The sequence below is a fragment of the Bubalus bubalis genome, chromosome 5 (assembly GCF_019923935.1).
Source record: "Bubalus bubalis isolate 160015118507 breed Murrah chromosome 5, NDDB_SH_1, whole genome shotgun sequence".
Taxonomy (NCBI): Eukaryota; Metazoa; Chordata; class Mammalia; order Artiodactyla; family Bovidae; genus Bubalus; species Bubalus bubalis.
Window position 1 is genome coordinate 105119569 of NC_059161.1, and position 144179 is coordinate 105263747.

General features: G+C 42.4%; 2 protein-coding genes, 1 long non-coding RNA gene and 1 pseudogene across 3 annotated transcripts; 1 reads left to right on the forward strand and 3 right to left on the reverse strand.

The window, feature by feature from the left end:
• Positions 1-401: 401 nt before the first annotated feature.
• On the reverse strand, positions 402-63573 carry LOC102407471 (ubiquitin-conjugating enzyme E2 variant 1-like). The gene is made up of 3 exons (XM_045165899.1): positions 63404-63573; positions 63043-63276; positions 402-495 (listed from the first exon to the last, which is right to left on the reverse strand). The coding sequence occupies exons 1-3, from the start codon at positions 63571-63573 to the stop codon at positions 402-404; spliced, it is 498 nt and encodes a 165-aa protein (XP_045021834.1).
• Positions 63574-79859: 16286 nt separating this feature from the next.
• Positions 79860-115843, reverse strand: LOC102407800 (annotated as a pseudogene).
• A 7217-nt stretch (positions 115844-123060) lies between these two features.
• Positions 123061-133603, reverse strand: LOC123333782. The gene is made up of 2 exons (XR_006551337.2): positions 133470-133603; positions 123061-123516 (listed from the first exon to the last, which is right to left on the reverse strand). It is a non-coding gene; the product is annotated as an uncharacterized LOC123333782 (long non-coding RNA).
• Positions 133604-138857: 5254 nt separating this feature from the next.
• DBX1 (developing brain homeobox 1) lies at positions 138858-144065 on the forward strand. The gene is made up of 4 exons (XM_006046244.4): positions 138858-139291; positions 139920-140021; positions 141962-142164; positions 142562-144065. The coding sequence occupies exons 1-4, from the start codon at positions 138922-138924 to the stop codon at positions 142922-142924; spliced, it is 1038 nt and encodes a 345-aa protein (XP_006046306.1). The 5' UTR covers positions 138858-138921; the 3' UTR covers positions 142925-144065.
• The last annotated feature ends 114 nt before the right edge of the window (positions 144066-144179 follow it).

The window sequence follows — 144179 nt, forward strand, 5'->3', positions numbered from 1 at the left end:
AGGGAATGACAGAGGATGAGATGGTTGCATGGCCTCACTGAATCGATGGACATGAGTTTGAGCAAGCTCCAGGAGTTTGTGATGGACAGGGAATCCTGGTGTGCTGCAGTCCATGGGGTCACAAAGAGTCAGACATGACTGAGCAACTAAACTGAACTGAGAAGAGATAGTTTGTAGAAAATCAAGTTATAACATAGCTTTTGTTATAAAGCTATGTGTTTTCAAAGCCCTGGCCAACTTACTGGGAGGAGCTATAACATAGGTGTTTTTTTCCCCCACTAAAAGAAAATTAGAGTAATTTTTAAATTACAGATGTAACATTTTCTAAGCCTGATTTTGCTCATTACACAAACCCTTCTATTCTTTCTGTGTGCCAAAGATGACTTGAATTCCAAAGACCCTCATCCAAAGATGATTCTCACAAAGCACCGAGAGGTCCCCAGTTTTGCCTTGTTAGAAGAGTGAACCTTCTTTGGCAGAGTTCTCAGGTTCACACTGCCGTGAGAACCAGAAAGAGAACATAAACATGGGGACTTCGGGAGTGTAAGACGTAAGGGAACGGTGGGGCCTGGAATAATCTGAACATCAAACTCAACTCCTAGGTAGGCAAACAAGGCTCCTGCCTGCTTCTGCAGCTTCACAATCTGTCCCTTGCCCCCATTGCTGCCCTCTGGCACACACATCTCAAATCCAGACACACTGACCTTCTTGCAGAAACCCAAGAAAATATCCTCTTAGCTCACACAGTCTGTTTGGCCTTCCCTTTCCATCATCTTCATTAGGAAAACTCTTACCCATTCTCCAAGACAAATGATAATATTCTTTTAGACCAGTGGTTCTCAAACTTCTTGGTCTCCGGACTCCTGAACACTCTTTCAAATTACTGGGAACTCCAAAGGTTTTTGTTGATGAGGGTTATTATTTCTTGATATTTACAGTATTAAAAAACTAAAAAGTTTTAAAAATATTTATTAGCTTATTTAAAAAATTATATGTTTTATGAAAATAACCATTTTCCAAAAGAAAACATATTGGTATGCTTTTGCTAATCCCTTTAGTGTCTAGGTTAGTAAAAGACAGCTGAATTCTCATATTTGCCTCTGCATTGAGTCCGTTTAAATAAATATGTTGTTTTTGGTTGAAGTGTATGAAGAATATCTGGTCTCACAGATATGTAGTTGGGAAAAAAATGAGTATTTAAGTATCCTTTGTGGATAACTGGATTTTATTCTTGACATTATACCCAAACTAGACCAACAGTGATTTCTGAAAGGTTAGTTGCCATGTGGAATTTGAAACCATGTCAAAGGAATTTTCATACTGTGTTAAATTAAAATCTCAGTCCACCTGACACTCTGAATGGATCTTTTATCCATGTCTGATTTTGTAACACCAGCATTGGTCATTTGAAAAATATTGGTTCACTAAGTTAAGCAGATCTTCCAAATATTGACATATTTCATTATGCAATATTGGAACACCATTGTCATTAATCTCACCACTAACTTTACTGGAAAAGTCTTTTTTATTGGGATATGTCAAGCTCATGATGTGGGGGGGGGGGGGGTGCGGGGGGGGGGCTGCGGAGGGTGGGGGAGAGATACAGTTTTTGAAATTTTAATTTTTGCTTGAAATCTCAAATTTTATCATTAGCAAGAATTACTGTCAATTGTTTCCCTTGAAATGACAGGCCCACCTCATTCATTTGCAAGAAAATACTCTTTCAAGTAAAAACTGTGTTTCACCAGAAAAGCAGTCCGTTCAGCTCACAGGTTGAACATCCACACAGTGCTTTGCCCTGAGGTCATCCTCATGCTCTGGTATGAAGAATGCTTTATATATTACTTCCCCACTCACTACACAGAATGTTAAAAAAACATGTACTCAAGGGCCAAAATTTGACAGTATTAATCATTTGAACTCCTTCCTCAAGGAAATCCATAAAAGAACCTGGAATGTTTTTTCCCTGCAAGTGTGCAGTTGTGAAGAAAGCCGGTACTAGCAGAGCCAGGCCTTCATTCACACTAAGCCTCCAGTTTTATCACCACTGTTTTTGCACCATCAGTGCAAATGTCAACCAACATAGTGTGCAAAAGGCAACTAGTATCTTAGAATACAGAGAAAACAGTTTTGATAGAAAGACCCCCTCTGAGAGCTATTGCACGAGACTGTAAGTAACATGAGGGCGAGGTCTATGTCCAGTGGTGTGCTGAAGTCAGCTGGTACTGGCTTGCAAGAGCTCATGGTTAACTTTTCAGGAATTCTTGCAAGCAGATTGACATCACACTGGTTGTGTGATTATCAGCCAGGGTAGGAATGTTTAATCCACAGAAACCATCAGACATCACAAATCCAGGTCCTTATGGAGAATTGATTGTTAACTGTCTACCAAACACCACTCTCTTTGTGCCTAGTTCTTTGTAAATCAATGTCTTACATTGTTCTTGCCACATACAGGTATTAAATGAAAATCTGTTAAATAAATCAGTTAATCTATTGATGCTACCTTCTCCAGGAGGTTTTCCCAGATTCTCCAGGCAGTCAGTCTCTCCATGTGTTCTATTTAACATCCTTACACTGGTTATGCATGCGTGTACATGCGTGCCTCTCCATGTGTTCTATTTAACATCCTTACACTGGTTATGCATGCATGTACACGTGTGCTCAGTTGCTTCAGTCGTGTCCAGTTCTTTGTGACCCTGTGAACTGTAGCCCACCAGGCTCCTCTGTCCATGGGATTCTCCAGGCAAGAATACTGGAGTGGGTTGCCATGACCTCCTTCAGGGGATCTTTCTGATCCAGGGATCAAACCCACATCTCTTGTGTCTCCTGTATTGGTGGGACATGGCATACAGGATCTTAGTTCCTCAACCAGGGATGGAACCTGGGTCCCCTGACATTCAATGGGATAGAAAGATTATAAGAAGTCTCACATCTGTTCATGCCGGGCTTTTCTGCCAGATGAATTATTGAAACAAAACCAAAAAACTTTGATTTCCTGAGCTTTGGGGGATTTCAGAATTGCAGAGAAGGAGTGTGGACCATTTTAGGCTTTGGGTTGGCAGAGCTGGGCATCTGACCTGTCTGGTAGTGACCTCTCTAAGGAAACCACCCAGCTGAAGCCAGTCGTTCTCGGATTCCTGTCCTTAGCTGCACGTTCTGCAGACAGGCTGTACAGGACTACAGGGCACACCCCTCTGCAGATGGGAAACTGAGTCATTGTGTCGGGCCACCAAAAAAAAAAAAGATGGGCTAGGTACAACTCCCAGATAGCATCTGCCTGATAGAGTCCGGAAAGCCAGTAACAAGTGATGAATCATGTTGGTAAAATCCCCTCTCACTGCTTCACAGCTGTCTCTCAAGCCCTTCCCGCCTGTGGGGGAGGAAGAAAAGCCCCTCCTGGAGGCCACTCTTATGCTGCTGGGTATGCCTAAACACCCAATGGCCGGATTTATTAACTTCATATCTTTAGTAGGCCTTCACGTCAGACCCACCGCAGGCCTAAAGATGGCTCCCGCTGGGCCCCCAGCAGGAGGACAAACGTTGAGGCTAAGAGTGCAAGCCAGCATGAATAGGCCTAAATTAGGCCGGGCCTAATAACCCGTTTACTAACACCTGTATTAGTCCTGCAGCACTCGGGGCGAACCGCTGTCAGACAAGCTGTAATCCCATAAGCTTTTCATTTGCATACCCCTCATTAGCTGATGAAAACTTGAAGAAGGCAGGTTTCTGCAGCTGGTGGGCCCATTCCTTCACACCGCCTGCCTGGGTGGTTTTGGTAATGAAGTCATGTGAGTGGATGTGAGGTTTATATGTATGGAAGGGATTAAGAGTATTAGAATGTGTGTGAGCTGATGTTGCCATATTCTCTGTACCGGAGCCCAGTAATTGGATGGGAGGAGAAATGGCAGACCCATTAGTTCTGTCTGTTTACTCAGGAGCAGGGTGCTGGAGATTCAATTTTGCTTTCTTTGGCTCCCTTGGCTTTGTGAAGCGGGCCTGCTTTGTCTCCTCTGGCCCCCAGCACCTCCAAACCCCAGCCCTGCTAAGGCGATTCAGCCACAAAGGAGAGAGGTCGGTGCCTAGAGGCTTGGGGAAGAGAAAATGCAGCCCGGACTCAAGTACTACTCGAAGGCAGCCCCATCCCGCCTCACCCAATCCTGGGAGAGAGCGCGAGAGATAATTGAAATTTATCAACACTTCTGAGGCCTTTTTTGATTATTTTATTAGTTCTCCACATTTGGGATTAACCATCCTCAGCATCAAAGGCACCGCAGCCTCCTTATTTGGGAAATGAATGGTTAGACGTTTCAGAGACTTAACAAAAGCAATTGTTGTATTTGCTGGGTTTGCATAATTTTAATAGACAAAAAATAACATGAAGGGAAAAAAAAATCCATTTCCTGTGCTGTTTGTACAGCTGGAGACAGAGCTCCTTGTGCTCAGTGATGTCAGAGAGGCACCATTGTTTTGCCCCTCACCCCGACAATGCGGTCCCACTAGGGTCGTTCACAAAACTGGACCAGGCAATTCTGCAAACTTTGAAGCTAGACATTGTTTCTGAAATGTATTGGGCGCCACAGATAGAATGATGTTTATTCATCAGCAGGGCTGGGGTTTGCAAAACCCCGAGCTGAGGACTCCCACCGGCAAAGAGTGAAGAAGGGAGGTGTGGATGAGCACAAGGCCAGAGCTTGAAGCCAGAGAAGACAGGGGGGAAATGTGGACTGGGGAATTTTCTTCCTGAAAAATATTGGAGAAGCACAGGAGAACGCTTCAGCTCAGACCCTGTGAAGGTTTATGTTATACTTGTAGTTTTCTTTATTAAAAGTCACAGCCTTGACCCCCTCCAAATATTCTGGTGTGAAAACTTTATCACTCCCTGAAATATTCCATTTCAATCGGGCTTACATTTTTAAATGAATTTAATGAAGGAAAAAAAGTCCACCAAATGCAAGTCTGAGTTAGGTCATTTGCAGGATTTTTAGAGAGATCAAGGTATTCAAGTGAGACCCCCATAGGCAATAGAGAAACTGCAGTGCCAGTTGTTATCAAAGGTCTCCCTCAGTAAAATCCAACCTTTAAAAACAAAGCAAACAAAACGCCAAGCCTATAAGTCAGGAAGCACATTTATTTGTGTTTGACCAATCAGTAAAAGACAAATTTTGCCATTTCTACCTTCCTCTGTCTTTATGATTTTAATTACTTTTTCCATTTTTGTTAAAGCAATTGGATCCCCTGTGCTTGACACTCAATACAGTTAACATTTTTGAGTCCTTATTCTCTGCTGTGTTTAACACAGGGTTAGAAAGAAGGTCACCCAACAAAGGCAATGGCACCCACTCCAGTACTCTTGCCTGGAAAGTCCCATGGACAGAGGAGCCTGGAAGGCTGCAGTCCATGGGGTCGCTGAGGGTGGGACATGACTGAGCAACTTCACTTTCACTTTTCACTTTCCTGCATTGGAGAAGGAAATGGCAACCCACTCCATTGTTCTTGCCTGGAGAATCCCAGGGATGGGGGAGCCTGGTGAGCTGCCGTCTATGGAGTCGCACAGAATCGGACACGACTGAAGTGACTTAGCAGCAGCAGCAGCAACCAACAAAGCATGCAAAATTTCAACCACTACCCTGTATTACCAAGTGGGCAATCAAGGAAATCTGGTGAGAAAGGTGGTGAGGAAAAGAGAAGAGGATAAGTCTTATCCTGGCTCCTACAATGATTCTTAAAGATAGATTCATCAAATGTCAACCTTAAAGATCCTCAAATCCAATCATGCAACCAATACTCTAAAATCCCCTCTACCCAAGATTCAGTAGACCTCCTTATCTGTTCCAAGCATTTTGAACCTATCATCTTCCTCAATTTTTGTAATTCTGATTTATAACTTGATTACAAATTATAGTTTTTGTAATTCTGATTTTCTAGTCACTTTGCTGCAGTCCATGGGGTCACAAAGAGTCGGACATGACTGAGTGACTGAACTGAACTGACTGAAGCCACTTTGCACTCCTCTCAAGTTTATCTTTGCATAATATAGTCCTCATGGGGAAAGAATTTACCATTTTTTGAGCACCTGTTTACACAGCAGGCTTCCCTGGTAACTCAGATGGTAAAGAACCTGCCTGACAATGCAGGAGATGTAAGAGACAGGAGTTTGATCCCTGGGTTGGGAAGATCCCCTGAAGAAGGGACTGGCTACCCACTCCAGTATACAGAGGCTCGGGGAGGCTAAGCCATGGTCCCAAGGACATACAGCCTTTAAGCAGATCAGCCTAATTACTACTCCAAACCTAGTGGCTTAAAACAATAGCCATTTTCTTATTTCTTATGGTTCTATGGCTTGGCTGGGAGTTCTGCTGACCTGGCTGGCATAGCTGGGCTGGGTTATCTAGGGTGGTCTCCCTCACCTGGCTGGGCTTCAGCTGGGATGGCTAGGATAGCTGGTCCTCCCTCTGCTCATCTATCAGGACGCTGATGGAGACTTGTTCAGATGGAGGCACCTTTTCAAGAGAGTGAGAGCAGAGGCTTTAAGACTTACTGAGGTCGAGGGTCAGAACTTATGGTCACTTCCCTGCACTCTACTGATCAAAGTAAGACACGAGGCCAGACCAGGCTTACCAGGTGGGTAAACAGATTCTGCCTCTTGATAAGAGGAGTTGTTAAGAACCTGGGGCCATTTGCAATTGAACTTATGGTCTGAGGTTTCTCTCTTTACTCTGAAGCCCAACAGTCTGTGTTCAAATCTTGGCTCTGCTAAGTATTAGCTGTGATGTCTTGGGAAAGTTAACTAACCTCTCCCGCCTATTTCCTCATCTTTAAAATGAAAATAATAACAGGACCCCTTTAGAAGGGTATTTATGAAGACTGAGTGGATATATATAAAGCACTTAGAATACTGCCTGATACAGACTCTGCACAATATAAATATCAGTTATTATTATTGTTATTGTTGTTTTTAACCCATATGTTACACTGCCTATCTCTATAATTACTAATGTTTATTATGTGCTAAGGCCTGAGTGAGTGAGTGAGTGAAGTTGCTCAGTCATGTCCGACTCTTTGCGACCTCATGGGCTGTAGCAGGCTCCTCCATCCATGGGATTTTCCAAGCAAGAATACTGGAGTGGATTGCCATTTCCTTCTCCAGGAGATCTTCCCGACTCAGGGATTGAACCCGGGTCTCCCACATTGCAGGCAGATCCTTTACCCTCTGAGCCACCAGGAACATTTAAAATAAGAAACTGGGAAAGATTTAATATTTATTTACCACCCATTTATGTAGGCTCTGTGCTGGGTACTTTACATTTTCATTTAATTCTTATAAGAATCCAGTAAGGTAGGTATTATTCTCTGTGGTTAGGTAACTAGGGGCTTCCCTGGTGGCTCAATCAGTAAAAGAATCTGCCTGTAATGCAGGAGACCACCTATCAACGCAGAAGACTCGAGTTCAATCCCTGGATCAAGAAGATCCCCTGGAGAAGGAAACAGCAACCCACTCCAGTATGCTTGCCTGGAGAGTCCCATGGACAGAGGAGCCTGGTGGGCTATACACTCCATGGGAACACAAAGGGTCGGAACAACTTAGTGACTCAATCACCACCACTACCATCACAGGTAACTAAGGAGAATAAGACATGGATCCCTTTTCTCAAAAAGGTCACATCCTACTCTGGAAACATTACCTAAAAGTGGCTTTTAATTTGTTATTTCACAAAACACTCATTAAACACGTCATTAACTCACTGGAGCTCAGTAGAATTTTTGTCAACGCTGTAAAGCCGCTGAAGACAATGGTGTGCAGAGAAGGTACGCATCGGAAAGGCCACAGGCTGGAGAAGAGTCTGGACCAGGGCTGGGGTCTTTGGCCAGTCCACTGCAGGCTTCTCCATGATACCCACTGATGTCTCACTTATTTAAATCAGCAAGTGTCCTGTGAGGAGGAAAAAGATCTCCAGAAACTGCTAGGAAAAACTTGACTAGATGAAGGCAGAACAGCCGAATGCGGCACAAGCTGGCCAGCCTGGTACGTGCCACCCCCATCACATTTACAGCTGCTGTGCTTGTGCTTAGGCACTCAGTCGTGTCTGACTCTCTGCGACCCCAGGGACTGTAGCCCACCAGGCTCCTCTGTCCATGGGGATTCTCCAGGCAAGAACACTAGAGTAGGCTGCCATTTCCTTCTTCAACAGCTGTTGGCTGAAATCATTTTGGATGTGGTGGGCCTAGGAAGCAGGAATGGCAACATGAAGCTTGAACTTCCATGGCCTTCTCAGGACTAGGGTTGCGGAGCCCAGTTCATGAACGGAAACTATTCCACAGACGGCTTGATTTGTGATCAGCTCACACAGATACAAAGCATTCATCAAAGACTAGGACGGTCATTATCTGAACAACTTTGGAAAACTAGGGACCCTCCACTTCATTTAGGATTGCCACAGATCCTGGCCAAGACTAGACTGGCACACACGGTTCCCTTTGCACATTGGAGGGGACCGACATGAGCCTTCAGAGAAAGCAGAGTCCAGCAGACTCTGGTTACACTGCCATGCACTGAGCAAGTCCTTCACTTGGTGGGCCTGGAATGCCTTGTCAGTGAGAAGAGCAGCTTTATTAGTGTGTCGCTGTGGCGTGCTGTGATTCATGGGGTCGCAAAGAGTCAGACACAACTGAGCGACTGATCTGATCTGATCTTTGTGGCTGTGTGAGGTGCTGAGCACATGGTAAATTCTTAACTGGTGATGGATGAACTGATAGTATTGGAGTAAGGAACCCAGGCATGTTCAAAGCCTGCCCTGCAATCACCACTTTGAAGGAAGATAAACACATGAGGAACAAGGGCTGCATGGAAACCAAAGTTCCGTTTTTGAGTTGGCTGCTTGCACACCCTGCTCCTGAGTTCTGGCAAAGAGATGGTGGAGCACACAGTTTTAGCTTGAGGACTAGGGAGAGCCTTCCCACTCTCCTCCGAAATTTAAATCTCAGCATCGTCTACCCTCTGGTGGATTCATGGGGGTGGGAGGTCAAAGAAAGGAAGGAGAAAGAAGTTGGCCAGATTTGGAAAGAGAGAGAGAAAATGGGAGAGAGAGAGGAAACAGGAGCAGGATGAGGAGGTGTGGGGAGAGGGAGAGAGAGGTGACCAGGCATACTTGCCGTGACCGCTCTGGGTGGATCTGCTCACCACACAGGTACGAGGAGATGCTAGCTGCTTTGTAACACAGTGACCCTGTCTCCTGATAACCATGACCCAGTCCATGTTTTAGATTCTCATTATTCATATTAGCAACTCCTCTTCCTGCGCTATGGGTAGTAGAAGGTGAGTGGAGGAAGGGGCAGCATTGGGAGACAAGGTTGAAGACTGACCCGCCTGGTGGCACTTAGCATACCTTAAGCATAATTGCTGTCATTGTTGTTGTGGCTGTCATTACATCCCTATGCTTGTGTTTCACTATTAGTGAAAAGGAAATTGAATAGTGAGGGTTAAGGTTTCTTTCAGCTCTGAATTAATGATAGTAATACTTCAAAAAAAGAAAAGACTGATAAATAAAAACCTATCAATCCAAACTCATTGGTTTCTAATGATACATTGGGAGACAGTGGGCCATAAAAATAAAGCCCAAAGAGACAGTCATACTTGGGCATATTATTTAACCCCTCTGAGTTTTAGATTCCTTATCTGTAAATGGTGATAACTATTTCCCAAATTCGGGAGAATTAAGGAGCTAATGTAAAATAAAGCCTTGTTAAGCAGACATAGATAGATATCCTATGATATCGCTTATTTGCAGAATCTAAAAAAAATGGATATAAATGAACTTATTTACAAAACAGAAACAGATTCACAGACTCAGAGAAGGAAATTATGGTTAGCAGGGGGAAAGGGTAGTTAGGGACTTTGGGATTGACATGTACACACTGCTATATTTAAAACAGATAACCAACAAGGACCTACTGTATAGCACAGGGAACTTTACGCAATGTTCTATAATAACCTAAATGGAAAAAGAATTTGAAAAAGAATAGATACATGTATCATGGGAAATAGATGGGGAAACAGTGGAAACAGTGTCAAACTTTATTTTTCTGGGCTCCAAAATCATTACAGATGGTGACTGCAGCCATGAAATTAAAAGACGCTTACTCCTTGGAAGGAAAGTTATGACCAACCTAGATAGCATATTCAAAAGCAGAGACATTACTTTGCCAACAAAGGTTCGTCTAGTCAAGGCTATGGTTTTTCCTGTGGTCATGTATGGATGTGAGGGTTGGACTGTGAAGAGGGCTGAGCACCGAAGAATTGATGCTTTTGAACTGTGGTGTTGGAGAAGACTCTTGAGAGTCCCTTGGACTGCAAGGAGATCCAACCAGTCCGTTCTGAAGGAGATCAGCCCTGGGATTTCTTTGGAAGGAATGATGCTAAAGCTGAAACTCCAGTACTTTGGCCACCTCATGGGAAGAGTTGACTCATTGGAAAAGACTCTGATGCTGGGAGGGATTGGGGGCAGGAGGAGAAGGGGACAACAGAGGATGAGATGGCTGGATGGCATCACTGACTCGATGGACGTGAGTCTGAGTGAACTCCGGGAGTTGGTGATGGACAGGGAGGCCTGGCGTGCTGCGATTCATGGGGTCGCAAAGAGTCGGACACAACTGAGCGACTGATCTGATCTGATCTGATATCTGAATCACTTTGCTGTAGAACTGAAACTAACATAACATTGTTAATCAACTATACATTAATATAAAAAAATTTTTAAATTGTTTTAACAATCAAAAACAAAACACAGCCTTATATGTAGTCAGGTTCTAGAAATGGTAGATCATTATTACTGAAAATAGGATATAAGAATCTACTTTTTCATCAGTTCTGACCTGTATTATGTTATTCCACATACTCCTATGTTTGCAGCTTTAATTTTATCACGCCTCACTCACAACTCCACTACCACTCCTTATTCCCACAGGCCAGGTCGGGTGGAGCATTGTACTTGAAGAGGCATCAGATTCAGATTCAGGGAGAACCAGAGATGAATCTAGGCTCTGTCGCTTTACAGTTTTGTGACTCGGGACAAATAATTTACTTCTCTGGACTGCTTCCATGCCCAGATAATAATTCTGTGACCAAACTTCTAGCTGTTGACCCCAGTCTACATTCACTTCCTTATTATCTGCACATACTGCTGCCTCCTTAAAAGACTACATTCCCCAACTTCCTTTGCAGCTAGTCATGGTCACATGACTCGATTTTGGCCAACAAGATATAGCTAGGAGTATTACCTGGCGTGTCATTCATCTTTCCTATTTCTAAGAACAAAGCCATAATATCTGGAACTCAAAAAACTCTGTGGCCCCTAGAGATAATTGAACAGAGACCAGAAGGAGTCTAAATCCTGAGAAAGTGGGATTCCAGTACCAGCTCTGTAGTGACTACCTCTGAACATCTCTTAAGAATAATTAAAAATAACCAAACTTGTTTAAATTAATCTTATTCTGAGTTTTCTGTCACCTGTAGCCAAACCTACATAAGATAATTAATGATAAAGTACTCAGCATTTTGTAGGCATTCAACAATTTTAGTTTATTTCTCTTATCTTCCCCATCAAGTCCATTCTTGTTACTGCAGTCAGAGAGCCTTTTAAAACTCAAATTATTAAGCAACAAATTTCATAGATGTACTCAATTATCCCCATTGCAAAGTCATTAACTGGCTTATGATGAAGATCAAATGAAATAGTTCTGTAAAAGTAATTTGTATGTTGTAAATTCTACCTAAGTGGGAGGCATCCAGACCCTTCCCACTATGGCCACACCTCTCTGATCAGCCTTGTTCTCGCTTTCTTCTCCTGTCTATCCTAACCCCTCCTTCCACATACCTCATTTTCCAGCTATATACCAAACTGAGCACCTCCTACATTAGTCTCAAAATTTTTAATTGGTGACAGAGTAGAATAAGCACAGACCCCAGGCATATCTGGAGACAAAGCCTGAAACAGCTTTATAGAAAAGTCCAAAATTTCTTGGAAGTATTAGATTTTATTAAAAAAAAATTTAATTTTCATTCTCCTTTACAATATCCTCCGATTTCCATTAGTACAACTATACTGTTTAAATCACTCAACCTTGAGTAGTTTGTGACTTTGAGAATTCTCCAGATCCAGATCGAAGAAGGAAGCCCAAATCTGTCACATCTCTGTGCTTTTGGGGCTATTTTTTCTGCCAGAAACACCTTTCCTTGAACTTGGCCCTCCCAGCCTCCTCTGTAAAAGTATTCTTGATACCTTTAAGCGGATTTAATTTCCAGCAAGCTGTACATTGCTCCACTATAGCGCTTAAGAGATGATACTTAAACCTGTTCTGGGAGTGGGCTGTCTAAAGTGAAGGGGCGACTCCTTCATTAGCCCACGATGCGCTCCAGGAAAAGGACCGCACTCTTATGCCACCATCGCTGTGACCACTGTTGAACCTCCATTCCCATTAGGGCCTAGCACTGTGCCTAGCCCCGAAGAGATGCTCAGTAAAGACCAGATAGAATAAATAAACGTCCAACAAATAAGTCAAAGGATAGAAGCAACTTTGTGGACCTTAACCTCAGATTTCACCCACCATGCACTGTCCAGTCTGGCCTGGGTCAAGGCCAGTAGTGACCTCTTCCATGGATGTGGCTCACTACACTTCTAAACTGGATCCTGAACCCTACTATGTGTATAATGGAAACACAAAGGCAACCACCTCCAACGCAAGTCAGTCCAGCCAGGAAAATCCACTGCCAATGTCCCAATGGTTTCCAAAATGTCAATACTATTGAGGTTGCCGCTAAGCCTCACACACCCCCACATTATCAAATACCCGTTTGCTTCATGTTTTGTCTGGTCTGTCAGCACCATTTACTGCTGAGCAGGTCCCTTATCTTTATTGATCACTTAATTTATCTTTTCTTAACTTCCCTTGCACCGTCTGGTGCCGTGTGTCCGTCTGTTGAGGCTGTCATGACTGGTTTGCTCTTGACATAATAGGGGCAGCAGGTGGTGTGACTAAGTCGACCCTTGGCAGAATGGAGGATCATTCCTAGTCCCTGTCTCAACCTGCCAGTGCGTCTACACCCTCCCAGCTGTTCCACATTAAAGCAGTCAACTGTGACTTTACAGTCCGAGTTTTACACAACTGTTTTACAAACCGGGAAGAAGGTCTTTTGTCGCAAATCCTTTGTCAGGCAGTAGAATAGGGGTGTGGGGAGCCAGTTCTGAGACTTGAGACTCGGTGCATTTTAATGACTATGCAGATAGATGCATATTGCTTTGCTTTAGTGTGGGTTGACGTGGTAGGCTGGCTGGGAAGAGAGAGGCCAGCTGACTCCTTGCTCTTGGGACTATTTAGTAAGAGGAGCAACTGTTGTTTTAACACTAATTTCAACTTCAAACAGACTCTCTACTTCATGAAAGTCTTCATTCTTCTTGTAAAGTGAAAATAAGGGCAGTTATTTAGAGCCTTATGTCTAAGAGTCAGTACCCTGGGGGCAAGTGTTGCCCAAATGAGAAAACAGCAAGAGAATTATGCCTTTGGGATATAAAAGTCAAGTGTCTTTATGATTTAGGGCTTGTAATCACATGTGAGAAGAAATGAGACAAAGTGAAAAAAAAGCGTAGAGTTTTGAGTCAGACAGATCCAGACTCTAAAGTTAAGTGACTTTGACATAGCTCTGTAGTAACAATATAGTGTATTAAAATTCTTATTTCCATTTTGCAGCCAATCAGGGGTTAATTTCCAAATTAGTTGCCATACTAACAGAGTACACAACTCAATAAAAAATAAAATAAAATGCAATCAAAAAATAGGCAGAAGATCTAAATAAACATTTCTTCAAAGAAGACATACAAAGGGCCAACAAGCACATGAAAAAATTCTCAGTATCACTAATTATTTGGGAAATGCAAATCAAAACCATAATGAGGTATCACTCATTGGTCAAATGGTTATCATCAAAAAGTCTACAAGTAATAAATGATAGAAAGGGTGTAGAGAAAAGGGAACCCTCCTACACTGTTAGTAGAAATATAAATTGGTAATCGTAAAATGGAGAACAGTATGAAGCTGACTTAAAAAACTAAAAATAGAGCTACTATATGATCCAGTAATCCCACTCCTGGGCGTACATCCCGAAAAGGTGCAAACTGTAATTCAAAATGCACTTTAATGCACATGCACTTTAATATTCACTGAAGCACTATTTACAACAGCCAAGACATGGAAGCAAGTTTCGATTGATGGATGACTGGGTAAGATGCACTATCCAATCTCTCTCTCTCTCTCTCTCTCTCTCACACACACACACACACACACACACACACACAATGGAATATTACTCAACCATAAAAAGAATGAAATAATGCCATTTGCAGCAACATGGATGATCCTGCTACTGCTACTGCTAAGTCGCTTCAGTCGTGTCTGACTCTGTGTGACCCCATAGACGGCAGCCCACCAGGCTCCCCCGTCCCTGGGATTCTCCAGCCGAGAACACTGGAGTGGGTTGCCATTTCCTTCTCCAATGCATGAAAGTGAAAAGTGAAAGTGAAGTCGCTCAGTTGTGTCCGACTCTTAGCGACCCCATGGACTGCAGTCTACCAGGCTCCTCCGTCCATGGGATTTTCCAGGAAAAAGTACTGGAGTGGGGCGCCATTGCCTTCTCCAATGGATGATCCTAAAGAGTATCATAATAAGTGAAGTAAGATAAATACAAAAGTGAAGTAAGACATACAATATAACTCATATGTGGAATCTAAAAAGTAACATAAATGAATTTATTTACAAAACAGAAACAGCCTTACAGACATAGAAAATAAATTTATAGTTACTAAAGGGGAAAGAGAAGTGGGGAAGGGGAAAATTAGGAGTATGGGATTAACAGATACACACTGCTATATATAAAATAGATAAGTAATGAGAATTTACTGTATAGCACATGTGTGCATGCTAAGTCACTTCAGTTGTGTCCAACTCTTTGCAACCCTACGGACTGTAGCCCGCCAGGCTTCTCTATCCATGGGATTCTCCAGGCAAGCATACCGGAGTGGGTTGCCATACCCTCCTCCAGGGGATCTTCCCAACCCAGAGTATAAACCAGGGTCTACTGCATTGCAGACAGATTCTTTACTACTGAGCCACCTGGGAAGCCCCACTGTATAGCACAGAAAACCATATTATATATCTTGTAATAACCTATTATGGAAAATAATCTGAACATATATATTTATATATTCAGATTATTTTCCATAATGGAATCACTTTGCTGTACAGCTTAAACTAACACAACATTGCAAATCAATTATTCTTCAATAAAAATTCCTATTTCTGATCTATTTCTGTCTGATTCCTTACAGCAACTTTTCTCTTCTGGGTGGTGTGCAGTGTTAAGGACTGCTGTTTCCAGAAGACCTATCTTTTTCTCTTTAAGATAGATATCTTTGATATGACATGTATCTGTTACCTAGAAGTTGATTAAACAAAACCTTTAAATAATTAAAATCCACACTCCCTGTCTCTACACATACACATACACCTGTATTTTAGTTAGAAGTGACAAGGCAAGGAAAAGATTATAAACTTAATATTGTGAAAGGGTATATTAGAGTAAAAAAATCTTTCATTCTCTCTTGTTAATACTAACCAGCTGTAACCAGCTGGATGAGTTTAGGCATATCACTTAAGTACTGTGAGCTGAGTTGGGAAACTATTAAAAGTAGTTTATCTGTATGTGAACTGGAGAAGTGGATGGTAATGGGGGCAGTAAAAGAAGAGTGAGGTTTATGATCTCTCTTTCTCCTTTATATAGGTCTGCAGAATGGCAATTTCTACTTTCTTTTTAGGTACCAGAATGGCACTGGTAGCCTTTCCTCTCAATGACCCCTAATTAAGGTAGGAGATGTCTACCTTAATTAGGGGTCATTAATTCTGACCCCTAATTGTGTCTGATTCCTTACAGCAACTTTTCTCTCCTGGGTGGTGTGCAGTGTTAAAGACTGCTGTTTCCAGAAGTCCTGTCTTTTTCTCTTTCTATTGTCTGGCACGAAAGCTCACAGGTTCAGTATTCTCCTTCCAGCCTTCATGTCTTTATCGGGGGTGGGGGGTGGGTGGTGAGAAAACCTGAGTTAGAACCCAGGTTGTGTCTTCTAAGGCAGTGATACTCAAATGCAACCTGCTGACCAGCATGTTTATGACTGGCCCATGATAAGTAATGCAGACACTGTCATTAGTATTTAGAAATCTGTCAATCCATGAAGCAAGCCCGCTTTTACATTAAAAACTAAATACTGATGTAGCCAAGAGATAAATGTATATATAACATTAAGTGTTTATATTGGAAAACAAGTAAGTCCTGTAATTAATAATCTAAGATTCCATCTTATGAGACTAAAAAAACAAGATCAAATTAAAACCAAATCAAAGGACATAAAAAGATAATAGCAGAAATCAATAAAATAACAGAGACAATCAATGAAGTCAAAAGTGATTCTTTGAAAAGAGCAATAAAATTGATAAACCTCTAGCCATGCTGGTCAGGAAAAAAGGAGGCAGACATAAATTACCAAAATTAGTAAAGAAAGAGAAGATCAATATGTAGAATGTTCAGAATTTAAAAGAATAATAAGATAATATCATAAACATGCCAATAAAGATTTTGATAGCTTAGGTGAAACAGATTCCTTTAAAGACATAAACTACTCAAGAAGAAATGGATAATCTGAATTGTCCTTATTTATTAAAGCAACTGAATTTACTGTCAAAAACTTTCCCACAAGCCATACTTCAAGTCTAGATGGGTTGACTGATAAATTCTACCAAACATTTAAGGAAGAAATATGCCAATTTTATACAAACTCTTACATAACTTAGAGGGCTTCCCTTGTGGTAAAGGGATGGTAAAGAATGTGGGAGACCTGGGTTCGCTCCCTGGGTTGGGAAGATCCCCTGGAGAAGGGAAACGCTACCCACTCCAGTATTCTGGCCTGGAGAATTCCTTGGCCTGAATAGTCCATGGGGTCTCAAAGAGTTAAACATGACTGAGCAACTTTCACTTTGACATAACATAGAAGAGAAGAAAGTATTTCTGAAGTCATTTTTTGAGGCCAGCATGACCTTGGCAGCAAATCCAGAAAAGACATTGCAGGAAAAACAAACAAACAGATATTCCCCATGAAAACTAACAGAGAAATACATAACAAGATTTTACCAAATTGAATCCATTAATATATAAAATATTATATATCATGATTAAATAGAGCTTATTCCAAATATGGAAATTTGATTCCACATTTGAAAGTTAATCAATCATGTCAATGGACTAAAAATGAAATGGTCTATGGGCATATCAAGATGCAAAACAAAAGCATTTGTCATAATCCACATCTATTCATGCTAATATTTTCAGCAAATTATAACTAGAAGAGAACCTTTTCAACTTTATAAAGGCCATCTATGAAAAACCTACAGCTAACATTACGCTCATCTCACAAGCTAGCAAAGTAATGCTAAAATTCTCCAAGTCAGGCTTCAACAATATGTGAACCATGAACTTCCAGATATTCAAGGTAGATTTACAAAAGACAGAGGAACCAGAGATCAAATGGCCAACATCCGTTGGATCCATAGAAAAAGCAAGAGAATTTCAGAAAAACATCTATTTCTACTTTATTGATTACACCAAAGCCTTTGGCTTTGTAGATCACAACAAACTGTGGAAAATTCTTCAAGAGATGGGAATACCAGACCACCTTACCTGCCTCCTGAGAAATCTGTATGCAGGTCAGGAAGCAATAGTTAGAACTGGACATGGAACAACAGACTGGTTCCAAATTGGGAAAGGAGTACATCAAGGCTATATATTATCACCCTGTTTATTTAACTTCTATGCATAGTAAGTATATCATGTGAAATGTTAGGCTGGATGAAGCACAACCTGGAATCAAGATTGCCCAGAGAAATATCAATAACCTCAGATACTGCAGATGATACCACCTTTATGGCAGAAAGTGAAGAGGAACTAAAGAGCCTGTTGATGAAAGTGAAAGAAGAGAGTGAAAAAGCTGGCTTAAAACTCAACATTCAAAAAACTAAGATCATGGCATCTGGTCCCATCACTTCATGGCAAATAGATGGGGAAACAATGGAAACAATGAGAGACTTTATTTTCTTGGGCTCCAAAATCACTGCAGATGGTGACTGCAGCCATGAAATTAAAAGACAGTTGCTCCTTGGAAGAAAAGCTATGACCAACCTAGACAGAATATTACTTTGCCAACAAAGGTCCATCTAGTCAGAGCTAGGTTTTTCCAGTAGTCATGTATGGATGTGAGAGTTGGACTATAAAGAAGGCCAAGTGCTGAAGATCGATGTTTTTGAACTATGTTGTTGGAGAAGACTCTTGACAATCCCTTGGACTTCAAGGAGATCAAACCAGTCAATCCTAAAGGAAATCAGTTCTGAATATTCATTGGAAGGACTGATGCTGAAGCTGAAACTCCAATCCTTTGGCCAGCTGATGCAAAGAACTGACTCATTGACAAAGGTCCTGATGCTGGGAAAGATTGAAGGCAGGAGGAGAAGGGGATGACAGAGGATGAGAAGGTTGGATGGCATCACCAACTCAATGGACATGAGTTTGAGTAAGCTCTGGGAGTGGACAGGGAAGCCTGGCAAGCTGCAGTCCATGGGGTCGCAAAGAGTCAGACAGGACTGAGTGACTGAACTGAACTGAACATTATATTTACCAGTAAGAAACTTGAGTACTTGCCTCACTAAAATCATGTAGAAGGCAAGGATGTTTGTTCTCACTCCTTTTATTCAACATTGACTGTAGCCAATTTTGGAGAAGGCAATGGCACCCCACTCCAGTACTCTTGCCTGGAGAATCCCATGGACAGAGGAGCCTGGAAGGCTGCAGTCCATGGGGTTGCGAAGAGTCGGACATGACTGAGCGACTTCACTTTCACTTTTCACTTTCATGCATTGGAGAAGGAAATGGCAACTCACTCCAGTGCTCTTGCCTGGAGAATCCCAGGGACAGGGGAGCCTGGTGGGCTGCCATCTATGGGGTCGCGCAGAGTTGGACACAACTGAAGCAACTTAGCAGCAGCAGTAGCCAATGTAACAATGCAAGAAAAAGAAATAAAAGACAAACAATTGTAATGAACTAAATCAGTCTTTACTGCGTCATGATCATCTAAGTAGAAAATCCCATGGAATCTTTTTTTTTTTTTAAGTGCTACTAAGGAAATAGATGGGGAAACAGTGGAAACAGTGTCAGACTTTATTTTTTGGGCTCCAAAATCACTGCAGATGGTGACTGCAGCCATGAAATTAAAAGACGCTTACTCCTTGGAAGGAAAGTTATGACCAACCTAGATAGCATATTCAAAAGCAGAGACATTACTTTGCCAACAAAGGTCCATCTAGTCAAGGCTATGGTTTTTCCAGTGGTCATGTATGGATGTGAGAGTTGGACTGTGAAGAAAGCTGAACGCCGAAGAATTGATGCTTTTTTTTTTTTTTTTAATTTTTTTTTTAAACTTTACATAATTGTATTAGTTTTGCCAAATATCAAAATGAATCCGCCACAGGTATACATGTGTTCCCCATCCTGTACCCTCCTCCCTCCTCCCTCCCCATTCCATCCCTCTGGGTCGTCCCAGTGCACCAGCCCCAAGCATCCAGTATCGTGCATCGAACCTGGACTGGCAGCTCGTTTCATACATGATATTTTACAAGAATTGATGCTTTTGAACGATGGTGTTGGAGAAGACTCTTGAGAGTCCCTTGGACTGCAAGGAGATCCAACCAGTCCATTCTAAAAGAGATCAGTCCTGGGTGTTCATTGGAAGGATTGATGCTAAAGCTGAAACTCCAGTACTTTGGTCAACTCATGCGAAGAGTTGACTCATTGGAAAAGACTCTGATGCTGGGAGGGATTGGGGGCAGGAGGAGAAGGGGACAACAGAGGATGGGATGGCTGGATGGCATCACTGACTCGATGCACATGAGTTTGGGTGAACTCCGGGAGTTAGTGATGGACAGGGAGGCCTGGCGTGCTGCAGTTCATGGGGTCGCAAAAAGTCGGACACAACTGAGTGAGTGAACTGAACTGAGAAGTAATTAGTGAGTTTAGCAAGGTCAATATACAAAAATTGTTTATATTTCTGAAGTGAAGTGAAGTGAAGTGAAAATTGCTCAGTTGTGTCTGACGCTTTATGACCCCATGGACTATATAGTCCAAGGAATTCTCCAGGCCAGAATACTGGAGAGTGTAGCCTATCCCTTCTCCAGCAGATCTTCCTGACCCAGGAATTGAACCATGGTCTCCTGCATTGCAGGCGGGTTCTTTACCAGCTGAGCCACAAGGGAAGCCCAAGAATACTGGAGTGGGTAGCCTATCCCTTCTCCAGCAGATCTTCCTTACTCAGGAATTGAACTGTGGTCTCCTGCATTGCAGGCGGATTCTTTACCAACTGAGCTATGATACTAGCAATAAAAAATTAGAAATTAATTCTTAAATACATTTGCAATAGCATTGAAAAACATGAAATACTTATTGATAAATTTAGCCAAATATGTGCAAAAATTGTACACTAAAAACTATAAAACATTGGTAAGAGAAATTTAACAAAAAACATGAAACATAAAAGAAAAAATAGATAATATGGACTTAATATAAAATTAAAATTTCCGTTCTTTAAAAGACATTACTAAGAAAATAAAAAATGAAACCATAGACTGTAAGAAAGAAAATATTTGCAAAAAAAATTTTTGCATGAGTAAAACTATGGCTGCTTCATGTTGATGTTTTTTAGAAATCAACACAATACTGTAAAGCAATTATCCTTCAATTAAAAATAAATAAAAAGAAAAAATACATTTATTAAGTTCAAAAAAATTTTTTGATAAACAATTTGTATACAGAATGTCTAAAGAACTCTTGATAATTTCATGATAAGAAAGAAAATTTTCATTTGTAAAAATATGAACACACACATCACAAAAGAAGAAATCTGGATGGCTAATCAGCACAGGCAAACATGCTAACATCATCAGTTACTGCATGCATGCTGTCACTCAGTCATGTCTGACTCATTGTGAACCCTGTAGCCCACCAGGCTCCTCTGTCCATGGGATTATCTTGGCAAGAATACTGGAGCAGATTGCCATTTCCTCCTCTGGGGGAATCTTCCAACCCAGAGACTGAACTCACATCTCCTGCATTGGCAGGTGGATTCTTTACCACTGTGCCACCTGGGAAGTGGTATGTAAATTATATCTCAATTAACCTGACTTAGATAAATAAGAAAAAAAATACATGTATATATATATATGTATACAAATACTTATACAGAAGGAGAAGTGGGCGTCAGAGGATGAGATGGCTGGATGGCATCACTGATGCAATGTACATGAACTTGGGCAAACTTCGCCTGGCATGTTCCATGGAGTCACAAAGTCAGACAAGATTGGGTGACTAAACAACGACAACACACAAATAACATTGATGTATATAATGTTCACTTAAAGTGTCCATATATGTATTAAATGTGGGGAATTGCTATTTTACTCATAATTTTAAATTTTGTTATAATTCACAAGGAGAAAAATTATGAGTGTGATAGTGATTCTATATATTGATTGCCTATAGGCACACTTTCAATGAACTATATATACAGTTTTATAGTACTTTTTTTAACTTTTGTTATGTGTTTTATTATATTAATGGAAATGTAATTTTTATCTGTTGAATCTAATAAACATTGCAATTTGTGTTTTGTATGTCTTTGCTTTCTTCATTTTGTTTGGTAATTCATTTTTATTTCATTTGGCTAATTAATGGGTCTGTTATTGTGTGGGAATAAAGAAAAGGAAAAATTGGTTCTTCAACACAGATAGTTACAGAAGCACTGAATTCCCAGAGCCTTGCTCCACAACAAGAGAAGCCACCACAATGAGAAGCCCTTGCATCACACTGAAAGAGTAGTCCCTGCCTGCCACAACTAGACAAAGCTCATGCAGAGCACCAAGGACCTAGCGCAGCCAAGACAGAAAAAAAGCACCATTAAGGCAGGTGTAGAGGCCCATGCATGTATGTGTGTGTGTGCGTGCGTGCATTAGTTGCTTCCCTTGTAATTGGTTTGGATCACTGTCTATCTGCAGATTCAATCTTCTATTCATAGCAAGCAGCAATTCTAGTAATCCACTGAGTCTTAAGTACAAAATCATTTCCCAGTATAGCTCTCCTGGCAATCTGTGACTAATTCTCAACTCTTTCTGAAATTGGAGAGGAAGAGATATGATCAGCTATCTCAAATCCCAACATAAAGTTCCTTTCAATTTAAAATCCTAAAATTCGATTGGGAGTTTATTTAAAACAAAGCTTAGGGTATTTGCCAGGGTCATTGCACAGAGAAGTCTCCTTAACCTAGTCCTTTTCACCAAGCCTAGACACTTTCCCTCAACTCAGTCAATGGTAACAGATACCAACTCTCTACAGGGCCCCTGCTGCTGCTGCTAAGTTGCTTCAGTCGTGTCCGACTCTGTGCGACTCCATAGACGGCAGCCCACCAGACTCACCCGTCCCTGGGATTCTCCAGGCAAGAACACTGGAGTGGGTTGCCATTTCCTCCTCCAATGCAGGAAAGTGAAAAGTGAAAGTGAAGTCGCTCAGTTGTGTCCGACTCTTTGCGACCCCATGGACTGCAGCCCACCAGGCTCCTCCGTCCATGGGATTTTCCAGGCAAGAGTACTGGAGTGGGTTGCCATTGCCTTCTCCAATAGGGCCCCTACTCAGCCCTATAGTAGAAAAGATGAGCAAGGCAGAGTCTGTCCCCTCAAGAGATTTATAGTTCATCTTATAATAACAATTACTCTTCACAATGTTAATCCCAAAGCCTCTCTGCGTACATGCTCAGTTGTGTCTGATTGTTTGCAACCCCATGGACTGTAGCCCACCAGGATCCTCTGTCCATGGGGTTTTCCAGGCAAGAATACCGCTGTGGGTTGCCATCTTCTCCTCCAGGGGATCTTCCAGACCCAGGGATCAAACCCACATCTCCTGCATTGGCAAGCAGATTCTTTACACTGAGTCACCTAGGAAGCCAATCCCAAAGTCAGTAAGATCCAGAATTATCAGGAAACATTCAATTGTGTTTTCTTCCTTAAGTAACAAAGTAGTGCCAGAAATGTTAGAAAAAATATATGATTACAATAATCAAAATAAATAGCTCGTCCCTTAAATTTCAGTAAGCTAAGAATTAATTCTTACCCAAACACCAAATTCCTCAGAGTTTTTACTCCTAAGAGACTTAGCAGCAGCAGCAGCCCACTTGAAACTGTTATCCAAGAAGGATAGAACCTCCCTTCCCAAAGGGAATAATTAGTTTGACATTGACCACCTGACCTGCCTCTTGAGAAAGAGGACCTGTATGCAGGTCAAGAAGCAACAGTTAGAACTGGACATGGAACAACAGACTGGTTCCAAATAGGAAAAGAAGTATGTCAAGGCTGTATATTGTCACCCTGTTTATTTAACTTATATGCAGAATACATCATGAGAAATGCTGGGCTGGAGGAAGCACAAGCTGGAATCAAGATTGCCGGGAGAAATATCAATAACCTCAGATATGCAGATGACACCACCCTTATGGCAGAAAGTGAAGAGGAACTAAAAAACCTCTTGATGAAAGTGAAAGAGGAGAGTGAAAAAATTGGCTTAAAGCTCAACATTGAGAAAACGAAGATCATGGCATCCAGTCCCATCACTTCATGGCAAATAGATGGGGAAACAGTGGAAACAGTGGCTGACTTTATTTTTGGGGGCTCCAAAATCACTGCAGATGGTGACTGCAGCCATGAAATTAAAAGATGCTTACTCCTTGGAAGGAAAGTTATGACCAACCTAGACAGCATATTCAAAAGCAGAGACATTACTTTGCCAACAAAGGTCCGTCTAGTCAAGGCTATGGTTTTTCCAGTGGTCATGTATGGATGTGAGAGTTGGACTATAAACAAAGCTGAGCACTGAAGAATTGATGCTTTTGAACTGTGGTGTTGGAGAAGACTCTTGAGAGTCCCTTGGACTGCAAGGAGATCCAACCAGTCCATCCTAAAAGAGATCAGTCCTGGGTGTTCATTGGAAGGACTGATGTTGAAGCTGAAACTCCAATACTTTGGCCACCTGATGCGAAGAACTGACTCATTTGAAAAGACCCTGATGCTGGGAAAGATTGAAGGCAGGAGAAGGGGACGACAGAGGATGAGATGGTTGCATGGCATCACCGACTCAATGGACATGGGTTTGGGTGGACTCTGGGAGTTGGTGATGGACAGGGAGGCCTGGTGTGCTGCGGTTCATGCGATCACAAAGAGTCGGACACGACTGAGCGACTAAACTGACTGAACTGATTGATACATCCTTGTTTTCTCCCAGTGTCTTGGATTTTTTGCTCAAAAATTTTCTGTACTTGCTTGTTTATAGATTTTTCTGTTGAGATACTAGATATAGCCCCTCTGGTTTATTGCTATTTTCAAGTAGTGGAACACAAGGTTTATATAGAAATCCTAAATTCCATTCTTTTCTTCTGCTGAAATGTGAAGGCCAGAACCTTAAGAGATAATGATCTAAATGGCTCTCATTTTGAAGCTAACAGTTTAAAACCCAACCATTTATAAAGAAGTTCTTTCTAGAATTTGCCCCCACTATTTGGAAAAGATTTGACTTTCCTAATGAGCCATGTACCTCCATTTACTATAAAATAGACATTCTGTAATATATCCTATTTTATTTTGGCTTAAGCTAAATAACATGTCTCTAGATCTCTGTTACTCAACTGTTCCTCTATGTGATTTTTTCACTTCTCTTTTAACCTGTCTTACAACTTTAATCTGCCTCAAAACTTCTGTGGAAGTTAGCAGGTATACAGCACTCAAAATAAACATTAAATTAATAATGGCAGTTTAAGAATGGATTCTATTAATTCCTTCCTCTCCATTCACTACTAGTTGTATAATAATCAGATTTTGAGGTGTTTCAAGTGCCTAGATTTATTTCTTTTAGTGAAATCCATCTATTGATGTAATCAGGTAGAAATACTTATTAAGGTAAAATTAGATATTACTTGGAGAAGGAAATGGCAACCCACTCCAGTGTTCTTGCCTGGAGAATCCCAGGGATGGGGGAGCCTGGTGGGCTGCCGTCTATGGGGCCGCACAGAGTCGGACACGACTGAAGCAACTTAGCAGCAGCAGCAGATATTACTTATTCTTTCTCTAAAAAATCAGAAATAACTGACTAGGTTTCTGAAGAAGATAACTTTTTAAACAAAAAATTTAAAAATTTGCAAGCAACGAAATCCAGGCAGTCAGTAATAGCATTCCCCAAGAAAATACTACTATAAAAATTTGAAATTATTCTTTAAGAACAAACAAAACAATATACAAGATATTTGTACAACATGGATAATAAGCAACATGTTTTCTTAAAGACAGCATCAAAAATTTTAACCTATAACCAAAATCTGGAGTTCAGGTTTACCTCTGAATATAATCTCATCAAGGGTGATCATGTTTCCAGTATCTCTTTACACCTCGGTAATAAAACAATGTGAGCGGACACTGGAAATGTCTGTCTGCCATCCCATTCTGCAAGTTGGTCTTTTACTAAAACATCTTCAGTTAAAAGTTCTCCAGTTGATATTATTTACTGTGGTCAGGCGACCAGATAGCGGGGTCCCTCACCTCAGGGTCCTGGGGTGTAAATTAGAGAGAAGGCACAAGTGAACTGAGTTTGGTGGTCATTTGAGATCCTGATGGACATTTGTCTACCTCACAAAAGCCTCCTACAATCGGGCTCAATTTGTCACAACTGACAGCTTCTGCTCTAAAGAGGCCCAGATCTGGAGTGGCACAGATGTTAACAGTTTTTCTCTTTCCTCAGTTTGGACCACAGCGACAAAATGCACAGAGTTGATAATTCTAAGAGCAACCTGCAAAATTCAAATATGCACCTTTCCCTCTCTCTTTTCAGAGCTCATTGATGTTGTTCCGATCAGTTTCCTTAGGGCGAAAGCCATTGCCAGAACTAACCAGCAGGAGACCTACAGGCACATAATAATTTCATGAAGCATTAGAGGGACTCTAAAAAATACAAACTGAGACGGCCACAAGTCTCTGAGCTTTTAGAAGGCCGAGCCCAGCCTCACTCACTGCTGTATCCTCCCACGGGGTTCAACTGGGTGGACCACGCAACAGTCCCTCTGTAAATGCTGCGCAGAATTGACAGAGGACCTTGACATGTGGTCTTAATGAGCCCATTTCACTTAAGTCTCCCTTACACTGGTTTCAAAGAAGTTCCAATTTGTAACCAGACATCCACAGCAGGGGCCATTAGAAGGTACAATCACAGTGGATTCTTGTGGCAAAAGCCATCCAACTCCTGTGTGTTTTGTCTGTTCCCAGAAAAATGACTGAGGAAAACAAAAATTTTTGTGCGGGCCCCTTGCAGTGAGTACAGTTTTCATATAATTATCTTAAGAGTAATTGAATCTGTCTTTTAACAACTCACAAATTATCTCCTGACAACTTGAAATAATAGACTTTTTTGTTAAAAGGAAAAGCCTGTGGAGACCAAAGGTTAAACAGGTCTTTTCATCATGATAAATCACTGGTTAATGAGGTCACTATTGTTGGGTATTACGACCATTCCCTTTAATGCCATTACCTCCTGGTTGTAAAGCTGACACTACCAATGGGCTGCATTCTTTGAACTTTTCCACAATATTGACTGGCTTTTCTGAGCAGATGTTCCTTGCATGTGATTGCAAGAGGTTCTACAATTCTCAGTCAAGGAAACAGCTTCAGGCAAGCTTATGGAAACCAGACCGTCGAGGCTTCGGCAGAGACGAGGTAAGAAGGAGCAGGAAAAGAGAACACAAGTTTTAATTCTGTGATAATAAATTCAATTTGCCCCATGTACCTGAGGTGATATTATGTGGCAACTAGCACCAGAGAGCTTAATGAATGGTTATTCATTAGAAATAAGGTGAAAAGTGCAATTAATACTTGGATTTCTCCTTACACATTACCATAGCATACATCTTCTCAAGTTGATCCTTACACAAATTCTCTGTGTTCCATTTATTAATACTACTTTTAGATGGGGAGACTGAGAACCTTAGAGAATTCCTTTTTCTAGGTCTTGCAGATACTAGGTGATAAGGAATCATTGACACCAATCTCATGCTCTCTCATACACACAATCATTGACACCAGAAGAAGAAATTAACTAACTACACATTAGACTCTGGTAAGTATTAATAGTCACTTCAGATGTTTCTTTTAGAAACAACAATTCCACAAGAGTTGTTCTTCATTTGCACTCAATGACTGAACAGAAACAGAACTATATATATAATAGAAAGATTTTAGAGAGACTGTAATTCCCAATTACATAGGGTACAGAGGCCCAGAGGTAACTTAGCAATTCTCATAGCCAGATGATGAATGAAGATATCATGAATGTCATATTTGCAGCAGCATTCTTAGAGCAGAATTGCTTCAGGGCACATTTACAATTTTTTGAATCACAAAATCTCCCTTCCTTAATTTTTTCTTGTTGTTGCATTGTGTTGTTTTGTTTGCCTGAATTAAAAATGAAAAATGGAATTAATAAATCAGTTATACTGCTTAATATGAAATCAAATATGTACAATGTTCCAAATACACATTGTTACTATTATGTAGGCAGAACACCCAGATATTTTGGCATGAATTGTACATCTATTATCATCTGCTACCCACTGCCTTTGTGAAAAACAGAGGAAAATGAAGCAATGCCATTGCCATCACTGGAGAGCTAGCAGACATTCAATTGAAAAAAATGTCTAGGAATTTATACCACTCCTGTTTCATAAAAATTTGAAGCATTGGAATAACTTAAATGTTTTACTTTTTAAGTTATTGAGAAAGACCTTTTCTCATAGGGGAATAAATCTAGAATCACTGATGTTTGCTACCTTTTTCCCCCTCACAGTAAGTAATGACATCTACATTAGACAAGCTTTGCTACTTCAGCCGGTTTTTTTACATTTTTTACATGCTTTAAACCTTTTATTTTATATTGGAATATAGCCAATTAACAATGTTGTGATGGTTTCAGGTGTGTAGCAGAGTGACTCAGCCATGCATACACATGCATCTATTCTCCCCCAGCTCCCCTCCCCTCCAGGCAGCCACATGAGTCCAGCCATCACGGTTTGGGTTTGCATCACTTTTGAGGGATACTGATGAGATTTAGAGAGGATTAAAAAAGAGACTTGAAAAAATGGGGAAGCAAGAGAACAGCAGCATGTAGGATGTTCACTAAGGGCAAAGACTATATCCGGTTTTGTATCTGGCAGATAGAAGGTATTCAACCCATGTTTGTTGAATTAACTGAATAGGTACAAATGCCCAAAATCATAAATGAATACTTCACATGTACTCTATAGATGGTGGTTTAATTTATACTTCAGGCTTCCTTTTCCAAAGCTGGTTTACTTCAAATATTTAATTTATTATCACAACTTCCAACTGTCAATCAGGTGGGGAATCATTTAGTCTCTTTTGACAGATGAGGAAATAGAGCCACTGAACAGGAAGCAAACTATATAAAAAAGGAAATACTGATTTCAACCGAATCTTGCTCCATCTTTTCAAAATTATAAAAGGGAAACCATCCAAAATAAAACTGACAAACAATACAGGAAGAGGCAATCTTGGTTGTGTATGTTCCTGCAAAGAGGGAAAGGTTTCCATTTTGGGGGAACAACAAAAAAAAGAGTCAAAAATCTTCCCTCTCACACAACAAAGGATAAAATGTGGTAATGAAACAGGAAATTAATCTCCCCAGTGCTTTGTCTTTGTACTGTCAAAGACTCTGATATGGGGGAAAACTCTAGATGTCTGGAATCCCATATCAAAGCCCTAATAATGAGCTGTTTTTCTTTTTCTTTTTCTTTTTTTTTTTTTGAGAACTGCAACCCTGGATCTGCAGGGGGGATTAGGCAAATGTTCATTAGTAGGGCTTAATTTCCAAACCTAAACTCAGACTAGGCCTAGTCCACATTCACATGAAATAAAAAAAATAAAAAAAAAAAACAAAACAAAGAAGAAGTCAGGCACACTTCAGGATGTTTTGAAATACATGGGTATTAAGTCCTGTCTTGGTAAAACTAATATTCTGCTTAATTTCATTTTTCACCACATTCAGGTATCATACAGAGTCTGAACTGGAGACTAAACCTATTCTCTCACTTTAAGGGATTACAGTGTTTCAATACTCAAATTAACTTAAATAAGTGATTTCAAGAACGTGGGTCTGGTCAGTGGACAGAGAAAGAAGGAGAGGATGATAGTTAACATTTTACTTGAACTCTCCACAATGTTGTACTGTGCCGCCTTTGGCTGCTGCTGCTGCTGCTAAGTCACTTCAGTCGTGTCCGACTCTGTGCGGCCCCATAGACAGCAGCCCACCAGGCTCCCCCGTCCCTGGGATTCTCCAGGCAAGAACACTGGAGTGGGTTGCCATTTCCTTCTCCAACACATGAAAGTGAAAAGTGAAAGTGAAGTCCTTCAGTCGTGTCCAACTCTTCGCGACCCCATGGACTGCAGCCTACCAGGCTCCTCCGTCCATGGGATTTTCCAGGCAAGAGTACTGGAGTGGGGTGCCATTGCCTTCTCTGCTACCTTTGGCTAGCATAGTTATTCTCATTTTAGATGAGGAAAATCAGATTCTGATGGGTGAAATGAGAGGTGAGCATGTAACATTACTAGGGAAACAGTCTTGCCTCTCTGTTTCTAGGATTCTGGGACTTTTTTCCTTTTGACAGCTCACTGCAGTGGTCAGCAGTATGGTGGTTATAATGTCCACAGTGCTTTAAAAACTTCAATATAATCTTGTGATAGAGAAGATGGGTCAGATAGCTTAAAGTGTATAACTCCAGGGGTGGTCAGCTCACGAATAGAAGGTATACTGCCCAGGAGCAGTTGGCTAGTGCTATCTCAGAAAAGATACATCCCAGAGGAGGCCAGGTCATTCCTGATCAACAACTCACATGCTGCTAATTGGAATACAGGGCTGTCAAAAAGGGATATTATTAGTGAAACTAGTATCCTGTTAAATAGAATAAATGTTAGAAAATGGGTTTGCATTCAATATAAAGGGATGGGCAAAAATAGTGTAGGGTCTCTCTCCATCTTTGTATGAACAAGATATAAGAATCCACTGAGGGACTTCCTTAGCAGTCCAGTGGTTGGGACTCTGAGCTTCCAATGCAGGGGACACAGGTTTGATCCCTGGCTGGGGAATTAAGATCCCACATGTTGTGTGGTGCAGCCAAAAATAAAATAAAAGGCACATGCCATCGGAGAAAAGAGCATCTAAAAAAATAAAGAATCCACTGAGGCACTTGCAGGAGAAAGGGGATCCAAAGACCCTGAGAAGTTTGTCTTCAAGGAGAGCTAGAAAACAGCTACACAATCCATCAAGCATTCCTGGACTCACCCCTGTGATCATTTAGTATCCACCTTCAGCCATACTGTAGCCCCAGTCTATAGATTAAGTTCTGATCTTCAAATTCCGAATCAAAAAGATTCAAGGAACCTTAGTCTGAAGTTTGGAGTTTAAGCACCATCAACTTTCCCAAATGTCTGGGGTTGACTTTGGGTGGCCAAGGTTTTGACAACTTGGCTTTTTCTTCTTCCTGGGGACTTTGTAACATGATCACAACTTGGCTGCCTGGGTAAGGATCCTCCTCAACAGTCATTCCAAACCCAGAGTTTGGGTCTTGCTCTTGAAATACAGATTCTAGCCAGGAAAGTACAATCTCCATAAGTTTGCCCAAGACAGTCCTGGTTAATCCCTATTGACACAGTGTCATTATTGTGTAATTATTAATAGCACTCCGATTCCCTCTTAGAAGTGTCCTGGTTTGCATAAGAAATTATATGTTCACTCTACCCTTGAGAGAAGAAAACCTTCTCTTCTTCAGCATTATATTCCTGGGGCTTGGCAGGGAGATGGGCTTCAATATGTATCAGCTGAAAGTGAAAGTCACTCGGTTGTGTCAGACTTTTTGCCACCCCATGGACTATAAGTTCAAGGAATTCTCCAGGCCAGAATATTGGAGTGGGTAGCCTTTCCCTTTTCCAGGGGATCTTCCCAACCCAGGAATCAAACCCAGGTCTCCTGCATTGCAGGCAGATTCTTTACCAGCTGAGCCACAAGGGAAGCCCAAGAATACTGGAGTGGGTAGCCTATCCCTTCTCCCTTCTCCAGCAGATCTTCCTGGTCCAGGAATTGAACCAAGGTTTCCTGCATTACAGGCGGATTCTTTACCAACTGAGCTATCAGGGAAGCCCCCATGAGGATTCTCCAGGCAAGAATACTGGAGTGGGTTGCCATGCCCCCTCCAGGGGATCTTCCCAACCCAGCAATCAAACCCAGGTCTCCCGCTTTGCAGGCAGATTCTTTACCAGCTGAGCCACAGGGAAGCCCATGTATGGGCTGAAGGAGTGAGTTAAGTAAATGAAAGACTATGTCACAATGTGTCACCTGGGGCCAGTCTTCCTGATATTACTACTGCTTAAGACTTGCCAACACCACTTGCGTTGACTTTCAAATACATTCTTACATTTCCTGCAGCCACTTAAATTAGGCCAACTTGAACTTTTCACTTTCATGCATTGGAGGAAATGGCAACCCACTCCAGTGCTCTTGCCTGGAGAATCCCAGGGACGGGGGAGCCTGGTGGGCTGCCGTCTATGGGGTCGCACAGAGTCAGACATGACTGAAGCGACTTAGCAGCAGCAGCAGCAGAAGCGTCTTCTACTGGCCAAAGCTGGGAAAATCTGAATATCAATGAGAGTAACAACATCAATGGGTTGAACACATTAAATAAGATTAAGCTCATAATTAAAAGTGATAATTAAAAGATTCCAAAACAAAACTTCATTTGTGATTTTTGGAAGACCTGACGAACCAATTCATTATTTAAAAACTAATACATATGGACTTCTCTGGTGGCGCACTGGATAAGAATTCACCTGCCAATGCAGGGGGCACAGGTTCGATCCCTGTTCCAGAAAGACTCCACATGCTGTGGAGCAACTAAGCCTGTGTGCCACAACGACCGAAGCCCATGACCCTAGAGCCTGGATTCTGCAGCAAGAGACCCCACCGCGCTGAGAAGCACACGCACCAGGAGGGAGTAGTTCCCAGTCTCCGCAACTAGAGAAAGTCTGGACGTGGCAATGAAGACGCAGCACAGCCAAAGTCAGTAAATAAATACAGCAGTGTGTACATGTCAAAAAAAAAAAAAAAAAACTAATACAGAAAGGGAAAGAATTAAGCACTGATCCTGCCTTTCTTATAGGACTAACTACACCTCGCTGTAGGTCATCAGCTCCTGAGGGGACGTTTGGCTTTATGATAGGACACCAGCTAATAACCGAAGACTGAATGATGTATTTAGAATAGCAACATTTTCCAACTTCTAAGGAAATAATGAGTCTAGATTGGTGGTTCTCAAATGGAGCAATTTTGACCTTCAGTAGACATTTGGCAATGTCTGAAGACAGTTTTGGTTGTCACAACTGGGGAAGAGATGCATATAGTGTCTAGTGAAGAGACGTCAGGGATGCTGCTAAACATCTGAAAATGCCCAAGACAGTGCCCCGCAATAAAGGATTATTTGGCTCAAAATGTCAACAGTGCTAAGGATGAGAAACGCTGAAGTGGACAATAATCCTTAATGGTTGCGAATATTAGAGACAAGCAGACACTGTGTCCCTCGTGAGAGGCAAACACAGCACCTCCTATACAGTCATCATGCAAGAAAAACCAACCTTGCATCTGAGTAAACCTCTAGTTCAGGGGCTCTAGTAGGCATTCAAATCCCCAAGTGGGCTTTTGAAAACACAGATTTCTGGGATCCTCAACTGAAGTTGCTGATTGGATAGGTCTGAGTGGGCTCCGAGGTGTTGGTCCTGCTGGCCCAGGCTCACACTCCAAAATATAACTTTCAGTTTACAAGAAATAAAGAAGGTAGGGGAACATCTTAACTCATTATAATATTCATCCATCATACTCTTTATTATACTATTGGAGTTCATTACAATATTCTCTTCTGACCTGGGAGTGGGGGGACTTATCTAACAGTGTCATATCATTTTGTCTTTTCATACTGTTCATGAGGTTCTCATGGCAAGAATACTGGAGTGGTTTGCCATTCCCTCCTCCAGTGGACTACTTTTTGTTAGAATTCTTCACAATGACCTATCAGTCTTGGGTAGCCCTGCATGGCATGGTTCAAAGCTTCATTGAGCTTCACAAGTCCCTTTGCCAGGACAAGGCTATGATCCATAAAGGGGTGTCCAATATGCTATGGGGAAGAGCGGAGGGAAATCACTAATAGCTCCAGAAAGAATAAAGTGGCTGGGCCGAAGCAGAGATGATGCTCAGTTGCAGATGTGTCTGGTGGTGACAGTCAAGTCTGATGCTGTAGAGAACAATACTGCAGGAACCTGGAATGTTAGGTCCATGAATCAAGGTAAATTGGACATCATCAAGTATGAGACGGCATGAGAACATTGACATCTTAGGAGTCAGTGAACTAAAATGGACAGGAATGGGCAAATTTAATTCAGATGATAATTATATCTACTACTAGGGGCAAGAATCCCTTAGAATAAGTGAAGTAACCTTCATAGTCAACAAAAGAGTCCAAAATGCAGTACTTACGTGCAACCACAAAAATGAAAGAATGATCTCTGTTCGTTTCCAAGGCAAATCATTCAGTATCACAGTAATCAAAGTCTATGCCCCAACCACTAATGCTGAAGAAGCTGAAGTGGAACGGTTCTATGAAGATCTATATGACCTTCTAGAACTCACACCAAAAAAAGATGTGCTTTTCATCATAAGGGACTAGAATGCAAAAGTAGGAAATCAAGAGACACCTGGAGTAACAGGCAAGTTTGGCCTTGGAGTACAAATGAAGCAGAGTAAAGGCTAACAGAGTTTTGCCAAGAGAACACACTGGTCATAGAAAACACCCTCTTCCAACAACACAACAGACAACTCTACACATGGACATCATCATATGGTCAATACTGAAATCAGATTGATTATATTCTTTGTGGCTGAAGATGGAGAAGCTCTATACAGTCAGCATAAACAAGACTGGGAGCTGACTGTGGCTCAGATCGTGAACTCCTTATTGCAAAATTCAGACTTAAATTGAAAAAAGTAGGGGAAATCACTAGGCCATTCAGGTATGACCTAAATCAAATCCCTTACGATGATATAGTAGAAGTCACAAATATATTCTAGGGATTGGATCTCATAGACGGAGTGCCTGAAGAACTATGGATGGAGTTTCGTAACATTGTACAGGAGGCGGTGATCAAAACCATACCCAAGAAAAAAGAAATGCAAAAAAGGAAAAATGGTTGTCTGAGGAGGACTTACAGTTGATAAAAGAAGAGAAGTGAGGCAAAGGAGAAAAGGAAAGATATGTCCAACTGAATGCAGAGTTCCAAAGACTAACAAGGAGAGATAAGAAAGCCTTCCTAAGCGATCAGTGCAAACAAATAAAGGAAAATAATAGAATGGGAAAGACTAGAGATCTCTTCAAGAAAATTAGCGATAGCAAGAGAACATTTCATGCAAAGATGGGCACAATAAAGGACAGGAATGGTATGGACCTAACAGAAGCATTAGATGTTAAGAAGAGGTGGCAAGAATATACAGAAGAACTATACAAAAGACATCTTAATGAGCCAGATAATCATGATGGTGTGATCACTCACCTAGAGCCAGACATCCTGGAGTGTGAAGTCAAGTAGACCTTAGGAAGCATCACTGTGAACAAAGTTAGTGGAGCTGATGGAATTCCAGCTTAGCTATTTCAAATCCTAAAAGATGATGCTGTTAAAGTGCTGCACTCTATGTGCCAAACTCAGCAGTGGCCACAGGACTGGAAAAGGTCAGCTTTCACTCCAAATCCAAAGAAAGGCAATGCCAAGGAATGTTCAAACTGCTGCATAATTGCACTCATTTCACACATTAGCAAAGTAATGCTGAAAATTCTGCAAGCTAGGCTTTAACAGTACGTGAACTGAGAACTTCCAGATGTTCAAGCTAGGTTTAGAAAAGGCAGAGGAACCAGAGATCAAATTGCCACCATCTGTTGGATCATAGAAAAAGCAAGAGAATTCTAGAAAAACATCTACTTCTGCTTCATTGACTACACTAAAGCCTTTGACTGTGTGGATCACAACAAACTGTGGAAAATTCTTAAAGAGATGGGAATTCCAGACCACCTTACCTATCTCCTTTTGTTTTGCTTTTTTAATATTAAAGATATTCTCTTTTATCCTAAGAAAGTTACAAAAATTTCTCTGGAAACTATATTTCTAATTGTCTATTCTGTGTCCATCTTAGTGTCCTTACCTGGTGGAGAGCGTGTCTCCCAGACACAGCCCCTTGAAGGCTATAGCAACCTGCTGTAAGTCTTGGGCAGTCCTAAGCTATATTTACGAAATGACACAAAACGACTCTCACACAAGACACCCTGGGAACTCAAGGATAGTGTCACTGGGGTTGACCAAAAGGAAAGACCACCTCCTTCCTGATGTAAGAAATCAGGGATGGCTGCATGGAAGAGGAAGGGTCAGTTGATTCAGAACCTGAAGCAAATGCATAAAATTTTGACAGCTGGAGATGCAGTAGATAAGACAGACAAATGAAAAGTCAATCACTGCAATAGATGCAATGGGGCAAGGTCGAAACTGGTGAGTTCAGCATCTGCTCAGAGGCTGGCAGGAGCATGGGAGCCCAGGAAACTTGTAGGAGATGTAAGGAAGTTGGAGACACATCGTGAAGAATGGAGAGTGCTCAGCAGATGATGTGTCGTAAGTCTCTTTTGCTTTTTCAAAGGACTTGCCTTATTTTGGAAGCCTCACCCACATAGCTCTCTTGTGTAGGTCTAGTTCATGCAGGTTCTTTTCTACTTCCTTTCCTTTTGATACTGCAGACAATTCCCCTCTCCCTCTAATGTAGACAATTCTCTTCACCAATGGGTAAATGTATATTTTCATTTCCACAAAGACAGCCGGCTGCAATACCCCCAGATACACAGGGTGTCAGGTTGAAGAACTACAGAGATGGCCAGGCCAGGCAGGTTCTGTCAAATTCTCCACTGCCTTGCACACATTCCTGACCAAGGCTGCCCCAGGGCTGTGCGCCTCACTGAGGGAAATGGTTGTGACCCTCAGCTCCTTTATTGGGTTTCCAAGTGAAACAAATAAATTTGGTAAAAAAAAAAAAAAAAGCTCATTTCATGTACACTGATTAGCATAAAATTGCTCTTTTGTCTCAGCTGCTACAGAGAACAATGGCGCTGAGACTCCTGGCTGGGAAGACAGTCCCTCTCCCTTCTTGCACAGTGGCTCAGGTCACTCCACACAAAGATCCCAAGGAACCAGATCAGCCAGACTTCCACTGTAAACACCAAGAAGGGACCTCTGGCCTCAACCTACTGCATCTCTAGGTGAAAATATAAAACATGGACAGGACAGAAAGTATTCCTCTCCAAAGTGCAATTTCTACCTCCCTTCAGGAGCAGAACCTTAAGACATGGGCGATTTTATTTTATTTCCTCTTTTATTATTTATGCAGTGGCTATTGCATAAGTCCTGATTGGCCTTGACTCTTAGCATCTGAGAAAGAGGTGAGAAAGCAAATCAAGTCACTGCTTTTTCCAAGAACTTGGAAGGAATTACCAGCCCTATAATGCTGAAATCCAAGTATACGTGCGTGTGTATATACATATATCGGCTTCCCTGGTGGCTCAGTTGGTAAAGAATCTGCTTGCAATGCGGGAGACCTGAGTTTGATCCCTGGGTTGGGAAGATCTCCTGGAGAAGGGAAAGGCTACCCACTCCAGTATTCTGGCCTAGAGAATCCCACGGACTATATAGTCCATGAGGTCGCAAAAAGTTGGACACAACTGAGCGACTTTCAATTCATTGTATACATATATATGTGTGTGAATACATATATTTGACTCTGAAGTATGCACTTTCCTACATTTTAATATCTCCCAAATAGGCAGAAGTCCTATGATTAACAGCGCAAAATTATAAATGGCAGAAATTTTTCTTTCTTGGTGGCACATGAAACTGTGTGTGTTTAATAATTGATAATATCTTGGATTGGATTTAAAAACCAGTAAAAGTTAATGACAGACTGTTAGAAATTGATAAACAAACAAACAAAAGTCCTCGTATTGACAAGCTCTGCGCATCTCAAAGGAATTTCCCTTCTCATTCCAGTCCTCCAAAGAACAGTTTTCCGGGAGACAGAATTCTGTTTTATCAATCTGAAAATGAGATAGTGTATCTCAAATTCCCTAAGACTACTGGTTCCTAGCAAAACTGCAAGGAGACAGAATCAACTTTAGGCAGACAGAGCTGGTTCTAACTTCCATTTCTGGTACTCACTATTCTTTCCTTTTTGAAGCTTCACTTACCTGCTCTATAAAAGATTGATGACATTTCTTTCCTAGAAATGAGATAAAGCCTGGCATGTAGGAGATGCTCAGAAAAAGTTTCTTATCTATTAATACAGTTATTTGTGATATTAGATACATAACTGCCCAGAAGTTCATGCAATCTACAAAACACGCCAATCAGGTATGAAACTGGTAACTTAAAGCAAGGTCACACGGTTGGTAAAAGAGACGGGGCTGGGGGTTCTGAACAGACTAGTGTTCTCTTTTCTATTCAACAGCCAACTCTGTCAAAATTCTCATCATAGCCCCCAAGGCCTGCACTCTGGATCCTAAAGAGCCCCAACCCACTCAAAAAGCAAACAAACAAATCCAGAGAGTGACATGAAAATGGCTAGGTTCTTTAGAAGACATTGACTGATTCTAGTGAGCATCTGTGTGAATTATCATGTCAAAAATGCAGGGGTCATAATGAGCTCTGATAGGATCCGATGCCTGTGACCCCCTCCCCTGACATCCTCTGGGGGCCACCAGTCCTGGCCCGACACAGCTGCTCTGCTACCCCAGTTCGCAGCTATATTGACACAGCCATTTTCATGGTAGGCCTGTTGTAAATTTGCTGTTACATGGTGCGTCTGCCCCAAATTGCACGGTGTACGTAAATTTTTGTGTGTGTGGCGGGGCTGGCACGGGGGTTGGGGGGGTACCGGGGCTGAATGGAGCATGTGATGAGCAACCCGCAGGAGACCTAACCCTGATAAATTGTTTACTTGTTAGCGATGGGGCTCAAGAGTGGGCCGGGGGCTGCAGGCTCAGCAGGACAGACGTAGAAGGTGGACCCACGCCAATTACGAGCCATTGTGGCATCCCACCCTGTGATTGACACCAATGTCTCCCCTCTCACCATGGGTCCTTTTACTCTCCCAGACCCAACACAAGCCCCACTGTGCTAATACCATGGTGTCTTCAATTTCCTCTGCTGCCAGCAAAAATTAACCCAGGCCTGCAGCCTGTGGAAGACCTAAGGCCTCTGTTTTATCATGCATTTTCCCCCAGTTTTTCAAGGATGAGTTAAAAAATAGAGGTTGCTAAGGCCAGTTGGGCAACAAAGGAAGCAAAGGGACAAACATTATCTTTGGATGACTGACTTCAAAGTTAATGATCTTCTCCACTGAATTGTGCCCTCCGCTCCTCAATGAGGTCTTTACCATCAGATAAAGAAGCGCCTCTTTAATCCACTAACACTTCTTTGTCCCTTTGTGGCAAAATGATCATTTCATCAGTTTTGGGTACTCTCTGCCGGGAGAGATTTTTTTTTTTTTTTTTTAGCCTGAGTGATTCAGAGCAGGAGGGACAGAGAAGGGTATTTCTCTACTTCATTTTTCCTCAAGTGACGGCTGAATAACTATGCAAAAAAATTAAGGCATAATGACCCAGCAACAGTGACAAAACCTAATTAGTCACGGAGGCCACTGGGTAATGAGCCGCAAAACCCGGCTCTTGAGTGTGTAATAACTGTATTTTTCTCCATTTCTTCCCCTTTAGTCACAGCCTTGTGTGGCATTTTTAACAAACTAAAATGGCACCAGATGCAACAGGGTTCAGACATTTTAACTTGAATTAAGAAACCATATGTTCCGATAAGTCATGGTCTCTTCTTTCCCACAGACTGGGTGCTCCATCTGCGAGGTAACACTCTGATGGCCCATGGTGAGTGAGCACCCCACAAACACCATGACGGGCTGGGCTTGGGAGTGGGGTCTCCAGAACCCTTGCTCGAGACAGCGGTTCTGACTCCCGCCAGCATCCTGGATATTCCAGATGTGGGGCCCAGATTGTTCTCTGAGCACGCTAAGACTGAGAAGCTTGAGGGGGAGAGCAGATGGGAGGGGGCTCTGTGTCCAAATAATTCAGTCTGGAATGCTGAAAATTGCCTTTAACCCTGGTGGCTCAGGTGGGAAAGTACCGCTTGCAATGTAGGAGACCCAGGTTCAATCCCTGGGTTGGGAAGATCCCCTGGAGGAGAGACTGGCAATCCACTCCAGTATTCTTGCCTGGAGAATCCCATGGAGAGAGAAGCCTGGCGGGCTACAGTCTGTGGGGTCGCAAAGAGCCGGACATGACTGAACAACTAAGTATGCATTTATGACAACGTCATCCACTTTCGGGTGATTTAAGACACACTTTAGCCAAGTCTGAGGCTCCCAAGAACCTTGAGAATTAGGATGGTCCTGTCTCCTCCATCCTTTTGAGAGAAAGCAACCAAGGATCAGTGAGCTTAGGACACTGCCCATGATCACAGGAGCGCAGGCATCAAGCTTTGGAACCACATCTGTGATCATTATCCCAGCGTATTTCCTGTTTGTTGTCATTATTATTGTTGTTAGCAGTAATTCCCCTTTGCAGTTAGAACACTTTTTAAAGGGCGGAAAAGTTTACATAGCATAGTTTGGCATGACCTCTGTCTTCAACCCTCAGATCCAGAGTCAGGTAACAGGCCAGTAATAAACAATGCTTATTTGGAGCGGGGCATCATCAGGGGTGTGCCCTTGGCCCTGCTCTGATTTTAATGTGAGATACTTCCAAACCCCATCCAGGCAGGCGCTTCCCCACAGTGCGAACTTTCATTTCTCCTCTGTCTTGGTGAAGGTCATCTTACTTCTGGACGTCACCAACTTTGGGGCTGCAACTGGGCTTAGAAATAACAGGCATTATGATCTTTGCTCTGTGCCACAGAAAGGCTGACTTTTCTTTTGTTCCTCCCCATACCCAGCAGACCAAGAAAAAAACCTTCACGAGATGAATCCAACTCCCTCTAGATTTCAATAAGGATCTTATCTCCCCCTGAGCCTCTGGCTGGGGAATCACATAGGGGAATCTCAAATGAGGAGTCCCACGTGGAATACAGAGTATAGAATTCACCAGAAGACACAGACACAGGTTTGGAAAAAATTGCCTCCTTGGGGAATTTTAAAATATCATGCGGTTAAAAAAAAACAAAACAAAACCAACCCAGCAGCAACTCTCTCCCTGTAACAGGAACAATGCATGATATGAAAACATAAGCAAAAACAAAAAAAAATAGATTATACAACTCGAGGGTTTATATAATACATGCTATATTTTAATTCCCCATATAATTCTGACACAGCAAAGGCCTGGTGTCTGGGACTGTGTAAACGTGACAGCTCTCTGTTTCTCTAATCCAAGAGCAGCTGCTTAAGGCAAAATAAGAATGTGGCGACCCCTGTTCAAAAATTCTCAAGGATTTCAAGACAGAGCATTAAACGAGGTGCGGGCCCTTCCACACCTTGGGTCCTGTGTGACTGCACAGGTCACATACCCATGGAACCAGCCCCGGAAAGCAAAGCTCATGCATCAGCGTCCAGGTCGCAAAGGCACACATGAGACAACCATGAACAGTTGGGCTGAGAAGACTGCCTTGCGTTATCCCGACTTCTCACGCAGAGTGGTTCAAAGCTGTCTCTTTTTCCTCTAAACTTTGAACTTCAGAAAGCCTACTTTAGCATCTCAGAAGTACTGTATGTAAAATAGGGAGTCTCTCCATGCAGACAATGCCATTTCTTCTTGACTCTTCTCTGGACTTTCATCTATTCTAGTCCCCGGCAAGCTTGGCTGCTCCGCTCATTGGGCCTTTTCCTACACTCCCGTCATTATCCTCTTTTTATATACTGCACTTCGTGCCCTTGTGAACCTGTTGAAAAATAGTGAAAGAGAGCTGAAAAGTACCACTGGCTCCTAAAAATAGTGCTGAGGAGGAGGCAGAAAGGGGGAACTCCGGTTTTATTCAGTGCTAAAGATAACACCACCAGAGTGATAGACTCCTCCTAATTGTTTGTCTCCCCCTCCCCACCCCGGGCACTGAATGAGCCTCTTAGCAGCTCTTGAGGGCCTGTCACAGGTAGGCACCCAACAGAGATAATTCCCAGCCTATGCTTGACTGCTTCTTTATAGACACTCACTCATGGTTCTGAAAGGCCTCAGACACTGTTGAATAAACTCCTACTCGCTTCCATAACCTTTTTCTCCCACTGAATTTTCCGGGGATGTGAGCAGCTTCCCAGCCTCGCCAGAGGATGCTTCTGAATGCACTCCTGTTCTGAATCAAAGTCTGACAGCCAAGCCCCTTTCCTAAACAAGAGAAGAAAACGGGGGCATCGGTCCCCAGGAGGAATCTCTGCGCTTTCTTCTTCAGGTGAAGGCCAGCTCCCAGAGGCTCTGGCCTTCTTCCTGCTCTTCACATGGGTTTATTTAGTTAGGTTGCAGGAGACCCGTTTTTTTTTTTTTTTTTTTAATAAAGGAAAAAAGCTTCTGAGTCCTCTCTCTTTTGGTTTTGAAAATGAAAGACATGCCTAAGGGACATGCCGGGGGCCTATTTGTCCTCAGAATGTCCTAGAAGAACACCACACTGGCTGTGAATCCAAGCGCCGCCATTTATTAATGTGTAGGGCCTTGGGCAAGTCCCTTGCCTGTCACAGTCTCATCTATAAAGTAGGGCTAATAACAATCTCTCATAGGCTCCTTTCTGTCAAAGGTTCAAATAGATCATGTATGTACAGTGTTTTCCATGGTGCCCAGAGAATTCAATAAGTGTTAGTTTCTATTACCATACTAATTCTCTGTTTTTCTTTTGTTATTCTTCTGATTTGCAGACTCTTAGAAGGCAATGGCACCCCACTCCAGTACTCTTGCCTGGAAAATCCCATGGATGGTGGAGCCTGGTAGGCTGCAGTCCATGGGGTCGCTAAGAGTTGGACACGGCTGAGCGACTTCACTTTCACTTTTCACTTTCACGCATTGGAGAAGGAAATGGCAACCCACTCCAGTGTTCTTGCCTGGAGAATCCCAGGGACGGGGGAGCCTGGTGGGCTGCCGTCTCTGGGGTCGCACAGAGTCGGAAACGACTGAAGCAACTTAGCAGTTGCAGAGGCCCTTTGAGGCCAGTCTTTGGCTTCTGAAGACTGTCTTCTGGCCTTTGACACTGACCACCTGCCATCCAGATCTTTCTAAGCTGGCTTCTCAGTGAAGGAGACACGACCTTCTCCTTATCACTATTAATTCATCTCTCTTTGTGTGTTCTAAACTTTGGGGCTTTATTTCTTTTTGGCTGTGCTGAGTCTTCATTGCTGCTATTGGGCTTTCTCTAGTTGCTTCAAATGGGGGCTACTCTCCAGTTGCGGTGCGAGGGCTTCTCATAGCGGTGGCTTCTCTCCTTGTGGGGCACAAGCTCTAGGCTCATGGGCTTCAGCAGTTGTGGAGCACAGGCTTAGCAGTTGCAGCTCTTGGGCTTGGCTGTTCTGTGGCATGTGGGATTTTCCTGGACCAGGGATTGAACCCGTGTCCCCTGCACTGGCTGGCAGGTGGATTCCTAATCACTGTCCACCAGGGAAGTCCACTTTTCATCTGTCTCTTGAAAACACCCTAGGTGGACACATTTTGTTATATTTCCTCATTCAAATAATGGAAGTGAATATCCCCATGACTTCATAGGCCTCTTTTAAGATCACTGAGGCATGAGAGCACTTAGGGAAAATATTATATAAGACTTTGTATTACTGTTCTTTTTATTCTTTGTTCACCTTTTACTTCATTGTGTGAAATAAACAAAACAAATGCTTTGTTGCCTCCCTACCAGAAAGATAGAAAGATCCTTTTAGAGATTTCTCATTTAGAGGAAAATGAGGCCAAAAGTGGGGGCAACCTCCTTTCCTCTTCTTATTCCCCCAGCATTTCCTCTGGAACATCATTGGCACAAAATGCAAACTTCAAGGTGACCCATCTCTGAGGTCTTTGTTTTGAAATATCAGGCACCAGTAACACTTCCTTGATGAAACCACAAGGTTTTAATCCACATGCTGATTGGTCTGTGCTGGTGCTGGTTTAGCCACTCAGTCGTGTCTGACTCTTGCGGCCCCCTGGACTGTAGCCCACCAGGCTTCTCTGTCCATGGGATTCTCCAAGCAAGAATACTGGAGCGGGTTGCCATTTACTTCTCCAGGGGATCTTCCCAACCCAGGGATCGAACCCAGGTCTCCTACACTGCAGGCAGATTCTTAATCGGAACCTCTAGAATCAAGCGGGCTAGAGGCTAGGAAGGAGGCTCCCTCACTGAGCACATGAGCATTCTTTCTCTTAACAAGAAGAAAGGCATTTGTGTCCTATTCAAGTTGGTCCCCCTTTAGGATCAGCACAAAGCTATCTGAGGTAAAGTCCTGGGGGAAATTGTTCAAAGGGAATCCCACCCCAATTCCAACCCACCCCAGAGAACCCATCTTTCCTCTCAGCAGGACTACTTGTGAGTAATTCACTTACTCATTCAGCTGTCTACTGAACACCTACTCTGTGCCCAGTCCTCTGCAATATGCGTGCGTGTGTGCACTAAATTGCTCAGTTGTGTCCTACTCTTTGCGACTCTATGGACTGTAGCCCACCTGACTCCTCTGTCCATGGAATTTTCCAGGCAGGAATTCTGGAGTGGGTAGCCATTCCCTTCTCCAGGGGATCTTTCTGACCCGGGGATGAATCCGTGTCTTTTATGTCCCCTGCACTAGCAGGCGGGTTCTTTACCACTAGTTCCATCCGGGAAGCCACTCTTCCATGTATGGGTATATGGAAATGAGTCAATAAATGATCCCCATGGCCAAGAACTCACTCTCAGAGTAGGATAAGGAGATTACATACAAAGAACTCTAAGACGTGGTTTAAAAAACCCACTGTGCTACAAAAGAGGTGCAGGCAAAATATTGTGGGAGTACAGAAGAAAGAGAGATGAGTTCAGTTTTCAAGAATTGGCAGGTGAAAGGATAGGATCAGAAAAATCCTCTTGAATTGTGCCTTAAAAGATAAATATGGATTTGTTCTTGCAAAGATTGGTTGAAAGAGGAAATGAGCTTCCAGGTGGAGGAACAGTCAAAGCTCAAAAGTGTGGGCTCAAGAGGCATGTTCAGGAGCAAGAGATATTGCATTGCCATTCAATTTTCAAACATGAATGAACTCTGAGAGAAAGGGACTTCCATCTTGTTTGGAGCCACCTCCTGCTCTCAGTTTATGCCCCAAATGCTCACCTCTTTCCAAAGTACACAGAGTTCCACCAGGAGTCCTGAGGAGTTACACCAGCATAAGACTTAGTCTTTGCCCTCCCAGGGCTCACAGCCCTGTTTCTTCATCCTTTTCTCTCTCCATACATAGTGTTAACATCCCTTTTACTATACTAAAACAATCTATAGGTATTATCATATACCTTCCAGGGCTTCCCTGGCTCACTGGTAAAGAATCTGCTTGCCAATGCAAGAGACATGGGTTCAATCCCTGGGTCAGGAAGATCCCCTGGAGTTGGAAATGGCAAACCACTCCAGTATTCTTGCCTGGGAAGAATCTGTCCTGGGAAATTCCATGGACAGAGGAAACTGGCGGGCTACAGTCCACGGGGTTGCAAAGAGTTGGACATGACTGAGTGACTGAACACACACACACATTATCATATATGATATAAACTACATATTGAGCTGTGGTTTTGGAGAAGACTCTCAAGAGTCCCTTGGACTGCAAGGAGATCAAACCAGTCAATCCTGAAGGAAATTAACTCTAAATGTTCATTAGAAGGACGGATGCTGAAGCTGATACTCTTAATACTTTGGCCACCAGATGCGAAGAGCCTGCTCATTAGAACACACCCTGATTCTGGGCAAGATTGAAGGCAGGAGGAGAAGGGGATGACAGAGGACAAGATGGTTAGATGGCATCACTGACTCAATGGACATGAGTTTGAGCAAGCGCCAGGAGTTGGTGAAGGACAGGGAAGCCTGTGTGCTGCAATCCATATGGTCGCAAAGAGTCGGATATGACTAAGCGACTGAACAACAAACAACCTACATATATAATTTAAAAAAAAAAAAAACAATATGATACCCTGTCAGAGATATAAAGGAGAAATAAAAGGAGAATAACTTATAGTAGCATATATTTAAATATGTAAATGCTTGAGGAAGCTTACACTAAAGTTATGAGAGATCAAAAGTTTTTATCTACATGTAGGATTATTGTAAATGCGGTCACTATAAAAGTGGATCAACAGACCTGGATTTTGCTGGAGAATCAAGCACCACAAACAGTGTTGCCCTCAGTGGATGTAATTTTCTGAAGTGGTTGAAAACTCCTAGTCAAAGGCCAGGCTAAACAAAATGGATATGGGGAGAGGGGAAGAGAGGGTGAGATGTATGGAAAGACTAACATGGAAACTGACATGACCATATGTAAAATAGATAGCCAACGGGAGTTTGCTGTATGTCTCAGGAAACTCAAACAGGGGTTCTATATCAACCTAGAGGGATGGGATGGGGAGGGAGGTTCAAAAGGGAGGGGGTATATGTATACCTATGGCTGATTCATGTTGAAGTTTGACAGAAAACAGCAAAATTATGTAAAGCAAAAAAAAAAAAATATATATATATATATATATATATAAATAGCCCTTCTTTGTTTTTTTAACAGTGGTTGCTACATTCCTGGGAAATTCTCCATATATTAAACTGTGCAATGATTACTTGGTGTCTACAGGCTCCAATCTTTTGGCCACCTGATACGAAGAGCTGACTCACTGGAAAAGACCATGATGCTGGGAAAGATTGAAGGCAGGAGGATAAGGGGGTGACATTGGATGAGATGGTTGTATGGCATTACTGATGCAATGGCCATGAACTTGGACAAACTCCAGGAGATGGTGAGGGACAGGGAGGCCTGGTGTGCTGCAGTCCATGGGGTTGTGGAGATGGACATGACTTGGCAACTGAACAAGAACAAAAAACAGGTAAAACAGAGTTTGGCTGATTCATGTTGATGTTTGGTGGAAACCAACATAATACTGTACAGCAATTATCCTTCAATTAAAAATAAATAAAAAATAAAAATAAATCAGAGTTAGGTTTGAGCCTTAGACAATTATAAAAAGTTTTTAACCTTGAATATCTAGTGGAATACCACAAAATTTTGTGACTTGTGGTGTAATTATTGTCTGGGACTATCCTCTGCATTGCCTCTGCATAGGATATGACAGTAGTCCTCACCAATCAACGTGATCACTAGTCACCACACATAAATATTTACAAAATGCCTCTGAGGGGCAGTGCCAGCCCATTGAGAACCAATTGGTTTAGAGTTTAATTGAGGAAGGAAGGTTCACACCCCAAAAGACAACCATATCATCTATTAAATGTCAAATCAGTCATTCAGAATAGACATCAGGTACTATTCAAAACAGGTCAAGAAAATCGGGGATTCAAGTTATCAGGAAATTCTTCACGACTTAGCATGGGTTAAGAAAAAGTACAGACTCTGAATCAGACTCTGGGGCCAGAATTCCAACTTTGACATTTACTCCCTGCATGAATTTGTGTAAGTACTTTAACTCCTCCAATCCTTCTTTTGTCTAGCTGTAGAATGGGAATAATGATACCTACTCTGAAAGGTAAGTGTGTGTGTGTGTGTGTGTGTGTGTGTGTGTGTGTGTGTGTTAGTCACTTAGTCCTGTCCGACTCTTTGTGACCACATGGACTGTAGCCTGCCAGGCTCTTCTGCCCACGGGATTCTCCAGGCAGGAATACTGGAGTTGGTTGCCATTTCCTTCTCCAAGGAAAGGTAAGTAGAGAGGATTAAATGAAGTTGGATATGTAAAGTATCTGGGAGAATACCTGGCTCTTGGCAGATGTTCAACAAGCAGTAGCTGTTACTGTTATAAAGGAAGAGCAGCTCTGGCTGGCCTCTGAAGGCTGACAGGAGTGGGGAAGGCAAGGCAGACACAGTGTGAGCAAAGGCCTGGAGGTGGGACTATCTATGGGGGGTTTTGCAGTAAATAGTTCAGGGAGACTGGCAAAGAGGCACGCTCAGGAAGTTGGGCACATTTAAGAGGGTGCAGCCTTGAATGCATGGCTCAGGAGGCTGGCATTTATTCTTGTTGGCTAAGAAGACAATGGATATGGAACAATCCTGGAGACAACCTAGGTTAGAAGCAACTGCAGACAAGCCCAGCGAGAGCTACAGTCCCCACTGCTCTTAACAGCCATGTTTGGCACTGTGTGCCTCTCACCCTGCTCATGCCTAAAAAGCCTTTTAGCAAAATTGAGCTGGGTCAATCAAGATTCTTCTGTGATGAACAAGAACAAAACAGTAGCTGCTATGGCTGAACAGAAGAGTCTTGAGGCAAACCTGAGGCTGGGGTGTCTGCTTGGGACCACAGGCTCACCGAGTCCAGGAGGATGCTGGGTGATAGAGAACAAGGAACCTGGGCCAGACATGGATGAAGCTGTAACATCATTATGAAAAATCACATGGCCCATAGGAGAGACCAAGAGAGCAGCTACCTGAGGTACTGGTGGTTTTCTGGTACCAGATTCAGTTTCTGTGCATCCTCACAAAAACTGCTCCTTCCTTAAAGTTAGTTGAATGGGTTTATAATTTCTAATTACTACAGATTATAATACAAGAAGTACCATGTTTCTGGATGGCCCATCAGAATGCCATGAGTTGTCCATGGAAGAAACCCCAATGGAATCCAGATAGCAACCTCTAGTTTGCAGCATTTCCTGGGGGAAATCAATAAAGTAAATCAAATTTCAAGTTTCCTAAAGCCTGTAGAAAGGCAGAATGCTATAACACAAATGGAATGGGAATTCTTTTGCAAAGACCACACCTGACATGGATAGATGGTCAGTCAAAATGCACAAAGAACCCAGCCAAAGGCAGATCCTTGAAAGAGCAGTCCTGCAAGTTAGAGATGAGACTGAGTGAAGTTAACTCAGACAACTATACCCGAAAAAGAAACACCTTACACACAAGTCAGTATCCTTTCCTTGACACTGCTGGTGACCGCTTCCTTCTACTCCAGTAGATGAAGTGACTTCTCTGATCATTGAGTGACATAAACTATGGGTTGTCCCTCATAACCATTCCCCTCTCCCTGCTAAATAGTGAACTGTTTAGTGAGGTAGATGACCACTTAGAATAAAATATGCATTTCCCAGCCTGCCTTGCAGGTAGGATTCAGTCATGTGACTAAGTCCTAGCCAATGAAATGGAAGTAAAAGTATCATGTGGTCGCTTCCATAAACTTCCTTAGTCTCTTCTTTCCCTTTTCCTCTATCTTGCTACCTGGAATGTGGGTGTGGTGGCTGGAACTCTGTCTTGAACCATGGGCATAGGAAACACACCCTGACTGTGGCAAAGACAGAAGGAGCCCGAGTCTCTCAGGACTTGGAGAGACCTGCCTTACCAGCCCTGCTGCTGCTGCTGCTGCTGCTAAGTCGCTTCAGTTGTGTCCGACTCTGTGCGACCCCATAGACGGCAGCCCACTAGGTTCCCCCGTCCCTGGGATTCTCAAGGCAAGAACACTGGAGTGAGTTGCCATTTCCTTCTCCAATGCATGAAAGTGAAAAGGGAAAGTGAAGTCGCTCAGTCATGTCCCGTGGACTGAAACCCACCAGGCTCCTCTGTCCATGGGATTTTCCAGGCAAGAATACTGGAGTGGGGTGCCATTGCCTTCTCTGTTACCAGCCCTAGAATGATTCTTTTCAGATCTTTACATACAACATAAATCTCTCTCTCATTTAAAATAATGTTATTTCATATCTCTGATACAATGCAACCTAACTCTGAATGAAAAAGCAACACTATATAAATCTGAAGTGTGTATGTTCCCTTCATCTGAGTTTAAAGAGGTATATAAAGGTGACACATAATCAACCATAGAAATCTCAATACTGGACAAATAAAGGCTTCCAAGTGTAAGGATGAGCAAAAGGAAAGAATTTTCTGGATATATAGCAATATTAAACAATTCCAAAGAAAGGGCTGATATGAGATGATATACAGCCCTAAAAGCAAAAGAGAACTATAGAAACATCTCCAAATTGTATTATCAATATGCTCTAGAAGCTATTGCATCTATAAAACAGGATCAATTTGGCAATGAAAGGGAAAAAAATATACATATAGTTTTCTTAAACAAGCAAAGTATAACTAATGGATTTTAGAATACAGTGAAGGCAATAAAGGGCAGACTGAGTGCTGCAGAAGTCTGGATGGCCCTGATTGTTTCCCTTAAACATGCTAAGCTTTCATTATTTTTACTCAAGGTTGCAACACAATCTATCCTACTCTTTCCAACATCTGACTTAACCTGTTTCACCAAGAATATTAAGTGTATTAGGTATGAAACCCCTCAAATTTTTTCTTTATATCTATAGTTTATCTCTATGTGGCCTGCTCTCTCACCAAAACACCCTCTCATTAAAGAGGAAGATGGATCTTTTCCTATTCTTAGGCCAATCTCTATTCCTGATCATGTCCTTTTCTGATTTCTCTAAGATCAGGACCTTGTTCTTCCTCTCCCTATATTATTACCCTTTCACTCTTTGCCAGATTCTTTTGTGCAGACTGAAGATATGTTTAAGTTACCTATCTTTTTAAAAATCCTTCAATTCTTCATTCTCCACTAGTACTGCATCACTGAGCATCTCCTGTGCCAGACATGGTCCTCAAAACAACCGGAGCCCTCACTACCTCTATTTTCTCACCCCTAAGCACTCATTTTTAAATAAGTTGCTTAGATAAGTTGCTAAATAAGTTGATTTTCCTTGTTATAAAATGATACGTGTTAATTATAGAAAGTTGGAAAAGTATAAAAGAATTTATCCATAGATCTGTGACTTAGAAAAAATTAAGTGAATCTTTCACAAATTTTTCTGTTCATCTAGTCTCTATATATTAAAATATAAAATTGAATCTGACTTTAATTATAGTTTCATAGGCTTTTACTCACTTTAAGAATATTTTGTAATTTTTCTATATCAAGTTCTCTTTAGAAATACATTCACTTAAATAACAACTTGTACATGAATGTTCACAGCAGCCCTAATTACAATAGCCAGAATAGAAGGTGAAAACAACCCAAATATTCTTCAGCTGATGAATGGACAAACAAAATGTGTTACACCTATACAAGGGATATTATTTAGTCATAAAAAGGAATGAAATAGTATCTATGAAAGTGAAAGTTGCCCAGTCGTGTCTGACTCTTTGCGACCCCATGAACTGTAGCCTGCCCAGTTCCTCTGTCCATGGAATTATCCAGGCAAGAATACTGGAGTGGGTTTGCCATTTCCTTCTCCAGGGGATCTTCCTGACCCGGGGATCGAACCCAGATATCCTGCATTGCAGGCAGATTCTTTTCCAAATGAGCCACTAGAGAAGCCCAGTATCTATACTACTGAATAGACAAATCTTGAAAATGTTAAGGCCACATATTTTATGATTCTGTAGATATGAAAAGTCCAGAAGAGGCAAATCCATAGAGACAGAAAGTGGATTAATGGTTGCCAGGGGCTGGGGGGGGAAGGGGTCAATGAAGAGTAAGGGCTTAGTGGGTAGGTTTTATATGTGTGTGTGGAGCAGGGGGGCGTGATAAAAATATTCTGGAACTAGATAAGGGTGATGTGTATGTACCAAATGCCATTATTGTACACCTTATAATGGTTAAAATATTCAACTTTAAGATTATATGTATTTTACCACAATAAAAAAGATATTTAATAGTTGTTCCCCCTAGAACAGATAAGTGACACAAATACCACAATAATTCATTAATGACTCATCCACATGTATGATTCATTAATACATAGTCATTCTTTAGCAGGGACCTATGAAAATTGGACATAGAGAAGGAAGTTTTAAGATAGGAAGGCAGAGGGAATTCCCCGGCTGTCCAGTAGTTGGGACTCTGTGCTTTCACTGCAGAGGTGCCTGGTCGGGGAACTAAGATCCTGCAAGCCACGTGGCGTGGCTAAAAAATAAATAAATAAGGGCAGGCAGAACACAATGGGAAAAAGAACCTCCTTGGCGTCACCCAGAGTGAGTGCGTTTTGGCACTTAGAGGGCCCGTTAGCAAAGAAATGAATGGAGAAAGGAAGAGAGATTGAAGCAGAGGAAGACTTTGGTTTACTTCTCTAGATTTGTAGTACAAGCCCCACAAGTGGCTTGGAGAAGATGGCTGGGAAAGTACAAGACACATAACATGAACTGTAAACTGCTTAGGAGTCTATCACTGCCTTTTCCATTACTGTAGTCCTAAAGGTTGACACAATATCAGTTACATAGTAGGTGGCAGGTGCCCAATAAACTTTTTTAATTTAAAGGAATAATGGAAATTTCATAGTTTTCTTGTCATAATATTTGCTTGTACCTAACAGAAACTTCGTCAAATTAATTTAAGTAAGTTTAGTATGAGGATCGGAGAAGGCAATGGCAACCCACTCCAGTACTCTTGCCTGGCAAATCCCATGGACGGAGGAGCCTGGTGGGCTGCAGTCCATGGGTCGCTAGGAGTTGGACACGACTGAGTGACTTCACTTTTACTTTTCACTTTCATGCATTGGAGAAGGCAATGGCAACCCACTCCAGTGTTTTTGCCTGGAGAATCCCAGGGACGGGGGAGCCTGGTAGGCTGCTGTTTCTGGGGTTGCACAGGGTTGGACACGACTGAAGCGACTTAGCAGTATGAGGATAAAGGTGAATTTCCCACAATCCAACTGCAGAATGCACAGCAAGGTCTTGTGAGAACAGAACAATTATCCATTCTTTTCCTCTACCTGGAGCCTTGCGGATCTCTCACCTTGACTCCTTTGTCCATATCTAATCTACTCTTCCTCTTACAGATTAGTTTCCTTTGCAAAACTTTTAGTTTCTATTCTTTCAAAATTCTAGCTGCATGAGGCTTTGGGTAGACACATTGACTGCTTTACACGCCTACAACTCCGATGAACAACACTGCTGACTGACTCAATCGCAGCTTGATTCAAGTGTCTACATCAGAAAAGTGGCTGTGAGTAGGCTGGAATCATGTAGTTAAAGACTCTCTCTTCTAGGCTATGAATAAGAGATTTTCAAAGATGGATCATTGTTTGTGGAGGCAATGGTAGTGCTATGACATGGATAAGCACAAAGTTAAGGGAATCATATTCCACCCTTTGAAGCTTTGGGCTACAGCCCATGGTCCTATGAAAATGTCTTTAGGCTATAAAGTGTCACTGTGTGTGCGTGCGTGCTAAGTCACTTCAGTCGTGTCCGACTCTGTGCGACCCCATGGACTATAGCCAGCTGGGCTCCTCTGTCCATGGGATTCTCCAGGCAAGGAGTGGGTTGCCATGCCCTCTTTCAGGAGATCTTCCCGACCCTGGGATTGAACCTGCACTTGTTCGGTCTCCTGCATTGGCGGGCAGGTTCTTTACCACTAGCGCCACCCGGGAAGCCCCTAAAATGCCACTAGAGTCATAGAAATACCATCAGCAGGATGCCCCAATGACTCATCTGCTTCTCAAGTCACTATTTTTCAAATGGATGCTAGCCTCCGCAAATGGAGATCAAGCTACAAGGGTAATCACTTAGTCATGACATATATTGTGCAAGATTCCCTTCTAATAATTAGCATCTTGTCTCTGCTTTCCATGGGCACTCTGAGTCCACGGGACTATTAAGAGTCCACAGTTAGCCAACAATGAAAATCAGAGTCCCTCCCTAATGTGCAAATAGCAAACACCTTTTTCTTTTCAACTAAAGTATAACTGACCTATAACACTATGCTAGTTTCAGGCACACAACATAGAGATTCAGTATTTCCACACAGGGAAAATGATCACCGTGATAAGTCTAGTTACTATCTGTCATCATACAAAGTTAATATAATGTTACTGACTATATTCCACATGCTGTGCATTTCATCCCTGTGACTTATTTTGTAACTGGACATTTGTACGTCTTTATCTCCTTTACCTATTTCACTTATCCCCTCAAGCCCTCCTCTCCTGCAACCACCTGTTTGTTTTCTGTATCTATGCATCAGTTTCTATTGCATTACATTTGTTTTGTTTTTTAGATTCCACATATAAGAGAAACTGTATGGTATTTGTCTTTATCTGACTTATTTCACTTGGCAAAATATCCTCTAGATCCATCCATGTTGTTGCAAATGGTACGCATTCTTTTTCTTCTTCTTTTTTTTTTTTCAATCTTTCTGAAATTTCCAGAATTTCAACCTTTCTAGCAACATGCATAGAAGCACCTAGAAACCAATGTGTTAATCTGGATTAATCAGCAGTGTTGAGGCAGGAAAGAAAACATTAGCTTTCTACAGTGAGTCCACCTGGTGCTGATGGTCTGAGGGACTCTTCAGACTCTTTAAGGGTCCCCTAAGTGGCCTGAGAGGGCAAGGCTACCTCCAAGTCCCAGCTTATTCTTGAAGCTTTCTGTGTGTGTGTGTGTTTTTTTTTTAACAATTTGGGCTACATGCAAAGTTTAACACATATCAAGTTAAAAAGTTAGACCTAGAAAAAATAACATAAATGTGGTATATTTCAATATTTGCTTGTACATATTGTTACTGGTGGCTCAGATGGTAAAGAATTTACCTGCAATGCGGGAGACCTGGGTTCTATCCCTGGGTTGGGAAGATCCCCTGGAGAAGGGAACAGCTACCCACTCCAGAATGCTGGCCTGGAGAATCCCATGGACAAAGGAGCCTGGTGGGTTACAGTCCATGGGGCCCTGAAGAACTGAACACGACTGAGTGACTTTCACTTCACTTCATTGTTATAACAACAGTGGATCAAAATACATGCTGAATAGTTAAGGAAAAAACACTTGCATTTCCTTCATTCTGGTATTCTGCACTGCGTTTTAATTAGTGTGACAATAAGACTCTCAAAAGCCATCGTGTGAACAAAATTTTTACAAAATGATTTATTACTGAAAGGCCCTAATTCCAAGTTATAGCATATTAATTTCCGAAATGTCTATAACCTAATGCTTTGTTTCTGAAATCCTTAGTGGGTCCTGGATAGAGTTTTGTCCTGAAAAAAAAAAAAAAAGATAAGTTCCAGTTCTTTTCTCAAAATACTTTTAAAAATCATTCTTTTTTTAAATCTTTAAAGGCCTAGGCTGTTGGTTAACTTGAGAGAGCGCTGGGGTTGACTGACAGTGTCTGTCAGAGGCAATGAACTCCACTCCAATGCTGCCTTTATGCTGCTGTGTCAAGTTGTTCAACTGTGACCCTTCCATCTGTTCCAGCTAATCTGAAAGTCATTTAGACCCGCTTCCCCATTCATTTGAAACACAGCACATTCTCCTGTTAACACACATATGCAAAGTTGTCTGCTGTCAGCAACCTAGGGGTTTTTTTGAAAAGTCTCACTTACAACATCTGTAGAAACATTTATACAACAGAAAATCCATTTATTGACTATTACTGCTTTCCTAACTTAACTTTTTCAGACCTTTCTAAGTATAGGGCCATTTTGGATAGACATTTAGTATCTATTGTCACTCCAAATTAATTTTTAAACAGGAATGGTCACTTGACTTTGACATTTCAAAAAAAGCATTCTGTGTTATGTATTAAGACTTCTTGCGAATTCATGATCTTGTTTTCAAGGATGCAGTTTACAATTGAAAATCTTATCTTTTTTAAAAAATAAGTTTGGGAGGAAGCAGTCTAATTCATCAGACCTACTAAATCAGAATCCCTGGAGTGGGACTCTGGCAATCTGTTAATTCAAAAAGTCCTCCAAGTGATTTTGAAAATCAACCAGGTTCAGAAACAACTGATCTGATTTACTTACACTTTACTAAGATGCCTGGTAATACATGACTCTGTTTTCTTATCTGTAGGACTCTCATAAGATTCTATTAAGTAAATCACTTAACTAAAAGTAAAAAAAAGAAGTGTAATTAAAAAAAAAACAGGAAAGCTTATTTGAGGGATTTACACAGACATTTCCTTGCATTATGTGTAAATTGAAACTGCATTTGGATGTAACACAATAGGAATACTCATACTGTGCTAAGTGAATTAAGACCTCCTTTGGTACAGACCTTTAAAAAAAATTGCTTTGCTTTATTTTAACCTGTTTCCTTCTCTGTACTTACTCTGTTAGATCTGCACTGTGTAGACCTGGTGTGATCCTGTATGACCCTGAGTGAGTTACTTCTCCTCTCTGCGACTTAGTTTATATGAGGGAATTAAAATGATTTGTAAAGTCCCTTCTAGCTCTGACAGTGCCTGGGGACCTAAAACAAGTTCTAGACAACCTTTCCTCCTGATAAAATCACTTCTAGCCTAGAATGCAATCTCCAACCAGACATAATTAGGGGATCACAAAGATAAAAAGTTATCAAGGTATTTCTGGAAAGTATTTCTGAGGTTTAGGAGTTTAAGGGACTACCCTTTGTGAAATGTTCCTAGAATCTAAATTGACAGCCCTAGCTCCAAAAGGTTTTTTTCACTAATCTACTCACAAAATGTGCCACTCTCTCCTTTGAGGTTCTATTTCCAACCATCAAAGGTTCTTTATGTTACATCTGTTGAATTTGTCCTTCCATATACACCCCATCTCCTCTTTATGTCTTGAACACGTGTAGTTGAAAGAAACATAAAACTTCTGATGAGCTGTGAGATCTTGAACAAATCATTTAATTTTCTCAAGCTTTAGGGTTTTGTCTGTTTTTTTTTTTCATTTGTAAGACGGAAATAATATCTGCTTGAGTAGAAAATAACTCCTAGGTACAAAAGAAATGAGAGAGAAGCACTTTTTAAACTCAGCCTGCTGTGCAGATGTCACTGTTACTATCTGCAGTACGGTGGTCCTCCTCTGTGTCACCCCTGTGAATAAAGGATCATCTACTAAATGACTATTTGGAGACACCTTTGAAGAAAAATGGCTGGAGAAGGGAACAGCTACCCACTCCAGGATTCTTGCCTGGAGAGTACCCATGGACAGAGGAGCCTGGCAGGCTACAGTTCAAAAGGTCACACAGAATCCGACATGACTGAAGCAACTTAGCACACAGCACACCCGTACACATGGAGAAAAATGGAAGGGAACTCAAAATGTGTACCAAAAACTCTTAAACTTTAGGCATAATAAATTTACTTCTAAGAACATATCAAATTGTGCATTCTATTTTTGCATAAAGATGTCCATCAAAGCATGTCTATAATAGCCCATATGACAAGCAATCCAATGTCCATGAGTAAATCATTATCTAGTCATCATTGAAATAGTATGTAGCCATTCAAAATGGTGTTTTGGAAAAATATTTAATGACTTAGGAAATGCTCAAACTACATAGTAAGGAGTTTAAAAAAGATGCAGACCTGTATTTAAGTAATATTGCAATTTTATGGCAAAATATATTGTCTAAATATATGTTAAGGAAAAAAAGATAAATTGAAGTATTTATAGTGACTGTCAATAATAGAGGTATAGATAATGTCTGTTTTCTATTTGTCTCTGTATTTTGCTTCAGAGGTTAAAGCATCTCCCTGCAATGTGGGAGACCTGGGTTTGATCCCTGGGTCGGGAAGATCCCACGGAGAAGGAAATGGCAACCCACTCCAGTATTCTTGCCTGGAGAATCCCACGGAGGGAGGAGCCCGGTAGGCTACAGTCCACGGGGTTGCAAAGAATCTGACATAACTGAGCTACTTCACTTTCACTTTCTGTATTCTGCAAATTTTTTAAAATGTATTTTTTAAAGAAGGCATCAACTCCTCCTCTCCTAAATTCCAAATCATATATTCATTCATCCATCAAAACACTGAGGATCGCCTGTCCTCTGCAGGACATGGTGGAGACATGGAGGTGGGAAACATGGTCATAGGCTTTACAGAGCTTACAGTTTAGAAGGAGGAATACTGTTCCTTATACAAAGAAAGGTATTAATAAGAAAAAGGGTCCTTAGAACAGTACAAATGAGTTGCCATAGAAGTTAAGAGAGGAAGTTTCTTTGAGGATGGAACACATAAACTGTTTATTAAATCCTGTAAGAAAGACCACTGATATAATAAGCAGTTGATATAAATGTGAAGAACTGACTCCTTAGAAAAGACCCCTGATGATGCAGAAGATTAAAGGCAGGAGCAGAAGGGGATGAGGATGAGATGGTTGGATGGCATCACCCACTTGATGGACATGAGTTTGAGCAAGCTCTGGAAGTTGGTGATAGACAGGGAAGCCTGGCATACTGCAGTCCATGGGGTTGCAAAGAGTCAGACATGGCTGAGCTACTGAGAAATATTTTAATATGATTAGAGTTTGCACAGACTATACCTTCTCATCAGGAAATGGAAAGTATTTAAACTTTTACTTACTAGAATGCTCTTATCAAATTAAGTCCTGGCCTGGCAAACCCCATATTTGTCCAGAAAAAAAACATGAAATTAAACGCATCAGCAATCCATTCTTAAGAGGTGATATACCCAAGAAATTATCTGAAGAGATTTCAAATAGCACAAGGTCACCAAAATCATATGGGGGCACTTGGATTCTTCTAGCTACTCTTTCAGTCCCCTAAACTCAGGAGTACAATGTAGGTACCAAAGTGAAGAGGAAAAGAACACTTTATATCCAGAGTCCAGAATTCTCTAAGAAAGAAAATAAATAATATAGTTGAAGTCTATGATGCTGAACCCCATACTAGAATAAAAATAAAATTGTCCACAAAGCTATCCCATCTTCCACCTTCAAGAGCATCATTTTTTATTTTTAATTGAGTTGTTTGCTTTTTGCTGCTGAGTTGTATGAGTTTCTTATATATTTTTTATGTTACCCCCTTATCAGATATATGGTTTGCAAATATATTCTCCCATTCTGTGGGTAACCTTTTCATTTTGTTGATTGCTTCCTTTGTTGTATAGAAGCCTTTTAGTTTGGTGTAATTCTATCGGTTCATTTTTGCTTTTGTTGCCTATGCTATGGGTGTCATTTCCCCCGAATCACTGCAAGACTGATGTCAAGGAGCTTTTTCTTTGCTTTCTTCTAGAAAATGAATAGTTTCATGTTAATACATTTCAAGTTAATTTTTGTGTGTGATGTAAGATGAGGACCCAATTTCATTCTTTTGTTTATGAATCCCTAGGTCGCAAGAATGAGTCAATGTATGCAAACCAACAAATGTGATACACCACATTAGCAGAATAAAGGATAAAATCATATAATCATCCCAACAGACACAGAAAAAGCATTTGAAAAATTCAACATTTTTTTCATGATAAAAATTCTCAGCAACTTAAGTACAGAAGGAATGTATCTCAACATGATAAAGGCCATATATCACAAACCCACAGCTAACATCAATAGTGAAAAGTTGAAAGCTCTTCTTCTAAGACCAGGAATAAGACAAGGGTACCCACTCTTTCATTTCCAATCCATATAGTACCAGAATTTTGTAATGTATTTAAATGTTGAATCACCACGCTGTACACTTGAAACAAATGTAGTATTGTATGTCAACCACATTTAAAAGAAAACACTGGAAAATGTAGCCAGAGCAATTAGGCAAGCAAAAGAAGTAAAGGGCATCCAAACTGGAAAGGAAAGAGTTAAACTACCCCTGTTTGCAGATGATGCAATCTTATATAAAGAAAATCCTAAAGATTCCAGTAAAATATTGTTAGAACTAATAAATGGATTCAGTAAAATTACAGGATATAAAATCAACATATAAAAATCAGTTGTGTTTCTATATACTATACTATATACTAAGAACAAACTAATCAAAAAAGAGATTTAAAAATCCCATTTACAATGCAATAAAAAAATGAAATATTTAGAAATTAATTTAACCAAGGAGGTAAAAGATTTGTACAATGAAAACTGTAAACTTTGATGAAAGACACTAAGAAGACACTCATAAATGGGAATATCCTGCATTCATGGATTTGTTGGAGTAGGAACTAGCAACCCACTCCAGTATTCTTGCCTGGGAAATCCCACAGACAGAGGAGACTGGCAGGCTACAGTTCATGGAGAGAGAGAAGCTGGAACAAACATCCCAAATTGACACCTTTTTCGCTGCTTTGCCCCAGAGACAGCACAGTAAGGGTTCTGTCAACACTGGCAGAATACAGGACAGTTACATGTCCCAGAGTTCCTGGGACAGCCCTGGCTTCCACCTGTTGTCCTAGAATACTTATTTCCTGTCACTCTCACAGTGGCCCCAGGTTGGATAATACATATTCAGGAGCTTTGGGTCCACTGAACTCAGGAGGGGGACAGCCCCAGAGAATGTTGGTATCTGGTATCTTGGTATGTTGGTAACGCTGATATCTGAATGAATCAGAGAATGTTAATGCTGGTATCTGAGTGAATTAGAGAAATGTTAATGCTGGTATCTGAACAAACCAGAGAATGTTAACACTGGTATCTGAATGAATCTCAGCCTCTCTCCACCTAGACTCTACCGAGGGCACAGTGAACCAGCCAGAACAGCCAGGTAGAGGAAAGATTCTATTATTTGCCACCAGGTCCCTCATGCAGCCACAGGGGACACACATATATCGCTTTCATTTGTATTTCATTCATTCTCACACCTTCTGGGAAAGCTACTTGAGTGTGCTTAGAAACCCCATCTCCCCACTATTAAGCTGGGGGGGTGGGGTGCAGCTCAGGAACAAATGTGTGACCCAGGGTGGTCACACAGAGCATTTCAAATCCTTGGTTAGGGGGTTGGTTCAGGAATAGACATGGGACCCAGGCTTGGTTGTTCAGAGTACAACCCTGGATTGCTCACATCTGAAAAACTGCCTCTGCTACAGGACACCTGACAACCTGGAAAATCAATTTCAGGATATTTTGGAAATTGGTTGAATCGCTGAGGAGTTAAGAGAAAGCTTGGTGTCCTTGGCAACAATCTTTACCCTATGAGAGGACAGTCTACCTAAGAATGGAATCAACACAGAGGAAAGGCAGGGTAGACAGAGTGGTGGAGAGAAAACGACAAATCCTAAGGACGGTGTCTAAATTTTGATATTTGGCAAATCTAATACAGTTATGTAAAGTTTAAAAATAAAATAAAATTAAAAAAAAAAAAATAAAAAAATAAATCCATGTATCTAATGAGGCCCAAAGTTAGTATTTCCCTAAACTTTTAAGTTAGGGGTGAAAGTGAGAGTGGAAGTCGCTCAGTCATGTCCGACTCTTTGTGACCCCATGGACTATACAGTCCATGGAGTTCTCCAGGCCAGAATACTGGAGTGGGTAGCCTTTCCCTTCTCCAGGGAATATTCCCAACCCAGGGATCGAACCCAGGACTCCCACATTGCAGGTGGATTCTTTACCAGCTGAGCCACAAAGGAAGACCAAAGTTAGGGGTAAAGTTACTAATTTCCTTTTCTAAAAAATTGAGTTTAAGTTGGATTTCTAGCTCTAGAAAAACAACGAGAACATTCAGTTCAGTTCAGTCGCTCAGTTGTGTCCAACTCTTTGTGACCCCATGAATCGCAGCATGCCAAGCCTTCCTGTCCATCATCAACTCCTGGAGTTCACCCAAACTCATGTGCATCGAGTCAGTGATGCCATCCAGCCATCTCATCCTCTGTCATCCCCTTCTCCTCCTGCCCCCAATCCCTCTCAGCATCAGGGTCTTTTCCAATGAGTCAACTCTTCACAGTGGATGTTGGCAATTTGATCTCTGGTTTCTCTGCCTTTTCTAAAACCAGCTTGAACATCAGGAAGTTCACAGTTCACGTATTGCTGAAGCCTGGCTTGGAGAATTTTGAGCATTACTTTACTAGCATGTGAGATGTGTGCAATTGTGCGGTAGTTTGAGCATTCTTTGGCATTGCCTTTCATATATATGTATATATATATGTATGTGTGTGTGTGTGTATATATATATATAAAATGTTGGAACACAGTGAAATGCTTTTATTTCGGTATGCATCCACATCTAAGAATTTAGTGGTCCTGAACAGAAAAGTGGAAAAATCAGCCATTTGCCAGGAGTTTCAAGGATCTGCTGTGCACACTGAGTTCTTTCTTAATCCCTGCTAACAACCAAGAGAAGCAGCAGTACCAAAACCAAAGTATGCAGCAAATTCAAGGTTCTTTTTGTTCCAGTTGTCAGCTTTCAAATTAGACCTAAATGAATTGCAAGGATGACCAAATGAGAGCCCTGTTTATAACTTCTTCAATTTTTAAAAGCAAAGCAATTACAGGAAAAGAAAACAATTCATTCAGGGAAATTGTGTGTGTTTGCAAGTGCTTTCTGGGGCCTTTCTCCAAGAGTAACCACCAAGGACTCTGAGGACTGACAGGTCTCAGCACCCCTGATGACTATACTTTTCACCTTATCAAAGCCTGAGCTAAAAAAACAAAACAAACAAACAAAAACCACACACGCACACACACAAACACATCAGCTGACGATGACAGCAGAGGGTGACAGGGTTGAGAACCCAATATTCATTTCCCAGGCTGGTGCGTGCGTGCTAAGTTGCTTCAGTCATGCCCAACTCTGTGTGACCCTATGGACTGTAGCCCACCAGGCTCCTCTGTCCATGGGGCTTTCCAGGCAAGAATACTAGAGTGGGTTGCCACGCCTTCCTCCATAGGATCTTCTCAATCGAGGGATCTCGTGAAGAATAAATGTGGTTCCAAAACTAAATGAGGGAGGTCAGAGACTCTTTCCAGCCTTACCTGATGGCTTCTGGTCAAAGCAAGGAAGTGTCATTGTAAAGTGCTGGGTGGTGATGGTGCAAAAAGGGACTTGAGGAGGAGGAAGGAAAAAGGAGCACCCTTCAATTAAAGTGGGGTGAGAAGATATGGGGCAAGTCCTGATTTCCTCACCGAAGGCCAGTTTCAGGAAGGGAGCAGAGAGGGTTACAATCTATGCCTCAGCCAGTGGTGGTAGTGGAGGGTGGGGGAAAGGATGAAGGCTTGGAAGGGGGGTGCATCATTTAAGACTTAGAGAAAGAGGCCAGGGATGCAGACAAAGCACCCTCACCCACTCAGCAGCATCCCACAGGCTGTGACTGGAAAGCTTCACGTCTACTCTAGCAAGTCACCCCAAGCTGAGGGCTACTGCAGGGAGGGAGGGAGGCAGGGGGAGGGGAAAGGGGAGAAGGCAGAGACCCCACGCCATGTAATCAGCAGCAAGGTGACTGTGTGAGGTGTTTTTTCACAGTTGAGTTAGATGTGCCCCGCCAGTTATGATAGGAATCAATTAAAACATACTTTCTTCACCCCAGAAGTTCAACTATGTGGACAGTGCTTACATTTGACAGGATGAATTGTTAGAGCAAAACATACATTTCAAATGGACAAAAAATAGCATCAGTTACAGTATCTTAAGCTACCCTTGAATGGGAGCTTTCTTTCCAGTACTTCGAGGTCTACAAGACATGTCTAGAGAATTTACTACTGTGGAAAATGAAGACTGCTTATACTGAAGGGGGGTAGGGGAGGGTCTGTGATTTTCCTTTTTGATTAACTGCTGTAACACTGTCCTTCAGGCAGTTGAAAAAGTGAAACTGTTAGTCACTCAGTGGTGTGTGACTCTTTGTGACCCCATGGACTGGGGTTCCGCCAGGTTCCTCTGTCCACCAGGCAAGAAAACTGGAGTGGGTTGCCATTTCCTTCTCCAGGGGAATCTTCCTAACCCAGGGATTGAACCCAGGTCTCCTGCATTGTGGGCAGATTCTTTACCACCTGAACTACCAGGGAGTGTCTCAGGCAGCTGGGGGAGCTTCATATTTTCTTTAGACACCGTTAGGCACCAAAGCTCTTGCAGAACAACTCTGATGCTACATGAATCCGGCCACTCTGCTAGCACTGACATGGTTCTTGGGTCCACCACTCCATTAGAATTATTAACTCCATTCAGATGAATTTTTGTTACAAATCGTACAAAAGGGAGGTGCTTCTGGGTATTTAGGTCCACATTCTATTTTAAGGGTGTATATCTGGTTTTCATAAACTGTTCTTGGTGGCCCAATCATCATCCATGTCCATATTGTAAGTGTCCTGTCATTGTTATTGTTTAGATCCCAGCTAGCTGTGCCATCTCTTACTCCTTTCTGGCCTTCTTTGAGTTCTTCCAACAGCCAGAAATCACAAGGGACTTTTACTTCCAAGCCCATGGTGGCTGCCATCTTGTATCACTGTGGCTTAGAGGCCTATACCCGTATATCTGAAGACAGGTCTCATGTCCCCCAATTATAGTCATCCTCATATGCCACGATTCCAGATCTCTACCACATTGCTCCTACTGCTTTAGGGGTCTCCCAGAACACATCTCCACCCTTGATTAGATGCATTACCATAACAGCCAGGAGGTATTAAGCATTTAGTATTAACCAGGCAATGTGCTGGGCTTCCCCTACGGTTTAGCGCATAAAGAATCCACCTGCAACGCAGGAGACACGGGAGATGAGGGTTCAATCCCTGAGTCAGGAAGATTTCCTGGAGAAAGAAAACGTCAACCCACTCCAGTATTCTTCCCTGAAAAATCCCTTGGACAGAAAAGCCTGGTGGGTCACAAAGAGCCCACAGGGTCACAAAGAGTTAGACACAATTAAGCACTAGGAATTGTGCTAAATTCTTTACAGTCCTCATCTCATTTAATCCTCATAGCAGCTCTACAGAGGTGGGTCCTATGATCATCTCCATTTTACAGATGAGAAAACTGAGGTTTTGAAGATTAAATAACTTTCCTAAGGTGATGTAGACATTAAGTGACAGGTCTGGGCTCATAGTTTGATTAATGGAATTCATACTCATTTCACTACTGCATTAATACTGCTTTTATGGCCTGGGACAGAGGGTCTTATATTACACATGCTGCTGCTGCTGCTGCTAAGTCGCTTCAGTCGTGTCCGACTCTGTGCGACCCCATAGACGGCAGCCTACCAGGCTCCCCCATCCCTGGGATTCTCCAGGCAAGAACACTGGAGTGGGTTGCCATTTCCTTCTCCAATGCATGAAAGTGGAAAGTGAAAGTAGGAAGTCACTCGGTCGTGTCCAACTCTCAGCGACCCCTTGGACTGCAGCCTACCAGGCTCCTCCGTCCATGGGATTTTCCAGGCAAGAGTACTGGAGTGGGTTGCCATTGCCTTCTTCTATATTACACATAGGAACTTGCAATTGCATTTGTAAACAGACTACGCAATGTCAATAAAATATCTGTTAGGGGAAGCACACTGATTGAAACTGTCCACCCTGGCCAGGTACCATAGTAACTCTTTGCATGAGTTGTTTTATGACAGGAAGTCCCGGTAAGGAACACAGAACTAATAGGCCTCCACCAACCGGAAGAGTTCAGGAAAGGTCAAAAGGAGACACCACATGTCTGACCACCTCCCAGAATCCTTCTCTCTGGCATCCATTTGGCTGAACAAGGCATGCACCACCAGGAAGGACTCTGAGTCAGAATGATTGGCTAAAGACAACCCGGAAACTAATCCCATCACCATAAAACCCAACACTCAAGCCACATGGCAGAGCTGTTCTTCTGGGTTCCCTTGCCCTACTGCTCTCCACCCGGGTGCCCTTTCCCAATAAAATCTCTTGCTTTGTCAGCACATGTGTCTCCTCGGACAATTCATTTTCGAGTGTTAGACAAGAGCCCAGTTTTGGGCCCTGGAAGGGGTCCCCCTTCCTGCAACATTCCCATGAGAAAATACATTTCTGCTGTTTTCAGCCACCAAATGTGTGACAATTTGTTACAACAGCCATAGAAACTAAGGTAACTACTGGGTAGCTTCAGATCCTACTTCCCCAAACCAATGAATAAATTATATCTCCCAATCTTGAGCCTCCAACAATGTAAAGTATATCATGCCTTGACTTTGATCACAGCCTCTATATAAATACTCATTAACTGCTAAAATGGAGACCGGACACAGAACCTTTTGTGTCATTGTCAGAAAGGGACTCTGGCTTCACAGTGGGAACTACCAGACAAAAGGGCTTCCTGGTTTAGTAAAGAAATTTGGGAAATACTGGTTTGAAAACATTTGAAAAAATTTCTCTACTACAGGACTTCTCAGAGCCTTTAATATGCTAATAAGACTGTGAATCTCCAAGGAGCAACTTGGTCTTCAGTGTTCACCAAGCTTATTTCATTATAATCACCCTACCCCTGGGAATGGGCTTCCCTTGTGGCTCAGACTGTAAAGGATCTGCCTGCAATGCAGGATACCTGGGTTCGATCCTCGGGTTGGGAAGATTCCCTGGAGAAGGGAATGCTACCCACTAAAGAGCCTCTTGATGAAGGTAAACGAGGAGAGTGAAAAAGCTGGCTTAAAACTCAACATTCAAAACATGAAGATCATAGCATCCAGTCCTACCACTTCATGGCAAATAGATGGGGAAACAGTTGAAACAATGGCAGACTTTATTTTCTGGGCTCCAAAATCGCTGCAGATGGTGACAACAGCCATGAAGTTAAAAGAAGCTTGCTGCTTGGAAGAAAAGCTATGACTAACCAAGATAGCATACTAAAAAGCAGAGACATCACTTTGCCAACAAAGGTCCATATAGTCAAAGCTATGGTTTTTCCCAGTAGTCATGTATCAGATCAGATCAGTTGCTCAGTCGTGTCCAACTCTTTGCGACCCCATGAATCGCAGCATGCCAGGCCTCCCTGTCCATCACCAACTCCCGGAGTTCACTCAGACTCAAGTCCATCGAGTCGGTGATGCCATCCAGCCATCTCATCCTCTGTCGTCCCCTTCTCCTCTTGCCCCCAATTCCTCCCAGCATCAGAGTCTTTTCCAATGAGTCAACTCTTCACATGAGGTGGCCAAAGTACTGGAGTTTCAGCTTTAGCATTATTCCTTCCAAAGAAATCCCAGGGCTGATCTCCTTAAGAATGGACCGGTTGGATCTCCTTGCAGTCCAAGGGACTCTCAAGAGTCTTCTCCAACACCACAGTTCAAAAGCATCAATTCTTCAGCGCTCAGCCTTCTTCACAGTCCAACTCTCACATCCATACATGACCACAGGAAAAACCATAGCCTTGACTAGACGAACCTTTGTTGGCAAAGTAATGTCTCTGCTTTTGAATATACAATCTAGGTTGGTCATAACTTTCCTTCCAAGGAGTAAGCGTCTTTTAATTTCATGGCTGCAAATTGGACCATAAAGAAGGCTGAGTGCAGAAGAATTGATGCTTTTGAACTGTGGTGTTGGAGAAGACACCTGAGAGTCCCTCGGACTGCAAGGAGATCAAACCAGTCAGTCAGTCCTGAAGGAAATCAGTCCTGAATATTCATGGAAGGACTGATGCTGAAGCTGAAACTTCAGTACTTCAGCCACCTGATGCGAAGAATCAATTCACTGGAAAAGACCCTGATGCTGGGAAGGATTGAAGGCAGGAGGAGAAGGGGATGATGACAAAGGATGAGATGGTTGGAGGCATCACCGACTCAATGGACATGAGTCTGAATAAACTCTGGGAGATGGTGAAGGACAGGGAAGCCTGGTGTGCTGCAGTCCATGGGGTCTAAAGAGTCAGGCACGGCTATGTGACTGAACAACAACTCCATCCCACTCCAGTATTCTTTTTTTTTTTTTTTTTTTAATTGTTGATAAATTTATTCTTTATTTTTTTTTTATTTTTTTATTTTTTTAATTTTATTTTATTTTTAAACTTTACATAACTGTATTAGATTTGCCTGGAGAATTCCATGGACAGAAGAGCCTGGCAGGGCCATGAGGTCATAAAGAGTAAGACACGACTGAGTGACACACATCCCTGAGAAAGTACCTTTAAAGACAAGTGTTACAAAGACAACTGCTGCTGCTGCTAAGTCACTTCAGTCGTGTCCGACTCTGTGCGACCCCATAGACGGCAGCCCGTCAGGCTCCCCCGTCCCTGGGATTCTCCAGGCAAGAACACTGGAGTGGGTTGCCATTTCCTTTTCCAATGCATGAGAGTGAAAAGTGAAAGTGAAGTCGCTCAGTCGTGTCTGACTCCTAGCGACCCCATGGTCTGCAGCCTACCAGGCTCCTCCGTCCATGGGATTTTCCAGGCAAGAGTACTGGAGTGGGTTGCCATTGCCTTCTCCGAACAAAGACCACAGTTAGGAGAAAAATATGTCTGGCCCGAACACCTCACTGAACTGATGACACTGAGGTTCAGAGCAGCTGACCTGCCACAGTCCCACTGCCGGTGGGGCACCTTCAGGGCTATAACTCAGACTTTCTAACCTTTTGTCTGGTGTTCCTTCTATTAACCATGTTGAACGTCTTAAAAAAAGGAAGCACTGAATGTCATCTTAAAGTGAAGGCAGGAGGGATCTTCAAAGACAACTTCATTGAAAGGAAACATTTTCTGCAGTGAGTTAACAGTTTATAGAATGCAGCAATGAGATATGAGGAAAGGGGCATTTTTCTCATCTTTTGTTATTGGCATTGACCCTGAAGGCCCTTAGTCCTCCCCCAGAAGCTTAAGGGGCTTAGATCAGGGCAGATTTTGAAACTGAATGTATTCAGATTAAGCAAAACCTTGAGTGAGAGGATTTACTCCCCACAAGCTGTTGCCAAGTTGGGGCTGTCCCAGCCAGGCCCCTTTTTCCTCAACTGCAGTCGACTGGTTTCCAAGTTGCTAGCATTCAAGCAGCCCAGTTTCCTGGGACATTAAATATCCACAGAACTTTGTCAGCCTCCCGGATCCTTTCCTATTTCTCCACTGTTTTTAGACAGGTTTCGGGTAGGCTGCAGATTTTCTAACAATCACCCAAGGAGATGATCCTGGGGAAATTACCCAGAGATTCAGAGTCGAGAAAAACACTCCTTTCTTATTAGTGTTTGACAAGTCACAATGAAGACTATTGCCGGCAAGGAGGATATTTTGCCAGATAATCTAGAAGACAGAGGCAGCTGGGAGTCCAGGGTTACAAGTACTTGTTTATTTAGGGACTTTTCTTTTAATGTCGTTTCCCCTGGTTTGCTGGATGCCACTCCTACTCCTCAAGCCTGAAAAATTGCCACTGATTTTGAGAGTCTTGAATGTGGCAGAGAAAACAGTTGCCAAGTTTCCATGAAATTAAAAAAGACGCTTGCCCCTTGAAAGGAAAGTTATGACAATTCTAGACAGTGTATTAAAAAACAGAGGCATGGAGAAGGCAATGGCACCCCACTCCAGTACTTTTGCCTAGAAAATCCCATGGACGGAGGAGCCTGGTAGGCTGCAGTCCATGGGGTCGCTAGAGTCGAAACGACTGAAGTGACTTAGCAGCAGTAGCAGCAGCAATCTATGTAAACAAAACTACTTGTATGGTATTCTACCCTTCTACAAGATTCAAGTCAATCATTTTATGACCTGGGATGAATCGTCTGGTGTCAAGATTATCCCAAAATGCATCTTATGGGTGAGGGGCCTGGTGCCATTCTGAGTTTTAAGACATTCCTTTCTTTCATTAACAGACTGCTAGTGACCATATAACATCCAGCTGAAGACTAGCAGGGGGGCACTCTTTCTGCCCCCTTCTGATGCCTATGTCAGAAGCTTTCTCTACCTCCTTTATACTTTAATAAAACTTTATTACACACACACACAGACACACACACACACACACACACACACACACACACACAAACAGAGGCATCACTGTGCTGACAAAGGCCCATCTTGTCAAAGCTACGGTTTTTGCAGAAGTCATGTATGGTGGTGAGAGTTGGATCATAAAGAAGGCTGAGTGCTGAAGAACTGATGCTTTCAAATTGTGGTGCTGGAGAAGATTCTTGAGAGACCCTTGGATTACAAGGAAATCAAACCAGTCAATCCTAAAGGAAATCAGTCCCGAGTATTCATTGGAAGGACTGATGCTGAAGCTGAAGCTCTAATACTTTGCCCACCCAATATGGAGAGCCAACTCATTGGAAAAGATCCCAATTCTGGGAAAGATTGAAAGTAAAAGGAGAAGAGGGAGAAAGAGGATGAGACGGTTAGATAGCATCACCAATTCAATGGACTCGAACTTGGGCAGACTCCGGGAGATAGAGACAGGGAGGCCTGGAGGTCGCAAAACGTCAGACACTTAGCGACTGAACAACAACATTTTGAATGAGCTCTGTCATTAAAACTGAATTTCTTTAAGTGTTTAAATGGCCTCAAATTTTTCTTTTGTGTCTATATTTTTAAAAATAGCTTCTATACTTTTTTCCTCATAATACCTGTTTGTTTTAGAAATGTTGGAAGTATGAGAAAAGCATAAGAAAAGAAAAATCTTCTGTGTTCTCACCACTCAGAAATAAAAGTAATTAACATTTTTGGCTCCAAGTTCTTTTAGAATCATTTTTAAATATCTTAACAGGATGCTGGTGAGGATAAAGTTTGAGATGAGTCTCCCTAATCCCCACAGGATGGAAGGCAACCTGTGTACTCCGTCTCTGAATCAACCACAAGGAGAATCACCTATCATTTATCGAGCTACTATCTCAAAAAAATCTTAGTCAAATTGTATGGAATCAGAGAACCCCATTGAATGGGTAAGAAACTGAGCACCAGAGAATTAATTGACTTTCCCCGTAACACCTGGCATCTCAGAGGTAGAGCAGGGACCAAAAAAACTTTCTGGCTCATTTTAGTGTTTCTTCTCCCCTCACTATACCAGTGTGTCACTAGAGAAAGAATTACAGTTACAAAATTCAGTTTGAGTAAGAACATTTGGCTATGCCAAAACTCAGAGCACAAGGAATTTTTTATGTACTAATTATTTGGCATTATGGAGACAGAAATAATCTCCACATAAATTGGGAATGCAAACTAGTACAGCCACTAGGGAGAACAGTGTGGAGATTCCTTAAAAAACTGAAAATAGAACTGCCTTATGATCCAGCAATCCCACTGCTGGGCATACACACTGAGGAAACCAGAAGGGAAAGAGACACGTGTACCCCAGTGTTCATCGCAGCACTGTTTATAATAGCCAGGACATGGAAGCAACCTAGATGTCCATCAGCAGATGAATGGATAAGAAAGCTGTGGTACATATACTCAATGGAGTATTACTCAGCCATTAAAAAGAACACATTTGAATCAGTTCTAATGAGGTGGATGAAACTGGAGCCTATTATACAGAGTGAAGTAAGCCAGAAAGAAAAACACCAATACAGTATACTAACGCATATATATGGAATTTAGAAAGATGGTAACAATAACGCTGTGTACGAGACAGCAAAAGAGACACTGATGTATAGAACAGTCTTATGGACTCTGTTGGAGAGGGAGAGGGTGGGAAGATTTGGGAGAATGGCATTGAAACATGTGTAATATCATGTATGAAACGAGTTGCCAGTCCAGGTTCAATGCACGATACTGGATGCTTGGGGCTGGTGCACTGGGACGACCCAGAGGGATGGTGTGGGGAGGGAGGAGGGAGGGGGGTTCAGGATGGGGAGCACATGTATACCTGAGGCGGATTCGTTTTGATGTTTGGCAAAACTAATACAGTGTTTCAGGTTTAAAAATAAAATAAAATTAAAAAAAAAAATAATCTCCACATAAATAGAAATTTCCAAACTACCAAAGGTCAGCTTTTCAAGCACAAAGCCCTGCATTTTAATGTTAGCCAGTGCCAGTGGAAATTATTCTAAATATGCCTTTTTAAAAGACAGGCACATTTAACAACACAGTTTTTTTCTTGATGACTGGAAATCATAATTACAAGCATCAGTTTTTATTCTATCTTACAACAGAGTGAGTCCTTCTGGGATTGGTAAATTATAAACCCCTAATGGTTCCAGACTGCTAAGCTTTCATCACGTTATGTTTGCTTTATATGGATTTTCTGTCTCCCCCTTCACAATCAAGCTGTCAGCTATTATTTCTTGCTGCTCCCAGTATGTCTGAGATCTTCTCCTCATTTGTTCCCCATCTGCTATGCTCCTGCTAATCTTTTATGAGCTGGAGAAGCGGATATCCACATGTGTTAGAAGTATTCGTAACGTACAAGTAATTAGGCTCTGAGTGAGTACTGAGGGGTTTTCTCAGTCATAAAGTTAGTGAGCAGACTTAGGAACACATATTTTGACCGCTCAGAAGCCGTTTTAAATTTGTGTTCTCTTCAGATTGGCAAATAAATAATATCCAGATAAATGATACATCACAGTACTTTAAAAATAAATATAAACAGACATGAAGAACTCAGAAATCCTTTGCTGATCTTATGCACATCATTCTTTCCTTGGGAAGCGATCCAAATCTCTAAGCAACACAGTGGGTCCTGAGTTCATAATTTCTTTCTTTCATTTCTTTTGTTGCTGATGTTCAGTCTGTAAATCGTGTCACACTCTGCAATCCTATGGACTGCAGCAGGCCAGGCTTCCCTGTCCTTCACCATCTCCTGGAGTTTGCTCAAATTCATGTCCATTGAGTCAGTGAAGTGCTCTAACCATCTCATCCTTTGCCACCCTTTTCTCCTTTTGCCTTCAATCTTTCCCAACATCAGGGTCTTTTCCAACGAGTCGGCTCTTTGCATCAGGTGGCCAAAGTATTGGAGCTTTAGCTTCAGAGGTTTGTAACACTGTACAGGAGGCAGTGACCAAAACCATCCCAAAGAAAAAGAAATGCAAGAAGGCAAAGTGGTTGTCTGAGGAGGCTTTACAAACAGCTGAGGAAAAAAGAGAAGTGGAAAGCCAGGGAGAAAGGGAAAGATATACCCAACTGAATGCAGAGTTCCAGAGAATAGCGATAAGCAGTCCTTCGTTGCTTTTAAACTTCTAAAATGGACTTTACAACATACAATTGGTCTCTTTAAATCTAATGGAGGCACAGCCTCGGCATCGCTCATGAGGGCCTGTTCAGTGCAGAGGACAGGCCTCTACTATCAGGGCTGTTGCCCACCCCTGCCCTTCATTTCCTGACTCCTTCCCCCTGCCTCCAGCTGCTGTCTTCCCCTCTTCAGTGCCAAAGGTGCCAACTTTTCATTTCTTCACTTGTGGCTTGAGTATTTTTGAAAAGATCAAAACAGCTTTCCCTTAATTCAAACTTTAAAATTCTTTTAAATGATCAATAAGATGGATTTTCCTACCCTAGCCCCCCATTTTCTCCCAGATTTTAAATTTCTAAAAACTGTATTGCCAAGAATAAACAAGTAAATGACATGGACCGGGAGGAAGCTAATGTCCCTGCTCACGCGATGCTGAGATCATTCGGAACGCTACCATTAGAAAGGGTGCTGCAGGAACAGCATGGGGTGTAAAAGCCAAGTGATTTGCAAAATTATGCCAAGAGGAGGAATTACTCAATGCAAACACCTGCTGTGGAGTGATTATCAAATTATCCACAGTGTAGCTATGACCCTGCAAGTTGACTTTCCTCTCCCCGCCGCCCTCCCCCCAACTCCCAACGCCACGCTTGTTTGTATTTACCAGTAAACATCCACAAAACCACTGCAGTCTGCTAAACCAAAAGGCCAAATTAACTGACTCGCCTTGGAATTAATGAGGGGCGGTAATAACAGCCCAGCCACATCAGAATGGGGCATTAACCATTTGCAAAAGACTTCCACATACACAGGAGCTCAGTTTGCAACAATTTCTCCAACCCCAAGGTGGTTCCCACTGATGGGTTCTCCCGAAAAATTTGCAAATCTTTAAAAGAAAAACCAAAGTTAAAATACACCCCGACCGTCTGGTCTACTTCTTCCCACCCCCCTCCACCACCACTTTTCTTTCCAGCTGTCAGTTTCTAAAGTGTATATTTTAATTTTCCATGGTGGACCACATCCAAAGCTTTTTTAAGGAGCATGGGAGTCTATTCTTCTCTAAAATCTATATGCAGCCATGGATTACCACAGCTGGCTCTGGTAACATGCGCAAAGTCCAACTTACTCTCTGAGACAATTTCTAAGGCTATTGTGAGTGACATTAGGCCTGTTTCTGGCGAGAAATCCTCTAGTTGTAATGTACACCATCTTAAGTGGTCTTTTTGTGATCAGGGTCCCAGCTCTTACACAAATGCAGGGCACATTTTCCCCAATGGGTGTCCCAAGGAGAGCTTGGAAAGAAATCATCATTATCAAGGCGGTTCACCCAGACACACAGACTTGCTTGTTACCGTATTTAAAGAAGTGGCCACAAAGAAATAGTCATTGCATTTACAATAGGAGAAACCTAGTATGCATTTCCAAGGAATCACATTTTGGGGAGAATTACAGAATAATTACACATATGCTTAGATCACGAGCATTCAATAAAGCGGACAGTATTTTGAGGATTTAAGATGTTGGCGTTGTGGTCGTCTCTAAGAAACCGGGATAATTCAGACATTCAAATGCAAAACTGCACCATTTGGAGAGTGTAGTGCAGTCTGTTCTGGTCACTGTTACAAATTCGGAAAGGATTCCCTGGCTGCAGACATTAGAGGCACTTAATACTTAAATCTGTTTCCAAATGTAAAGCATAGAACAAAAGTGCTGAGCATTAATGAAACATATCCTAACACTGGGGTGCCGGCACATTTCATTAAAGTGTCACTTTGGGAGAGTAAAAAATAATGACAAGGGCTTTGCTGTGTGCAACTTGATAAGGTCCTCAGATGAAATATCACTAATAACACGTTAGACATCCATTTTAACACTATTAGGGTTTTCAGATAAGGTTGGAATTAACTTTATCCTAGGCTGTTGTCTATAACCAATTACTATAAATGAACCGCTTTCATAGGTCTAAATACTGATTGTTCATGTTAGTTGTATTCAAACTGCCAGGAAATCAAGTATTCTTGGAAGTTCTTGCAAGGATCTTAAGAAAAAGACTTTAAAAAATCAAATATCTTGTTTACTCATATATTATTCATTTCCTGAAGGAATGTATCATGTGTATGTATTTTAAAAAATATACATCTTTATCATTTTTGCTGGGTCAGTGGCAAAAAACTTTCTACTGCACACGCAAAAGTGGCCTTCTAAACTCTAAGGATTTTTTCTTTTTATAATTAAAAAAATTGGATAAAAAGAAGAATTCAACAGATATAGACCAAAAACTCAGCATTTTATGAACTTGTAAAGATTTCCAATATCATGTTCCAATTTAAAGCTAAGTAGTTGCCTATTTAGGAAAATCTTCCATGTGCAAATACATGGAATTTGCATTTTCAGTAAAATTTCAAAACATCTCCTAAGATCCTGTGTTCAAAATATCAGAATAACAAGAACTTTGCTATTCTGGCAACCACCTGGAAACTCTTACCAGACAGATTTATGCAGAGTGTTTTTCAACATGTATAGATTTGTTTGATTTTATGCAAACGAGTCATTCTATAAAACGTAGCAAGGCAAGAAATTCTCCTAAGCTGGTAGGATGCAGCCAAGAATCGAGTTACAAAGTAACACAAAACAAAAGAGATGAAATAGAGAAATTAGTCCAAAGCAAAACAAGAGAAGTGCAGGAAAATTTGGAGCTGGCAATCTCCTAATGTGAAAGGTTAATCACAAGATTTAAAACCTGATCTCACTCTCTAAAGCAGCTCATGTAATTGCATACATTGTAAAGAGATATGAGAACAGTGGGAACAGGGAAAAAAAGAACAACAATCGAGCTTGATATAAACTGTAAATTTAATGTGGAAAAAAGCAAAAACAGGCAGAGAACTCAGCAAGGGGTCAGCTGGGGAACTAAGACAGTAGAAATGACTATAAATAACTACTTTTAAAGAAAAGACAACCTTTAATTTTTGGATTGATCCATAGTCTAATGGGATACTCCCTAAAGGCTCTTTAGATTAATTCCATTCATCTGTGTTGCCTAGCGAATATTTATAGGGAATCTATCATGTGCTGATACTGTGGGTATACAGAGATAAATCTAACACAGGGAGAAGAAAGCCATAGCTCCCTAGAGCAGATAGTACCAACTGAGAGTTGAGAAGAAGAAATCACTCCACAAAAGAGCTGGTATTTAAACTCTGCCTGGAAGAACGGGCAGGACTTGGCCATATGCAGGTAGGAATGGAAAGACAGGAGCAGAGGCAGGAGAGTCTGGAGTATGTGCGTAAGTCAGAGGCAACTGCAGGTGAACTGGAGTGCAGCTGACAGATACAGAAGCAGCGTGGGCTGCAAACGGAGATGGGTAGACATCGTGGGCTCTGGAGGAACTTGACCGCTTTTTAATGGGAAGTGGGAAAACACTGGAGTTTGGGGATTCCAGGAATGGTCTGACTCTAAAGGTGTTGAAGATTAATCTATGTGGGGCAGTCTAGAAGAAGAAGAGGAAAACATCATCTCAGCAGAATATATTTCAGGACAGCGAAAGCACAGAGATTTGTGTTTTGGGGCTAGAAAGTACTGAAAGCATATTTATAAGTTACATATTTCTAAATTTTAAGATTCACATCTTGCTAAATTGGAAATGAAGTAAGAGGTGCCATGGAGGAACATGTAATTTATCAAGAATTCATGGAAGACCCAGTGGGTGTGACTCAAACCAATTTCCCCAGTTTTTCCAGAGAGATCTCTGGGTGCGTGTTGAATGCCAGAGACTGAATGGATTAAAAAACACACACCAAGGGTGTATATAATTCCCTATCATGGCAAGAATTTGGATACATCACAGGCCTAACCAGGACATACAACAACCAGCTGCCCCATGAGTAGCCCCTGTGTCCAGAAATGTGCTAACTAGGCTAAAAATTGTCTCTGTGTCAACATCAGGAAAGAGAAGCAGGCGAACACACGAGGAAGCCCTTGGCAAAAAGTGCATGGTGTCAGGGCTTGGGGGCAACATTTACTAAGGAGGATAATGTACAGGTGAGTAGAATGTTTTGGGGGTTTGTTTTCATAGGGACATTTCTTTACTTGTCATATTTATATGGGCTTCCCTGGTGGCTCAATAGCAGGAGACACGGGTTCAGTCCATGGGTCGGGAAGATCTGGGGGAGGAAACGGCAACCCACTCCAGTACTCTTGCCTGGAGAATCCCATGGACAGAGGAGCCTGGCAGTCTACAGTCCATGGGGGTCACAAGAATCAGATACAACTTAGTGAATAAACAACGACAACATATTTATACAACACTTAATACTTTTCAAGGTGCTTTTATTAACTTAAAAATATATATATTTATTTATCATTTATTTGGCTGTGCCAAGTCTTCGTTGTGGTGTGTGGGATCTAGTTCCCTGACCAGGGATTGAACCTGGGCCTCCTGCATCGGGAGCATGGAATTTCAGCCACTGGACCACCAGGGAAGTCCCCGTCAAGGTGCTTTTAAATATATGATTTCATTTCCCCCAATAACCCCATTATTCTCCTTTTACAGAAAAAGTTACCAAAGCCCTGTCAGACTGTGTGACTATCTCAGAGCTTCTTGGTAGCAGGGTTAACACCCAGAACCCAGCTCTCTGGATTTCTCCTCCACGTCTTCACCCGGTCTGTTCCTCCTTATCATCAGCAAATATTTATCAAGCATCTGTTCTGTTGAAGCCATGCTTGTAGGTCTGAGGAAAGCCTTAGGTTTTCCTGGGAGAGTTAGAAAAATCCTAGCAGGGTTTTTGGTGGCGAACGATAACCTGGCTCATCTTTCCTGCATAGCGCCCCCTGGTGGCATGTAAGATAAGCGTTGAGAAGTTTTTAGAATTCAGAAATTTTGAAGTTGAGTTTTTAAGACTCAACTTCATGGAAAGATGAAACTATTGAAACATAGAAAATAATTTTTATAAGGGCTCATCTAATCCAGTGCTCTCATTTGGCATATTAAGAAACTGATATCCAGGGACTTCCCTGGTGATCCAGTGGCTAAGACTTCGTGCTCCCAATGCAGGGGGCCTGGGTTCAATCCCTGGTCAGGGAACTAGATCCCACATGCCACAACTAAGACCCAGAACAGCCAAATAAATGTTGAAAAGAAAGAAAGAAAGAAATTGATGTTCAGAGAGGTCAAGCAATTGTGCTCTTGGCAGTACAGCATTCTAAACCAGCGCTTCTCTTCAGTAAGAAAGGCACCCCTTGGCCTCTTCCTCATTTGCCTTTCTCCTGTGTGTTAATATTCGTGCCACAAAGGCAATGTCCTTGGGAAGGAGGACATGGAAAGGATAAGCCCCTGGTATTTGCACAAATGGACACCTCCTGGATTCTGCTCTTAATAGTTATGTGACCTGTGTGACTTTATCCCCCTCATTCTCCTGAGCCTCAGTATCCTCATTGCTAAACTCAAAATATTCCCACCTTCCTGGGTTGTTTTAAGTGTTAAATGAAATAATGCAAGTGACACAGTTAGCACAAGCCTCGCATGTAGCAAACACTCAATACAGGGTTGTTGCTATTATGCTTAGTCAGCCACCTCTATCTGGAGTCATCAACCCTGGGCGTTTGGTAAGAAATATGTATGTAACAGGAAATCAATAGGTGGGTACTTACAGATGAAGCCTTTGAAATTGAAACAGGTATAGTAACTTGTTAAAGGCCTTATTTCAAATAACTGGCAACGTTCTAGAAGTTATATGCAGCATTCTTTTCACCACCAACTCCACCATTAAAAGATTTTTGTTGGTCTTTGTATCATCTGCAGCTGTTGTCTGTAACAATCCCGAATTTCACATGTGACAAGGTTGATATAACACCTGATTGGCTCTTAAATCTATAACTTGCACCCCTTTTAAGACTCATATTTTTTGAAATATAGTAGGAAAAATAAGCTCCTCCCCCAAATAATAAAATTATTAGAGGCTTTCAAAATTCTCTGGAGAGTTAAACCAAAGAAATGTGGTGCTCATCTGTTCCTATAATAGGTATGCTGTCCCTAAATTTCCATTATGCACCCGGAAGCTAACTGAGCTCATTTTGAGAGCAGGTATTTAAGAGAATGTTTGCTATATAGTCATCCCTCGGTATCCATGAGGGATTGGTTTCAGGACCCCTCACAGATACCAAAATTTGAGGATCCTCAAGTCCCTTATATAAAATGGTGTATTATTTGCAAATAATCTATGCACATCTTCCTGAATACTTTAAATCATCCCTAGATTACTTATAATACCTAATACAATGTAAATGCTGTGTTAATGTTGTGAATAAAATGTAAATATTTATGTAAATAGTTGCTGCTGTATGGCAAATTCAAGCTTTGCTTTTTAGAGCTTCTCCGGATTTTTTTTTTTTCTTCTTTTTGGACTATTTCGAGCAGCAATTGGTTGAATCCACAAATGTGGAACCCAAGGGTGTGAAGGGCCCACTGCATCTATATTCATAATCTTAGTAACCTATGGTACCTAAGGACTCCCTAGGGTCCATGTAATTACTAAGAATACTCTTTAACTCTCAGAAGATTTCAGATTTAGACAATAAATTATATATATAACAAATTATATAGCCATCCTACCAACAAATCATGGGGGTAAGGAAAACTTCCCTCTTCTTTGATATTTTAAATGGAAAGAAAATATTGGACTAACCCTCTTATAAACTACCATGAAAACTGAACAAATAAATGAAACAATTATGTTCACACGCTGGATAAGAGTTAGCTCAGGGCTGCGGGTTAAGCACAATGATTACCCCAGATTTCTTTCCACTGGCATTTTCCAAATCTCAGAGCAGACACGGCGAATCCAGAGTATGGTAGTTTCATGGAACAGAGGAGAAAAGTCAGATTTCAGAGAGGCTGAGACAACCAGAATTTGTGAGGAAAAGTACTGAAAAGAGAGCTACACAGTGGATCAGATCAGATCAGTCGCTCAGTCGTGTCCGACTCTTTGCAACCCCATGAATCGCAGCACGCCAGGCCTCCCTGTCCCTCACCAACTCCCAGAGTTCACTCAGACTCACGTCCATCGAGTCAGTGATGCCATCCAGCCATCTCATCCTCTGTCATCCCCTTCTCCTCCTGCCCCCAATCCCTCCCAGAAGAAGAACTCTATAAATCTGCATAGAGTACTGTGAGCCTGTGAATATTAATATTAAGCCATACACACACAGGTGGGACTCCACAGTCCAGGCAAAGAACAAGCCCTCCAGAGCTGTCAGCTGAACAACTACGGAAGTTTGCACAGCGCGAGGAGACATGTGAGTTCCCTAGAGGCTGTGACCTGACAGAGTACCTATAAAAGCACACATCAAGGCATATCTTAATTGCTAAAAACCAATCATAAAGAGACTATCTTAAAAAGCAGTCAGAGAGGAAAAAAGACAACACCTTTAGAAGAATGAAGATAAGGATTATCAATGATTTCTCAAGCCAAACTATAACAGAATGGCATTTTTTAAATGGTGAAAGCAAAGAAAAAAATGATTTTGTGTTATTAAATACATCATGTATAAAGGCATCAAAAATATGAAATACCTAGGGATAAATCTAACAAAATAAGTTAGGAACAGTATAGTAAAAACAAACAAAAAAATGGAACTGGTAGAAATTAAAGAAGACTAAAATGTTCACAGATTGGAAGATTCGATATTATTAAAATGTCTGTTTTCCACAAATTGATCTATAAAATTCAAAGCAATCTAGAGGAAAATCCTTGAGATGAAACTGGGATTTCTAATTCTTCACTTTCACTCATGGATTCTTCACAATCTATAACATTTGCCCAAAGAGAGGTTGGCATTCTTTCTGCTTTTCCTGTGCTTTCTGAGTTTGTCAGGCTGGTTTTATGATATTGCACCCATCATGGGAAATACCTCAGGGTGAAGAGTTTGCTGGTTTGGAACCTGTGCCTTTAACGTACTGGGAGAGGATCATCAAAGAGATCACTGCCACCTTCCTAAGCCTACGTGAATTGCTCTGTGTGCTCAGTCACTCAGTCATGCCTGACTCTTCACAACCCCGTGGACTGTAGCCTGCCAGGCTCCTAGGTCCATGGGATTTTCCAGGTAAGAATACTGGAGTGGGTTGCCATTTCCTTCTTCAGGAAATCTTCATGATCCAGGGATCGAACCCACATCTCCTGAATCTCCTGACTCGGCAAGCAGATTCTTTACCACTGAGTCACCTGGAAAGCCCACATGAATTGTTCTAGCTCTTCAATTTTCCAAGTGGTTTATACTTTGGCTCCATACCTTGGGAAGACTGGCATGAAGGCTTTAAGATTTCTTTAACTTCATCTATAACTGTGCCTACTAGAATGACATTTGGATATGTCATTCACATATTTGGATATAAGCAGCTCTTTGCGGGAAACTGCCCTCAGCAGGAAACCCCCTTTATGGTCACTTTAGTGAAGCTACATTGTCACTGACTTTCAACCAGGTACCCCCATGCTTTGCTCATCTCCAGCCCTGGCACAATTTTCTTGGCTCACACAATACCTCGCCTACCCTGTTGGCTCTTTACTCAGATCAAAAGAAGTAGAAATGAAGCATAAGTAATTAACAGATGACCAGGTCTCTCCCCTAGCTTCCTCTTTCAGTAATCTCATGAACCAACTGTGTGAACAAGATAATATCTAAAGAAAGATCTCAAGGAGTCAACAAACTTGCTCACAGTGGAAGATGGTTGAGTTTGAATCCCAATCTCAATGATTAACCAAGATTATTCCCCTTTTCCCTTTAAAAACTTTCATGACTGAGCAGAATTTGGTTCAGAAGGTAGTTTTAGGGGGAGCAAGAGTTTGCCTTCTCCCCAGATTGCTGGCATTCTGATTAAAAACAATTTTTCTTTCTACCCACAACTGCCCCTTGGGTATTGATTTTTGAGTGGGGAGCAGTGAAACCTGAGTTTGGTTACATTCATAGGACAAATGTGGCTCAAAGTATCTTTAATCTCATTGTAGGAGGAGTGAATTTAAAAAAAAAAAAAAAGGAGGGGGGGACCTCTGTAAGAACTCTGTCCAGTCCTCACAGTGACATTGGTTTTTCTGGTTCTTTCTCCAAACCACATACTGAATGGCTTAATGCTGGTGGTATGGAGTGAAATTCTATTTTTGGAAGTAAGTCCGCAGGGTAACTTATTCCACTGAAAATATTCCTCTGCCTTTGAATGCTGACATTCATGGATCTGAGCGCTGTAGTCTTCTATGACATGATGAAGAATTATTGGTTTTATTCAGTCGCTAAGTCATGTCCAATTCTTTGCGACCCCATGGTCTGCAGCATGCCAGGCTTCCCTGTCCTTCACTATCTCCTGGAGTTTGCTCAAATTCATGTCCATCAAGTCGGTGATGCTATGAAGGATGTCAGGCATGTTTCTAAACATGTCTAGATTATCCTCATGAACCTAGACTCTGAACTCGTCACTAAGGTTGGTGAATACCCCTACTCATCAGCTGCTTTGCAGTTCATACCATATGGTACAGACCAAGCACCCAGCTTCAAACCAGCTCTAACATTCCACTTACTGACACTCCTTCTCAATTGGGAATTTGGTAATATTTTGGACTGCAGAAAGCAGTATCTAAGTACACACTCTGGATGTTTTGTACTCTGCCCACAGAGTGCAGAAGCTCCAATCTGGCAGCTTCTCTTTTTGCCAGTCTGACATACCCCTGGTATGACAGTTCTGTTACTGCCCTGAGATATAAACATAATTGACCCTGGGCAAGGACCATATGGTCAGAGAGTCATAACAACCTCTCCCTTCTCACTTGATGCTTCATCGATGAAAGAAATCTGGGTAGGAGTTTCAGTTTCAGTTAATATAATTTGTTTCTCCTCCAAATCTGTACTTTGGGCTAGTTGACAACAACCGTTTAGTAACAGGGAACAGTATAAGTAAACCTTCAAGCTGGGGGGGAATCCGAGTCCTGCCACTTACTGGCTTCATGATCTTGGACAACTTATTTAACCTCTTGGATTTCTCAGTTTCCTCATCTGTACTTCAACCTTCTTTTCAAGGAAGGGCCTCTTAATTCCTTCATATGATCCTTGTGGAGGTGGGCCAGGAAGTAGGCACAGGCCCTCAGGTTCTCCCTGCCCAAGCAGTCAGTGGAGATGGTTAGGCTGCCCCGCGAAGGAGCTCACAGTGCCAGCTGATCCCCACTGACTGGCGACCCAGCAGGGCATGGAAGCACATGCCAGTGTTGACATGTGCTAACACTTCTGGAAATCTGCCAAAAGATTTCATAAACATGAAAGAAAAGCGCTAGCAATAAGAGAAAAATATGAATTGAATTTTAACAGACTTAAAAGCTTTGATTTTTCAAGAAAGAGTGTCAAGAAAAAGAAAGGTCAAGTCTCATACTTCTAGGAAAAAGTATTCACAATACACATACCTGGAAAAATACTTGTGTCCAGAATAAATGCAAAGAACACTTAAACTCAGGGAGAAGACAGCAATCCATTGCTCAAATGGGCAAAAAATCTGACAGTCATTTCACAAAAGAATATACATATTCTTGAGAGAATATCTGTGAGGGAAATTTTGGAGGTGATAAAAATATTCTATGTCTTGACTAGCAGGGAGGCTACATACATTTGTCAAAATTCAATGAACCGCACATTTTAAATAGGTGTATTTTCTTATATCTAAAATATAACTCAATAAGGTTTTTTAATAAAAGGGAAAGGGGAGGAAAAGGGGAAAGTTATAGGACATTATGCAGCTATTAAAAAGAGTAAGGTAAACATCTACTTCTGAATTTAAAGAGAGGATATCAAGTGAAAAATGAGTTATTGAATAGTACTGTTAATCCCATGAATTTTTCACAAAAGTAGTCTCTCCTCCCCTCCCCCACCCAAATATATATATTTGCTTATATATACCCAGAGAGAATGGCTACAGAAAAAAAGCAAGTCAAGGGCTATTCTGTAGAGTACCAGAGGAAAGAAGGATCAGGCTTTCGTTTTCGTTTTAATAGCCCACTGTTTACCGAGTCACGCATCTATCTTTTGACTGCTCTGACTCAGCGCTGTTATACACCTTTCTGTACAAATATCTGCTGAGTTCTTGCTTTCAATTCTTTTGGGTATATATCTAGAAGTGAAATTGCTGGATCATGTGATTATTCTGTTTAAATTTTCCTCATCTGTAAAATGGGCATGATAATCCCTGCTCTGTTCACACCCCCGGGGCTTTGAGAACCATATAAAAACCCCTTTGTAATCTGTTAAACATCAAATTACTGTAAGAGATTATGAGAAAGTTTTTGTGAAGAGTACAATTCTAAAACAGAAGTGTGTATAAATAATTTAAAAACAATGAATGCTTCATGTGCCAAGTACTGACCTATGCATTTCACAGATATTAGCAAACTTAACATTGGAAGGACTGATGCTGAAACTGAAGCTCCAATACTTTGGCCACCTGATGCAAAGAACTGACTCATTGGAAAAGACCCTGATGCTGGGAAAGATTGAAGGTGGGAGTATAGGGGAAGACAGAGGATGAGATGGTTAGATGGCATCACTGACTCAGTGGACATGAGTTTGTTGGGCAAACTCCAGTATTTGGTCATGGACAGGGAAGCCTGGCATGCTGCAGTCCATGGGATCGCAAAGAATCGGACACGATTGAGCGACTGAACTGAGTAAATTTAAGCCTCAAGGGGCAATCTTGTGAAGTAGGTTTTGCTACAGTTTGGCCCTCCAAATCTGTGGGTTCCATATCCACAGATCCAACTAACCACAGGTTGAAAATATTCAGGACAAAAAAGAAACTTCCAGAAAGTGCCAAAAAGCAAAATTTGCATGCACTGGAAACTATTTCACATACTATTTACATTATATTAGATAGTATAAGTAATATAGGGATGATTTAAAGTATATGGAAGGATGTGCACAGGTTGTATGCATTTGATACAAGGCACTTGAGCATCCATGGATTTTAGTGTACTTGTGTGTCCTGGAACCAATCTCCCATGGAAACCAACAAATGACTTTATTATCATTCTATATGTGAGAAAACTTAGGCACAGAAAAGCTACATAACCTGCCCAATGTCATATACCTAATAACCAGGAGAATCAGAAAAAACTCCAAGGAGTAACAGACTTCCCCACATTACAGAGTTCTTTCCTCATTAGGTAGGTTTTATCATAATTTACAATTTCAAATTTTGAAAGAAGAAAATGCATGTATCTCATTTCAAAGCTATATTAGTAGTTTAAGAAATGCAAAGGGAAATAAATCTGTTATTATAAATGCTACCTAAGTATCTCCATAAATGGTTACTTCTTTGATTCTGAAAGAGGAGAAGAATCTAGACTTTTTAAGTATCAACAAGTGTAGGTATCACAACAACTGGCTTCTGAAAAGATTCTGACCTCCTTGTTACTGTTCCAGTTTGAGGGAATGGGTGGGGGAGCACAGAGGGAGGGGAGCAATGTCTGCCTTTGGCATCAACACGAAGGAAAGAGAAAGCAAAGGAAAGCATGTGTGAGCCAATAGGAGACACACCATATTTCTAATGAGGTCTTCATGCCTTCTTTGTCTTCAAATGAAAACTAGAACCATGAAATTCCTTTTTTGTTAATGTTAAGATGTGGTAATGCCAAGCATTCATGACCATAAGCATGGAAAATTGATGAAATTACAATCTGTTCAGGGAAATAATGTAGTGATGAGAGAAAAAATCTTCACCTGTGTCAGGATTCTGATGGCAGCTTTTAAAAACAGGTGAACATTCTCTTCCCCCTCTGGGGGAAGACATCCCTTTGTATGATATGCCAAGTAGATGCATATGGGAAAAGGCCAAAGGAAAAAAAAAGAGATTGACACAAATAATTGAGATATTTTTAAGGGCATGTAAGTCAGTGAGCATTTCATTAGTATCATTTCAGCAATTTTCTGCTCTCCAAGAAGAAGCCAAATTGAAATTATATCCTTCTACTTAATGAGCAAAAGAATGTGATTATCTTGCTGGAACATTAAGATTTGAGATGTTCATGTGATGTAAATCAGAGTTAATCTAAGTAAAATGAACCTAGCCCTTTCCCAGGAATGCTTTTCATCAGAATACATTAAAAGTCATCACTTCTTTAAGAGCTATTAACAGCCACAACTCAATATTCAGAGTCATGCATTTCTAACATATGCTATATTGAAGTCTCGAGTAATTGAAAAAAGAATTGCTCATTCTGGCTTCCCTGGTGCTCAGAGGGTAAAGAATCTGCCTGCAATGTGGGAGACCTAGGTTCTGTCCCTGGATAGGAAAGATCCCCTGGAGAAGGGAATGGCTATCCACTCCAGTATTCTTGTCTGGAGAATCCCAGGGCCAGAGGAGACTGGAAGGTTAAAGTCCATGGGGTCGCAGAGTTGGATACAACTGAGTGACTAACATACACACACACACACACACACACACAATTGTAGAGCATTCAGCTTCCATCTTAAGTACCATCTCCAAAGGTTCAAGGGTACATGACTATCAGTTATTGCTGGTTAACAAGTCAACTTAAACTTTGTAGCTTAAACAATAACCCCTTATTAATGCTCTCAAAAACAACAGAATGATCTCTGTTCATTTCCAAGGCAAACCATTCAATATCACGGTAATCCAAGTCTATGCCCCGACCAGTAACACTGAAGAAGCTGAAGTTGAACAGTTCTATGAAGACCTACAAGACCTTCTAGAACTAACACCCAAGAAAGATGTCCTTTTCATTATAGGGGACTGGAATGCAAAAGTAGTAAGTCAAGAAACACCTGGAGTAACAGGCAAATTTGGCTTTGGAGTACGGAATGAAGCAGGGCAAAGGCTAATAGAGTTCTTCCAAGAGAACGGACTGGTCATAGCAAACACGCTCTTCCAACAACACAAGAGAAGACTCTACACATGGACATCATCAGATGGTCGACACTGAAATCAGATTGATTATATTCTTTGCAGAAAAAGACGGAGAAGCTCTATACAGTCAGCAAAAACAAGACCAGGAGCTGAATGTGGCTCAGATCATGAACTTCTTACTGCCAAATTCAGACTGAAATCGAAGAAAGTGGGGAAAACCACTAGACCATTCAGGTATGACCTAAATCAAATCCCTTATGACTATATAGTGGAAGTGAGAAATAAATTTAAGGGACTAGATTTGATAGACAGAGTGCCTGATGAACTATGGACAGAGGTTCGTAACATTGTACAGGAGACAGAAATGAAGACCATCCCCAATAAAAAGAAATGCAAAAAAGCAAAATGGCTATCTGAGGAGGCCTTACAAAGAGCTGTGAAAAGAAGGGAAGCGAAAAGCAAAGGAGAAAATGAAAGATATACCCATTTGAATGCAGAGTTCCAAAGAACAGCAAGGAGAGATAAGAAAGCCTTCCTTAGCGATCAATGCAAAGAAATAGAGTAAAACAATAGAATGGGAAACACTAGAGACCTCTTCAAGAAAATTAGAAATACCAAGGGAACATTTCATGCAAAGATGGGCTCAATAAAGGACAGAAATGGTGGGGACCTAACAGAAGCAGAAGATATTAAGAAGAGGTGGCAAGAATACAGAGAAGAACTATACAAAAAAGATCTTCGTTACCCAGATAATCACGATGGTGTGATCACTCACCTAGAGCCAGACATCCTGGAATGTGAAGTCAAGTGGGCCTTAGAAAGCATCACTATGAACAAAGCTAGTGGAGGTGATGGAATTCCAGTTGAGCTATTTCAAATCCTGAAAGATGATGCTGTGAAAGTGCTGCACTCAATATGCCAGCAGATTTAGAAAACTCAGCAGTGGCCACAGGACTGGAAAAGGTAAGTTTTCATTCCAATCCCAAAGAAAGGCAATGCCAAAGAACGCTCAAACTACCACACAATTGCACTCATCTCACACGCTAGTAAAGTAATGCTCAAAATTCTCCAAGGCAGGCTTCAGCAATACGTGAACCATGAACTTCCTGATGTTCAACCTGGATTTAGAAAAGGCAGAGGAACCAGAGATCAAATTGCCAACACCCGCTGGCTCATCGAAAAAGCAAGAGAGTTCCCGAAAAACATCTATTTCTGCTTTATTGACTATGTCAAAGCCTTTGACTGTGTGGATCACAATAAACTGTGGAAAATTCTGAAAGAGATGGGAATACCAGACCACCTGACCTGCCTCTTGAGAAACCTGTATGCAGGTCAGGAAGCAACAGTTAGAACTGGACATGGAACAACAGGCTGGTTCCAAATAGGAAAAGGAGGATGTCAAGGCTGTATAATGTCACCCTGCTTATTTAACTTATATGCAGAGTACATCATGAGAAACGCTGGGCTGGAGGAAACACAAACTGGAATCAAGATTGCCGGGAGAAATATCAATCACCTCAGATATGCAGATGACACCAACCTTAGGCAGAAAGTGGAGAAGAACTAAAGAGCCTCTAGATGAAAATGAAAAAGGAGAGTGAAAAAGTTGGCTTAAAGCTCAACATTCATAAAACTAAGATCATGGCATCTGGTCCCATCACTTCATGGCAAATAGACAGGGAAACAGTGGAAACAGTGTCAGACTTTTTTTGGGCTCCAAAATCACTGCAGATGGTGATTGCAGCCATGAAATTAAAAGACGCTTACTCCTTGGAAGGAAAGTTATGACCAACCTAGATAGCATATTAAAAAGCAGAGACATTACTTTGCCAACAAAGGTCTGTCTAGTCAAGGCTATGGTTTTTCCAGTGGTCATGTATGGATGTGAGAGTTGGACTATAAAGAAAGATGAGTGCAGAGGAACTGATGCTTTTGAACTGTGGTGTTGGAGAAGATTCTTGCAAGTCCCTTGGACTGCAAGGAGATCCAGCCAGTCCATCCTAAAGGAGACCAGTCCTGGGTGTTCATTGGAAGGACTGATGTTGAAGCTGAAACTCCAATACTTTGGCCACCTCATGCGAAGAGCTGACTCATTTGAAAATACCCTGATGCTGGGAAAGATTGAGGGCAGGAGGAGAATGGGACGACAGAGGATGAGATGGTTGGATGGCATCACCAACTCAATGGACATGGGTTTGGGTAGACTCCGGGAGTTGGTGATAGACAGAGAGGCCTGGCGTGCTGCAGTTCATGGGGTCACAAAGAATTGGACATGACTGAGTGACTGAACTGAACTGAACTGGTATATGTACGTGCCGCAGTACCTAGGACACTGTAGTTATGGTAGGGAGGGGAGACACGGAGAAACAAAGTCACTAAATGACCTTAAAAAGTCATGTGCTGTCCTTATACACTTTTGTTCTTACTATCTAGTTTGAGGGGGTAAATGTAGAAACATGAATAGTGTATTACAGCATGAGATGGGATGATATGCCATGGTACCTTCCCCTATCCTTTCATATAGTGGAAGCTCCCACAGGCAGGGTTGAAAATTGGCCAGCTACTTGAAGGAGCAGTTAAAGCAGAGGATTATACAAAATAATACACACAGACTTATCTAAAACATGTTATTTTAATCTAAAAATGTATACAAACATCAATCTGCCAATCTCCTAAATTGGGACCTATGCTTTTCTTTGAGGACAAATCTTATAACTGGTGTTCTGCATCACCTTTCTTACAGAAAACACACCCTTAATAATCACATATGATTTCCAGCTTCATTTTTATTTTAGCGTATGGAGAACTTAGATACACTTGAGGAACAAGTACAAAACCTTCTGCTTTTATTGTTTTTTCCCTAATAGTCTCAGTTTTCTTTACCTGGCTAGCAATTTGTTTTAGTGATCATCTTTAAACTTAATCCCAAGACATCAAACTTAGTTTCTGAAGGAACAACACCTCTTTCATTTTGCACTGAAATGTCATTGATTTATCTAATATTTAGTTAAATCATATAACTACAGTAGAAGAACAACTGGCATAAAAAGGCTTGCAAACAAGCAACTCTCTCTTGGTAAGCATACAACTGAACCCATGAAGGTAGACACATTCATGTAGCTGCAGATTGACTTGTAAGCCAAGATTGTTCGTGGGGCCTAAGAATATAACTGCACACTTACTAAGGAAAACAGAAACCAGTGGTTTATCTGAATTAGTTTGAAGTGGAAATTGCTTAAGAGCACTTTTTAGATCTGTATGTACTGTCATGGAAAGATATTTAAAAACCCAGGATGAATCCCAACTTAACTGAAAAGAAACCCCCCAAATCTATATACATCCACATGGTACAAATGCACAGCTTTCAAATTTGTCAGCCTCTACAATCATGTGAGCCAATTTTTTAAAATAAATATCTTCATATATATATATTTATATATATACACATAAACACACGTTCACACACATGATGTGCATTCTCATGACAGGCTTTTAGTTTCCACCAGGAATAAGCAAGAAAAGTAGGTCAGGGGCTTTGAGTCTTAAACTCTGTAGGGCTTAAAGTCACTGTTACATACACTTTTGTTACTTTCTCCCATATTATCAGTCAAATGATTCAATACCAAAGTGTCACAGGTAGTTTCGGAGATGGCATAAAAAGGGCCACAGAGCAGGTGTATGCTGCTCCCTAGCTGCACTCAGTAAGGAGAATCCCAGAGGGGAGATTTGGGATAGGACCCAAAATCACAGGAGCAGGCTGAGTCCCAAGATATACAACAAGGAGGAATAAACCCTCCAGGAAGGCAAATCCCACTCAAGGTTATAAGACCTAAGAGCAGAAAGGCCTCTGATCACTCCCCTTCCCCACAAGCCCACAATTTCTAAGAGTTAGGGGGATGAACGGAGGTCACTTGAATGCTTGATATAACCCTCTCTTCTGTGCTGATTTATAGGATAATAAGCATCTAGCAGAAAGGGAAAAAAAAAACACCACTAATGAGGCTGACAGGTGTGCCCACAACAAACTTAAGCGTTCCCAGGCAGTCAGTCTAAAAAAGCATTTTCCCACCAAGGCCAAAGGGACATCTCCAGCAGGTGACCCTTTCATTTCCTACTAATTCAATTTGTATAGCAATAAGCATAGCTCATCGACTAAATCTGCCTTTCTCTTAGCAAGGAACCTGATATGCCTTGAAGTTGCTCACTTAATTCCCATCTCCTGTTACAATCAGGAAGCTATATTCTGACTTGATTAAAATTAAGAAATCTGAGATTTGGAAAGAAGCTTAACATACATCAAGAAGCTTTAGCCTCTTCATTTGATGGTGAGGACCTGAAAGGTCACACAGAAACCCTCAAATAAGACAGACCAGAGAGTGAGTGCTGCAGAGCAGAAACTACCCAGGGAAAGGGATCCAGGGTGCTCAGGCAGACTGGCCACATGCGTGGGGTCAGGCGAAGGTAAGGCTGGATGCTGGGGGGTGACAGGGTGGATGATCCATTTCCCAGGAGAATGGCAATGTGGTGATCTGGTTCAGCCCCTGCCAGGAAACCCCTGTACCTTCCAACCTCAGCTTAAATACTTTCAGTGATGTGATGGGGAGCTTGGGGGGGTGGGGGTGGGATGGGCAGGGGTCTCACCATTTCAGTTCAGTTCAGTTCAGTCGCTCAGTCGTGTCTGACTCTTTGCGACCCCATGGACCTCAGCATGCCAGACCTCCCTGTCCAACACCAACTCCCGGAGTCCACCCAAACTCATGTGCATTGAGTCAGTGATACCAGCCAACCATCTCATCCTCTGTCGTCCCATTCTCCTCCTGCCCTCAATCTTTCCCAGCATCAGGGTCTTTTCAAATGAGTCAGCTCTTCTCATCAGGTGGCCAAAGTACTGGAGTTTCAGCTTCAACATGAGTCCTTCCAATGAACACCCAGGACTGATCTCCTTTAGGATGGACTGGTTAGATCTCCTTGCAGTCCAAGGGACTCTCAAGAGTCTCCAGCAGACCCAAAATAAAAAATTTTTGTTGTTGTCATTTTTGGTTTTTTCAAATCAAATCAAGTCTGCTTCCTTGAAACTTCTACCCATTACCCCAGTGGTTCTCACCTTGGCTGACATTTAGGCTTACATATGGAGCTTCGAAAAAGTCCTGACACCCCAGCCGACACACCACACCAATCAAATCCAAATTTCTGAGGGGAGAAGTTGGGGTGGAGGAGGGGGTGTAATGTGTGAGTACACGCATGCATGCTAAGTTGCTCTGTCATGTCCGACTCTTTGTGACCCTGTGGACTGTAGCCCTCCAGGCTCCTCTGTCCATGGGATTCTCCAGGCAAGAATACTGGAGTGGGTTGTCATGCCCTCCTCCAGGGGATCTTCCTGACCCAGGGAATGAACCCTCCCCTCTTATGTCTCCTGCATTGGCAGGTTGGTTCTTTACCACTAGCGCCACCTGGGAAGTGCCAACCCAAGCATTAGTATTGTCTAAAGCTCCTCAGATTGTCCCAACTGGAGAGCCAGGTTTGAAAAAAACTCTGCTTTTGGTTCAGTTCTTGCATTAGTCGGCTAGGGCTTCCATAAAAAATACCACAGATTAGGTGGCTTAAACAACATAAGTTAATCTTCTCACAAGTCTAGAGACTGGAAGTCCCAAGATCAAGATGTCAGCAGGTCTGATTTCTCCTGAGGCCTCTCTCCTTGGCTTGTAGATGGCTGCCTTCTCCCTGTGTTCTCACATGGCCTTTCCTCACGCTGTGTGCGTCCCAAGGTCTGTCTCTTCTTACCAGTCAGGTCAGATTAGGGCCCCATCCTTATGATCTCATTTAACCTTAATTACCTCCATAAAGGCCAAACACAATCGCATTAGGGACTGGGGCTTCATATGTGAAGGGGCACGATGGGGGAACAGGGCAGGAGACACAATTCTGCCTGTAAGAGTTCTGCTCCCTGACTGGCACTGGTTGAGTTACAGTTCCTTCCCCACCGTGCCACAGCACCCACATAGGCCATGGGGTGTCAGGTTGTAAAGGCGGCCAGTTGGATTCTGGGGCCATTACAGGCCCTAGGAGAGCTGCCTCTAGCCCTGTGCAGCTATCCAAGCAGCCTTTGAAAACAGCAGGGCCAGATGCCATGCCCAGCAATCTCACGAAGCCCAAAATCAGCAAACAAAATGAGTTATGTCTGGCTTTCGGTTATTCAGGCAGGAACATCTCCTTGGCAGATAGCTGCAGAGTACCCACAGGGCTACTGGAGGAGTCCCAGGTACTCAAGAAACACAAAGCACAGGACAGAGAGTCAGGGGCTAGGGGCCATACGGGTGGGCTCCAGGTCGTGGCTTCTACCCTCTCCCTTCACATAAATCAGGTGACATATTATGACAAATGAAGTCCTGGCAAAGAAGTGGATTCTACAAATTAGGGCTCAATCATTCTTTTGAAAGACTGACGGGTGTCTAGAACAGTAGCTGGCACTTAGTAAGCCTCAATAAATGAATGAACCAATTAATAACTGAAAATATTTTATTGGATTTGAAATCCATTAGAAATGTTACAAGAGATTTCAATGTTAAAAGTTAATTACACTTAATCACAACTCTTGAAACTGCTGAACAATTGGAAGAGTATTTCTTTCTACTTTTGTCTCGTGTTATGAAAAATGGTTTTCATTGTTGTGATTTTCAAGAATTGGAATAGCTTACCATTAAATAGTCTTGATCAGAATTGTGTGTAGCTGGGCTTTCCTGGTAGCTCAGTGGTAAACAAAGCACCTGCCAATGCAGGTGATTCCTGACCACTGTAGGATCTTCTCAATCCTTGGGTGGAGAAGATGCCCTTCTCCAGGGAATGGCAACCCATTCCAGTATTCTTGCCTGAGAAATCCCAAAGACAGAGGAGCCTGGCGGGCTACCATCCATGGGATTGCAAAGAGTCAGACACAGTGAACAACTGAGCATGCGCGCGTGTGCGCGCGCGCGCGCGCGCGCACACACACACACACACACACACACACACACACTTCAACTTTAAAATCTGACATTTAAAAGAAAAGCCATGTTCATTAAAGCAATGTTGTTCATTGTTTCCAAGCAATGTTCCAAAACAACTCATTAACTTTATTAACTTTAAGGAATTTTATTTAAGGGACTTCCCTGGGGGTGCAGTGGATAAGAATCCACCTGCCAATACAGGGGACATGGGTTCAATCCCTGGTCCAGGAAGATTTCATATGCTGGGGAGCAATTAAGCCCATGTACCACAACTCCTGAGCCCATGCACCTAGAGCCTATGCTCTGCAACAAGAGAAGCCACCACCACGAGAAGCCCTAGCACCGCAACAAAGAGGAGCCCCTGATTGCCACAACTAGAGAAAACCCAGGCAAAGCAACAAAGACCCAGCACAGTCAAAAACAAATAATTTTTTTCAAAAAAAGAAATTTTATTTGAGGTATTTCTTAAATGCATTTGATATATCATCCCTAATACTTTGTATTTTTTTTTCTTGTCAAAATAGTATGTAAAGAAAATATAATGAAAAATTTCACCAAGCCTCACAGTTGCTGTCATGTCTGACTCTTTTGCAACCTCATGGACTGTAGCCTGCCAGGCTTCTCTGTTCATGGGATTCTCCAGGCAAGAATAGTGGAGTGGGTTGCCATTCCCTTCTCCATGGTATATTCCTGACCCAGAGATCAAACCCAGGTCTCTTTCGTTGCAGGCAGATTCTTGACCGCATGAGCCACACAGACATATATAAATCCTCTTTAGTTTATATATTACAAATATTGTCACTTTTTATACATGTTATAATATGAAAAAATTTAGGAAGCACTGCCTTCTACTTCTCTCAGTAAATGGCACAATATTGAAATTATTAAGTCTAAATTAGGGTGCTACCCTGATTGTTCTTTCTTCTTCATGTTTTCAATCAGATCCTTCCTTCAGTTCAGTTGTGACTACCTTCAAAATCATCCCTGTCCACTTCTTTCCTTCTCCAATGCTTCTACTTGGATTAAGCCACCATCATCTCTTACCTGGACTACTGCAAAAGACTCCTATCTGAGTTTCCATTTCCTGTGTTCCTTGCCCTTCTTCAATTCCTCCCTCACATGGCAGCCAGTGTGTCCTTTTGAAAACTCAATTAGATCCTGCTATGTCTCCCCAACTCTTTACACCCTTAAAGCCTTCCAGTGACCCTTAAAGTAAAATCTAGACTCCCTCCTATGGCCTGCTGCTGCTGCTGCTGCTAAATCACTTCAGTCATGTATGACTCTGAGTGACCCCATAGACGGCAGCCCAAACGGGCTCCGCCGTCCCTGGGATTCGCCAGGCAAGAATACTGGACTGGGTTGCCACTTCCTTCTCCAATGCATGAGAGTGAAAAGGGAAAGTGAAGTCGCTCAGTTATGTCCCACCCTCGCGACCCCATGGACTGCAGCCTTCCAGGCTCCTCCATCCATGGGATTCTCCAGGCAAGAGTACTGGAGTGGGATGCCATTGCCTTCTCCGCTCATATGGCCTAAAGGGCCCTAATTATATGGTTTCACCTTCCTCTCCAGCCTCACCTCTACTGCCTTCCCACCATCACATGCTGTAGCCTGTAGCAGAAACAGCCTTCCGTTTCCTAAGAAAGAATTCTAGGGCAAAGGTCAAGGTCAAGTGGAGATAGCAGGCAAACAATTAGATGGAGAATCTAGAGTTTAGGGCACATCTGAACCGGATCCATAGCCTGGGATTCTAGAAGAAAGTCACAAGACTAGGTGAGATCACCAAGGAAGAGGGCTTAGAAAGAGAAGGACCAAAGACTGGGCAGTGGAGCATTCTCAACATTTAAAGGTCAGGGAGATGGAAAGAAACCTGCAAAGGAGACCAGGAAGCAGCAGCCAGCGGTTGTAAGGGAAAAAAACAGGAGGTTTGGGACCCTTGGAACCACTCTGAGAAATCTGTTAAAAATACACACTTTCAGAACTATCCACTGGACTTTTCAGTACGAAGATGAACACTCAGCATTCCTAGTCCTGATATTATCAGAGACACCTGGGAAACTCTGTTCTGGAGCTTAACACAATCAGAAGAATCACTTGTCTGGGGCCCTTTGTAAACACATACTCTTCAGGGACCTCACCCCCAAATACACAGAAACTGAACCCCCAAGGGACTTAGAATTTGGAAGTTCATCTTCCAAACTAATTATTTCTTTCTGGGACTTGTTCTTAAGGAGTTTTGCTTTTGAACCAACGAATCAGCAGTTCTCTCTTCATTGACAAAGGCTAATATACCATTTCCATCATCTCTTCAACTGGAGGCATTTACTAAAACCATATGCAGTTGATTTTAGCACATGCTAGGGTCTCAGCAAAGAGTCTTGGCTTTGAACTAGAATGAAAACTACCTAACAACAACAAAAAAAAAGGTGGGGGGGGGGGGCGGATTCCCAAGTCTGGACACAATAGTCAAACTACAAGTTACAGCACTCCACCCAAACTTCCTAGCTAACTTAGCTTCCAAAGCTCTCTGAATCATCTTCTCTGAGTCTCAGGAACCACATTTTCCTTTCCCAAGTGTTCTAATGGTGGCCATGTCAAGACGGCCCTTTCAGGGCCTCTTTCTGGGGTCCTCACAGCTGCCTCCCCCAACCCAACCTGCTCCATCAGGCTTTTTCTAGTTTTATGTTTAGAGGCTCTTCCTAAATTTCCTTACTTTGAATGTTAAAACTCTCCCTCCCGTCCATCGGATCAAAATGGGAAACTTTTTGCCCTCTTTGACAGAAATCATTCCTTGTTGGCCACCTGATGGGTACTTGGGGTTAATTAGAAAATCCCCATCAAGAGTTCAGAGGCCAATATCAGCTGTCAAAATCCCACATTCCCCTCTCGCCCCTCTTTCAAGTGCAAAACAACCTGTGTCTGAAGATGTGCGGGAGATAAAAGGGCACACACAGCAGCGCTGGGGGCTTTGACTCGGCCCCATTCATGGCCCCACCACCATGAATACTGCAAAATCTCAAATGAAAGTTTTAATCTCCCCACTGCATTCAGCCTAAAGAGAAAGGGCTTCCTTTTAACAATTTCCCCCCTTAAACCTTTTGTGTTGCCATGCTCCTGAAAAAAAGCGGAGATTTCACTCTGACCCGGCGAGGGCTTTACGCCAAAGAAAGCAACGCACCTCGAACTCTTTGTGCTGAAAGAAGGGCTGGCCGGCCCGAAGCCACCGGCGCGAAAGCGGCAACCCACGGTGGGGCGCGCGGGGGGCAGAGGGTGCCCGCGTCTCTGCAGACGCCGGGCCCTGGCCTCGGGCCCCCTGGGCCTACAGGAACGAGTGTGATGCGCTGCGGACCCCACTGCTCCCAACAATGCGGAGTCTAGCGTAGGGGGTGCGACACGGGGCGGCTGACTTTCCAGCCAGGACACCGGTCTGAAACGCACCCGCACCCGCAGACCAGGGGGCTCAATGTGGCCCTTCTTTGTTTTCACAATGCACTCAAAAAGAGAAGGAACTCCAAGTTCAACCCTCTCTAGGCGACCCTTCAGGGAGAATCTCGATCGGTGGTGTTCACAATACCCCGGCCGATTGCTAAGACGCAGACCCCGTCCTCTTCCGGAGCTGCGGCGCCAGCACTCTGCAGAACGCCTTTGCGCCCAGGGCGCTTCCCGCGCGCAGACCCGCCGCGTCCCGAAAAGGACCTGGAGAAACGCAGAGGAGTGTTTCGATCTTTGCCTGCCTTCACCATTACTCCCTTCGCACGTAATTAATGCTATCGAGGTGCTCGTGACAAGAAACCCAACTCTCAGTTCTTCTAGCATTGAAAAAAAAAGTCCCCAAATTATGACGTCCCCTTCTTTATCTCCTCCAAAGGGCTGCTCTAAATGTTTGAAATTAACACCTGATGTTAATCCAAAATGTCGGGATTACAAGCAAGAGGCTCTGTTTCTGAGCCCAGCGCGGTTTTACGAGCGCCTTAATTTGGTGTTGCTTGATTCTGACAGCCCAGTGAATGCCACCTTTTTCAAGAGTGTTTTCTGTCGAGCGGCCAGAGTTCAAAAGGCCCAGCGCTCAGCTTTCAGCGCGAACTGAGTGCAGGCCGGGCTCGGAGCGGTTCTAAAGCAGCCCCTGCCGGTCGGTCCCTCCTTACATCAGTAAAGTGACGGACGCGCCCCTTCCCTCAAGGGTTCTGCCTCCTCCTGTTTGACAGTTTGCTTCGCTAGCCTTTTCATCACTTCTGAACGTGATTTTTATTGAAGGTCATAGCCTGGTAGGTATGTTGTCACTGCCCAAGGCAAAATTGCTTTGATAGTTTTCCTTTTTAAAATCTGTTTGTAAGGGGTCTCCCCTTTCCCTCTCTGGCCAGTTCTTTTTGGCGTGTGCGACTTGGAATGGGTGTTGTCTTCGGAACGGCGTGGGGCGGGGGCGATTTTCAAAAGATGTCTCAAATTCAGACGTTTAAAGAAACAGCGGTGAGAGGGCGGTAGCGTGGAGGTGAACAAAAGGCCAAATAGCATTTAAAATTATTACATTTATCTGTGCTGAATGACATGTATTTTAGAAATAAAAAGCACATATAAAGACTTTAAAATCCCTTCCTTTACATTTGCCACTTGCTGAATAAAAGCTTGTCGAAAACGTGCCTTTGATCATTTTTAAGCTGTGAAATTCTGGCCAACCTCTTAAACCAAACACAAGCGCACACACATAACACACTTCTAAAATGAGAGCAGGAATAAATTGATAATGCTGATCAACTTTTCTGCATCTCCGCTCTAACTTCGAGCTCAACAATGAGCCCCAAATGGACACACAGGTTCTAATTAGAGTGTTTCTGAGTTCCTTTCCAGTTCTAATGATCCATAAGTAATATTTCACAGTTTGTGGGTAGTTCAAGGGAAAGTACATCTTTTTTAAAAATCATAATTATCTAGATAATTAGACTAATGCAATAAAATTTAAGTACTGATTTTAGCAGTAATAAATACACTTATAGAAAAATTTTCATTTTATATAAAATCATACTTCAAATGCATAAATATTGCTACATTTAAAGGAACTCGAGTGCAAATTATTCTGTCAAATGAAAAAGACTTTTCTAATGAGAATAAACACCATCTTATTAATCTATTTATTATATTAATATATCTGATTTTTCTTAAAACCAGATCTCTTAAAAAAAGAAAAACAAAGAGTTTCCTTATACAGAAGTATGGCCATATTCATGGTATACTTAGATTAACAATTCTCCAGAAACAAATAGAAATGAAAGGTTTGTAAGGACACTTAACATCTTTTCTCATTAGGGAAATGACAGGAGATAAAAAAAACTTAGAGATATCTGTTTGAGCAATGAAAAAAAAGTTATTCAGAGCAGATGAAACTGTTTTTAACTCCTCTACTAAATATAGGTGTTCCAAATTTACATCTTTATTAAAGGAATATAAGATAATCCAATATAAATACTCTACATTTTAACTGAATTATGAATAATGCATCTTTTACATAAGTTGATTTAATATGGCTCTTTGAGGAAAAGTTTTCATTTGATAAAATTTTGTTACTTGCTTCAGAAGTTTCAGGGAAGGAGAAATTGAAAAAAAGTTAATGCAATTACTAATAAATTTTAGTTAAGCCAAGATAGCAGAGGAACAAAGTCATTGGATATGAGGATATGGGAGTTTTTAATCTTGTGAGGATATCTGAGTTTTTAACTTTCTAATGCTAAAATCTCCTTCAGAACTCAGTATTTGGAAAATCAGGGAGTTTTGCTACCAACTGCAATAACATTTTTTGCCTAAACATTTTCCCTGCTTGTCTTAAGGTTAAGGGACAACCTCGTTTAAATCACCTGTTGTGCTACGCACCTAGTCCAATTCGACAAGTCTTTTGCCTTTGTGGCAATAACGACCCACATGAATCACTGCTCTCAGACTAACCGAATCTGAAAACCCCGGTCAGAGTGGTCTTTTCATGCTCACAAAGTCAGCAGGCAACTTGCCTCTCATAAAGCTTAAAATCTATCAAGCACATGCAGAATAATTCACATCACTGCCCCTGAAACCCTTTGAAGCAAATAAACAGAAAAGAAAAAGATTAAGATTTGATCTCAATTTAAACATGTTAACAGTAACGCTATATTATTCCAGATTTTACCCAGCTGTTTTGGATCTTTAGAGAATGTGAACAAGAGAGCAAACCTGTTTCAAGGATTAGAGAATATAAAGGTTCAAAAGGAGTCGAACCCTTTTCGGAACTATACATCTCCTGCCTTGGTTTCTTGCTTGGCAGAGTTTTTGAATTCAATGCCATTGGGTTCTTTCTCACTTTTTTTCTCTGCAATCTGGCTTTCTTATAATTACTTCCCCAAACAGATCTCTTACACTCTTTAAAACTATAAACATTATAGATCGCATAGGGTGAACTCAAATCATTTGCTTCATAGGGCACTGGGTTTATATCTAAAGTCATTCGTAATCATCTATGTCAAATTCAGTAAGAGAGGACTTATTCAGTTTCACTCTTTTTTTTTTTTTAAGGAAGACATGAGCAAGCCAGAAAGAGACTAAATATGACCACATTTAAAGTTGCAACCACTTATCAAATAATCACTTCCTTTAAAAGAATGAATCTGCTAAGTTTTCCCAGAACTGTAGAAGGAAGACATTTTCACAGACAAGAAAGACAAATGTTTACTAGAAGCTGAATCTGCCAATTAAGTTCAAATGGAGAGCTAGAGAGAAATATTTAAGTGTAACAGCAGAAAAAGAAGTCTGAAAAAGAACGAATCAAAGGGAACTATTGTATGTAGCATCAGTCATTGTAATTTTGCTGATGAGAAGGCAGTTTGTCATTACAATTGGGTTAACCAAGTTCCACAGAAGATGCTGCCGGAACTATAGGGGTGAAGTGCCTGGAAAGGTACATTTCATTTGTCTTGGGGACAGAGACAGAGGGTTTGAGGGTGGACGTATAGGAAAATATTCACCGAACAGTATTATTACACAGGTAATCATCACGAGAACTCTTACTAGTCCCCATTTTTACAGATGAGTAAAATGAGTTTAGAAATTTTAAGTTTCCTGCATAAAGAAGACAGTAACTACCTGATGGTCTGAATTCTGCTTCAAGCTTATTCTTTCTAAAATAGATTGGTTCTCTACTCAAGAGCAGGAAGGCACATTTTAAATTTTCATGGAAAGCAGTGATTATAGGATAGTAGGTATTAAGGCTTCTCTTTTTCCTATTATCTGTTCTTGCATCATTCATTTCACCAAGTTAATAAATATTCACTAAGCATCTTTTACTATCCACCACTCCCAAAAGATACTTGAAAGAAAAAGTGAAAGTTGAGTCGCTCAGTTGTGTCCGGCTCTTTGTGACCCCATGGATTGTAGACTACCATATCAGGCTCCTCTGTCTATGGGATTTTCCAGGCAAGAGTACTGGAGCGGGTTGCCATTACCTTCTCCAGAGGATCTTCCCGACCCAGGGATCAAACCGGTGTTTCCCACATTATAGGCAGACACTTTACCGTCTGAGCCACCAGGAAAGTCTCACAAGAGATACTTGGTAGAGGTTAAATGCCTCACCTAAGGTTTCACAGAACCCAGGCAATCAGATTAGAGGTCATGCTCTTCATTAAGTGTCATTCTCTGATGCCTCTGCTACAGTCTTGCAAAGTAGGTGATCTGGCCAAAAGGAGGAAAGAACGCTGCATAAAGGTGATCTGACAAGATGATGTGTGCCTCTGAACTCAATGGGAAATACGGCATCTGGGGAAGATTCTAGAGTAGCAAAAATAGATCATTGACCCAAGGGGATGATAACAAGAAAATAGCCAAGAAAATAGAGCAATTTTCTATAAAGCAAAACAATTACATCAGTACTTCTCTATTAGATTAAGTGCAAAACCACAATAGATACAAAGGAATAAATAGCATTTATTATTCATGTAGGAAATTTAGAAAAATTATAAAATAGAAAATAAAAATCATCCATAGTCTTGCCACTCAGAAACCGTCACTACTTTCTTTTTTTTTGTAATATACATTTATGTCTACGTGTATAATACACATGTATAGGCACATTTTTAATAGACTACATATCTTATATGTAATTTTCATGCTGGCTTTTTGATTGCTTATTATATTGGATATATTTTCCCATGCCTTCAAAAAGTCTGAAAACATTCTTCTTAATTTTACATGTCAAACTTTATTAAACCAATTCCTTATAGTTAGGCACCTAATAATTCTACTATTTGCTACTAGAGGTAGCTCCCCATTGTACAAATATTTTGTATTTTTGTGAACATCTCTGATGATTTCATCAAGATTGAACAACACTTTTCATGTTCTTTTTTATTGCCATTGTGTCTTCCAAAATGGTTGTATTTATTTACCCCCCAAGATGCAAAATGATATTTTCACCGCTGGGAAAGAATATTTAAAAAAAAAAAAATTCTACCAACTAAATGGAAAGGGGAAAGCATGTTATTATTTGAAATTCCTTCATTATTAACTTGAATATTTTAACATGCTTCTTGATATTTTTGTTGTTTATCGAGTATCTTTATGCCCTTTCCCTTTTTTGCTATTGGTATGCTTGACTTGTTGATTTTAAAGAGCTCTTTACATATTAAAAATATTAAGTAACTACATAATACTAAATTTGGACCTGTTTTTCAAGGTCCCAGACCAATTTCGGCATCTTTCATTATGCCCTTCCTGACTCCTTCAACCCTCACTCAAGTCTCCTGCTTCCAAAATCCTAATACAATATTCAGTACTGAATTATACACTGTTTGCAGTCCTTTAGAGTTTCTCCTTTCATCCTCCATAATACCTTTCCAGAGAAGATTCTGTGCCTTTTAACAACTACAAAGAACCAACTTGACATCTCTGAATTCTCAGTGTCATTAATCATGACATAGTTGTAATTATCCTCATTTAGCACGTGATGGAGCTGGGGTTCAGCCCAGATTTACCAACTGCTACATGGTTATCCTAAGTCCTCAATCAGGCTTTCTCACTCCTATAGCTTCTACCAGTTCTCACGTTATCATGTTTACATGAAGATACTCTTGTTAGCATTTTTTCTTAGTTTATTTTAAATGTATGGGGCTTCCCTCATGGCTCAGTGGTAAAGAATCTGCCTGCCAATGCAGGAAACATGGGTTCAATCCGTGGTCTAGGAAGATACTACACACCTCAGAGGGGCTAATCCCGTATGCTGCAATTATTGAGCCTGTACTCTGGAACCCGGGAACTGCAACAACCGAGCCCACATGCTTCAACTACTGAAGCCTGTGTGTCCTTGCTCCGCAACAAGAGAAGCCACCGCAATGAGAAGCCTGCGTATTGCAAACGCAGAATAGTAACCACTCGCCACAACCAGAGAAAAGCCTGCATAGCAACGAAGGTTCAGTACAGCCTAAAATACATAAATAAATAAAATTATAAAAAATAGAAATAAATGCATAAAACACAATTCAAAGAGCTCACAAAGAAGACTTAGTTGGTAAGAAATAGAACCAAGTCTGATATTTTAGATTTTGGGTATAGAAAAATGAATTCTTTTATTTTTTCTGGTCATAATTTCTTTACTAATTCTTTGCCTTTAGAACAAAGAACATCAAATATCCTTGAAACTTTGAGTTTATGGTTTTTTTATGTATAAAGTATTTACATGAGTCACCCTCAAATCACAGCAATGATAACAGAAATGAAATCAAACAGCCTATGGCTTTCAATATTGTCTTCCTCTCAAATCTCACTCCAGAAGTCAAATCCTTACAAACCATTTGGATGCTCCAAATGACTAGCTTTATCTTTCTTTTTATTAGAATGGGAATTTACCCAGTACTCACCCATAAAAAGCTTTTGTTTAAAAATCACTCGTTGAAATGGAGAGGACCCCAGGGACGGCAAATCCAATGGAGAAGAATCTGAAAAATAACTTATTTGGGGTGTGTATGTATGTATACACACACACACACACACGGACAGAGACAGAGAGATGCATACTTTATCCACAATGTGCTACTTTTTGTACAATCCAATATGACTTAGCTAGAGGCTGGGATAAATAAGAAAGGATAAATAAGGAGGAAGAAAAGGTCATATGAGAAGGTGAAACTCACAGCTTCTCTTTGGAATTGGGCAGGTATGTGTTTTAGAAAGACCTTCAAGTTTCTTCTGGAGAAACGTCTGATTTGAATAGATTAACGTGGCTGGATTTCCAGGCCTTCTAAAATGGTCTTTCATTTCCATGTGAATATTGGGAAATGCCCTTCTTGGGAGAGGGGGCCGGGGGATCAGACCTCTTTGCCTCCATCTCTGCTAATTTACATGCTCCCCAATGGAGGTCATATCGATACGAGACCCAACCACTGTCAGCTTTGCGGGTCCCTTAACCTGAGAACCTTGACGCCCATTGAGAGCTATTCATACTTGGCAGATTGATTTCTTCAGTCATTTTGTCATAGTAACTGACAATTCACTGCCATCCAAGTGTATCTGGGAGCACAATGCCCACATAAATATTGTTGGCAATTCTCAGCATATCCCTTTGTGGAAATGGTGGGTTAATTTACTTCTGCCGCTCGACTTTCTATAGCTATGTGGCAGAAGATCATTTCCTCTGCAACCATACAGCCAACAGGACCAGTAGGGCCTGTTTCAGAGCAACAGAGAGTTCAGAACTCCTCATTAATGCATAATGAAATGAATCAAAACTTTAAATACAGGTTAATCTGAGGGGGAGACAAGGGGTCCACAGGAACATAAAAACCTTGATGAGAATCAGGAGCAGCTCAAGTCTCAAGCTATTCTAGAGAGTTTAGGGTGTGGAAATAATAGCTTATATGATCAGGAAAATGTCTCTACTTAAAAAAAATAATCATGTGAGGGACAAAGGACATTGACCCTTACTCACACCAGCTAATCTGAAAGGTGTGTTCTGAGCTGTGCTGATTCTCAGAGCAGGTGAGGGACTTCCTGGGAGCAGTTCAGAAAGCTCTGGGTGACCTTAGTCTATAGAGGACTTTCTTGTTGTTTCTCTAATTGTTTATCCAACCATCCCCGAATGGTGAGGCAGCCAAGCTGTGGCATGACAGAAAGAATAGGTAGTAGACATTCCTGGATTTGATACCTAGCTCCACTACTTAGCCATGGTACCCTAAGTCCCTTCATCTTCCTAAACTCAGTTTCACTATCTATGAAATGGGATTGTAAAGGCACTGACTTTATGCAGTGGTCATAATGATTAAATAAGATCATTTATTCATCAAGTAAGTCTTTTCTAAGTACCTTCTCTATGATAGGCACAGCATTTAGGACTGGGAAATGAAAATATTTGGAGGTGGAAGTCTCTTTGATTTTAGTGCATCCAGTTAGAAAGGAAAATAAAATTGCTTCAATGTAAGACTTGACTCGGAGTTGGCTTGGAAGCTTCAGGGAAGGCTTCTCAGAGAAGACAGCACTTGCAATTTGAAGAGGGAGAAGTTGTCAGCAGAAGACAATCTGGGATAGGGAGGCCAGAGGGGTGAGTGATAGCACTCTTGTTGCTGCTGGAATGTGATGGGCAAGGAGCCTGCAGCAGAAGACAAGGCTGAGTGAGGAAAAGACTGAGTCAGAAGGAGCTGTGTGCCCACTACAAAGGAGTTTAGATTTCAACCTGTCATCACCAGGAGCCTTTGAAACATGCCTGCCTCACTGAGCATTTGCTAGGTGCCATGTGCTGTGCTCAATCACTGTGATGCTTCTTTTCTGGTCGGACTAATCAAAGCTGATGTCACGGTGGAGTTGACTTTCCACCGAGTTCCTAGTGATGCAGGAGAGTGAGCCAAAGTTCGTGTATGGGTGTGTGGGAGGGAGGGAGGCAGCAAACCTTTGGAAGAATTCTACTCATGCCTGGAAGTCAAGAGGCGTGGATACACCTCCAATTGGTTTCTTTATCTCTCTGAACCTTTCTCTGTCTCTCCAGTGTACATGTGTAAGTAACATTTGCCAAGCCTCAGTGGAGAAGTTTTATGGCATGAGGGATGCCTAGCACCTTGCAAAATTAAGTACTATCTGAGGCTATATCTAAGACTGTAATATTCACTGAAAGGACTGATGCTGAAGCTCCACTATATTGGCTACCTGATGCAAAGAGCTGACTCGTTGGGAAAGACCCTGATCCTGGGAAAGACTGAAGGCAGGAGGAGATGGGGATGACAGAGGATGAGATGGTTGGATGGCATCACCAACTCAATGGTGGATGGCATCACCAATTCAATGGACTTGAGTTTGAGCAAACTCTGAGAGTTAGTGAAGGACAGGGAAGCCTGGTGTGCTGTAGTCCATGGGGTCGCCAAGAGTCAGACACGACTGAGCAACTGAACAACAAGGCTATAATCTGCTGCAATTTTCTCCTTCCTCTTGCTGAAGTGTGTGACTAGGACACTTGAATATCTGAAGGACCCTAACCCCCAAGAGAAGGGAGCCCCAAGCCTCCCAAGCCCACTTAAATAGGAGGTGGGATTTCCCAGAAAGTTGGTACCACCCTCTACTTCTGAGGCCAATGTAAGGAGAGTCAGGACATTGAGAGTACTAGGAAGACGAATCCTAGAAATGCATATACTAGGGCTTTACCAGTTACCAGCTGTGTGATCCTGGGGAAGTCACGGAACCCCTGCGAGCTTCTGCTCCCTCATCTCGAAAATGGGAATAAGCGATGATACCCACCCTGCTCACTGAATAGCGCAGCAGGGTCTGTGATGACACGTGCTCTGGTCATCTATGGCTGCCTAACCATTACTCCAAAGCAGAGTGGCTTCAATCCATCACATTCACCTAGCTCACAAATCTGCTAGTCTCTGCTCCATTTGCTATATCAGCTGGGGCGGCTCAGTGGCTGGGGCTGGAATCTCAGAGGGTTCATGCACTCACACATCGAAGGTCAGTGCTGACTCTTGATGACCTCAGGGCTTCCTCACAGCATGGTGGCACTGTAAAGCGGAAGTGCCTGATTAGGCAGGACACCGAGCCAGAAGTCACACACACACCGTCTGTCATTTTCCCTCGGTCACAGCCGTCATAGTCCCACTGGGATTCAAAAAGAGGGAACACAGACCCCTCACCTCTCCACAGGAATGACAGCGACCTTGTGAGACGATGATGCGGGATGGGATAGACATATTGGTGGGGCCATCTTTGGAAAATATAATCTGCCACTTGATGTGGAAAAAAGAGCTTCATGAAGTATAAAGCATCATATGAATGGTGTTGCTGAATGAGTGAATAGAGTTGGCTGAGCAAACTCCGGGAGACAGTGAAGGACAGGGGAGCCTGGTGTGCTGCAGTCCATGGGGTTGCAAAGAGCTGGACATGACTTAGCGACTGAACCTCAAGAACAACAACAACAACAAACACTCAAGGTTTTCCACTTAAGTGCTGTGTCACACAGTTAAGTACTATTATTTTTAAAGTCTTGTTCAATATCTATTGATGTCTATTACATCCAGGCACCATTCAAGATGTTTTCAAGCCCAAGATCTCATTTCACCCATATAACAAGCATAAGAGATAGAATTTATGATTCCTATTATAGAGTAAACTGAGGTTCAGGGCATTAAGTGATAGCTTCTACTCATTCACTCCATAAATGTGTATTAAACATCTACCTTCTGTCAGACGATGTGCTCAAAGGGGAGAAATAGTAAACTAACCAGCCCCGACCTCTGCCTCATCTAGTGGAGACAAAAATAGATGCCAGATAATCCTGAAAGAAATTGATTACTATTGGGACCAACACTGTAGTAGGAAGATCCCCTGTGGATGTCGGGGAAGCTTCCCTAGGGAAGTGACATTTTAAATGACACTGGAAGAAAGAGTAGGAATGAGATTGGGGTAGGGGTATACAGAACAGCGTTCCCAGCAGAGGTCGAAGCCTGTACAAAGGCCCTGTGGGTGGAGGGAGAGGGGCACAGCTGGAGCACAGAGAGTGAGGAGCTTGCTTTGAGATGCAGCTAGAGGGACTGACAAGCCACAAAAAAATAGCAAAAAGTTTGCAGAGCCTTGCCCAATCGTAAGCCAGAAGCTGCAGAGTCAGGACTTAATTTAGGGCTTCTAAGCACCCCCTGAGGGTTATTTCAATCCAGGACAGTTGCCTGGATTGTACTGGGCAGAGCACTACCTTACTGCTGTCTCCCAGAGATCCTTATACAGGTGAGGATAAGCCACACATGTCTCCACTTAGGTGCCAGGCTCTTGGAGGGCTGCGTCTCTCCCTCTCTGATTAATCTCTGCATGGCACTGAATTGTGGAGACTCTCCAGACACTGCTGCTGCTGCTGCTAAGTCGCTTCAGTCGTGTCCAACTCTGTGCAACCCCAGAGACGGCAGCCCACCAGGCTTCCCCCATCCCTGGGATTCTCCAGGCAAGAACACTGGAGTGGGTTGCCATTTCCTTCTCCAATGCATGAAAGTGAAAAGTGAAAGTAAAGTCACTCAGCTGTGTCCAACTCTTTGAGACCCCATGAACTGTAGCCCACCAGGCTCCTCCGTCCATGCGGAGTACACCAGGCAAGAGTACTGGAGTGGGGTGCCATTGCCTTCTCCGCTGCAGGCACTGAGTGAATGCTTATTACTCAGCTAATTACTCCCAGCCTGACTATGAATAATACAAACACCCTCCTATCAAACCCTGCCAAAGGCAGATACCTCCCACGGAACTAAAAACATAGAGGCTCCCTGGAATCTAGATGGCATTTTCATGTGTGAAAACGAGAAAGCAAGACCTTTTCAAAGCCTCAATTTGCCCTTCTGTGAAATGGGGGATGTTCAACCCAATTACTTCCTAGCCAATTTATTAAAAATCAATTCATTCAAAAATGAATCTAAAATAATCAGGTCAGTTATGCACCCTTTGCAGAAACAGTTTTGCTTGCTAGTTTTATAGAGGAACCAGTAAGGTGAGGTGGTTAGGATGGCAGGATCCTAGAAGAGAGAATCTCAGCATGGGGATGTACAGTCAGAAAAGAATGTTTGCAGATAGAAAAATGTTTCTTACAGAATGTGCTTCTCAGCAGCTCTCTGGCCCTCTCATCCAGAGCCTAGAACCATTTCCAAGAGAGTTCTATTTAGGCTTTTGAAAAAAAACAGCCTGCTTTCTCTATTGGCAGCTATTTAGGCTACCAGCAGCTTCCCCGGTATTCTTGCCTGGGAAATCCCATGGACAGAGGAGCCTGGTGGGCTAGAGTCTGTAGGGTCTCACAGAGTCGGACACAACTGAGCATGCGTGCCATGCCAGGTTGGAAGGAAAATATTTTTCTCTCTTTGGCAAAAGACACATTATGGGTCCTTCAACATTAGGAGAAAAATGTTTTTCTGGAGATGGGCACTATGTAAAAAGTATTCTTGATTTGCATTGTCATTCACAACTATTGGGTCATTTTCTTGCTGTGTCAACTAATAGAACGATTAAACCATGATCCCCTACATAAATCTCTTCCGACATGTTTATTCATAATAACAATTTTTTTTAAAACTCAAATGACAAAGTTAGAATTATGCACCAAAGCCCAGTAAAGCACACCCACCTCCCACAGCCACTCCGCAAAAGGCTCCGAGTTTCACAGTACCTCACTCATTCTGCCGGCCGCAAGACCATCACTGTTTTCATCCTGAATAGTTGTTACTGGGGAGCTCCGCCTGGAATTCACTCATCAGAACTCTATTATCCCTTCAAATTTCTCCTCTGAGATAAAACTTTATAAAAATCTTCCTAACTCAGAAATCATTAAAATTGCCACTGAGATAAGAGTAGGGTGGAAATAATAAGGCAGCCAGGAAAAGAGATACTCTTTGGGGAAAATATCCTCACTGGTTTTCACTTTGGTGGTGATGGTTTGGTCACTGAGTCATGTCCCACTCTTGGGACCCCATGGACTGTAGCCTGCTAGGCTCCTCTGTCCATGGAATTCTCTAGGCAAAAATGCTCAAGTGGGTTGCCATTTCATCCTCCAGGGGATCTTCCCAACCCAGGTATCAAACCCGCATCTCCTGCATTTCAGGCAGATTCTTTACCGCTAAGACACCAGGGAAGCCCTGGTTTCCACTTCAGTGATTCTTTTATCGTGAAATGAACTCTGACTCTAAGAGCACACAGAGATGGTACTTTTGTCTGAGAAGCAATACATTTCACACCATAGTCACCTCTCCTTTCTGGACATAAGTCTGAATTTCCTACCATTTTAAGCACCAAAGTAGGTTGTACTTAGTTGTCATAGGGAGCCAGTAAAGGTTCTTTTAAAACGGGACTTGCCTGGTGGTCCAGACTCCACGCCCACAATGCAGGGGCCTCGGGTTCAATCCCTGGTCTTTTTTTTTTTTAAAAAAAGGTAAGTTCATAAAAACATCTGATGCAACAATGAAGCTGCTATTTAGAACCAAAAACACCCTGAGAACTGCAATTATGGTCCCACTGTTGCCGGTGTAAATACTTTCTTAATATTTTCAAACTAAGCTGTGTAGCAGCTGTCTAACCAGTCAGTCAACATACTGTTGACCAGTCTTCTAACTGTGAATCATAAATCACATAGTTGGCAGCCCAGATACGGTAAGAACATTGTGGAAAAGGTTGGGTGGAGTGAAGGGATTCAATGAGGGCAAGAGTCAGGCAAGATGACCCTGGAGAGCCCTCCATCATTGGTCCTGTGCAAAGGATCTAAACATCTGTACTCTCCCGCCCCTGCTCTTTTGGAAATAACCTGGGATCAAGAGCCATTCCTTTGATCTTGTGCCTGCTCAGTTGCTCAGTCGTGTCCTACTCTTTGAGACCCCATGGACTGCAGCCCACTAGGTTCCTCTGTCCATGGGATTGCCCAGGCAAGAATACTGGAGTGGGTTGCCATTTCCTCCTCCAGGGGATATTCCTGATCCAGAGATCGAACCCACATTTCCTGCATTGGCAGGCAGATTCTTTACCACTGAGCCACCCAGTAAGTCCATTCCTTTGAATACATTCAAACAAACCTTCATCCGGTTATAAATGAATGACTAGCTATTTAAATTGGGGGGATAAACTTTTGGATGTCATAAATTTCTATCTCATTATGCAACATAATCAAACTATGGTAGATAAGTAAGGCCAAATATTTTCATATAATTCAATCCAACTGTATTAAATGATTATAATCCAAGTACTAAAATTTCTAGATTTTCAGAGACTTCTATGGGAATAGGAAAATTTTTAGACTACTTGCGGTGTGTTATTTTGGTTCTATTACATATTTATGAATCTGAAATGATATATTCTAAATAGTAATAAATGTTTACCTTCTGTATGCCTTTCTTTTCTTCCTTTTTCTTTTTTTAACCCTATTATTGTCTTAGTAATGTTTGTTACTCTCACTTGACATCCTAGGCTTGGATGGAGCCAAAAGTCTTTAACTTCAAAGAAAGTCAGTTTGGGGTTTTCTGGATCTGATTCAGTAGTTGAAGATAATAGCAAAGAAAACAGGAGACTGGATTGTAGGGGAAGGGCTTCCCAAACCTACCACTGGGCAAATAATTCACAAGTGTTCCAAATAGCAGCTGAAAGAATTGGTGTTGGATTGAAGGGAGGGCACTAAGATATCCTACTTCCCTTCAGATTGTGTTTAAATTCTACATATGTTCAAACTAACTCTCACCTACTATGACCCCAAATAGGAACAGTTCACCAATCCTAAATTTGTTCAATCAACTATTTATTTTTATTATCTACCATGTGCAAGGCAAATATTCACAGGAGTGACTCTGTGAAATGGTTCCACCATTTTACATAAACTCGATAGCAGGTTAAAAAGTAAAAGGAACATTTTAAAAGAGATTTTAGGGAAGTAACCCTTTACATAGCACAGCTATGATGAAGCTCAGCAGTTCAAGACACTGGAGATGGACAAATAAGAGCTGAAAGTTTAAAAACGGTATGTCAATACGTCTATCCTAAATGAAATTTAGGAGGATTTGTAACCAAAACAACTCAGAAAATACTGAAAAAAACAAAACAAAACAAAAACGCTTTTACAGAAATGTCTAGAAAATGCAAGCAGTATTATTAATGGAAGAAAAATATAGGCCAATGTTAATGTTATTTCAGAGTGTTAACTCTTTAAAAATACAAAATGGATTGCCCTGCCAAATCTGATAGAATATGGAAAGATATAAATGTTATGCCCTGTGGCCTAATTGAAAATATTTTAAATATCCCTTGTACAATAGATCAAGGGCAAAGTTGAGGTCTTATTTCTTTTTATCCCTGGACTCTGGAAGTTCTTGAAAATAAGAAGCATTTGGAAAAAATCTTGGATGAGTTATTCAGTCTTTAAAAAGGTGAAGTACACATGCTGGGAGTTCAATTTTACTCAGTTATACAGAGGATGAGATGGCTGGATGGCATCACTGACTTCATAGACGTGAGTCTCAGTGAACTCTGGGAGTTGGTGATGGACAGGGAGGCCTGGCATGCTGTGATTCATGGGGTCGCAAAGAGTCGGACACGACTGAGCGACTGATCTGATCTGATATTTATTACTCATCAAAGTTGTTATGAAAGTTAGGAATGAGGAAAATGCCTGTACCTTTTCAAGAAGAAAATGTCTTCAGAACCATTTGATCTTAAGAGCTCATGTGATAAGAAGTATTTTGGATTCTTGATCAAATCTAGAGAATCTGGCTTCAACATTAAAGAGTATTGATCCCTTGTTTTCTGTTGGATACACAGCCCTCTTTCTAGAACATCGAATTTAAATAATTTAAGGTCTGATTATCCAGTTTGTGAACGATCAGAGTCCCTTTCTTGCCCTTATCTTCCCCAAGGCTGTTTTTCCTGAATCTTCATTTGTTCTAACCAGCCACGAGCTTTTCTTCCAGATGGGCAGAGGATAGGGAATTCAACACTGTCAGCCTCTTGCCCTCCCTCTGACTACCCTTGCTTTCTCTCTCTTCCTCCCTCTCTTCCTTCCCTTCTACCAACTTCTGTTCATTTTTATGAAACTTTGTATCAAAGTAGTACATGCACATCATTTAATTATTAAATAATACCACAAATCTTACAATAATAATCCTTAGCCTCTTCTTCCTACTTTTGAGATATAACTATTTTCCTATATTTAAAAAAATTTCTTCTGGTATTTACCTCCATATTTTTTTTTTTTTAAATTGAAGGATAGTTGCTTTACAACCTTAGTTTCTTCCATACACCAACATGAATATATCCTCCATATTTCTGAATAGTTTGCTTCTAGTTCCATTTGCTGACTTGTACATTTTAAACATCAGCTATTGACTTTCCATTGGAGAAGGCAATGGCACCCCACTCCAGTGCTCTTGCCTGGAAAATCCCATGGACAGAGGAGCCTGGTGGGCTGCAGTCCACGGGGTCGCTCAGAGTCGGACATGACTGAGCGGCTTCACTTTCACTTTCCACTTTCATGCATTGGAGAAGGAAATGGCAACCCACTCCAGTGTTCTTGCCTGGAGCATCCCAGTGACGGGGGAGCCTGGTGGGCTGCTGTCGATGGGGTCGCACAGAGTCGGACACGACTGAAGTGACTTAGCAGCAGCAGCAGCACTTACTTTCCATAATGGACAGTGGAGGTTTTACCCTCACGCTCAATCCTCCTACCACTCTACCACAATAATTATATCACTATTTTTGGTACAATCACCATTACGTGTATCCTTTACTACATGTGTGCAAATATTGTGCAATGTTAAGCTAGTATTAGCCTATGGTTACATTGCCTTTTGTTTTTCTTTTTCCTGAAGCTAATAGTTTCTTTTCCTTTACATAGCTCTCTGGGTAGTTATCATTAAGTTCTTCCAAGACCCTCTCTCAGAATTTTAAAACACCCCTAAATAGTCCTCTCTTTACCATGTGCTCAAACGCATCAGCTGATCTTCAGTTCTGTGTCTTCTCTTGCACGCTTCCATCCTCCCGCTTCTGTCTGCACCCTCTAGTCTTGCTGCCCAAGATTTCCCTTTGCTTTTCTTCTGGGTTGGATCTCTTATTTCCAGGATCCCATGTCTTCTTCTTTCTTAGTCCATCCTCTCTTTTGGCAAAGCATCTCCTGCTGAAGCTTCTTGAGAAAGAATGGAAGTTTCCTCACTGCTAAGAATTTCACTTCTCATTTCTAAGGATCCTGCTCCCTTACAATCTCTTTTAAGGCAGGGGCCACAAGCTGTTTTTCTTTTAATCTCCTAATCTGTACACTGCTATTTCCCTACCAGTTCTTGTTCATCACAGACCCTGAAATTATCTTAGTTATTTATCTGTTTACCAACATATATTTTTCCAACTTGCGTGCCTTATCCACCAATGTATCCTCAGTGTATTATAGTTGCCGGTCCCAACAAAATCACTGAATAAATAGACAAATAAATTAAAATGTGCAGAAACAGCCATGAGCTTTGAGAGTCAGACAGCCTTGTACTCAAACACTGGCTTTGTACTTCAGTTCTGAGACTTTGAAAATTTTACCTAACATTGCTGCGACTCCACTTTTTCATTTATCAAATAAAAGTAACTATTCCTTATGTGTCAAATCACACATAAGTGATGCTGACTTATTTAGGGTTGAAATACCATGAGACCTATGACTTATTTTCAAATGGTTCAGGTTCCTTTCCCCAGATGTATAAGTGAATACTTTGAGGACAAGGCAATATGGCAACAGTTAGTGAACCCAGATGAAGGATATATTAGTGCTTACTGTATTTTTCTTTCAGTTTTTCTCTAAGAGTGATTCTTTCCAAAATACACAGTTGAAGAGGGGAAAATGGCACAGCTACTGCTGAGGGTCTTTTTTAGAATTAAAGGAATCTAATAATGAAGCACTTACCACTATGCCTGGCAGTACTCTATGTGCAACAAATGTTATTGCCCTTCATTCCCTGGAACTAATTCCAACCTTAGACTGGAGAAAGATTAAGGAATTGAGATCTGTGGACTATCAGCTTAACCTTCAGCCAGCCCTGCAGTAGCCCTCTGACTTCATAGACCAGTTCTAGAAACTTCTCTTCTCAACTTTGCTCCTGGTGGTAAACTGAAAAATTCTTCCTCTCCAAGAGAGAAAAGAAAAAAAAAATGCACATCAAGTCCTTTGAACTGATGAATGTTTTATTAATTTTTGGTAAAATGGTCTTTACAGAGTAATTAAGAACCTTGAGATGAGACATCCTAGATTATCCAGGTAGACCCAAATCCAAGGACAAGTATACTTATAAGAGACACTCAGGGCTTCCCTGGTGGCCCAGTGGTTAAGAATATGCCTTGTAATGTAGGGGACACTGGTTCAATCCCTGGTCCAGAATGATCCCACATGCTGCAAAGCAACTAAGCCCATGCAACACAACAACTGAGCCTGCGCTCTAGACTCAGAGTCAAAGCTGTGGCGTCCACACGCCATAACCACTGAGCCTGTGCTCTAGACTCTGCGAGTCAAAGCTGTTCCGTCCAGGCGCCGCAACTGCTGAGCCTGCACTCTAGACTCAGAGTCAAAGCTGTGGCGTCCACATGCCATAACCATTGAGCCTGCGCTCTAGACTCTGAGAGTCAAAGCTGTTCAGTCCAGGCGCCACAACTGCTGAGCCTGCACTCTAGACTCTGAGTCAGAGCTGTGGCGTCCACACACCACAACTACTAAAGCCAACACAGTCTCGTGCCTGTGCTCCACAAGAGAAGCCACCGTAATGAGAAGCCCTCCCATAGCAGCTAGAGAGTAACCCCGGCTCACTGCAACTAGAGGAAGCCTGCATGCAGCAACAAAGACCCAGCACAGCCAAAAAGAGAGAGACATACAGAGGAGAACAGTCAGAAGAAGAGGAGGCAATATAAAGTCCAGGGCAGAGACTGGAGGGATGTGGCCACAAGTCAAGGAAGCGAGGAAAGCTGACGGCTACTGTAAGCTGAAAGAGGTAAAGAATGGACTGTCCCCTTAGAGTTTCTAGAGGAAGCTTAGTGCTCCAACACTGAGTTTGGATTTTTAGGCCCAGGGAATAAAGTTCTATTGTTTTAGGCCACCAAGGTGGTTGTAACTGGCTAGGGCAGCCCTAGGAAACAAATACACCGCCACACCAGGCTCTCAACATGCATTTCTATTCAAGCAGCCCGGCTCTGCCTAAGTCAGCCAACAGCCCTCACCCAGCCCCTTCCCCGAATCCCCATGACCAGGGCCCTGCTCCCTGTCCTGGTTCTTCTTTACTTCTTTCCTACTTACCTGACTTTCTCTGCCAGCTGTTGGCTGCAAGATCTCTCTGATGCCAGCTACTTGCTTGTCTGTTCTTTGCATGTGATTTGTCCTTCATACCTCTTAAGTCCCACTCTTGTGGTTCAGCTCCCTGGTCCCTGGGGTCTAATCACCTCTGCTCTAACTAGACCAACCAAATGCCATGTTCCCGACAGGACATCCTTATCATTCCAAAACAATGGGCATAATAATCTACAGTGAAAAAAAAAAATCAGACCATGGTTGTTTTTGGGGGTGGCAAGGGAACCAACTGGGAATCGGTACACGAGAACTTTTTAAGGATTATGGATATGGTCGTATTGATAGGAATCTGATGTGCAAGGATATTTGCATTTGCCAGAAGTGATCAAACTTTAACTAAACATAAGATCTCCACATATCACCATATATAAATTATTTCTCAACCAAAAATAGTAAAAAATTAAAAAGCAAACCTGCTTATAATAAATTTAGAAGAAAAATGAAAGTCCTTTGGTCAGATCAGAGCTTCTCACCTTTGACACTATTAACATTTTGGGCCAGAAAGTGCTTTAAGGGGGGGCTGTCCTGCACGTTGAATAGTAGCATTCTTGGGCTTCTTTCACCAGATGCCAGCAGCATTCTCCTGGCACCTCCTACTCCCCACATGTGTGACAACTAAGAACATCTCCAGACATTGCCAAATGTCCCCTGGAGGGAAAAATCAGCTCCTGGTCACAGGTTATCATACCTGAGTTATTTAATACATAGTGCTTATCCATGGCCAACCCATGCAGTGACTTGTATACACTATGACAAGCTTTGGAGAACCAACTGAGAGGGACTTGCAGAGGAATCTTTCTCTTAAAGGGAAAAAAAATAGGGACTTCCCTGATGGTGAAGTGGATAAGAATCTGGGAAAATTTCACCTGTCGAGGAGCAACTGAGCCCCTCTGCCACAACCACTGAGCCCAAGAGTTACAACTACTAAAGCCTGCATGCCCGAGAGTCTGTGCTCAGCAACAAGAGAAGCCACCGCAATGAGAAGGCCACCCACCTCAATTAGAAGCCCGCAAGAGTAGCCCTCGCTCGTGGTAACTAGAGAAAAAACCTGTGCAAAGCAACGAGACCCAGTGCACCCTTAAATAAATAAATAAGTAAAAGGGAAAAAATAACTTGTTGCCAGGGATGTGGGCATGATCTGATGGTTCTCTGCTTTTCAGTTCTAGTTGTAAAAAGAAAAAGAAGCATAAAATTAGAATAGGCAGTAGTATTAGCATTAACTATTTTAGCAGTGGTTGTGGGAGTAGAGATACTAATATCACCACCAATGACAACATAAATACCAATGACAACTAACATTTACATGTTATATATTTTAAGTCCTTTAAAAATCCACTAATTTCTCTGTAACAATATTCCTTTGAGAAAGTTAGATGTGATATCAATTTCTTCACTTGATAAAATCAGGGGGCAAAGGTGAAGTGACTACCCAAGGTCATGGTGAATTGAAAGAACAGCTGGAGCCACAACCTTGGTCTCGTGGAGGCAGGATCCACATCAGAGAAAACTGTGTGCCTGGGAGGAAATAAGCAATCAATTAGTCCCTGAAGGGCTGGCTCTGCAGACCCAAATTAATCTATGTGAATAATGAACAATAAGTTTTCTTTGGAAACTACAGCCACTGAAGATTTTCCTTTTCGGTATGACGTCAGGGGCGGGGGCGGGGGTGGCACATCCCAAGTGGCACTAGTGGTAAAGAACCCGTCTGCCAACGCAGGAGACATAAGAGATGCGGGTTCGATCCCTGAGTTGGGAAGACCGTCTGGAGGAGGGCATGTCAACTAGATGACATTCTGGGAAAAGCAAAACTATGGAGACAATAATAAGATCACTGGTTACCTGGGCTGGGTAGGGGAAAAAGATAACTAGGCAGAGCACAGGGGACTTTTAGGGCAGTGAAAATACTCTGTATAACATTGCAATTATGAATATGTGTTATTATAGATTAGTCCAAACCCACAGAATGCACAATATCAGGGAGTGAACACTAAGTAAAACTATGGACTTGGATGATTATCATGTATCAATGTAGAGTCATCGTTGGCCAAAGTGTACCATTTTGGTAAGTGTTTTTGATAATGGGAGAGGTTATTCATATATATGTACTTTTTCCTCAGTTTTGTTGTAAAACTAAAACTGCTCTGGGAAAAAAAGGCTTAAAAAAAAAAAAGAACTTTTGGAGGCTCACCCTTCTTAATAGGAGATGAGGGAGTACAGATCACAAAGAAGGGGATCCTAGGCTGGTTGGCAGCCACAACGCAGCTGACTTGTCCAGAACATCCTTTCCCCTCTCTGCTGTATTAAGCTCTTGTTCCTGGATGTTCCTAAATAACAAGGGAATTTTCTCATTGTTGTTCTGGACACAGTCAAGGGAAGGGACAGTGAAAGTAAACTTCACTGAGCACCTACCACAGGCATTTCTTTTATAGCAAGACGGTTTCATTATAAAATTTGGAATTAACCATGAAGTCAATTAGAAACTAGGATTTTCCCTGCTATTGTTTTAAAAGTATCTCCATCTGGAACTTGTAGAAACAGAAGTATTTTGAGCCAACAGGGCAGCTTCATTTGAATGGCTTGGGGCTTTATTCAGCACAACAATGGAAGATGAAGGACTAAAGGTGGTAAGAATGGGTAAGAAGCACTGAAGATAGTGTCTATGGGTCTACAAGAAGAAGGCTCTTTATTCTTGGGCAGAGGACGGAAGTAATCAAAGCTGGCTTTGCTAAGTAATGTTCATAGCAACGTTTAAAATTTCCATTATTGAAATGTCTGCAGGAAAAATAACTTTTGACAGTGAAAATCTGAAACTCTTGAATCCTTAGTCCCTTTTGGTCCATTCTGTTTTTATAATGCAGTTTCTTAAAAAGATAACACTGATCCCACTGACACACCCACAATACATAACAAACCAGGCAGTGCAAAGCAGGTACTTCCTGAATAGATGGACTTAGTCAAAATAGGCTGCAAATGGCTTGAGTTTTGGCAATGAAATTACTTTGTTTCTCTGTGGAATGGCAAATAGACCTGAGATTATCTTCCCAAACACCCATGAACAGAACCTATCTATGTATTTTCTGAAACAATGATCTTCTTGGACCAGAATGTGAACCAAGGCGGACTGTCCACTTGGGGAAGATGGCCTGTTCCTCCTCTGAGCCTCATCCTATCACCTGAGCCAAGAGCTAAGTCCCCTACAGCAAGTGCCAGGAGAGGGCCTTGAAAGTAGGTGGCGTTTGGCCGGGAACAGTTAAACATCTTGAGTGAACAGGCCCTGCTTCGACTACCAACCCGTTCCATCCAGAAAGCAGCCCTGGGAGCCCCAGAGGGGGCTTTCTCTGCTGACTTCTCACACACCCTTCTTTCAAATGAATTTAAAGCTTTTCTGGTCCAAATCCCCACAGAAGGAAAAAAAAAAAAAAAAGAGTAACCACTCTGTAGTTTTTCTACTATTATGCAAATAGATTAATCAGGCAATGTTCCTGTGAGAATTAATTTATGTTTGAATCCAATGAGGCCTGGATGCTTGCTAACTGAACCCCCCCACCAAACCATGGCCAAAGCCTCAGCTAGGTAGCACCTCATATTATTCCTTTGACGAGATGTGAACTGACATGAACACTATGGCTCCCTTTCAATCCGATTACCCCGTTACCTCACATCAATGCTACCCCAGCCATCAGATTCTGGCGTCTTTCCTTTCACCAGCCCCAGGAACAACGGACAACTCCTCCTGGATAAACAAGCATCCACGCTACCACCTCGTACCCCTGCTCTTAACCCATCATCCTCGTTCAATGGGCTCTATTCGACAAGGTATTCTATTTTGTTTGTAGGAATCAAGGACTGAAAAACAGTTCAAAATCAGGCCTGGCTGGGGCTGTTCATTCAAAGCTGCCCTTTCACACAATCAGTCTCTGAGAGCCCCTGTGAGCAACACCCCTGAAGTAGCCACCCTTTAAAGGACGTCCGTCCCTTGGGACGCTACCCGCCCCCCCCACCTCTGCTTCATCTCCCTCCCTGGCTTCTTCTCAACTCTTTTTAAAACACACAAGAAGCAAATAGCAGCACAGGTTCCCCTAGGCTTGCGTGACCTGAAGTTCAGTCAAAATGAACCTAACACTTTATACCATACCTTTGTACTAAACTCGTGTTGACAACCACTAAATTCTTCCCATTGCTCTGCATGGAAACTTGCAAAAAAAAACCCAAAAAAACATTCATTTCTCTCCCTGCCCCCCAACCCCAAACTCTGCCCATTTAAAAATCTTGGCTAAACAATCCACCAGGTGGGGGGAAAGCTTTTCTATGTGCGCAGCTAAGTTTCTGGAGCCCATACCTTGGAAATTAGATTAACAGGCGAAATGTGAATAGCAAGGACCACAACGCCTCCCCTCCCTTCATGCTTTCTACCATTTAGAGCACTTAACCCAGAGCAAAATATCTTGAATGGTGACAGTAAAAAAAAAAAAAAAAAATATGGATTTGTGAATTGTTCTATGCTGAAAATGGAAATGAGAGAGGATGAAAAACAAAGCCAGCTTTATTTTTTAGAAAGCAACACCAAATGATTGTCGCGCTTGGTTTTTTGAGAGAGGGGCAGAAGTTATACATGATCATAAATTTGCACTGCTGGTATGTTCATCAGCTTTGCAGCTAATTAGCTTCAATACTCTCTAATTCCTTTCAAACTTTCTAAGCTAGAGGACAGACTCTACAGTAATTCTTATCTTCCTGAATTGAGGAAGTTAGGGCTAACTTCTGAAACCACGATCCCTCTACAGGCTCTGATTTTAAGAAATCCTTTAAGACATATTCTAACTAAACACATGTATCAAGAAGCTCCTTACTTTGAGAAATAAGCAGTAAGAATTGAAGCAAATGAACATTCCCTCAGAGCACTTACCTACAAGGAAAATTATTGGTTTTGCCAAATACCATTTATACTTTTTTCCAAAGCAACTTTCTGTTTATACCAAAGGAGAACATCTCTGTTTTCACATAAAATAGGCTTCCATTTCTTTTTTTCCAGTTTTTTTTTTTTTAATATTTATGTATTTATTTGGATGCTCCAGGTCTTAGTTGTAGTATGTGGGATCTAGTTCTTTGCAGGGATCGAACCCTGGCCCCCTGCATTGGGAGCACAGAGTCCTAGCAGGGAAGTCCTTAAAATACATTTCCATTTAAAAGTTAAAGAGGCATTGAGGGAATGTGTTAGATTTTGGTCATTGATTTTCACTAGAAGAGACATTGTCTTTCTCTTTCATCTGAACATTGGTGTCTTTCCCAAATGTCTAAAATGTGCTGCTTAGGGTCTGCCAAATAGATCTAGCAGCTATTTCAGAAATGTTGCCTCATACCATATTTTGACTCAAAAATAAGTGCAACTGCTTTCTTCCCTTCCCTTGGTCTAACTGTTCACCACTCATTCAACAAACAGTCCTTCCATATCTACTGACTAGGAGATGTAGCACTTGGTTTTTTGAGAGAGGGGCAGAAGTAGGTTCTCAGTGGCATTCAGAGTGACCAGTGTGATTAAAATCCTCACCTGAAATCCTTCCTATAACTACCATTTGGGGCCACAGGAACCTTCTCCTGAAAGCTCAGCTCTATTCAGTCCTGCCTCTTAACAGGAAATATCTAGGAAACTTCATGCATGAGCTTCAGGAACTCAGTCTCCCCATTGCTGTTGCCTTCTGCATGTGATGAAGATTTCCAGGCTACCTTAAGAGACCCCTTGCCCCCGAAGTTCCCATATGGTTCCTCAGCCCCTTCCCAGATCACCTGACTGCCCAGAACATAGGATATGCCTTCCTCTAACCTGGTGATCTTCAGCCAGGGGGGCAATTTAACAGTGTCTGGAGACATTTTTCTCTGTCTGGGAAGGAAGAATACACTACAGGTATCTAATGGGTGGAAAGTGAAAGTATGAGTCACTCAGTCGTGTCGGACTCTTTGCGACCCCATGGACTGTAGCCCACCAGGCTCTTCTGTCCATGGGATTCTCCAGGCAAGAATACTGGGTTAGGTTGCCATTCCTTTCTCCAGGGCATCTTCCCAACCCAGGGATTGAAATTGCATCTCCTGCATTGCAGGCAGATTCTTTACCATCTGAGCCACTCAGTTCAGTTTAGTTACTCAGTCTTGTCTCTTTGTGACCCCATAAACTGCAGCACGCCAGGCTTCCCTGTCTATCAACTCCAGGAGCTTACTCAAACTCATGTCCATTGAGTCGGTGATGCCGTCCAACCATCTCATCCTCTGTCATCCCCTTCTTCTCCTGCCTTTAATCATTCCCAGCATCTGAGCCACTAGAGGCTAGCAATTCTGCTAACCATCTTACAATGTACCACACAGCCCCCACAACAAAAACTGAAGTTCAGAAATCTGGCTCTAAACAGCCATAGACAGCACAGACAGACATACTTTGGATCAGACCACCCTGGTCCAAATCTGCCTCTGCCAGTAAATTAAATGCATGATATCCTACAAGCTACTTTATACTTCTGAGCCTCAATGTCTTTGTCTGTAAAATGGACTTGTTATGAGGAGATAAGGAAATAATGTGTATATAAAGCATTAGCACAGTAATCACTAAATGGAAGGCATAATTTTTGTTGCAACTGTCTTATCATTCCTAGAAATGCACCCCAATATCCAATCCCCTGATTCCTGTTATTTAATGACAAGCTTTTTTCCTGTGAGCTTTCTCCTGGTAGCTCTCATAGTTCTCAAACCACAGATGCTATATGGAACATGGGTCTACAACTTCTGCCACCAGGTCCTGGAAGGCAATGTTAATTAAGAGCAGAAAACTTTCCCAGACTACTCAGAGATGATCTCATCTTATTATTATTATTGTTATTTTTTGGTTGCACCCTGAAGCATGTGGGATCTTAGTTTTCTGACCAGGGACCAAACCTGTGCCCCTGCAGTGGACGTGCAGAGTCTTAACCACTGGACCACCAGGGAAGTCCCCAGACATGATCTTAAAATCCTTCTCTACATAGTAGTTTAAATGCAACTATCAATCAGTTGTACTGTATGCACATGTACTGTATTTGCCACCTTTCATTAATATGTTACCTCACCAAACAGAGGTTATCTCTTGCTAGAAATAGTAAGCTCCTTATCATTGGAAGTGCTTAAGTAAAGTTACCATGAAAGGGATTTTATTTTTAACATGTATGGCATTTTACACATGTTTGAATTACCATCTTAGAAGCCTGGGATCTGCACACCAGATCTGCAGCCTCTATGCCCAAAAAGCAAGATACAAGGAAGGTATTTTGATGGATACAGTAGTCACAATAGGATAAATTCTCTGATAAACCCAAAATCTTATAATAAAAGCTTATTTCTTACTTTTGGCACTGTCCAATATAAGATGGGTGGCACTCCTCCAAGCCATGACTCAGGGGTCTAGGTTCATTCCATACTGTATCCCTGCCACTCCAACATATGGCCGTCATGTCCCAATGGAAGGAAAAGTGAAAACGATTGTACATGAGAAACTTCATATGCCAAGACTGGAAGTGATCGCCATCACTTCTACCAGCATCCCACTGCTAGACCAGAGTCCATGGCTCCATCCAACTGTGAGGAAAGCTAGGAAATGTGGTCTGAGTGCTCACAACGAGAAGAAGAATGGATATTGGTGCCCACTGGCAGTATCGGTGGTGGTCAGCAAAAAATTCTAAAAACAGGAGAAAGACGTAACTGGCAGCTAGGAGTACTCATCATGGGTCTAGCTTTTGGTAAGGCACATTTTAAACACTTTGCTTTATTTGACACAAAGTAATAGACACTGTTGCCTATATAAAGCCACATCCCTTTTCCTTTGCCAATTAGTATTTTCTTTGTTCAGAAATCTAACACGCATGTATTTCCAGGAATCTAGGAAGATGACCCTTGATCCACTTGATTAAAAAAAAAAATGGTAATTCCATGTTTCTTGCTATTGACTGGCTTAGATTTGAGCACCTGGCACTATTCTGGCCAATGAGACCACAGTAGACATCCTCCAAGGTGGGCTTCTGGAAAAGATTTTTTTTTCCTGCTGATAAAAGGAGAGAGAAGACAATAAGTGGACTCTCCTTCCGCAGGGTGTTGTCATCTTCACATGATGTCTGGAACTGGGGCAGCCATTCGACACTGTGAGGCAGCCAGCAAAAGAGATCAGTCAACACGCTGAAGATGGCAGAGCAGAGAAAAAGAACCTGGATTTTGATGACATAAATGAGAAAATAAATTAACAGACTCTGGACCTGTTATACCTCTGGAATTCTTCTTTTATGAAATAATAATTTTTCCTTGTAGTTGAATCTATTTTTGGATGAGTCTTTTTGCTAACGCAGCCAAAATCATCCCAACAGAGGTGATATGTGCTAAGTACTTTATATTTACACTCTCCAAAATGGAGCCAGTGGAGAACTAAAGTTCATTTATATCTATCTCCTTTTGTCAGAGCAGAGAGGAACTAAGAGCTCCCCTCACTCTGGGTCCCTTACCCTCACAAAGTTCACTTTTTTGAAATCTAATATCTACTTCTATGAATAAAGTAAGTGTTGGAACTACTGCTTCTGTTTCTTGAGATGACTGTGACGATGAGTTGATACATAAGCACTTCAAGCAATACCTGAGATTCTGTAGATGCTAAATAGGTGCTCATATCATCATTATTATTATCAAACATAAATACAAAGGATCATAAGAGACTACTGCATGCCTATGTAGTAGTAGTCTACTACTACTACTATATGCCAATAAAATGGACAAGCTAAAGAAATTGACAAATTCCTAGAAAGGTACAACCTTCAAAGACTGAATCAGAAAGAAATAGAAAATATGAACAGACCAATCACAAGCATGGAAATGGAAACCGTGATTAAAAATCTTTCAAGAAATCAAAGTCCAGGACCACATGGCTTCTCGGACGATTACTATCAAACACTTAGGGAACAGTTATCACATACCCTTCTAAAACTGTTTCAGAAAATTGCAGAGGAAGAAACACTCCCAAGCTCGTTTTATGAGGCCATGATTACCCTGATAGCAAAACCAGATAAAGATATCACACAAAAAAGAAAATTTCAGGCCAATATCTCTGATGAACATAGATACAAAAATCCTCAACAAAAATGCTAGCAAACCAAATCCAACAACACATTAAAAGAATCATACACCACGATCAAGTGGGAATTATCCCAGAGGTGCAAGGATTCTTCATTACACATAAATCAATCAATGTGTTACACCATATTAACAAATTGATGAATAAAAAGCATATGATAATCTCAATAGATACAGAAAAAGCTTTTGACAAAATTCAATATCCGTTTATGATAAAAACTCTCCAGAAAGTGGGCATAGAGGGAACGCACCTCAACATAATAAAGGCCATACATGACAAACCCACAGCAAAAACATCATTTGCAAGCGTGAAAAATTGAAAGCATTTCCTCCAAGATCAGGAACAAGACAAGGATATCCACTCTTTCCATTATTATTCAACATATAATGGTTCTGGAAGTCCTAGTCATGGCAATCAGAGAAGAAAAAGAAAGAAAAGGAATTCAAATTGGAAAAGAAGTAAAACTGTCACTGCTTGCAGATGACATGATACTATACATAGAAAATCCTAAAGATGCTACTAGAAACCTACTAGAGCTTATCAGTGAATTTGGTAAAGTTGCAGGATACAAAATTAATACACAGAAATCTCTTGCATGCCTATACACTAACAATAAAAGATCAGAAAGAAAAATTAAGGGAATAATCTCATTTATCACCTCATCAAAAAGAATAAAATTCATAGTAATAAACCTACCTAAGGAACCAAAGACCTGTACTCAGAAAACTAAAAGATACTGATGAAAGAAATAAAAGGTGGCACAAACAGATGGATACACCATGTCCTTGGATTGGAATAATCAGTATTATGAAAATGACTATATTACCCCAAGCAATCTACAGATTCAGTGCAATCCCCAATTGCCAATGGCATTTTGCATAGAATTAGAACAAAAAATTTACAATTCGTATGAAAACTCAAAGGACCATGAATAGCCAATGCAATCTTAGAAAGAAAAATGGAGCTGGAGGAATTAGGCTCCCTGACTTCAGACTACATTACAAACTAAAGTAATCAAAACACTATGGTACTGGCACAAAAAAGGAAATACAGGTCAGTGGAACAGGATAGATAGAAAGTCCAGAGAGAAACTCACGCATCTATGGTCACCTGATCTATGCCGAAGGAGGCAAGAATATACAATGGAGAAAAGACAGTCTCTTCAATAACTGTTGCTGAGAAAACTGAATAGCTACATGTAAATGAATGAAATAAGAATGCTCTCTAACATAATACACAAAAATAAACTTGAAATGGATTAAACACCTAAGTGTAAGACTAGATACTATAAAACTCTTAGAGGAAAACAGGCAGAACATTCTTTGACATAAACTGTAGCAAGACCTTCTTCAACCAATCTCCTAGACTAATGAAAAAAAAAAAGCAAATGGGACCTAACTAAACTTAAAAGCTTTTGCACAACAAAGGAAACTATAAAGAAAACAAAAAGGTAAACCTCCAAATGGGAGAAAATATTTGCAAATGAAGCAAAATATATAAATAGCTCATGTCACTCAATATTTTTTTAAAAATAGCACAATCAAAAAGTGGGAGGAAAATCTAATAGACATTTCTGCAAAGAAGACATACAGATGGCCAAGAGAGGCAAATGAAAAGATCTTCAACATCACTAATTATTTGAGAAATGCAAGTCAAAACTACAATGAGGTATCACCTCATCCTGGTCAGAATGGCCACCATCAAAAAATCTATAAACAAAAAATGCTGGAGAGAGTGTTGGAGAAAAGGGAACCCTCCTACACTGTTGATGTGATGTAAATTGGTGCAGCCACTATGGAGAATAGTATGGAGGTTCCTTAAACTAAAACTAGGACTACCATATGATCCAGCAGCCACACTTTTGGGGCATATATCTGGAGAAAATCATAATTTGAAAATATACATGCATCCCAAGGTTTACTGCAGCACTTACTTACAATAGCCAGGACATGGAAGCAATCTAAATGTCCATCAGCAGAGAAACTGATAAAGAAGATGTCATAATATATGCCCTGGAATATTAGCCATAAAAAGGAATGAAATAATGCCATTTTCAGTAACACATGATGGACCTAGAGATTATCATACTGAGTGAAGTAAGTCAGACAGAGGAAAACAAATATATGATTTCATTTATATGTGAACTCTAAAACAAAAAGGGTACAGATGAACTTATATACAAAATAGAAATAGAGCTACAGATGTAGAAAACAAACATCTGGTCACCAGGAGTAAGAGGCGGGGAGGGATAAATTGGAAGATTGGGACTAACACATACACACTACTGTATATAAAATAGATGACTAATAAGGACCTACTGTATAGCACAGAGAACTTTACTCAATACTCTATAGTGGCCTATATGGGAAAAGAACCTAAAACTGAGTGGACATATACACGTGTATGGGCTTCCCCGGTGGCTCAGCAGTTAAGAATCCGCCTGCAATGCAGGAGATGCGGTTTCGATCCCTGAGTTGGGAAGATCCCTTGGAAGAGGGCACAGCAACCCACTCCAGTATTCTTGCCTGGAGAAGCCCAAGGACAGAGAAGCCTGGCGAGCTTCAGACCATAGGGTTGCAAAGAGTCGGACACTGCTGAATGACTGAGCGTGCATGCCTGCATGCATATGTAATCTGATTCACTTTGCTGTACATCTGAAACTAACACAACACTGTAAATCAATTATACTCTAATAAAATTGTTTAAATTTGTGTTCAAATTTTAATTTAATTTTTATTTTTATTCTTTATGTATTTAGCTAATTTGAATTTAAATAGTCCCACGTGGCTGGTGGCTACTGAATTGGACAGGGCACTCTAGTTCTACACTCTGACTTTCTTTTCTGATAAGTTGGACATCTCTGCATCTTCTCTGAGCTTCCTGCTTTCTTTTAACTCCCTTTCCACCATAATTAACCAATCTGATACCCATACCTGTGTTGACTTTCTGTCTTATGTCAACAGATTTTGTACGTAAGACATAAAGATTAGCTGACAGGCACCAGTTTTCAAAGCAATTTTTTGCTTTTTGAACAACAGAATTTCTCTTAGTGATGAGTTCATTAACATATATATTTATATTAATACATACATATTTGTGTATATATTAATATATATATACATATTTATATAACATAAATATTTATACTTCCCTAAGGTCTGGGTGGGGATGTGCCAGAGCATTCATTACTTACACTGCAAAAATTAAACATTTACTTAATTTAATGCTGTGATATCAAGAGTTAGTGTATTTGTGTTCATCTGAGCTTGGTTCCTGTGCTGTGGAAGTTGACTCTCTGTAAACATAGTCAATTAAGCATATTAGCTAGTAATATCTAATAATGACTAACAATGCCAGTAGAAGTCATCAGCTAATCATTCAAATAAGCAAAGAGAACTGCCCTAGGAGTTATAGATGAAAATCAGACAGTCTTTGAGAAAACCTGGGAGCTTTCCCATTTGGTTACCATCTAGAGAACCCAACAACACAAAATGAAGAGCTAGACGAAAAGAGGTTAGATGGAGAAGGCACTGGAACCCCACTCCAGTACTCTTGCCTGGAAAATCCCATGTACAGAGGAGCCTGGTAGGCTGCAGTCCATGGGGTAGCGAAGAGTCGGACACGACTGAGCAACTTCACTTTCACTTTTCACTTTCATGCATTGGAGAAGGAAATGGCAACCCACTCCAGTGTTCTTGCCTGGAGAATCCCAGGGACAGTGGAGCCTGGTGAGCTGCCGTCTATGGGGTCGCACAGAGTCGGACACGACTGAAGCGACTTAGCAGCAGCAGCAGCAGAAGAGGTTAGAAGAGAGATCAGTGAACTAATCACACTGAATTTTAAGCAGGAAAAGGTCCTTTGAAATGAGGCAGGAGAGTGCTCACGGAACTTGATTTTATCACTCTGCACATATTCTCTGAATGCCTGCCACGTGCCAGGCATTAGGACACAGAGTCAAAGAACATGGTGCCTACCCTCAAGGAGTTCATGGTCTACAGGAGAAACAAACCCACAAATTATTCCAACAGATATAGTTGCCAGCAAATAAAAATTCAGAATATCCAGTTAAATTTGAATTTCTGATAAACAATTTTTAGTATAAGTGTATCCCACACAATATTTGGGACATACTTGCACTAAAATAATATTTGCTTGAGATTCAAATATAACTGTACCTCCAATATTTTTTTCTGGCAACTCTAAATAGAGGGTAATAAATGCAGTAATAAAGGTGTTAGGTACTACAAGAAAATATCCAAGGGGCATGGACCTCAGAGTACATCAGAGGAGGATCACAAAGGAGGTGAAGCTCAAGCCAAATCTTTCCCAATGAATGGAAGTCAGCCAGGTGATAAGAGTCTAGAAGGATCCTCAAGCCCAAAGGCACTGTGGTTTGTGAGAGTGGGACATACTTAGGCAAGTGCTCAGTAGGGACAAAATAAGTAATGAGTAAAATTTCAGTAACTGTCTGGGGAAGAGCCGAAGGCAGAACCCAGAGTAATGCTACCATCTAAGGGCCTAGAGGAGAAAATGAGAATTCGTGAACAGAGCAAGAAGGAACAGTCTGAGGAGGAAAAAAGAAGATCATGAAGCCAGAAGGGAGAGGTCCTCAGTGACAAATACTGAGGCCACACTGAATAAGAAAAGATCATTGACTGCCAGCAGGGAGGGCGTCAGTGACACCGACAAATCCATCTCAGTGGAATGGAGTGGCGGCAGGTGAAGAAAGGTCATAGGGGTGGCAAGAACGGAAGAAAGCAAGATTAGGCATTACTCTCAGAAAGTCTGGTTGTAAAAGAAGTACCATGCTTCAACCTGGACAAACAGGGAGCTCAAACCGGGCCCTGAACTTTAGAGAGGGCCCCAGTCTGGCTTCCTTCCAGCTCCACCCATGTCCACATGACCAAGGGGACAAGCTCACCCATAGCCTATATGCTCCCTTCTAGGGTCTGGAATTCATTGTCCAAATGGAGCCAAGTCTCTTTTCAAAGCCGACACAAGTCTTTTCCTAGGCCTATCTTCCCATGGGTGGACGATGTCACTAGGGTGCCTCTCCCTGAACCTGAGACATGGACCACATGTCTTTGGAGAGAGGTGCAGGGGGTGTGGATATGTGGACCAGGGGTCCAGACTCTGGGGTGCAGGACCTTCCTGATATAGGATGGAGTCAGAGTGGGAAATGAAGTAGGGTGGGCCACAGGCTTCCATCTATAGTTTTGTCTCAGGCCTCACAAAAGTTATAGGAAGTCTGTAAGGAGATATAATTAAAAATGGATATAAGGCCAAGGGAGGGTCCTTTTGAAAAAGCACAATTTGAAAGAACCTGAGGTGAAGGGGAGATTGAAACTATAGACAGAAAGGACAATGAAGAGCAAGGTTCAGTCAGGAGTTCGGCAGCAAGCATTTCCAATGAAGGAGCCACTTACAGAAGTGCAGACAGGGTTAAGGGAATAAGCAAGAGGTACTACTGCACCCAAAGCCTAGCAACAGTGTGAAGCCATTATATCCCATTATATCCCTATGTCTGAAAGGTCAGGAGGTCGACAAGACAATATTGCCAGGGCTTGGTGGACTTGGGATCTGCAGTTACAGTTACTCACAGAAACGCAACAGAAAGCAAGAAGGGAGTGGGAGGAAGAAATATCCCAACCTTTCTCTGCTATCCTTGAGTTGGTGCCATTGGCTCCCACTAACTGAAACCATTCTGTTTCTGTCCTTTATTGTGTCCATCTTTGCATGAAATGTTCCCTTGGATCTCTAATTTTCTTGAAGAAATCTCTAATCTTTCCCATTCTATCGTTTTCCTCTATCTCTTTGCATTGTTCACTTATGAAGGCTTTCTTATCTCTTCTTGCTATACTTTGCAACTCTGCATTCAAACAGGTGTATCTTTCCTTTTCTCCTTTGCCTTTTGCTTCTCTTCTTTTTTCAGCTATTTGTAAGGCCTCCTCAGACAGCCATTTTGCCTTTTTGCAGTTCTTTTTCTTGGGGATGGTTTTGATCACCACCTCCTGTACAATGTCACGAACCTCCGACCATAGTTCTTCAAGCACTCTATCAGAGCTAATCCCTTGAAACCTAACAGATGCAGAAGATATTAAGAAGAGGTGGCAAGAATACACAGACAAACTATACAAAAAAGATCTTAATGACCCAGATAACCACAATGGTGTGATCACTCACCTAGAGCCAGACATCTTGAGTCTTAGGAAGCATGACCATGAACAAAGCTACTGGAGGTGATGGAATTCCAGCTGAGCTATTTCAAATCCTAAAAGATGATGCTGTGAAAGTGCTGCACTCAGTATGCCAGCAAATATGGAAAACTCAGTAGTGGCCACAGGACTGGAAAAGATCAGTTTTCATTCCAATCCCAAAGAAGGGCAATGCCAAAGAATGTTCAAACCACTGCACAATGCATTCATTTCACATGCTAGCAAAGTAATGCTCAAAATTCTCCAAGCTAGGCTTCAATAGTATGTGAACTGAGAATTTCAAGATATTCAAGCTGGATTTAGAAACGGCAGAGGAACCAGAGATCAAATTGTCAACCATTGGATCATAGAAAAAGCAAGGGAATTCCAGAAAAACATCTACTTCTGCTTTATTGACTACACTAAAACCTTTGATTGTGTGAATCACAACAAACTGTGGAAAATTCTGAAAGAGATGGGAATACCAGACCACCTTACCTGCCTCCTGAGAAACCTGTATGCAGGTCAATAAGCAGCATTTAGAACTGGACATGGAACAATGGACTGGTTCAAAATTGAGAAAGGAGTATGTCAAGGCAGTATATTGTCACTTTGCTTATTTAACTTGAATGCAGTGTACATCATGTGAAATGCCAGGCTGTATGAAGCACAAGCTGGAATCAAGATTGCCGGGAGCAATATCAATAACCTCAGATACACAGATGATACCACACTTATGGCAGAAAGTGAAGAGGAATAAAAAGCCTCTTGATGAAGGTTAAAGAGGAGAGTGGAAAAGCTGACTTAAAACTCAACATTCAAAACATGAAGATCATGGCATCTGGTCCTATCACATCATGGCAAATAGATGGGGAAACAACGGAAACAGTGACAGACTTTATTTTCTTGGACTCCAAAATCACTGCAGATGGTGACTGCAGTTATGAAATAAAAAAGACGCTTGCTCCTTGAAAGAAAAGCAATGACAAATCTAGACAGTGTATTATGAAGCAGAGACATTACTTTGCCAACAAAGGTCCATCTAGTCAAACCTATGGTTTTTCCAGTAGTCATGTATGGAAGTGAGAGTTGGCCCATAAAGAAGACCAAGTGCGGAAGAATTGATGCTTTTGAGCTGTGGTGTTGGAGAAGACTCTTGAGAGTCCCTTGGACAGCAAGATCAAACAAATCAATCCTAAAGGAAATCAGTCCTGAATATTCATTGGAAGGACTGATGCTGAAGCTAAAGCTCCAATACTCCAATACTTAGGCCACCTGATATGAAGAGTCGACTCATTAGAAAAGACCCTGATACTGGGAAAGATTGAAGGCAGGAGGAGAAGAGGACAACAGAGGATGAGATGGTTGGATGGTATCACTGACTCAACAGACATGAGTTTGACCAAGCTCTGGGAGTTGGTGATGGACAGGGAAGCCTGGTGTGCTGCGGTCCATGGGGTTGCAAAGAGTTGGACATGACTGAGCGACTGAACAATAACAACTGAAACCAACCAGCAAGATACCTAGATTCATTTTGCTAGTCTCTTAGGGCAAAAGTAGAGGGAGAAGGAGTAGGAGGTAGATTTGGAAGGGCAAACAGGGATTAAATAATCAATATTTATTTATTAAATAACTAATATTTATTTATTAAATAACTAACCCTAAGGAGGCAGGAGATGTGAATAGAATGGAGAGTAAACTGGGGGGAAGGAAATGGAAAGCATTTCTGTCTGATGACCATCTTCTCTCTGCAGTTGGAGGGGAAAGTTGGTCGTGGAGGAGGGTGAGCAAGCTAAAGAATGTTCTGATTTTCCTCCTGCAGGTGGCAGCTGCCAGTTAGGCCCTTATGCAATATAGGTAATACCTAAAGTAAGACTATTTTCCTCCATCCCTTCCCCATGTAAGAGGAATGTCACATTCTCTCATGCCTCCCTCCAACTTCCCTACACTGATTGAGCAGAACTGCAGAGCAAGCAAAAGTCTTGGGGGTACTTTTCCTTTTCCCTTTCCTGCAATAACCTGGAAACCACCTCAGCCTCAGGCAAGTAAACCTCCAGCAATGTAAGAGTCCCACAAACTACTGAATACTTCCCTCTTAAGTATTGACTCATGGTTCCAACAGCTTCTCTTTCTGACAGTTCCCTCCTCTGACCAAAGCAAGACTCCCTATTTGTCAGAAGAAAAATAATTTTTAAAATTAACTTTCACATTATAAAGAACTGGAAGTCTTACCTCTAATCCTCCCATGGACATATAGATTAAAAAAAAAAAAAAAAAAAAGACCTCTTTCTCCCAAGGGGCAATCTCTAAATTTCAAAGAAGAGTTGAAGAGTTCAAAATGTTTAGCCAAGGATGTTCCCTCTCCTCCCCCTGCCCCCACCTTCTCTAACCAGCTGGCCCTAGATCTACAATGATTCTGCTTCCTTCTATACTTGAGAACACAGCTTCTGATTTTTTAACATGAAGAGAGAAAAAAGAAAGGAGAAAGTGAAACAAGATTCTGGTTTAGGAAAGAGAGTCCCAATCCATTGGCAAAAATCTTTGTCCCTTGTTCTTAAACGTTGGACTAAGGTTTAATATTAAGACAACAAGCTCCCCAGAGGGAGAGAGAGCTTGAAAGATTGGTGCAAACCAGGCAGCATCTATTTCTCACAGCTACTCCACATAAACAAGACCCGTCTTTTCAGAGTCCTCTGTTCTCCAAGTGCGTGTGGTGGAGGGCAATCCCGTTCACTTTTCTGGGATCTGCCACCCAACCAACTAAACCTCCAACTCCCTCGGGGCCACCTCCACCCATCCCACCCCACCCCACCCCCAACACAAACCCAGCTTCCCCAAGAGGCACCTGCTCCCCAGCCGTGAGTCCTTGGGCCTGGAAGGAAGAACAGAATCCATTTCATATTCTCTCTCTTCTCTGTCCCACCAGTGACAAAAGTGGCCCTTTCAGGTCCAGAGAAAGATCCTGTATGATTTTCCACCCGGTGTGCCTGTCAGCCAACTTCAGCCTCTTTATCCAGAAAGATTCTGGGACAGGAAGTCAATAGTTCAGCTTGAGATAAGGAGAAAGAGGTGGGGGGCGGGGGGGACGCTAGGGTGGGGGCTGTGAGGAAATGGTTCATGGAGAGGGGGGCGCAAGGAGTAATTAGGCTGAAATATGCACCCCCCAGGACCCAGGAGCCAAGCCAGGGAGGGTCACCTCCTGGTTTACCCCTGGCGTTGGGGCACACCTCTTTGCGGAATCAGGGTAGATGAGAAGTGCCCACTGGGAGCCACTGGGGTGAGATCATGGGTGGGGTGCAAGGGCCCATTAGCCTAAGGGCTCTTAGAGGATCTCCAGATCAGAGACCTGAGGAGCAGAAGCCTCTAGCTCCCTCCACGCTTCTTCCATCCCCTCAGGCCTTGCCCCTGGTGCCCGGAAATGCAGTCTATGCAGTCTCCCGGGTCCTCCCTGCAGAGCTGAGGCCTGCAGTGGGGTGACAAAGAGCAGAGAGTTTTTAAACCTTAGAAGATCAGACATGAAAGGGACCTTAGAAAGCTTTCTAAGGCAATCGCTGGTTTCCCACACAGGGACACCTAGGCCCAGGAGACAAGGACTTTCCCCCAAGACACACAGTAAAGTGAAACGGATCCAAATATAAGTTAAAAGGATATTTAACCCCGCTGTCTTCCGAGAGCCAGTTAATCAAGGAAAGGCAAAAGCAATTTACTTTTAATGGGGGTGGGGGGAGGGGACATCAGCTTTGAAAAGAAGCATTATAAAATTAATTTCCGAGACAAGGAGGTTGGAGTAATGGAGAGAAAAAGCACTCAAGGTTCAGCTCACCAAAATTTCATTTTCATTATCTTGAATGGGCACAGATCGCCTCTGTCAACATTTCATGGTGCTAATATCGCTTGGCTGCAGGGCCCAAGTAGAGAGTTAAACTCCCGCCAAGCCGGGCCTGAGCACAGCTCTGTTCTAAAGAGATCCCCTTTCTTTGGGTTTGGAAAAAAAAAATAGAAAACACACACACACACACAAAAACCCACAAAAAAACACAACACACAGTTAACCACCTGTCAGGGCTGAGGATACAATGAGGCTCTTGTAAAAAGAGCTTTTCATGCATGCGTAATATATTTGTTCAGCTATTCACTTAATGAAGCTGATAAATGTGATGCAAGACAATAGTCAAGTTAATCTATTTAGTAAAATGTTTTTGAGACTTTCAGGCTACGTTAAGGAGGGGAGCATTCAGCGACATTTTCATTTAAATGCGCTCATCTCCCCTCTTAGGCTGCACAAGGGGGTTCAGGCAATCTAAGTGAATATAATTTCTTATAAATGTGTCTTTAATGGGTTTAATTCACCCTTGCCAGCTGTTTTGGGGGCTATTTTGTAAGAGCAAAACAAACCTTTTGGGCTTGGAAAGCTAGTTAAAATTAGTTTCGGTCAGCGAGGCCAAGCTATATTTCCTGCAAACCATCTGCTTGATTGGCACAATAGAAGGATTTTCAAGGAAAACGGGGGAGAGTGTGTGTGAAAGGAATGAAGGGTGGGGGGAGACTCTAGAAAGGGCTGGGGCAGCCGGTAGCTCCTTGTGGCCTATTCTGAAGGTGAACCCCTTAGAGGTGTCTTAATAGAGCGACTCGCCTAAAGAGCTGGGGCGGCAGGAAAGCTCTTTCAGCCCGAGCCTCGCTGCTCTCCTCCTTTGCCTCGCCCGTCAGCTCCTTCTTTTGCCCCGGGGCCCTAGAAGCCAGGCGGCGGGCGCTGATTCCGATGCCGCAGCAGCCCGCCAGCCTGCCAACTTGCAAAGCACTCTTGGTTGGAAGCTCCCGTTGGGAGCTCCACAGCTTTGAACTCTGGCAAAAAGTGTGAACTTGGGGTCCCAGTCTTCCCGAAGCCACGTTCGTTATCTTTTCGGAGGGCAAGGAATCTGAAGTCACTCTTTACTTTGCAGACCCTTCACCTCCCCACGGGTGGCCTGTGCCTACCCGGGCTGGCGCTCGCGGTGAGACCCACTTTGGAGAGGGCGCGCAGTGGCCAGAGAGCTCCGAGCGTGGGGTAGGGACCGCCCTCTCTCCATGGCCCCCGGGGGTAGGGGTGGGGTGGAAACCCCAGACGGGTTCCAGGAGTCCTTCCTGCCTGCCCAGGGAGGCTCGGACAGCTTTGGCCGGGAGGCCCCGGGAGCCCCGGCTCCCTCTGCCGAGGCCTCCCCAGGCGAGCGGTGCGCCCTCGGCACAGACGAGGGCCTTCACCCCAATCCAAGCCTCCGATTCTCTCTTTTCCCCAGAAAGAGAAACAGAAAACCCCGTTCTGGGAGAGAGGGATGCAAATGACTTCTCTGAAATAAACTGGAAGATAACGACATTACAATGAATGGCAGGACGCACAAAACCCCGTGGGCCCAGGTCAAACGGCATTAGTCACAGGTCTTAGACGCAGCGCCACGCCGCACCGCGCAGCCCCCTAGGCTATGGCGGAGTTTGAAAAGACGCGTTCAAGGAGATCACTTCAAGTAAGATCCTTTCGTCTGATTTCTTGCTTCCTTGGGATTTACTTTGCCTTTTCACGGGCGCCAGCGCTCACCCCGCCCTCACTTTTCCTCTTTGGCGCCTTAGGGATGCTTTAGGAAGCTATGGAGATGGAGGCCGAGAACACGTGGATCGCAGCAAGGGGTTGACCCACCTTCCAAAAAGTGTCAGGCCCCCCTCTTTAAAAGAAGAAACGTTAGCAGTAGTCAGTCTAGTGTGAGGCAGAATGGTCAGTGTGTGTGTGTGTGTGTGTGTGTGTGTGTGTGTGTGTGTAAGGGTGGGGATCAAGGAGCGGGTCTACGGCATGATACTAATTGTAAAAACTACACCAGGGAAATATTAATACCCCAGATGGAGAAGAAGTTTAGAGAAGGGAGGAGGTTAGGAAGCCCCTAGACTGGCTTTGAGTCCTTACTGTCCCTCAGAACAAAATCCTGCAAAAGTAGACTGTCTTCCAGTAGGCTGCAGTCAGAAGCTCTAGCTCTGAGCCCTCTTACTTGATGAGAATCCCAACACGGGGGTATGGAAGGAAGAAGGGAAGGGACACAGGAGACGAGGAGGAAAGGACTAGAATGAAGAAGAGGAGAAAAAGAAGAGAGGTGGGAGGGAACGCACAAACCAGAGCTGGTCTTTCTGCTTCCAGAAAGCAGTTGGTGGGAGGGATGATATGGAATGAAAACTTTGTGACAATGTGAGAACACAGGTGTTCAAATACTTTAAACCCTTTTCTCCCCTATTTTATGGCAAAATTTCTAAAAGAGGAACATTTGAAGTTTTTCAAATATGTCTCTCTTTCAATTCCAGGGGATTCCAGTTAACTTCAGCAATGCATTTTCCCTATTTAAGTAGCCATTTATTTACTCAGGAAAGTGGTTTTCCACCTCCTGCTCCCCAGAATGCCTCCATAAACAGCCTTGGGCTCAGAAACTCCATACTTGTGTCCTCTTGGAGCATTAATTCCGCTCCAAGCCCAACTCTAAATAACTTTTTAATTTGAATCAAGGGAGAGCTTTAGCGGGCTCTATTTCTGGTTTAATGTGATATAAATCACAGATGCACTTTTATTGAATGGTTAAAGCAGCGACATGGAGATCATCAACACAAAACGCCCTGAACAAAACCATCGAGAGAAATAAAGCTGGTTAATAAGATTTTTGAGAAAGCTTTGTGTTAAAAAGCAAAAAGGAAAACCAGCTGAAGGTGACAGTTAGTTCATGGTTAATAGGATCAGGGCGGCCTGGCGGGGCTGCACACTTCTCTTTGGGGAGGTTCAGCCACACTAAAGAAATGAATGGGACATTTAACACATCTGTTATCTAGCCGAGGAACGGAATTGAGACTGAGCACCACCCCAGCCCCAACCCAGAGGAAAGCCAAGTGCAATCTACAGGAAGATTCTGATTTAAGGTACCAAATGAAGTAAGAATCGTCTTTCCTGGTGTGGGCCAACATTTTTGGGGACCTCGCCCTTCGCTCTGTTTTCACTCATTTGTACATTGCAGATGTTAAGAAGCAGCAAAACTATGCCCGGGGAAGTGCTGGCAATGGGTAGGACCCTCTCAGGACAAATTCCAAACTTCTGCTGCTGTGGTTTTAAAAGTCCAGGCTGTGAGTTTCAAGCGAAACTGCCAAGGGCTCCTAGAGGTTGGGAAAGAGCCAGCGGAGCACCCAGAGCCTTCAGGTCTCCTTGCACAAGGCAGCTTCCAGCAGAGGTAAGCCCTGGGAAATGGAACCCTGCCACCTTGCCCCTTTTCGAGGCTCCCCTCTGATCCTCCTCTGGGTTAGCTGTGGTTCATTCCTCTGTGCCACTTCTAAAGACAGGATACTGAAAATTGTTTTCTAAGTTGCAGGGGTTTGCAGGAGAATCATATTACTGTTCAGGTATCACCAACTCTCTCAATTAGTTTCCCAACATGAAATAAACCAAGAACTCCCTCTTCCGACCCCCGAGGGATGCCCATTCAATAGCTCCAAAGCATTGATTTCAAGTTTCCCTAGTATTTTAGAACAGCACTCTTCTACCCCACGTTTATTTAACCCACCCCTCACAGCTGCTTTATGCCTCAGCTAGGGTAATGTATAGGGAGGGCAGAGACCGAAGAAGGAGTATATTTTTATGTTCATTGACTTGAAATTTTTCATTGCCCTCTGCACAAGGGGGGAGGATTATTTTACTGATTGCCTGGAGATGAGTTTCTATGAATATTTATTGATTTATTTTCCAGGCTCAGCAGGGGAGCTGCAAATAAATTTAGTGTGTTCTCTAAATAATTCCTTTTCTATAAGGCAAGATGTCATCTGAAACTTCTAAATAGGCATTTAATTAGCCCGGGTGTTGCTCCAGAACAAAAACTCCTGGCGAGAGCTTTGGGGGCGCACTGTATTGCAAAGAGGCGGTCGATACGCAGAATTGATGCGCGCCAGCCTTTGTTGCCGGCCCATTGTGCGGGCCATGCTTATGAAGACTAATCCAATCATAAATTGCACCCCTGCGCCAATCAGATCGCCCAGAGCCTCCGGCGAATGAAGCTCGAGTGGAGAACTTTGTTGAACTTCATTGTCAGAGCTGTCACTTTTCAAAGCGCTTTAACGGGCAGGCCACTATAAAACCATCACTGCGACGGGAGGACTACGGAGGACTCGCAGACGCCCAAGTAGGATCGTTCCTTAAAGACGTTTGCTAAGCCCAAGAGAGAGGGCACCACGGGGGTGGGAGGGGTGGGAAGTCAGGCATTTACCTCCTGGCCATTGGAAGAAGTTTTTCGGCCCGCCCTGCACCTAAAATGATGTTCCCTGGCCTCCTCGCGCCCCCCGCCGGGTACCCCAGCCTCTTGCGCCCCACACCCACCTTAACGCTGCCCCAGTCCCTGCAGTCGGCATTTTCCGGTCACTCGAGCTTCCTGGTGGAGGATCTGATCCGCATCAGCCGACCCCCCGCCTACCTGCCCCGAGGCAGCGTGCCCACCCCCAGCATGTCGCCCCCGAGGCCGGGGGCCCCTGCGGCTCTCACAGACACCGGGGCCTCGGACCTGGGCTCCCCGGGCCCGGGCAGCCGGCGGGGCGGCTCACCGCAGACCGCCGTCTCCCCTGCCAGCGAGCCCACGTTTCTGAAGTTTGGAGTGAACGCCATCCTTTCCTCGGCGCCCAGAACCGGTAAGTGAAAGCAAAACGCTGAGGGCTGTTCTGTCCTGGCCTCAGTTTTCCTTATGCAGCGGGTACCCACGCACACAGCAGCGCACACACTTAACACAAGATCCCCGAGGACCCAGGTCAAGCAATGTGACACGTAGGTCCAGACGATTCCCAGAAAGAAAAGCCGCCAGGTTCGCCCCATCCTCAGAATGAATGTGAACACCTGCAGTTTGAGCGCGCACAGTACCTGGTGCAAGGAAATCGAGCGCACGCCCCTGGGTCTCTGCGTTTCTGCCCTCCAGCTTCTGGAAGCCCGTTTCTTAAACCCAAGACAACATATTTACTAGCTTAACAAGTATTGTGGGTCTGCAATTCTTTTCTCCCCCGCTCCAGTTCTACCCATCTTGTTTGCGCCTAGGATGACATTGGGGGGAGGGGGGTAAGCGACTGTGGGGACTATGGGGAGAGTTCCACAGATGAGACAGTGTTAGGGAAACATTTATTTTACTCTTTCATTGAGGAAGAAGCCTTTGAAACCAGCCTAAGATGTAATCATGTCATGTATTCACTGTCCTGTACAATAATTAGGTGACCTAATCAAATTCACTTTCTGTCTCCCTCCTTCTGTTCCTCCTTCCCTCACTCCTAGAAACGTCTCCCACCTTGCTCCAGAGTGTCCCTCCCAAGACCTTTGCCTTTCCCTACTTTGAAGGCTCTTTCCAGCCTTTCATCAGATCTTCTTATTTCCCAGGTAAGTCTCGTCCCCCTTCCTTTCAGGAGGCTGGAGTCACCCCAGCCCCACCCCATCGCTCCCTGCCCCTAAGCCATATTTCTCCGTCCACCCCACGGGGTTACGCTCTGGTTCAGAGGTTGCGAGACGTACAACATTCACGAATCCGTCGCGCCAATTTGATGCCCTATTTAGCACAAGCAGTGACTGCTTGACACTTTGCACCAATTCCCTGCTCTACAAATTAGCAGGAATTGTCATGGTCCCAATTTGAGGCGGTTCCCTTCCCGGCGCGGAGCTGTTGGCATCCCTTCACGCCGCCGTTTTCCCACAGAGTCAGCGCACTTGGCCACGATTCCCCACAAAGGTTTCAGCACCATGACCAATTGGTCAGCTCCTCCAGGCAGCCACACACAGACCAGCCCTCGCCCCTCCGAGCCGCGGAGAGACACCTACCAGCCGGGGCTAATTTCTCTTTAAAACTCATTCAGGGCTTCGGGCTTTTCACAAGACCACATGGGGTGCCCTCTTGTGTGGGATGCCTGGGGTCGCCCAGGGGGAGGGGGACCAGATCCTCCCACACCCCCAACCCTCTATTTCCAGGCCGACTTCCCAAATCATACCCTCCCCCCACCGCCAAACCGTTTTAAAGACCGTAGAACTCGTAAAATTGGAAGTCGGAGGGAGGTCCATAATTGGGTCCCAGTTTAAAGGAGAAACACCTTAAGCAGGTTCCACGAAGTTTTCATCCTGCAATCCCAGTGATGACTCAAAACTCTACAGCTGGTCAAGACTGAGGAGACTGGAACTCTTATAAAGGGAAGGGAGACTGGGTATGGTCGGTGGGGGGTGAGTAAAACCTCGACAGCACTTCCCAATAACAGCGAAAGAAACACGCAACTGATTTTTGAAAGGGGGAGAGAGAATTCACCAACCGCCCCCCCGCCCCCCACCATTCATGCTGTTGCTGCTAATGGAATTTGCTCCCTTTCTCCCCCAGCTCAATGCTCTAACAAAAACAACCCGAGCTTTATAAATAGCTTTTCATGTCCATTTAATGAAAATGATTCGGGGAAGAGAAGCCTCTGCCATCAGTATTCTCCCAATGGTCTTGGCCTGCAGTTGTGTTTAGTTTGAAAGTGTAAATCTCTTTTGTCCCAGTAATATATGGCTTTCGCTGCTTGTCCTCAGTCTTTTTCTGTTAGTTCATTACTACACAATTACCATTCACGCTTCATTAGAGTCTCTGTTTCTTTTGGGTTTTTTTTTTTTTTTTTTCTCTCCCTTAAAGCGAAACTCTCCCCCACCCCCCCACCCCCGCCTTTTATCATGCCAAAACCCATTGGGAAGCGGTCAATGTGCTAATTAGCTGCCACTTTTCATGTATTCGGGCCGAATTCTTTACGTTTTGCGGGTTAGGGGAGGAAAGATTAATATAAAAAAGATGAATACTGATTGGATTTTTCCAAAAATAAAAAAATCCAAAGCGGATTTTCTCCTAACAAATCAGTAAAGCACCTCATTTTCATCCAAAGAATGCAAAAGCCACCAATGTGCTAAAAGCTTAGGGGGAAAACCCAAGGGGCCTCGGCTGGCTATTTTATTTTTACTTTTGTAACTTACTTTTTTTTTCTCCTGCTATATTAGCTGATGCACACATGTTTGGTTTCCCTGAGACCGCTGAATGGAAAAACGAAACAGGCTATCGTAGGGGTTGTTTTCTGTGTTTCCGTGGTTTTACCTAATCCGGGTTCGCACGGTTGACAGGGAAAGTTATTTGGGCGGAAAGCGCCTTTCACTCTCGCAGGTTTGTAGGTTCGTAGCCTATTCTCCAGGGGGAAAAAAAGGAGAGCTTTAAAGAGACGAAGGATCAGAAAGGAAAACCAAAGGAAGCCGCAAAGGAGGGGCGGACGGGGCAGGACACCGCCCACTCACTCACCTAGCACTCCTGGCCTCCGCAGCGTCCTCCAGCGTCGTGCCCATCCCGGGGACCTTCTCCTGGCCACTGGCCTCCCGCGGCAAGCCTCGCAGGGGCATGCTGCGTCGAGCCGTGTTTTCCGACGTGCAGCGCAAGGCGCTGGAGAAGATGTTCCAGAAGCAGAAGTACATCAGCAAGCCGGACCGCAAGAAGCTGGCTGCCAAGTTGGGCTTGAAAGACTCACAGGTGAGGGCGGTCTCCCCGTAGCCCCTCCCGCCAGGCATGGTCCAAATGGGAGGGTTCTCGGAAACCGTTTAGGTCCCAGTGTACAGATGTGGTCAGGACTAGAGAGGATGGAAGGGGCGAGAGCCGGCTTCGCGGAGGCTCCTCGCGATAGATAGCCACTCTCCCTGCCCCGTCTCTCCTGGGCTCAGCATCGACCCCACCCCCGCCCACCTCGGCCAGGTACCCTAAGACCCGGCGAGAGATGCGTGAAGTGGGTGGCGGGGATGAGATTGGGGGCTGAATGGAAAGTGCCACGTGGCGTCCCAACTCACTTTAAGCGGTGGGGAGCTGGCAAAGATGGTGGCGGGGGCTCCGCGCTAACCTCCCCTCTCCCCTGCTCTCACCCCTTTGGCCCCAGGTGAAAATCTGGTTTCAGAACCGACGCATGAAGTGGCGGAACTCCAAGGAACGCGAGCTCCTGTCTAGCGGGGGCTGCCGCGAGCAGACCCTTCCCACCAAACTCAACCCGCACCCGGACCTCAGCGACGTGGGCCAGAAGGGTCCCGGGGACGATGACGACGAGGAGGACGAGGGCCCCGGCAGCCCCCGCCCCCGCCTGGTCTATCACGCGGCCCCCGCCGACCCTCGGCACCTGCGGGACCCGCGGCTGGAAGCGCCGCTGCCCACCTCGCCCGCGCGCTCGGGCAGCCCTGACAAAGCTTCGGACTTCTCCGACTCCGAGGACGACGACGAGGGCGAGGAGGAGATCACGGTGTCTTAGAAGCCCCCGCGCCCCCCCGGGGTACTGATTACGAGTGCTTTGAAACTGGAGAGGTGGGATTCGGTGCGTGTTCACTCGGCCCGCTGCCGCTCGCTGCTGCAGAAGTCACCTTGTCCGAGGGCACCCTGGCCCCTTCCGTTACCCCAAACGACACTTCTTTCCCCTACACCCCTCCCTCAACAGCCCTCTCCGCACAAGTTAAATTTAGGTCTTGGTCCCAGCCTTAACTCTTCCACAAGGGGTCCTGTCTATCGTGTTTTATTGCAAGCTATTTTAAACACAAGTAGAGGTGTTCACTCCTACAGCCTGGCTTAAGCTGTGTGCCAGGCGCTACTGGCTGCAGCAGCAGCAACCTTGTAAGAAAGCCTGTATGAAGGAGGAAACCGAGACAGGATATCTCACAATATCAAGCCTGTAACTTCAAGACCCCTGACTTCCCAGACCCCTCTACATCCCCATCTTAGATAGCAACCACATCCTAGCCAACTCCAAACTCTGGTGACCCAGTCTTCTATAGCAATGGCCTTAGAAAGCTCAAGAACTAAAAAAAAAAAAAAAAAAAAAAAACCACCCCACAAACCTGTGCCTTCTGGTCTAAGGTACTGCATAAACACTGAATCTTTTCCATGTGTCCTATTCCCAGTGCTCTCTGGGCAAAGAAGTGAGATCTCTAAATGGGAGGAAAAGTCAAGCTGTATTTCTGTCTGTGTGTTTTAAAGTATTTTCTTTACTCTTTCAGCATCTATGGTATATGCACCAAGCATTCTCCCTTATGCCCTTTTATTATGACTGGGGGTGTTTCACTGAGCATTGGGCCTGAGGTGAACAGATAGAGACCCACAAGCCTCTTTGATTTTTTTTTTCATGGAACTTTGCTGTCTTTGCACAGCTTTTATGAACTGTACACTATTTTGTACATGTGTATGGATATTTTATACCAAGGTTATTATGAATGATATAAAGAACTGACTAGATTTCCTCTCTCTTTTTTACAATGCTTTTTAAACTTTAAAAAGGTAGCTGTTTAATTGCATAACTTATGAAGAAATTACTTATTTTGTATTTTTACTGTGTACAAATTTTTATATATGTATATATGTATTAAATGAAAAATGCCAAATAAAAAGTAGAATGGACACAATGATCAAGCAATATCGCTAACTCACAGATTGTTAAAGCTATTCCAGTCTGAGGAATGGAGCTATTATGGTCCAAGGGCTGCTGGAATTTACAGAAGGTATGCTCATATTCCAGA

Excerpts from the sequence above, each read along its gene's own strand:
- LOC102407471 (XM_045165899.1), bottom strand. The coding sequence starts at position 63,573 with ATGGCAGCCACCATGGGCTTGGAAGTAAAAGTCCCTTGTGATTTCTGG. Across the intron at positions 63,277-63,403 it reads ATGATGATTGGGCCACCAAG|GGTGGACCCAAGAACCATGT; the intron begins AACAGTTTATGA and ends TTCTAATGGAGT. Across the intron at positions 496-63,042 it reads AGAAGGAAATGGCAACCCAC|TGTGAACCTGAGAACTCTGC; the intron begins TCCAGTTTTCTT and ends TTCTCACGGCAG.
- DBX1 (XM_006046244.4), top strand. The coding sequence starts at position 138,922 with ATGATGTTCCCTGGCCTCCTCGCGCCCCCCGCCGGGTACCCCAGCCTC. Across the intron at positions 140,022-141,961 it reads CAGATCTTCTTATTTCCCAG|CGTCCTCCAGCGTCGTGCCC; the intron begins GTAAGTCTCGTC and ends TGGCCTCCGCAG. Across the intron at positions 142,165-142,561 it reads TGGGCTTGAAAGACTCACAG|GTGAAAATCTGGTTTCAGAA; the intron begins GTGAGGGCGGTC and ends CTTTGGCCCCAG.